Genomic DNA, 144,179 nt, shown 5'->3' on the forward strand with positions numbered 1-144,179 from the left:
AATGAAAATGGAACAGAAACAAAGATTTACCAAATCTTATATTATCTTGCCATATAGAATGAAATGTGTGCGTTTGTGTGTGGTGTGTGTGTGGGTGTGTGTGCATACGCACATGCATGTGTGCATGCAACCCAGTGTGTTGTAATGGTGAGATGAGGATATCTGCATAACCAAAATAAGGCACATTTATTTCAGCTCATTTCAGCGTGCGTGTGTGCATGCGTGTATGTGCGTGTGTGTCTATGCGTGACTGTATGACTACAGGTATGTCTTGTAATAGCAAAATGATGATACTGTACCTGCCATGACCTATATGCTTATTTCAGCTGAAGATAAACGATGGAACTTAATGCATTGACACGCACGCACGCACACACACACGTACACATACACAGTGCAATGTCTTTACCGCCCCTAACCTTTAGTCACATGAGAATCACAACACATCCAGTAACGGCTGAGTGAGTTCGTGCCAGACAAGGAGATTTATCCTCTATTTATGACAACACATTACTCAACATGAAGAGCACAGCCCACAGCATTGCTACGTGTATATATAAAAACAAGAAGTCATCCCTCGTTTTACAACTATATATAGATAGACGCTCACATAAACCCATAAATCTAACAGCAAAAGAAAAGTGTTTCATATTTTATTACAGGCTTCAGAGATTGATCTAACATTAAAGCTACCCTCTGTAACTCTTCAGTTTTATCCCGAATTCAAACCCGGGACTTGTGCGCTGTGCTGAAATTTTAACCACTGAGCTAATATAGCCTGCCTGCTTGCTCTAGGAGGAGAAATAGAATTTTGATCTGGGTCTGGGTTAAAATCTAACACTTTCGGCGCATTATTGAGATTATGAATCGAAACTTTAAATTATCTTTAGTTTCATGGCTTAATTTAACCATTTGTTACTCCAAAAGTGTAACAAAGGTAACCAAGTGGACCCTTTCGGGTCCATTTGGTTACATTTGTTACACTCTCAGAGTGAAATTAACACCTCGACTTATCTAGACGAAAGTGGATGGCGAACAGACGGACAGACTTCCGTTCCGTCCTCCTGATAAAGGCAGGAGCTTATAATATCCGTACGTTATTGCATAGCCTATAGGGAAGCGTATTGACTCACAGTGTCCACCAGGTATGTATGCTTAGAGCCTGCGGCCTATCTCGGTACCAGGCACTGGCTGGTGTTTGCGTGTGGTCGGTAAACACAAGTCTCCAGCAGCGTGGGTAAATAACATACACACACACACACACACACACACGCACGCACACACCCCAACGCACTCACACACACAGAGACACACGGATTCATTTATTTTGATCTTGCCTAAATTCTTGATCTTTCACAACACGGGGGAAATGAAAAAGTGATCTGGGATCAGTTATTGGGGCCTCGCACCCCTCTCTCCCACCCTGTGAGTTCTGGTAAAAACCCCTCTGGCTATATGCCTGTCAGTAAAGTATGTCTCTCTCTGTGTGTCTGTCTGTCTGTCTGTCTGTCTGTCTGTCTGTCTCTCACACACACTGCAAATGGCCTAGGGATGCTGCATGGCTCTAAGACCTGTGTAGTTGGGTTGATGTTTTGTTGGTGCTGTGTTGGTATTGTGTAGTTGTCTTGATGTTGTGTGGTTGTATTAATGTTGTGTGGTTGTGCTTGTGCAGTTGTGTGATAATAACAATACCATCCCTCTAGGACTGTTAGTCAAGGCTGTCCCTCTCTTTCTCCATCTAACGCGCACACATGCATGCACAAGCACACACACACACACACACACACACACACACACACACACACACACACACCCACCCATCACCACCACCGTAACCTTGCACAACAGTTGATTTGTTGACCGTTGCTAATGACTTTTGTGCTGACAGACTTGGGTCTATACCTTGATACTGTGGACATGTGTTTCTTTCACCACCGCGCACGCTAGCCTCCATACGCTGTTTGCTTTCCAAAGCAGGTGTTCCCATTTCCTGTGAAGTGCATTTGAGTCAGTGTTTACCACCAGCTTCAACCAAATCCATTTCGGAGCCACTCGGTCCCACGCAGGTTTATTACAAAGCATTGTTGACACTTAGCTTCTCGCTAAGGAGAGACAGCTTTATGAGGGCAGCTGTTTGGTTATTTTTGGGTCAAAAGCAAAATGTGCGCTTGAATGATTATCCACAAGTTTCCCCAAGGAGCTCACAGGGGAAAAGGTGGTGCGTGTCAATTATGGGCATCACTTCCAGTTGTCAGTGATTCCGTTCATTTGAGGGAACAAATCAGTCAACAATAACATGCGAACACAACCTGACGGAAATCAAAAATGGTCATATGAGTCTGCCTCCTTACAGCTGATTCACTGAAGTCACTTAACAAGCATAATTTAATTCCCATGCAGAGATTCAGGTGTCACAGCAGCAGCAACAGCAGCCAGTAAGAATGAAACACAGGACAGGAGTTGGGCTACAGCTAAGAACAAGTGTGAAGAGCCATTGATCATTAGTTTGAATCAGCTGTGTGGCGGGAGATCTCGTAGGGTAAGTAGGCAGACAAATATGACCCTTTCTGATTTCTGTCAGGTTGTGTTCCCACATTATAATTGACTGACAAGGACCACTCAAATGAATTGAATGACGTGATGCCCATAATTCATGCAAGGCCTCATCGATAGACTTTTAGACCCGGGCTACACGTGTATGGATACTTTTCTAAACTGATATTTTTGTCCTCCGTTAAAAAAATAAAAAATCCCTGTCCACGCAACAAAAATATCACTGTCCACACGTAAACACAGAAACGCGTTGAACACGCTCATCTCTTAAATTTGGCACAATGAGCTGTCAGAAAACCTGACTTTACATTTTTTTAAACAACCGATTTAATTTTATCGTGCCATCTTTACTAAAAAACACTTAGAAAACTAGGATTTTTAATACAATGTTCGGAAATGGGTAAAAAGAAAACATGTCTACACAGGTCCACGGAATTGGATATTTTATCCATTGTCAAAAATCAGTTTGAGCAGCTGGAAATGCTGTATCTGAGTCGCTGAGAGGCCCAAAAAAAAATGTGTTTAGAAAAAGATCCATATACGTGTAGCCCGGGGATTAAGCCGACCTAATGTTCATGGGTTACATTTTGTACAGGATCTAAATGTGTCAATGGCTGAGTAGGGAGACCACCGTTATTGAATTAATATACTGTACTCTACCATATAGACTGGTTAAAACACAGTTGTATTCATTCAAATAAATCCTGGATTGCAGCTTTTAATTTAACAGAGCGTACAAATGGACCATAGCTGAATGATTGACCCTTTTTGGGTCTGTAACTCTGAGAGTTAAATAAACGCCCTGGACTTTAGAGTGCTTGTCTTGTGTATAGTTTATATTTGTGTCTGTCAGAGGTATATAAGTAGTGTAATACTTAAGGCTTTCACCTGAGTAACCGCTGGTTCTCAAGAGGTCTATGCTTATACAGGAATGCAATACCAGGCTTTACAGGCCCTTGCAAGTTGAGCCTGCACCCAGAGGTGGAGGAAGTACTCAAATGTTATACTTAAGTAAAAGTATCAACACCACAATGTAGAAATACTCTGTTACAAGCAAAAGTCCTGTATTCAAAATGCACTTGAGTAAAAGTACAAAAGTATTGCCATCAAAATATACCTAAAGTACCAAAAGTAAAAGTTTAAATTTTTTCAAAATCATACAAATCTTTTGAAAATAGCAGATCTACAAGCTCCCAAGTAGTTAATGTACGTTTTGTAATAATAATCTAAATCTGAAAAGTAACTAGTAACAGTTTTCCAAATAATTGTAGTGGAGTAAAAAGTACAATATTTGCCCCTGAGATGTAGTGGAACATAAGTAAAAGTATTGAAAATCGGAAATACTCCAGCAAAGTACAAAATAGCTCAAAAGTGTACTTAAGTACAGTACTTGATTAAATGTACATGGTTATTTTCCACCACCTAAAATCCCTGGTGTCAATTTAACCCGGAGAGAGTAAAAAAATAGGACCCTTACACGGCTTACAGTGTACTAGTCTGCAACATGTGAAGCAAGACTTGAATGCAAACACGGTGACCTTATTTTTCTCTCTTCCTTCTAATAATCCAATAACCGCTGGCAGTTCATCATATCACAGTGGATGGATGATTAAAGGGACTATCATAGAATGGTGTGTGTGGTTTATGATTCATAATATCCAAACCCAGGAGAGTTTTTCAACCGAGGTGTTTTTTCTTCTTGAAAGGAGTGCCACGACTGTTGACCTTTGTCAACGCGTTGCTCAACGGCGAAATGACACAGTAGAAAAATTGTGCAAGGAGATTACGTTAAATACAAATGACATTGATGGGGGGAAAAAAACAACCCAGCGCAATACCCAGAGAGCACCCCCCCACACTTCTCCCCCCTTTCCTCTTTCTTAGAATGTTGCTATTTGCTTTGCAGTTGCACAATTTCTGTTCAACCATTGGCTCTCGAAGGCTCTCTCTCTCTCGTTTGCACACACACACACACACACACATGCACTGCAGTAAACACTGTTTGGGAAAGCCGGGCCGAGCCAATTAGCAGTTCTCCCACCTCGTTTCGCCTCTCATTCCATTTTTTAACAGAGCCTCAAACGAGAAAACACCCTGTTTTACGGCACCAAACCCTCTCAAACACCTTTAGTGTTTCTTTTATTAGTTCTGTAACTCACGCAGACTTTCGCTTTCACAAGACGCCCCTGGTCACTGACCCTGAAAGGGGAAAAAAAGCTTTTGAAATTGTATTATAGCTTAAAAAGAAAAGAAAAAAAAGAATAAAGAAAAGCATGTATCCTAAACTGTGGTTGTGTCTTACATCATGGTAATGTCCTCCATAAGATAAGTTGGTTTATCCTACGATAAGATTGTTATTTGTACTGAAATGTGTAACCGTGGCTATCTGGAGTAGATTAGCGAGATTAAGTTGCTCTCGGTAGGTGGTCCTTGTAACATGCCTTCATTTTTCTGAAGCGTTGGAGACTGTTGCTTCCTGGGTGGAGGAGGGAGGGTGGGTGCGGTCTCCACCTTGGAGCTCTGGTGATGCTTGGTGAGACATGAGAACAGGTGAGGCCTGTTTCATGGAGGACAGTGACGAAAGTTAGAAGCCCAAGTCAGTTTGACCCACAGGAGTGTTTGCCTCTTGGATGTTAGTATAGCTACAGTATGAGAATGTACAATCCCTTGTTGATTTGACACTGGATTTAGAAGCAGGATTATTCGCCTTTTCTTAGGTCTTAGGTCCAAAGCATTAGGCTCCCATTCATTGGGAAAACTCCAGTGGCAGATTCTAAGGCCTTGGCACTTCTGTTGTACTCAAAAAAGAAGGAGCTTCAACTGTCAGAAGAACAAGAAGAATTGAGTGTCCCTCGGCTCAGAGGACTAAAGCAGACACTGACAGCCTTGTCGAGATGAGACCACAGGCAATGTCGCCCTCCTCTTTCTTTCTCCCCACTGTTGCTGTCCCTCAGTTTTTAGACCTTCTCCGATGACAGCCAAATGTCAAGGTGACTGTGAGCTCACAAAAGACGTTGATTCAATTCCTTCAAAGTCTTCATTTACTACAGTATATACTATATGAGCCTGGACAGACATGGATGTAAAAGGCAACTGGTTGGCAGAGGCATACAACCACGATGTGGTATTTGTACTTACACAGTGAAACAGTCTAATCTGTTACCGCCGGAGATGAACTGGCACTTTAATCCTGGCCTTCGGGGGTTCAGTAGGATTGAGATCACGTGACCCCAGTCTACACTGTAAAATCCTCATTGTTAATCAACTATTTGCAAATAGCCAAACCATTGTCAATAAATCTTCAACAAAATGTGAACAGTTTTGATTTTCTTTTTAACACAAATCTTGTATGGGGGTCCCTGGCACAAAATAGTTTCGGGTGGGGGTCCGCGGCAAAATGCATATTCATTTGGGGGTCCTTGACATGAAAAAGTTGGAGAACCAAGTGTCGCAGAGCATTTCATGTTAGGTTGGAAGTCAGACGTGACCAATGTTATCATTCACCTGCTTTACGTTTTTAAACCTCTTACCACTAAAAGCCCTTGTATACCAACCGTATACTAACCCAGCCTTGTGGGTAAGCCTTCAAATGACCCTTGCATACCACATACCGCCTGCTTGGATTCCGGTCAGGGCCGTCTGAGGACACAAAGCAATGTGTGGGGAAGCGTCAGCATAAATAAACAGGGGTTAATGTGCAGTTTGATGAGGCGAGGAGCCGCTCGCCTGCCCGCTGACAGGAGAAAAGCTCTGTGTGTGTGTCTGTGTGTCTGTCTGTGTGTGTGTGTGTGTGTGTGTGTGTGTGTGTGTGTGTGTGTGTGTGTGTGTGTGTACTTGTATTACTATACTTGTGTGGGCCAAATGTCCCCATGCACAAGTAGGCCTACAGTGTATACTAGTAGAATTTGAGAAATAGACATTGTGAGGACAACTTTCCTGGTCCTCACAAGAGAAATGGTCGTTTCATGAGTTAGATTCAGGCTTGGAAGGTTAGGATCTAGGACATCTAGAGGTTAGGCTTAGGAGTTACGGTTAGCGTTTCACCCAATTTATACTTAGCTGCAAACCAGAAATAGCTATAAGTGCACCGCAAATAGTTACAAGTTCAGCTTGTAGATCGGCTGTAAAATCATAAAATCATGCTGTAAAATGTTGATGTCTAAGTATAATAATATAAAAATGTGCGCACGTGTGTGCGTGTGTGCGTGCGTGCGTGCATGCGTGCGTGCGTGCGTGCGTGCGTGCGTGCGTGCGTTCAATCAATGGACTCGGTTAATTACAATGGCTCACACATAACGCTCCATGGCAACTGCTCTCACGTTTTCCAAAACAAAGGCCCCCGAGAGGCGTTTGGAGTATGCACGGCAGCTCGGTGACATGGGGTAGCACACGGCTTGACGCGCTAGGGGCAATTAGTGCATGTTTATATTCCTGTGGACAGACAGGCAGGGTCACTCGTTGTCATTTTTCTTTCAGGGTAGCAGCAGTCGCTGCCAGGAACGAGTGCCATGCTTTTTAAAGAGGTTTGTCGTGACCGAGGGTAGTCTGTCCATCCTCCCCTCTCGAATAGAGGACGAAGAGGACGGCTTATCACAGGGGTTCCCAAGCAATGGGTCAGGGGCACATTTTTGGGTCACGCAACCATTTATATGGGTTGTGAGTAATATCTCCTTTTTTATATATTTGTTGAAGTTTTTTTTTTCTTCATAATTTTCAAAACATTTCAAAAGTTATGAAAATTGTAGATCTTCAAGCTCACAACGGGCAACATAGCCACACGCTGTGAACTTGTAGATCGGCTATTTTCAGTATTTCTGAAATAGGACTTAAAGAGATTACAATGTATTTGTGTAAGTTTGGGTCCTGGGGAGAAATTTCTCTTTTGGGTCTCGAGCTAAAACGTTTGGGAATCGCTGGCTTATCAGCTCTCCTGTCGGGCCAGAGTAAAAGACGACCTCGTATAAGTCTTTCGTCTGAGCCGCGCTCTGCGAGCAGCATAAACAATCTGGAGTGAAAACCTTGAGGAATCTCACCCATCAAACCCTAGCCTTGATACCATATAAGTCCATTTTCAGTTTTTCAGATGAGGGATGCCTCTTTTGTCTAAACACAGAATTTGAAGGCAGCGCGTACTGTGCGTCCGTGGCTCTTGACAGCGGAGGTTGTGTACTTTCTGCGTGATGTATCACGTTAAAAATCGACTCCAAACAATAAGGAGCGAGCTACGCGGCTGAAGGTTCACCAGCTGTTAAAAAAAAAGAAAAATACAAAGAAAGAAAATGTTCATAACTGATAGTGGATGGTTATACAGTACAGTCTCCATCCTTCAACACACATTCTGCAGATAGATACTGTAGATGTTCTATTAGTCTGTAATGGATAGTGCCCTGTTCTTTGCAATTGCCTGTTGGTGGGTCACATTAATTCCAGGAAAGCTCCCTCGTTGGGGCTATCTATCCTGGACTGGGTGCAGGTGCATATAGCGAGGAAGCTGGGCGTTATGATAAATACAAGCACACCCTCTCCACATGGAGATTATGGGGAGTTTTAGTGGGAGTGGAAATTACAGATTCATTCACACAGTATGTCTTTTGTGCCGTTAGCTATGAAGATGTATAATGACACACACAATGGTTTCTCTGCTCGTTCAATAGACTAATTAGCTTGGAAGTAACAACCGTTGATAACAGTAAGGACATGCAGGGGTGCACTGGTCGCTTTACGCAACACCACTGCCACACCAGTTTCTTTTGGCAGGATCAGGCGCATGCACATGCACGGATGTGCACACGCGAGCAACACAGCATTTTGGCTACACTGCTGCCAGTATCCTATAGAGCGTCGCAGTTCCCGCCCACTTCCTGGTGCAGGAAGTAAATACTCAATGCATTTTTCCCATTGACTTTTACAAAGATATTTATATAAATCAATTTAAGCCTAGAATCAAGCTATCCAGGATCCTGGTGAATCATGACCATAAAACGTTTGATTCTGTGAAAAAACTTTTTTGAAAACGGCAAAACAAAGGGTATTTATTAAATACTAGAGTTTCGGGGGGCTACGGCCCCCTCAACCCCAGCCGCGCACGGGGCCCAGCGTGGGCGTGTGTATATTGGGGTACCCAAATCGCCGCAGTAAAATTGTGGAAAAGTGAAAAAAAAAAAAAAAAAAATTAGAAGATATTATATTTGTTATGTTGCAGGGGGTCCGCAGGGGGTCCGCGGATCCTGTGGAGTGTTGGGACGCGCGGGGACCCCCCTGGAACATGGCGGACCCCTTCGGTGTTTTTTTTTTTTTTCATGAAGGTGGTTGCTTGTTTCTGCCGCTTGTTTTGAGAGAACCTGGCATGCCAACCTGAACCTGGCAACCCTGATGTTTACCCTTAGCAGATGGCGTAACGGTGCGCGCTGTAGTTGTTTTCCACGCTCGCGCAAATTAAACACTAAACGGAGAAGCTTATGATTGTGAGGTTGAGCGTGAATGTATTAGCATTGTAGTCACCTGAATTGAGCGTGTAAGCAGAAGACACGGTGAAGGGGAGGTGAAGGAGGCGCTGCTGTTGTTTTATTCTGGCAAAGGAGAGAGCTGCGGAGTTTCAATGGCGGCCGTTCGTGTTGTTCGTGTTGCCGTTCGGTGTCGGTGGTGCGCACGCTAAACGGTAAGAAAGTGATTCACCTTCCGTTTTGTCCGAAATGTGGTGAGTGTAATAAATTATGTGGCGACGTGGAAACTGTGGAGTGAGCAATGATAGGTGCCCTACGCCACCCGTAAATTGTGAAAGTCGGCCGTGGCTACTGTTTTCGCGACATGTCCTGTGTCGGCGTTGTGTTTACTCGATTACAGAGCTGTGGCTATAGCGTCAGCGGCGCGCGGAAGTAACTTGTCGTTTATATAATTAGATAGTATATCATATCATTAAATATAAAATAAAATAAAATCACAGAAAAAAAGGTTTTATGGTAATGATTCACCAGGATCCTGGATGGCTTGATTCTAGGCTTAAATTGATTGATATAAATATTTTTGGAAAAGTCAATGGGAAAAATGCACTGAGTATTTACTTCCGGCACCAGGAAGTGGCGGAACTGCGACGCTCTATATGCACGCAACAAGAATGCCTCAGCCACTGTCGAAGAAGAGAAAGATACTTTGTTCAAAAGCAAACTTTTTAGTTTCAGCTCCTAGAATTCAAGGTAAAAGCCTGTAAAAGAAAATCCCCATTACACCCCTGCTGACATGGTTACTGTGTGTATTCTTTTGTCCTTCTTTTTGTCCTGCATTATGCATGCACTGATGTATAGTGTTGTATATTCTATTCATTATTGACAGTGTTTCCTTTCTGTGTGATGTCTATCTACTGTACTTTTCATTTCAAAGAAAAATAAAGGATGCCTAGAAAAAGACAAAATCTCACTGTGTATATGTACAATTTTTGTATATTATATTAACCACTTGAACCCCAGCATCCATGTTCTGGGGGGAACATTAGCCAAAAATAGCAGAAGTTGCAACCCGTTTGGCGACGCGTTTTGGCAAAGAGATTTGGTGTACACAGAAAAAAGTGGTCCAAGTACAGGGACAACTTTGGTCCAAGTCTAGAGGGTTTAAGTGGTTAACAACCTGTATTATAGTAGCCTATATGAGCTGTTTGAACAATGTGTGTCATCGATCGATTCCCCAAAAATGAGGAAGTCCCTTATCGGTTCAATAAGGGACAGAGCTTTTTAGTCTCCAAATGGGGACGGTTCCTTGTTTCAAGGGACGGTTGCCAACCCTACTTGTAACAGCCTTACACTTGTCACAGTGAAGGGGACCCATGCTGTCCGTCTGTCAGCTATATAGCAGCAGGCCTGACCAACAGTCCTCTGATGACAGGGTCTGTCTGATCCAACACCACCAGATCTGTGTCTTACATAACTCTGTCTGCTTAACATGCAGACCTCCCGGGGATAATGAGCAGGGGTGGAAAGTGAGCAGGGGTGGAAAGTAACTACATTTACTCAAGTACTCTAACATTTTGAGGTACTTGTACTTTAACTTTTTCCCCCTAATACTACAGTACATACTGTACCAAAGGGGGCAATGAGAAAAGATCAAATCAGACAAGAGAAGATGAAAAGATGAGGTAAGATATGTCGTTGCTGTCAGGTGGAAACCATGTCCAAAACCGTTCCATTATTATTATTATTTTAGAAACATTTTGTGAAAATAGCCTATCTACAAGCTCACTGAACTTGTGGATCCGCTATTTTCACTACTTTTGTGAGACACTCTTGTATGATGAAGTAGGGCATTAACTTACAAAAAAACATAAAACTTTGAAATAAGGAGATATGAGGTTTCTACGATATATGATGATTATAATAAGATGAGAATCTGGACTTCCTATATTGGGCATGCCATAATAACATTTTCCACACATTCTCCAAAAATGTCAAGATCCTATATTAAAATTGGCTTAAGGGAGGGCCGACGGGCGGACCTCTGACTTGCTCATACAGTATATGCCCATATATGGGCATATACTGATGACATCAGGGATCTCCATATATGGGCTTATTAGCATGTCCACTATAGCCTATGGGCATATACTGATGACATAAGGGATCTCCATATATGGGCATAAAGGGACAAGGACTGACGTATACAGGGAACTCCATATATGGGCATAAAAGGGACAAGGACTGACAGATGCAGAGATCTCCATATATGGGCCCATCATTCGGATCGGCAGTGCAACGTAGGTGTGAGAGCCGCCTAGGGGACAGAACCTCTTAGTTTAAAAAAATAGCGGTAATACCACATCTAAAAATGTCATGCGTTGTGAGCTTGTAGATTTGCTATTTTCACTATTTGTCGTAGGAGGAAGTGATACGAGTCTAAAGTGGTTTTGTCATCCCAAAGAGGAAACTGGCTAATATAGTAATCAAACATTTTAGAGTGCAAATTGCTAAATAAAACATACAATGCCCTCAATTTGTTCCCTGTATATATATATATATATACATATATATATATATCTTCAATTCAATTCAAAGAGGCTTTACTGGCATGAGAAAACATACGTTTACATTGCCAAAGCAAAGAGGGAACAAACAATGTATGTACAATTAAAAGGGAATTAAGAAATGTAAACAGAGCTGTGTTACATTGCAACTTAGAGAAAACTATCTTACAAACAGCATTTGCTGTCAGAAATAGTTATACATACAGTACACGTACAGGGAGGAAAGCTTAGCTTTGGATAAACTTCTGAAACAAATTGCAGCAGTATTTCAATGTTTTAATTTCTCTCTCTCTCTCTCTCTGAATCTACTGTCCGTTTATTTCTCTCCCTCGTTTTCATTTCCCCACCCTTTCCTTCCCCTCTCTCTCCCTGCCTCCCACTGCTCCTGCGGCAAATTAGCGTCACATTCTCCCCGGCTCCTCGTTAGCTTTGCTTCTAATAACGGCCGTCTGCCAAATTACGAGAGGTCCTATTCCTGGTCGCATTCTGTCCGTCCTCATTCATGTGTACAGCGAGTAACGTGGCCCTGGTCTGTGCGTGCGTGCGTGCGTGCGTGCGTGCGTGCGTAGGTCAGTCATGAGAGCGGAGAGCCGCATTCCACGGTGCTGTACTAAATCCCCATGGGATAGCCCTCATTAGTGGGACTAGCTGTTCCCAGGCTGTCTTGCAGCCCCTGCTGCCTGTGTTATGTGCAAGCCTGTGTCTGATGAGATGGGATGGTACAGTGTGCGCGCGCGTGTGTGTGTGTGTGTGTGTGTGTGTGTGTGTGTGTGTGTGTGTGTGTGTGTGTGTGTGTGTACACATCCATTCAGGTAGCTTTCTCCTTTTTGAATCTGCCTCTGCCTGTGTGTCTGTGGGATTGTCTGTTTTGTGTCTTCTCCAGTGTGTGCTTTGCGCGCTTGTGCGCCGTTAGCATTGCATGTGTGTCCATACTGTATGTACAGTACGCTCCTATGTTTTCAATCCGTGTGCGTCTGTTCGTTTGAAGGACAACTGGGACTGCTTGCGGCTGCCGGCCAAAAGGTGGCCGACTCTTTCAGAATCAAATTGCAAAAAGACACTTTCCCCCCAAAGTTTACATATGTCTTACAGTATTTTAAAGTCTGTGTTAAAAACAACGCATTCTCACGCCCAAGTCATAATTCAGTGACGAGAATCAGAAAGACTTTGTCACGGCTTAAAAATACTTCACAGTAAAAGAAGGGTGAAATTCATTTGCCAAGTGTCAGACGTTTGACGTGTTGCATGTTGATGAGGACAACATGATCTACAATTCCAAACGGTATGCAACTCAAATGGCGCTGAGTCGACAGAAGAAGAGATCACACCGATTAGCACAAATACTGTTCACTCGGCTACCTCCTCACTCGGGCGCCTTGTTTTAAATGTTTTTACTGGTGCGTAACCCTATTACGAGTTTGGATTTTGAACGCATGTCCGCATTACAAGTCACGGTGATGCAGTACTACCGGGTAGATTGAAAAGCGACGCTACAGAGGTCAAACGGGGTGACGCATGATCAGAATGTGCCCCAACTCGTAACTATAGCACGGCCTGCGAGCGAGAATGTGAAAGGTAAAAAGCGCAAAAACCTTACCTAAACATGACGGCTTGGGACTTGAGAGTTGCCCCTTATGACAGGACTGACCGTGCTTTTTAACAGCGGGCAACTCTGGGCGATGCCGGGCGATATCGCCCAAAAAGATAAAGAAAATCCATCTTTCATCGCCCCCCCGCCCACTTCGCCCGATCGCCGGCTCTCATAGACTTTCATTATATTTTGGGCGATATCGCCCGGCATCGCCCAGAGTTGCCCGCTGTTAAAACGCACCGTTACTTGAACCTCAAACATTGAAGCCTGATTCATACTTTGTTATGCGCTCTACAAGCCGACCTACAAGCTTGTAGATATGCTATTTTCTGAAGTATGAATCAAGCCTAAGCCTTAGGACTTTATTACGACTTGCGCAAGAGTGACTCGGTCACAACTCCTCCGTATTTGTGGCGCAGTGCTGCTGTGATACTCCGTGACGGGGGCACGCAGAGGACAGCTTTGTAAAGTGTTACCATATACAGGATTGGGGGGGACGAGTGGCACCCCAGGGATTGCCTGAAGGACCCTTGCCCCGGGTGGAATTACAAACACACATGATTTGCGCACCCGCATGCCCACAACAAACACAAAACACATGCACACGCACACACCCACGTCTGGCCTTCGATCCCCCGCCATGCTGTCATGTATCAGTGTGTCCCTGAGAAACACTTATCACTTAACTGGCTGATTCTCCAGTTCCATTTGGTATGGGACGTGACCGTGACCCGCCCCCAACCCCCCTGACAGTGTCTGTCTTTGGTTTCAGCTTTATTTTGTGGGCGACTGAGGAGGTGGAATGAGGCGGGCAGGAAAGTTCAGGGGAAACTCTGTCCTCTGATTTCAATGTGGAAGGATCAGAGGACACTCGCTTTTGAGTGCATGAGGGCTGAAAAATAACCTCCATTTAGTTGTCCATGTTTGTTGCTGACATGTATACCTGTGACTCGAATTGAACACATTCAACCTATTCTGGGAATGCTGTTACAGGCAAAACATATTACCATTATATTAGAATTCTCACAGATTTTCCTACATTTTCAAAAGATCTCAGAAACTGCAAAGAATAGCCAATCTATAATCTCATCACACATCACATTATGACGTATAAAAAGGGCTAAGTGGTAAAGGAAAAGGGTAGACTCATGTAAAAGAAAAGGGTAGACTCAGAGTGTCAGGATAATGTAACATCTAAAACGCTCTCCCTTCCTGTTTGTTTCACCCTTTGGGTACCTGACTGGAATGTTATCACACCATTATGGTTGTCATCTACCCCAGGTTACTTACTAAATATCAGTTTCATTCTTTTGTATTATTAGTTTTTTAGCTAAGGTTAGTCATTGTCAGTATGGTTACATTTAGGCATGGTTTTGGGGTGGTTAAAGCTGCACTACGGTATGTAACTTTCCTCTTCTACCCCGGATTTGAACCCGGTTTCCTGCTTTTTTTGTTTTTACCATTGAGCTAAATAGAACCCGCCTTCTTGCTCAGGGGATCATGTCAGATCCTGTGTCTACGTGAGACATGACCTTTGACACGATCTACATGTCTCAATAGAGGCGCTCGGGGGGCTCAGTGGTAAAGTCCCTGCCCACCACCGCAGAGGTTGTGGGTTCAAATCCACCGTGGTGTATCCGGCATTGACGGGCGTCTGTGCGAACACAATTGGCCCGTGTTCGGGGGAGGGATTGTCCCAATTCGACCATGTTTATAAATGGTCTATATTCTACGTTACCTCATGTGAAGAGGAGGGAACCTAGTGGGTCCACAAACTCCATTCTGAAAACCTCTATTCTAGCATATCATGCCTGTTTTCAGTGGCACTGAACTGAAACCACTGTCGTCATGTTATTTCATGACTTAACAACATTACTTCCGTTACTTTAGCATTTTCACACGAAGAAAAGACAGTGGGCGAGTGTCATATTTACTTTCCCTTACAATGATTTCCCCCTTTTGACGCACAACAATGCTGCTAAGAGGAAAGCCACATGACCTAAAGGGAGTTTCACTTCGTTGTTCATTCTAACTGTGTGGTTTGTTTGTGGGACAGCAAGAGCGAAAGTGTAAATGATAGATCGTTTAAACCAGTGGTTCTCAAAGAGGGGTCCGGGGACCCCAAGGGGTACTTGAGGGGGGTTACAGGGGGTCCCCAGCTAAATTATTTATAGTTATGATGAACCAAAGGGACCTTTACAGATCTGTAACTGAGAGTGTACAAATGGAACCACATTGGTTCCATTTGTACACTCTTGGAGTTATGAGGGTTATGGGGGTCCCTCGACTAATGCATAACAAACAGGGGGTAAAAGGTTTGAGAGCCATTTATTTAAAGGCATAGTACCGTATGTCCTGTGTTTACATAACAAAACAATAAATATATATTTTTTTAAATCAATCATTTCCCTCTATACCAGCAGTCATCAGCCACTGGAGTAGTGTGGTGGTGTTTAACTGCAGAAACAAACTGCCCTGTATGGAAGCATAGCAGAGCGACAACGTACTTCAAATGAGCCCAGAGATAGGATAATGTTTCACCTGTATACTGCAGTCCTCGGAGGATAACTAGAGAGTCTATGAAGTTATTTTTGAGTCCATGAAATGATGTTGTAATGATCTATCTAGGCCAGAGGCCAGGCTAATGGTCGAAGGGTGACCGCCGCTGATATGAGCACACAGACGCCAAGTGGTTTGCCAACTGTAAATACACACACTGCTTACCTAGCGGCATGGTTGCTTCACACACACACACACACACACACACACACACACACACACACACACACACACACACACACACACACACACACACACACACACACACACACACACACACACACACACACACACACCTGTAATGAACCCACTATCACCACACTGTGTGACACACACACAGGCATGTATTACTATACATGTGAGGACATCATCATTTTAGGATACCGATTTAACTCCCACTGACTCTCCATCTTCAAATGAATCAAGTGACTCTGATTAGCCCTGGGCTGCCGCTGAACATGTATCAACCTTTCACTCAGGAGTTCATTCAAATATTGGTAATTTGTAAATACAAATACATTATTTAATGAAATTAAATTTTCCACAGATTTTTTAAAAATCATTGTTTTATTTGATGGCTTTCCTGCCGTGGCATTTGGCCTTTGTGCCCTCAAATAAATTAGAACAAAGAAAGGCCAAGTGGCCTTGCCCCTAAAAAGACGAAATTGCCTATTTTGGTGTGCTTAGCACACAACTAAGTATAAATCAAGCATAGTTCCAGCCATAACCCCTAAACCTAACCTAATCATAACCCCATTTTACTTTTTCTTGTGCCATGTGGATTTTTGTACCTGTGAAGTTTTTGCTCTATGTGGACTAGTACCATTCTACGTTTGTGTGTACCTGCCAATGTGTTTACCACTTTTTGCACCATATGTGTGTGTATATATATAAGTTTGATGTTGTTCTTTTTGACACGTTTATTTACCATTTTATTTTGTCCTTGCTCTCCCCTCTCTCTGCCCCCCACCCCCCTTTCCTTTCTGAAAACTACGAAATGTAGCTTTTTAACCATAAAACCATTTCTCTTGTGAGGACCAGGAAAATTGTCCTCTCAATGTGTATTTCTCAAATTCTACTATATTTGTGGGGACATTTGGCCCTCATAAGTATAATAATAAAAGTATGCGCAAGCACACACACACACACACACACACACACACACACACACACACACACACACACACACACACACACACACACACACACACACACACACACACACACACACACACACACACACACACACACACACACACACACACACACGTGTGTTTTACTGTAAAGGCTGTGGTGAGCTCCTGTGCAGAAATGAGCCCAAGGTCTGCCTCTCTGATCATAACACACAACACACCGATAAGAGCCGCATTGTGCAATACTCTCTCTCTCTGTCTGTATCTCTCTCTGTCTGTCTGTCTCTCTCTCTCTCTCACTCACTTTCCAGCAGATGATTTCGAAATCATTAACAACAACCACGGGGCAAAATAGATTGGCAGCCAGACTATGAGGCCAAACCTGGATAGCAGGTCCAACGCGCGCGCACGCGCACACACACACACACACACACACACACACACACACACACACACACACACACACACACACCCCCCCCCCCCCCCCCCCCCCTTGGATACATGACAGGATATCAGATCAACTCAGTCAGCCTTTTGTTACACCTTGTTAAATACGTGCCTAAACATAAATTAACATAGACATAAACGTACATAAACAGACTTAAACATAAACCAGAACTTAAAACACGCCTAATCTCAACCTTCCCCTCAACTTTGTCACCATAGGTCTGAAATTCTCCTGATAATAACCCTTATCCTTAATGCTGCATTTTGTGTCAACTTTTACACATTAAGACAGATGGGGACATTTTGGACTGTCCCCTTACACAGTGGCCCTCTATGCAATGTTCTAGTGCATTGGTTCTCAAAGCGGAGTTCGGGGACCCCCAGGGGTCCTTGGCGTGGTTCTAGGGGATCCCTAGACAATGAAGTTAACATAGCATCACAATCATTTTAACCACTTTATCCATTGGCTATTTTTCGAAATTTTATGAAACATATTGAAATTGTTTGGAGAATTGTGAATAATTTAGATTTCCTTTTTTTTTTTTTTTTTTTTACATAAATCTTCTTTTCTGGGGGTTCCTGGCACAAAACATTTTCAGATGGGGGTCCGCGGTCAAATACATGTTAAATTTGGGGGTCCTTGACATGAAAAAAGAGAACCACTGTTCTAGTGATGACATGTTTGTGTTGGCTAATCCGTAAATTACCTAATATGCATTGAGCTTTGGATTAATTACAAAATAAGCTCTGTGGTAAACAAAGGATTGTGATATTCACACGCTTGGTTCAGCGAGATAATCTCCACAAATCAACACACCTGATGTACAAGTATGGGGCGGCAGTGGCTCAGGAGGCCGCTTGGGAATCAGAAGGTTCCCAGTTCGCTCCCGGGCTCCCCCCTGTGTTACTGTCGAAGTGTCCTTGAGCAAGACACTGAACCCCTGACTGCCCCCGATGAGCAGGTTGGTGCCTTGCATCCTCCACCATGTGTGTGTGTGAAAATGGGTGAATGTAATGCACATAGTAAAGCACTTTAGATAAAGGTGCTATATAAATGCACCATTTACCGTTTAACCCATTCAATCCGGGAACGCATCTGTATCTTTGCGCTATAACCATTATTTTAAACTCTGGCTATTCAAAAATAGCAGATCTACAAGCTCATAGCGCTATAGCTTGTAGAACTGCTATCTTTGAATACATATATATTTTTTGAAACAACATTTTTAACTAAAATCTTTGCTTCTGGAGGTCCCTGGAACAAAAAAAAGATGTATTCTCAAAAAAAATGTATATTCAAAGATTTGCACATATTTTCACGATTTTTCAAAAATAGCAGATCTACAAGCTCATAGTGTGGCACTCGGTGCCACGATATGAGCTTGTATATCTGCTATTTTTGAATAGCCAAAGACATCTAAAATGTACACGCTCTGGACATGATGCCAACATGTCACAGGTGACCCTTGATTCTGAAGCAGGGAGGCATTTTATAGTCTTTAGTATGACCCGGCCGGGGGATTGAACCCCAATCTCTACAGTCTCAGGGCAGACACTCTAACCACAAGGCCTCTGAAACTCTATAGTCCTGAACTCCAAAGAGTTTACTTGGATCTTTTCAACTCTTTGGGGTTTAATTAACTGAGGATTTCACTATGCAGGCCATATGCTAAACACATACCTTGTTTTCTGAATAAATTGAAAACCCTATGGGAAAAACGGCAATGGAAATGTGCTGAGGGAACTCGTTGAGAACTCACTTCACGGTTTTAGGACTAAGTGTAACACTACAGGAGTTAAAAGTGAGAACTTGAACTTTTAATTCTCTTTAACAAAATAGCTGTTGGGTGTCTAGTGTGAAGTGGTATCACAGGGGCTGAGTGACTCACACACGCGCACGCACAAACACATACACACGCACACAGCTCTCACTTCCTTCTTAGAACCCATAAACTGTGATTTATGCTGAGGTGAGTTACCCACGCTGGTATCAGGCATTGCAAGGGAAATTATAATTTACTTTCTGCACCGTCCGATGTGGCAATCACCACACGCACACGTGCACAAACAAGCGTGCACAAACACACACAAACACACACACACACACACACGTTACTTTTCCTCTCAGACAATCTGACCTCCCCCATATTTTCTCTGTTTATCTCTCTCTCACACACACACACACACACACACACACACATTCGCTCGGTTCCCCTCTCTGTCCACACACACACACACACACACACACACACACACACACACACACACAGACACACACACACACACACACACAGACGTATGCTGCATGCTTGTTAAAATTGTGCAGAGATCTCTTGATTTACGGCGGTACCCATGCTGTTGGAATGCGGTAAAGCGCTACTGTATGCTAACTGTTTTGACTTGGCGCCCTTGACAACAGATACACGGGCGTGTGTGCCAGTTGGCACGTAAATCAGACAAACAGGAAGATGAGGGGTTACTGTGTGCACGCTGGCAAAGCATTCTGGGTCGGGTCAAGGTCCCAGGCAGCTCCTGGTTTACGGCGCGCTCTCAAGTAGAGGGACGCATGATTTATACTTAATTGTGCACCCTCGTCTTGCACCAAAAATAGCTGATGTACAATTCAGGCGCCAGGGACAGCACAGCAGTAAAGGTTACAGATACTGGGCATAGCAGTACAGTAGGTACAGAAGAGCAACATCACAATAAATAAATAGATACAAGTAATAATACAGGTATATAGAATAATACGGAATAATACAAATATACGGATTCGGGGCGGCAGTGGCTCAGGGGTAGAGTGGCCGGATGGAAGCCGCAAGGTTTCCAGTTAGATCCCGGGCTCCCCCAGTCGTAACTACTCCCGATGAGCAGGTTGGTGCCTTGCATGGTTTCCTCCGGCATCGGAATGTGTGTGTGAATGGGTGAATGTAATGCACAATCTATGTAAAGCGCTTTGGATAAAAGCGCTATATAAATGCACCATTTACCATTTTACCATTTACGGATGTGTACACCCTACAGCAGTGGTTCTCAAACTTTTTCATGTCAAGGACCCCCAAATTTACACTTATTAGCCCGCGGACCCCCATTTCAAAAGATATGCCAGGAACCCCCATAAGGGAAGATTTGTTACGGCTCTAGCAGTGATTCTCAATCATTGTAATTTAAGGACCCCCCAGTTTGACATGCCTTAGGGCTACGGACCCCCATTTAATGGCATTTCTATCTCTGGGACCCCAATTTATATTGTAAAATCAATGTTAATTTAACTCAGAGAGTGTACAAATGGAACCAAATGGACCCATTAGGGTCCATTTGGTTCCATTTGTACACTCTCAGAGTTACAGACCCATGAGGGTCCATTTGGTTCCTATAAATCAGTTAGCTGGGGACCCCCTGGTATCCCCTCAAGTACCCCTGGGGGTCCCCGGACCCCACTTGGAGAACCAATGCCCTACAGTATACAATCATCCTGCCTGGTGTAGAACAAGAACACACCGTCAATACATAATAAAGTAAACAGATGTATACACCCTACAATCAAAAACAAAGGGGTTCGACCGCGCCTCAAGCCAAATTCAGGCTGGTCCGGTATATCTCAGGAGCGGGACTGGTATGTGTAGAAGGAGGAAGTCACTGGAGCAAACTCAGACAATTAAAGGCTTTAATTGTCCGAGTTTGCTCCAGTGCCTTCCTTCCTCTAAACACCTTACAATGATTCTGCTTGATGCAGAACAACAGAGAGAGAGAGTAGCAAGGTAAGCCTATAGTTGTGACATAAGCGCAAACCACAGTGAACTTTACAGATGACAACACAGAGTGGATGTTACAATAGCCGCACGTGACACCGCAAAAAGTTGAGGAATAGTTATGACATCAGGGCAATCCACAGGTAACGTAACGGGTGACAACAGAGTGAATGTTACAATAGTCACACAGCAGCATAATGCTACTACTAGTCACATTACCAACGCCGTTGCTCCATGATGCGTGCATCGCTGTACATTCTTGTAGATCGTCAATTTTCTGGGCTAGATGCGATGCGCAACCAAGTAGAAATCAGGCCGGAGGCAAGTACATGCACTCGTATGCTCATATACACGCACGCACGCACGCACGTGTGAGAACATCTTATTGATTACATTCATGCCCTAACCCCTGTCCTTAACCTTTGACTTCTACATGTCTTACTTGATTCCAACACTAAACCTAAGGCCTACCCTTAACCCTGACCCAAAATCTAAACCCGAACCCAGGGGGGCAACAGTATAATGTCCCCTCTTTGCACGATTTTAACATTCTTTCTTCAGTCGTGCGGACATTTGGTCTTCTTAAAGGGAAAATGGGTACACATGTCATGTACACAGACACACATGAAGCACACGCGCATGCAAACACACATTCAATCAAATCCTTAGTGTTAATTTAACTCTCAGAGTGTCTTATGCAAATAGCCTCAACTGGACTGTTATGGTTCCATTTTCACCCTCTCAGAGTAAAATGAACACACGCACACACACACACACACACACACACACACACACACAGTGGCAGGGCTGTTAATGAGTCATTGTGTGACTCACACTCCTGCTATGTTGCCTGTCGGTTTTATAACAGCCGCCAGCACAGCGCTGTCTTTAATATTCCAAACAGCTCTCTACTGTATGCTGCTGCTGCACACGCACGCACACACACACACAGCTCTCTTTCACACCTGAAAACATGTTCTCTTCATGCCTCCTGTGCACATGCACGCATGCACAGGCAGGCACGCACTCTGCATGCATTTCATATTCAGAGAAACACACACACACACACACACACACACACACACACACACACACACACACACACACACACACACACACACACACACACACACACACACGAAAGCCATTTTAAAAAAAGCTCTACAAGCTCACAACGTGTCGCAGATCTTGTAGATCAGCTACTTTCAGTGTGCATTTCTCTTGTGGGAACCTCATAATGTCTATTCCTCAAATTCTACTATACTTTAGGGCATTGGTTCTCAAAGTGGGGTCCGGGGACCCCCAGGGGTCCTTGGAGGGCTACCAGGGGGTCCCCAGCAAAATGTGTTAATATAGCGTCACAATCATTTTAACCACTTTAACCATTATTTTATACTTTGGCCATTCAAAAATAGCAGATCTACAAGCTCATAGCGCGGCACCGAGTGCCTCTCTATGAGCTTGTAGATCTGCTATTTTTGAAAAATCCCTGGCACAAAGTATTTTTGAGATGGGGGGTCCGCAGCCAAATACATATTGACATGAAAAGGTTTGAGAACCACTGCTTTAGGGGACTTTTGGCCCTCACAAGTATAGTAATACAAGTACACACACACACACACACACACACACACACACACACACACACACACACACACACACACACACACACACACACACACACACACACACACACACACACACACACACACACACACACACACACACACACACACACACACACACACACACACACACACACGTTTACGTCAGTGTGTCAGACAGTGGATGAGTCACAAGAGTATAGTGTGAGGAGGGAATCCTTGCAGTTCTTTTTGTGTGACAGCTCAATGGGTGGGGGCAATCAAAGCCCCGCTGTGCTGCAGACATTACTCACATCCCCCATACATACTATACAGTATAGCCTACATTCCTACACCAGAATGTATGCATAATACGCTCTAATGAACAGAGAAACACACACACACCACGATGGCTCAGCAGGCCAAAGTGCATTTTCAGCTCGGTGTTAAAGCAGCCATTCTCAACCTTTTTCATTTCAAGGACTGCAGGTCCAAGCTTGATATGCATTAGACTAGTGGTTCTCAACCTTTTCTGGATCAGCACCCACTTGAAAAAATCCCAAGTGTTCGCGGCAGCCGAAAGTAGTAGGATTGGGTGAGCCGCATACATTTTCAAAGCATGTTTATTTTAACGATAAATCAATCGATCGTGTTCCTATTTATGGGTATAACAATGAGAACACATTTTTCATGGTTTTAAATAAAAAATCAATACCATGACCTTCTTACATAAAAAATATTATATCAGAAAATATAAATGTTATATTATAATTCAAATCTTTATTATTTGGGGGCCCACTTGCAGTATCCTCACGGCCCACCAGTGGCCCCCGGCCCACAGGCTCACTACATTAGACCACAGATGCCCGTGTTCGAGGAATTCTCAACTTTTATCCTGAGTGAATCAGATTTGGATTCGTGGTAGATCAAAAGGAAAAAAACTGCATTGGGATCACTTTGATATCCGATCTGTGATCATAGAATTGTCTCAGCAAACAATAAGAAATAATAAGTTTGATTCATCAAATAATATCTTTAACACCCAAAATCTGATCGACTTGGATAGGGATTACAAGTTGTGAACCCTTGGACCATACAATTTCTTCTTTTTTTTAAAGTATTTTTTGGGGCTGGCTCTGCCTAGTCTATAGTGGAGATAGACAGGAAACAGGGAGAGAGATGTGGAGAGACATGCAGTAAAGATCGTCAGGAACGTGACTCGAACCCGCGATGCACTGTCAGGCTACATTAGAGCCTGGATACAATTTTAATCTCTGGGACAATCTAAACTGTAAAATCCTGATTGTTAATTTAAATAGCAAGACCACTTTAGTAGAGGTTTAGGTTTAGGTTGTGTAGTTACCTTGCCATGGTGTAACTCCAAAGAAGGACAAGAAATCAAAAATAATTGCTCCATTGATTAGACATTGATAATTCAAAATATGCTCCTCATTGACTTACATTGTACGGTAAAACAGCTCTCAAAGGCACTCTTTTATTAGCAGATAAACGAACGCAAACAAAGCTGATTCAGACAATATAGAACATCACCAAACCCAGCAGCGTTTTTCTTTTATTTATAGGCCTAAAACTTCCTGCTGATTTTACTGTTTGAAGATCCGGATCCACGGATCCAGTCCAGGTTTTCTTCTTAATAAAAATAGCAAAATCAACAGGAAGTTTTTTTTATAAAAACAAATGTGATGTTCTATATTGTCTGAATCATCTTTGTTTGCGTTCGTCTATGTGCTAAAAGAGTGACTTTGAGAGCTGTTTTACCACAATGAAAGTCAATTAATAATGGATCAATTATTTTTTTATTTCTTGTCCACCTTTGGAGTTACATCATGGTAAGGTAACTACACAACCCAAACCTCTGCCCTTTAACAATGGCCTGGGGAGATATTGGCGTTATTGCGCCTATATGAGCTTCAGGTAGTTTTTTATTTATTTAACGTTTATTATACCAGTAAAAAAAAGTAACACATTGATACAAAGTCTCTTTTTCAAGTTTGAACTGGCCAAAAGGCAGAATAAAATGACAAGTCTTTGCCAAGCATACACTACAAAACAAACAACAATCCATGACACAACAGTAGCCTACTACATTCTACGGGCATTTGTAAACCACGTGTTCAGAGTCAGACCCTGACATCAGGGTCTATATTTCTCGATGGAAGAGTAGGGAGACCACCTCAAACTGCTGCATATGTAGTAGTTATTAACGTACTCTACCGTACAGATTGGTTAAAATGACTTCATTCATTAAAATCAGGTGTTGAGAGGCTGAGGGCCCATCTCTCCATATAAAGGCATGCAGGGTGGCCACAGGTCAGGATGACTTCATTCAATAACCTTCACCCAGCTGCTTCTTTGCTGCCGCATTCCAGCAGCCTGGCCCCGGCAAAACATTATGTTGCCATCGGTGAGAAATAAGCAACCAGTTCTATGAAAACAAGCCCAAAAGAAGCGACAATAGGCCACGTGAGAACTTTAAACCTATATGCATCGGCAATTTGCAAATAGCCGATCTATACAAGCTTACAACAAATCTGGTATGGGGTCCCTGGCACAAAATATTTTAGATGGGGGCGGGGGTCTGTGGACATGTACATATTCATTTGGGGGCCCTTGACATGAAAATGTTTGAGAACCACTGGCTTAAACAACATTTAGGAAACAAGCCCAAATAAGCAACTACACTTTAGAAACAAGCCCCCCCCCCCCCAAAAGAAAAACACAACCCGCAAATACCAATATTTACAAGCGACTTAACAGAAAAAGAAGCCCAAAGTTGCTTATAATAAGCGGACATGGCAACACTGGTTGCTCTCTGCTATAAGGCTGACACAGCCGGTGCAGGTGATTTAATCAAAGTTGCATTTCAAATACGTCAGCGCAGTCTTTGTGGACTTCGCAGTGGCCAGGTGCTGAAGTGTTGTTGATACATTCATAGAACTCTATAACACACTTTTTTTTTTCTCTCTCTCTCTGTGTATTTCATCACTCAAGCTCTGTCTGTCTCTGTCTCTCTCTCTCTCTCCAGGGAGGTAATTCACACCAGATGAGGCAGAGCGTGAGAAGAAGGGCCATGTCTCCTCCAACTTAAAACTGTTTTCCCATCCACACGTGGAGGTAAACATTCTTTGAAACACCACCCTCTTGTGGCCGCTCTGTGGAAGTTTAGAACCTGGATACTGGCAGCTAGTAGTAGTAGTAGTAGTAGGTCCATTTGCAGGGAACCTAACTGCCTGTAACCTCAAACATCAATTAAAGCTGCAATCCAGAACTTATTTTAGAGGATAATACATTATTTTAACCAATCTGTATGGTATGTTAATACCATTATGTATTAACATACCATACAACTAGTACATCTGCAGTGGTTGGAGACATGTAGAGACATTTAGACCCTTGGTGTCAGGCAGTAGTACTGCCTGCATCATGCATGAAGCTCAAAAGCGCAATGCCTCCCCTGGACAAGCAGTGATTCCAGTTTGTCAGAGCGGTTGAATTTTTAGAAGAATCCTGAGTAGGGCATGAAACGTTTAAAACCTGTTGTAATCCTGTCAAGACGGTCAGGCGGACGTCCAAATCAGAGGGCAGGGAAAGAAAGGAGGATGCTACCTTCCGTTACCGTTTGAATTTATTACATCTTATTACACAGCTTGGTTGAATGCTCGATTCTGTTTCTGATTGGTCACAGAATTCAGCGGTCTGTTATTTTTGAATAATGACCGTTTAACTCAATAACAGACCACTGTCTAATCAAAGACTCAGAGCACCTGGCTGATATCAATATGCGTTGCTTGATTTTGTGCCGTGTCCAACATGGTATCATAGCTAAAAATTACTCTCAAGAATGTTTTTGAAAACATTTGAAGCGAGAAATAGACAATGCAGTAACCGAAAATGTATTCAAATGTATCAACACTTCCTGTTGTTTTCCGAGGCGACCGCGTTACACTTGTAGCCGTGTAATAACTGGGATAATCAATGGGGACCGGGTCATTATTGAGAAATAAACGCCTTCAGGGTGATTAGACCCCACCCTGTCTGGGTTTATTTCTCAATAATGACCCGCTCCCCATTGATTATCCCTTGCTTCTAACATTTTAGATGATGTGATCAAGGCAACACAGACAAAAAACTAAAACAATTAAACAAGAAAGTAAAAGCTGACATTAGAAGGCTTAATTGAGCTCAGAATCTAGGTCATCATTAGCCAAGAACTAGGCTACAACTAGGCTACTGAACAGTAAAGGTTGCTTAGACTGATGCTAGGTTATTGGCTTACCTGTGATCCTAGTTTACTGAGGCACTACACTGTCTATCTGTACAGTATGTGATTACCTTGCTTATTGTAAGTCACTCTGGATAAGCGTGTCTGATAAATGCCTAAATTGTTAAGTTAATTTACGCACGCCACATGTCAAAAGTATAGTTTTAAAGCCACAATAGAATGAAAGATGTGTGTGTGTGTTGTGGGTGTCTTATTAAGCCTAAAAAAACAACTTGACTTGAAAAGAAACTCCAGATAGTGTTTCTAGGTTTTTGTTGGCAGCTGCTCAAATAGTTCAGTTCAATAGTAATCATTCCTGGGGGTGTTTAAGTGACTTAACCATTTAGCCAAAGACCTATAGGGACTACATAGTGGATTACGGGATCTACAGTAAAATCTTGTGTTCATTTATTCATCTGTAACTCTGAAACGGGTCCATTTGTACAGTGTCAGAGTTAAAGGGTCAGGGTAAGCGATTAAAGATTTGGTTAAAGCAAAAAGCATTTTTGAGAAAAGGTTAAAGCTCTATATTCAGATAATAATCAGTAATCGTTGCTATAGAGTGTTTGTTCATTAAAAAGGGGTCTCCCCGTCTCTCCAACTCTTTAATAAATAGAAAATATATTTTCAGGTGGGTTGCCAATTTAATCCAATCATGAAAGAGTACACATCTGCTTCAATTTGATAGTGTTCCAGTTTCAATTTTGTCTGCTCATTTCTTTGCATCATCACTTCACATTCAATTTGTTTATGCTCTTCATATTGGATAAAATTGCTATTCCGACCTCAGTGTTAATGCATTTTATGTTTACTAAACAGCTGGAGAGACAGGGGGACTACCGTTACTGAACAAACACTATACTCAATGATTACTGTCAGAATATATAGCTATTTAACACTTATTCTAACCCACCAAAAAATATCCCTTACTGCACCTTTTAAATAAACCCTGTGGATTTGTGCAGATCTGTCGTGGTGACTTTCCCAGCTCTTTGCTGGGAGAGAAACTCGTAAACCACAGACCACAGCGGCATGTTGTGATTCATAGTACATAGGTGTGTGTGATAGTGACAGAACAAGGTCAGTGGCATATGGCTTAAGGGCTGCTTAAGGTATGTGCATGGAACGATACGGCGCAGTGCCACGGATGACATGCTGTTAGATCCTGATCTGATAGGAGTGACACACGGGAATGGAGCAAGAGAGTCACACTCGGTGACTCACAGGCACAGATAAGGCCTGTCTGATTTATTTTTTACTGAACCACTTGAACCCCAGCATGCCTATTCTGGGGGGAACATTCGGCAAAAATAGCAGGTTTACAAGCTCAAAAGCTGAGCTTGTAGAAGAGAGTTGGTGTAGACGGAAACAAGCGGTCCAAGTTCAGTTGCAATTCAGGTCCGTTTGTCTAGGACTAGAGGGTTTAAGTGGTTGACCACTTAAGCTCTATATAAAGTGCAGTAACTAAATGTTTTGACACATTGACTTATTTGTCTCAAAAGTCAACTCAGCCTTCATGATTTTGGGGGATAAACAAGCACAGATGAACAGAATTATATTATTTGGATCTGAAATGATTTCCCTATAATTGCAAGCCCAAAATAGGTACACCAGCTTGATCAGCTTGATCATGTTAAAGCACAAAACCAAAACTAAATTTAATGAATACATTACCCCCCCCCAATCTGAATGGTAGAGTATGCCAATATAAGTAGTGCATCTGCAGTGGTTGGAGGTGGTCTACCCTACTCTTCCACTGAGGCATCTATAGACCCTGGTGTCAGGTCAGGACTCTTACTGGTTGACAAGTAGAACGACCTGAAGAAAGGAGTCACGCTCATCTGTCCTGTCCCCCATGTGTCTACTTTGGGCTCGTCGTGACCATAGGTCGTGACTCACATGTGTATTACATTCTTCCTTGTGCACGTAAGCCCACCTCTCCTAACAAAGCAGCCACCCTGCACTTCCTCTGCTCTGCATCTATACCTCCAATCTGCAATGTGAACTCCTGTGAGCTTATTCATTTGTGCAATCTCCGAGTTAGAGATGGATAAATTAGCACATTTTACTACAGTGTGTTTATAAGCAGAGAGAGAGGAGCCTTTGGGTGTCTCTACTGTATGATAGGCAATGCACTGTGACTCACACACACACACTTTAATAAGCGATGACTCATTCCCCAGCACAGGCCATTCGGGTTCACAGAAAGCAAAACAAAAGGCCAGAGGCTGGAAAGTCGGCGTGTGTGACTGTGTGTGTGTTTGCATACACATTAACCTTTATGTGTATTAAGGCGCTGCTGTTGCGCAGTAAGCCGATAACAAACCACCTACACACCTGTTAATCTCCTCATGCCAAGGAAGAGGGGGGGGGGGGGAGGGGTTGTACTTAATGTCGTGGGCGAGGGGTTTGGACTCGCGGGGGCACAGTCACGGCGTGAGCGCATCGAGAGACGTGGAAAAGAAGCACTTCGAGCGTGAGTTGGAAATCATTCCCATTGAGGAGCTTTAGTGAAAGATAAGCAGGAAGTGGGGTAAAGACAGATGGACGGACGGACAGGTCGTGACAGATGGCATCGTGAGGCACGGGCAGCACCTTTGCACACCAATCAGATGTGTGCTCTCAGGCTGCACACTGAATGTCTCGTTAAAGTAGTATGCAGCGCTCTAAAAGCCAATGAAAGGAAAAAAAACGTGTAGGAAGGTGCTCTTCGGTAAAAAAAATAAAAAGGGACACACACACATACACACTTCAGAGTCAAATAAGATGAAAAGCCAAGGCAAAAACTTAAAAAGCTGAACAGGTTAGAATCAAGCCAACATGTTTGGACCACAAGGCCTTCTTCGGGGCATGCAGAGGCTTTCCTCTCTGCAGGAGGCCTATGTGAGGCCAAAACATCTCGATTTAAACCTGTTCAGTGATGAACTAGCCTTACAGTATAACGTTTTAACTTTTTGGGAGAGTGCCTTGGTTTTTCATCTTGTTAACTTAACTCTGTAACAAAATTGATCTGGGACGGGAAATAACTTTTCTGCATTCGCCCAGTCAGATGTCTGCTCAAATGGTCATAAGTGCTGTGAGGGGCTGTTAAGGCTTAATCACTTGAACCCTAGTTACTTTATTGACCGGAGTCCCCAATGGGGCTATACTAGGGCCCCAATGGGGCTATACTAGGAAATGGGTAAATGCACACTGAGGGTTTTACTGTGTGGCGGTGTTGTTGTGTGTGCATTGATTGATGGCAGGACAGATTGTGATAACACATGGGCACGTACAGCGAGAGTGCGCCAGCCATCCTGACACAGGCAGCCGTGGAATGGTAAACGTCCTGCGTGACTCATGCAAAGACAAGACACGGGTGCCCCGCTATCAGCCAACATGGTGCCACTGGGACAGCAGAGACAGAACACACAGACACACGCACGCAAGAACACATCATTGGGTGTGGTCAGTGGTGGACAAAGTACTCAACCCCAGTCCTTCAGTCAAAGTCAAAAATACAATGTTTATCTTTCATATGTACTGGAGTGAAAGTCATAAGTATCCAAATATTAAAGTAAAGATACTACTGTACTTTAGTACCGTACTCAAGTATATGTACTTCTGTTTCTGTCTACCACCAGGTGTGGTGGGTGAATGCACATGTACAAGCAGGTCTATAGGCACACACACATTTATACATGCCACATACTGTACATGTCCGTACATGTACACAAACACATTAGCAAGCACATAAACATACATGCATACAGATAAGTCCACGGCAGGTGTGCATATCCCCCGGTCTCATTGAAACGCTGTTCTACGACCGAGGAAAAGATGAGTCACTTTCAACTGTCATCGTCACATAACTGCTGTCTCTCCGGTCCTTTCACACAGGGTACACTCTATATAATAGCTGCGATACGTCTTCTGGTTGACATTTTTATGAAATGGGACGACGGGTACAGTCTGTGCTTATTATGAAAGAATGACATGTATTTGCAAAACATGCAAAGGATACTGTGTGTTTGTCATCTGTTAAACAAAATGGAATGTCTTTATTCTATAAATACCAGCTCACATAGTGCAACCCGGTACATTCCACTGGCATTGTGGCATATACAAACATCCCCCAAAATAGTACACTTTTGGCACGGAATATACAAAATTACATGGCTAATGCAATACGTTTAGAGGACAGTAAGACTAATACTATATCGCTCATAAAGAATTAAATGTCCCTTGTGGTGAATTACAGAATCAATAAAGATACAGCACCCACCACTGATGCAAGGTTACATGCAGCATTTCACTTCTTGAACTTGAAAGAATGAGTGAAACAGTTACCCCATTGAATCAAACTCGGATTGTACAAATGAAACCAAATGGACCCTTAACACTGAGGATTTTACAGTGCACTACATGACACTGCGACTGAAAAATATGACACACTTTTACATTCTCAAATGTTATTTTCATGTCCTTTTCTCTCTTTGTTTACCACTCGAGTAAAAAATCAAAATAAAAAAAGGGGGCACTCGGGTGGCATAGGGGTAAGGTTCCTGTACACAACCGTGAAGACCAAGGGCTCTGCTGTGTATCCGGCTTGGCCGGGTGCTCCATCAAACACAATTGGCCGCGTTTGCGGGAGGGAAGACAGGCAGGGAGGACAATCTCTGTCGCTAGCCTCGTTCCCAGCCTTGGTAACCATCTATTGCAGATAATGTCTATAAGGCGATATTTCCATGGATGCACTTCCCCTGGAAACTGTCTTTTTCGACCAATCACAACACAGGTTTCATGCACTGGGAATGTAAACAGCTCTGTAAAGCCGAACGTCCTTGGGCGGTACTTTCGTTAAGACACTCTAGGTCTTGCCCAGCGTGTCAGGTTGGTCCCTGTTTAACAGGGTGCGGAACTGGGAGCGTGTTGCACCGGTCACATGTATCGGAGGAGACACGTGGCTGTCTGTGGTCTACAAAGGGACTAGAATACATAGGGAATAACGACTAAGTTTGTGATATATGTTTGTAATATACTCTTTGAGAGCGCTGGAGCGTGGCCAGGTCGTTCGGAAATTCAGAGCAGTATTCTCTGGGAGCATTCAAAGCACACACTGACCGGTCCAAGTGAAAAGCCGGGATGTCCATAGCATCATTTGAGTTAAATTTAAAAGATGACAACAGAAATGCTAGTTAATGAGTATCTATTCTGACTGTTCATAAATTAACTGATATCAGAGCACTCTGTTGTCAAACCCAGAGTTCTACGAAATCGGAGCAGATTCTCTGAGTATTTACGAACGAACCCTAAATTGGGAGGGGAAAGACAAAAAGAAAGGAAAAAAGAAAAAGGGTCTATTTGTCATTGTCTGTGACCTCATCTTCATCATCGTCTTCCTCGTCTTCAGAGTCGTCCTCGTCATCCTCCTCCTCTTCTTCCTCCTCTTCCTCTCTTCGTCTCTGGTGCCTGGGTGTCCTCTGATGCTGGGGTGACAAATACAATGTTTTTGCATTGGATGTTTGCCTCCTTGGGAACCCTTGGACTCTCCACTTATTTGTGATAATCGACTCAAATACAGCATCACTTTCTGAATGGAATGCATCTACAACACTTATGTGTTCCTACAGCAGGCACACATGCGCAACATACGGCCAGAGGGCTGGAACCGGCCTGTACACAATCTGACCTGAGGCTGTGACATCCTATTATAATTCTAGTAAGCTCACGGTGGTTGGTGGTAGGGTGGACTCTTGATCAAACTGCGCATGCGTCGTTGTGTGCCAGGTTTCGCGAGAGAAACAAGCAGCGAGGTCTATGAAAACGAGGCCAAACCAAACGAACCCTATAACACCAACATTGGCCCTAAAGCGCTTACAATCGGCGGACATGGCAACACCGACTCTACACCATAGACCCCGCCCACTCTCTGCTGTGGAAAGTAAACACTCCAGATTTGTTTCCCCACACACGATGCACGTGTGTGGGGAACGTCCGCCAAGGCTCCACTGTTTACCCTTTTGTATACATCGTATCCCAAAACTAATGGTAGATTCTAAACCGCACGGATGTTTAAGGTTTGGTCGGCTGCATAATATTTTAGGTCGCCAGCGAAACTACCCGTTTAAATCGCTTATTTAGTCAGCCTGTGGCCATGTTTCCCATTGTAGCCAAACCGGGAGCAGTAGTGGCAGCGGACGTAGGGTTTTTTTCCGGGTTCAATGGGAAACATGGCCACAGGTTTCGCGAGAGAAACAAGCAACGAGGTCTATGAAAACGAGGCCAAACCAAACGAACCCCATACCACCAACATGCAACCTGATAATAATGTCCAAAGCATGTCTGTGTATGTTTACATCCATTACTGTGTTGGCGTTAGTTGGGATTAATGTTTATTAGCCAAACCAAGTTACTATGAGCCGTTAGCGTGATGCTAAGCTAACGGACGTTTGGCGCTAGCATGCGGCTAACGCTAATGCTAACGTCGTCATCGTGACTTAATCAACAATGTAAACGTTTCATCAACACACTTTATGAACCTTACTGTGGTTAATATTATCAGTGCTACCCAAGTAGTCCATTGAAAAGTATTATTTTGGTGTATTTTGTGTATTGTAACTTGGACACTGTAACTTAATGGTAGCTGGGGCGACGCGTTGTTGGCTCATGGTTCAGAATGCCTCATGGGTATTGTAGTCATTTTCTGCTATTTCGGTTCTACTGTGATAGACTGTGCTACATTACCTGCTGTTTAATTGTGAATCATATGAATATATGGTAATACAATGTTTATTTTCCTGTATTTCCAGGTTTATGACCTGAGTCATCTATGACCTGTGTGTCATCTGTGTGTCCAGTACTTTGTACTGTGTTGGTTAAAAAAGACAAAACACGAGTTGTGACAAAGACGTGTGATTCTCTGATTAATGTTGTTAGTGGTGTAAAATGCCATCAAAAATATACTCAAGCCTGCTGCAGGGCAACAGAAAATAGCAAGCCTATTTTGCTCTTTTATATAGCAAATTTTTATATATATACGAGGGGACGCGCGCCCTTCACCGGGTATGGTGAAGGGCGCCCTTCACCGGGTATGGTCTAGTCAAAGAAAAACTAAACAAACCACACCAAAAAAATCTGAATTGTAAAAGGCAGCATTATGTTGATGGCATTCGAGGCAAAATTAATTTAACTAGATTCCAATTTTAATTAATTGTAAGTGATATTTACCCATGGAGTACATACATGCATTCCATTGATGCAGGTATGGACTCAAATTGTCATATTAAATGCATAATTGTGAAACATTCTTCCTTGAGTGCATATTTATAACATATTGCGATGTGTTTCATCAGTGACCCATTAAGCTGTGAATTATCAGATATAAATGAGTAATTAGTCATTCGTAATTTAAAAGTTCACACTGCATGTAAGTAATATATTCCATGTAGTTAACCTCAGAGTACACCAGAGTAAAACATAAAAGTCAACATTTCAGACGAGGGCATTATACTAGAAATAATATCAAAGTGTGCCCGGTAACTCAGCATTGTTCCTTACGAGTCACAAGGACACAAGTTTGATTCCAACTCCTGTCATGTCTCGCATGTCTCCCCCAACTCTGCCCTATAGGTTCCCTGTCTGTCTACTCTCCTAATCTAAATATAGAGTGTGAAAAATGCCCACCAAAAATGGCAATGAAATAAATGAATGGACAAGGAAATGCAAGACATTCCTGGGATGCAATGATAAATGTGTCACACCTGCATCGGTATGACGACAACCAGTGGTGGACAGTAACAGTACATTTAAAAAAAATTGTATTTTTGTTTTTGCAAGCTCATGACTTTCACCCCACAACAGAAATACAGTACTTTTGACTGTACTATATTTCTAGGAAGAGGACCAGCATGCTGCTATAAGCAACACTCATAAGAGGAAGATTCCTGGGGTCTAAAGACGTTAGAACATTTTTACTTTATCAGTGGAACCGAACAGAATTTTTGATTGTGTTGCTGTCAAATATGACAATCCACAGGCAAACCACAGCAGAAAGACAGCCCCCCCCCAAAAAAACTGTGGGAAATTCTACGGCTTTTATTGTGCCGTGGTTTTGTAGCATTTGTATTTGTCAGGTATCCCCCCAAAATGAAAAACAATATGAAACTTTAAGTCTGTGGAGATTATCTTGCAAACCTCTGGACCGATAAGTGCCAAATATTTTGTGCACATTGCCAGCAGCCAGGCCAACTTTGTACATCCACACATTCTTTCCCCATGTTTTATATTTTTTGATATTCATAATAAAGTCAATGGGGCTCGGATTGGGCCAAACCTTGCCCAAGTTTGAAGTAATAATGTCATAGATATGTCATAGACCACTGACGTTCGAGATGATCAACGCTTGGAATAAAGCAAAATAAAATGTCACGACTGTAGCATTTTGTCAGGCCATTAAATCCTAATCTGTGATTTGTGAAACAGCATCAAAGGAGCCCCCCCATGTAGAACACCGTTCTACATACTGTACAGCCAACCAAGAAATTGCAGATTGGGGCTTTAACCTTTGCTTTTATCAAATATCTGAGACCATTAGGGCATCTGGCAGAGTCAGGTTAGTATTCTATTGCTAGTCTGACAAATTCAAACACTCTTTATTCTACTGCTAGTTTAACCACTTCAAATACTCTTTTAATGTTTTGCAGATAGTCAATTTACAGTGACATGCTTGGCTTCTATGGAATCCAAATGACTGAAACCCAAACCGTCGTGCCGACTAGGAACTTTAATGAATGCGTCACATTGAAGCCATGATGTCATTAGATCCCTTTTCGTTCTTTTTTAAATAAAAAAATGTCCTCTTGAAAGCACAGTGTTAAAGGTGTCTATATATGCTGCATCTTACCTGTAATGGTCCCGTCTTGCTCAGGGAGGAGCCAGTCCGATCCAGGGCGGTTTGGGAATTGGCTCGCACTATTTCTAAACGGCTCTGGTGGTCCGGGGGGTGCAGCAGGCTCCTGAACACCTGCCAAAACACAGTGGGATGTGTTCAGTGGTGGGAAGTAATGTAACTAAGTACATTTACTCAAGTACAGTACTTTACATTACATTTATGAGATATCGTTTCATTTTATTTGAGTATTTCTATTTTTGGATAAATGGGAAATGGGCCATTCTGCATAATGAGGACTTTAACGTTTGGTACTGGGGGTATATTTTAAGGCCAATACTTTGCATTATGAAAACAGGATCTTTATATGTAACAGAATAGTTCTACATTAGTAAGAAGTAAGAAATAGTAGACTATTTCTTCCACAGAAACAGGCCTACAATAGGCAATACTATATATATGATACTCACAAAAATCCTGATCATGTGCAAATTGAATACAATGCAAGATGTTGCAAAAACATTCTCAATGCATAAAAAAGACATTCGACAGGGACAGATATAGTGTAGTCGTTTTACACGTCACATATTCCATGGATGAGTGAAACCACAAGAAAGGGGAAATGATATACGAGCAGAATTTCCCATCCGTCCCGAAAGTGATCATACAGGAACTGCATTGTCACACACACACACACACACACACACACACACACACACACACACACACACACACACACACACACACACACACACACACACACACACACACACACACACACACACACATGAATGAATACAACTTTATTTTAACCAAACTGCATGGAAGAGTATGTTAATACAAAATAACTAATAAATGTGCAGTGGTTGGAGGTGGTCTCCCTACTATTCCATTGAAACATTCAGACCCTAATGTCGGGTAGGACACCTACTGGCTGGGGTTAGGGTTATGAGCAAAGCTCATAAGCAAACTATGTCCCCTGACCAGGTATGGTCAATCACGTGGGGGAGAACAGTGTTCAAATCTGGCGTAGGATAAAAATTTGTAAAAGTAAGTGCAACTTTAAGATGCATCTCGGGGTGTTTTATATACTTTTTTTTCTGGAGAATTGAAATGCATTCCACAGATATTCTCAGTCAGGTTTATCTGCATGCCCGGCGTTGGTGTGTGTCGTTCGGATGATTCAATCTCCCGTGCTTTGTGATTATGAGTAACTGGGAAACTAGTCTCATCCGGGTGAATAACTTCTCTTTGATATGAATGGGAGGAGAGATGATTCAGTGCAAAAAAAGAAACAAAACAAAGAGTGGCGAGAGAAAGGGGAGGGAGGGAAATGGCATCAGGCCAACTCTGGGAGGAGACTTGTTCTCTTGATTAAAAAGGCACATGAAACCCTAGGCTGATTTTGAAGTTTGTTTTCTGGTTCAGGTTAAAAACTACAGAATAGTAAAAACATACCGGCTAGTAAGCAATGCAGCTGCAGACAAATTAATAATGGGTGAGTTAGATTAAGGCGCCATGGGTGTGCCAATGTGCAAGCATATACAGCGGCCAACCTAAATCTAACACCACCACTATTAATTTGATTATCTCCGCTGTGCCTGCCCTGTTTTTCCCCTGCTGTAGTTTTGAACCGGAAAACAAACTACAAAATCTTTTTTTGCTGTCCATCTGCTAATCAACTGTATGTCCCTCTAGTTTAGCAGTCAAATCCCATCAAACAATCATAACCACCTCAAAGACAACACTGGTGAAAGGGCGTCGGTGGTACCATCCCGTATGAACAAGCAATGACTCAGTGAGAGTAATGAGGGCATGTGTGACCATGATGCCTTGGGCTGGGTTTATAAACACCCATAAACACTATAAATTAGTTGACTGAAGTTCACCAAGGCTCTATAATAGGCCCCCTCCTGTTTTCACTCTACACTAAATATCTGTTTCAATAATAGCCAATCTACAAGCTCACAATGCGTCACAACGCAACGTGTTGTGAGCTCGGCTATTTTCACCGAATGTTCGCCCCCAGAATAGGAATGCTAAGATTTCAAATGGTTAAGCTAGCAAACGTCTAGTCAAGGCTTGATGGACATTCAAAAACTGTGATCAGATTCCAGCCCCAGAGGAATTCATTCTTTAGGGTAGCAGAAATAGATAAAGCCAATGAACGGTGACTGTCGGTAAATGTTTGGAACAGCTAGGTACAAAAACACAGATAATACATTGTTGCCATAGCATAGCTGGTAGTCTCTCAAGCCAGACCATCTCTTCCACAATCTTTGAATGCTTTGAATGACGATACGATGTTCATGAAAATGTATTTTAAAATATTTTAAATCTTTTAAAATATATTTTTGAATTTCCGTTTCTGCTAAGCAACTAGAGAGGCTTCGAATAATTTGGTTTCCAACTTTCCAGTAGGAGTTATTTACGGGACGGCACAGGAGAAATGGAGGTGGGACATCCACTTTCTTTTCGACTCTTTTTCAGAGCTTTTCTATTATAAGTACAGACACATTTGAAAATTGTGGGAGTCAACGTGTTTGTCTTGAGACTCCATAACTGGCCAAGCTACAAGGAACATTTATTACTTCCATTAATTGACCGTGTCGGACGACAAGAATGGCTTATTTTAGACAGAAAACATCAGTTGAAAATATGCCGTCCATGTCAGCTGATACGGCCTGAAGTAAGCAGCCTCTTACCTCCAGGTCTTCCTCCTCGTCCACGCTCTGGATGTTCTGATAGGCGGCTGTGTACAGCTCCAAGGCCTTGGCATGGAATGACATCTCCACCGTCACAAAGTCCCCAAAGATCTTCTGCAGGAGAGGGATGACATTTCAGTTCTCAATCTAATTGTCTCGATTTCGTAGCCTCACAGAACAGTGCCCTTTTGAGTCTTTTAGAGCAGTGGTTCTCAAACTATTATCATGTGAAGGACCCCCAAGTATTTGTGTATTTGTCCACGGACCCCCATCTGAAAACATTGTGTGCAGGGATTTAGTTATTTGTGAAATCTATTAAGTTTGGGTTTCAGTTGGTGCATTTAAAGTGGCACTCTTCAGAATACATCTACATCAGAATAAAACTACAATAAGCACAATCCCATGCAGGTGGACTCAAGAATCTGGGGTTAAATACAAAGCAGTACACAATAGAAAGAGGCATCTCTGATTAAGTGATGATAAGAACTGGCCTGCTATAATCTTTGAAGTTAAACTGAAGACTTTTTAGCTTGCCGCTTCCTTTTACCAAGGTTTTTGATTCATTTCTTGTGCTACACTATAACTTTATTCTCATAATTGTATCGGTTTGGTTTTAGCTCATTCTTATTTTCTACATCTCTTAATTCCTTAATAGCTTTTTAATTGCATTCAAATGCCTTTATAATGTGTTTCTTTTGCACTTTGTCTTAATGCTCGTAATGTTGTGTAAAGCACTTTAAATTGCCTTGTTGAAATGTGCTGTACAAATAAACTTGCCTTGCCTAATGATAAGTAAAATAATCAAAACAGAAAGTGATCATTTTGACTCATTCAAACCGAACCAAACCCGAAAATCACTCATCGCTCGGCTCTAAGATTAGCCCGCAAATATCTACCATGGTTGGGGAGTTGGAAACGGGTGGGTTACACAAGCATACAGTGCTGAGCTTTCCTTTTCCATTCCATTCAACACATGAAAAGGTTAAGGTGCGTTGTACTTGACAGCACAGGAACAGATTCAGATGGTTGAAAGTAAAAGAGGTTAAAGGCAGGAAGGATCACAAAGCCATAAAGCCTTCACTGTCTGGTTGAACTTCACCGTCACAACAAAGAACGGACTGGAGCCATTATCTCTGCCCTGAAAGAACCTCTTCCTGGCTCTTCTTCATTAGCGGCTGACTCATATGAACAAAAGAAGAGCAGAGGGACGGAAGGTGCAAAGAAGAAAAGGAGAGGATGGGAACTCAGTGAAAGAGGAGACGTGGAAGCCGGCGACTTGGGAGAGAGAGTGACCTTTATGTCTCGGATCTTCTGTGTCTCAAATTCGTCGATGGTCTCCTCCAGACGTCTGGTGGTGCGTGTGGCGTCCATGGTGGCTCTCTGGAGCTCCGTTTCAGCCTGCCGGGAGAAAGGAACGTAATGCACGCCACAAAGACAAGGGCAACCTACTGTAGAGGAGGGCCTAGTTGAGTTGAGAAATGCCAAACTTTGACGTCCATTTACATCATTATAGGAGGCATCTAACAAACATAACGCAGGGAGGTGAGATGCCTGAGACAAGCTTTCACAATGCAATCAGTCTCATTACTCTATGATGAATAGTTCAGAAGTTATGTGTGACCACCAAATTGAACCATATAGTGTCAGAGATCTAATATAAATGATTATGTTGTGTAGTGATTTAATGATGCAGTGTACCGAGTCATTGCAGACAGTGATGTACATACATTACATACATATGGCCTCATTATACCAATAACTAATGAAATATGCTGTAAATGATTACAAAAAATGAATGCAGAAGACTGAATTGATGTACTGGTTTTCTATTGCATTCTGAAAATGTATTTCTCTATGTATGTAAAGACGACCTCTCACAAATCTTATTCCCTCAAGTTCGACACAAACTATGCAAACAAAAAGTGCTGGATTTGGGATACAATGAGATATACTATGTTGGAGCAATGATATTAGTGTTTTACAGTCATATACATCACCAGTACAGAAGATCTGAAGATACCAACCTGGGACTGAAGGCTTTGTTAAGGAACTCATCATCAAATAATAATAACAATCCACTTTCATGCATAGACTAACTTCACAGTATTGATAATATAAACAACATTGACAAATTGACAAAGAAATAGGCATAAGTGGCCAATGTACAGCAGCTTAGTGTACATGCTCAACACAATTAAGACCTTCAGGTGGGGGTGGACTTGGGTTAAACGCTAGTAGGACAAAGACTCTTACCGGACTTGTTTTGTAAAGAAAAGCCATAGCCTACTACTTTTCTTTACAGATCCCATAATCTTTTTTCAGTTTAATTTCATCCAACATGATGATTTATTTGCGGAACTTCGTCACTTGCTTTGGAGTTTTGGTAACATTTGAGAAAACACAGGGTAAACAGAGTTAGTTTATCCATTGTATCCATCTGAGAATGAATGGACCCTGGCAATCACACTGGCTAGAGACGTGTGGCTAGAGACGTGTCTCCAGCAAAACCATTGTTTTCCTACGGCCGGGCACACGCTCTCTTACGCTGAAAATCACTTTTTACCAGGTGCTCGAAGAGCGCCTGAGTCTAAGAATCGTCAGAGCAGAGGTCGACATATTACAGATTTGCATTAGACATATTTTCGACACATTTGCGTCATTGGCTGTCCTGGCTGTCCTTCACTCCTTGAAGCCAATGGCCACACGAATGGGGAGACGGCCCGCCCCCCACAGTAACAGCCCTCCGCTCTCCGCTCCCCTCATTCACACTGCAACAGTTGCAGAGCAGACAGTGCAAGTTGTACTGCAGCCTCAGGCTAACACAGTTAGCCTAAATGCCATTAGACCTAGTTTGGCTATTAAGTTATTATTATTTGGCCATGTTCACACTGACTTCAATCTTCGCTATTGTTGAGAAGACCTGTGTGGTGTCTAAAAATGTTGCCACCACTTATATAAAAAACATTATTAGCGTTTCGCGTCGCAAATTATGTTGCCAGGTTTGGCGAGAGAAATAAGCATTCCGAAAAACAAGTAATCAGGTCTATGAAAACAAACACACACACACACACACACACACACACACACACACAGCACCTGGTAGAATATGACTTCAAGTCATTTTCTTTCTTGTTTCTAGTGTTTTTTTAGACACATACAAATATTCACAACAGCGCAAGGCACGGAGTTGCACCATGCCGTTTTGACCGATGCACTGCGTTGTAAAAAGCGTTTTGAAGCGTCTGTGCCTGTAGTGGCACAACTCAGCGAGGCTCTCTCTCCACTATACCTACCAACGATTAAAGCTGCAATCCGTAAGATTCTTGTCTTACCTGGGATCGCTCGAGCAACCAAAATTCCTACCGCTGATCTAAGACGGAAAGCTCATATGGGCAAGGGATATATTATACTTTGAGCTTCATGCAATACCTTATACAGATTTCTTTTTTTAAAGGGGGTCCGTGACCTAATGCATATCAAACTTGAGAGTCCTAGAAACTCAAAAGTTGAGAATCACTGAGGTAAAGGATACAATGATCTGCCTGTCGGAGGGGTTCCTCTGTCGGGTGCGTTCCAGCTGAGCCATCTGCTTGGCCTCTCTCTCTCTGGCACTCTGGGTGGTCTTCAGATCAGCCTGTGAGGGTGACAACAGAGTACCATGTATAACCAGGCCCTGCAGGACTCCTCCTAATCAATAGATCATCATGGAAACCTATGCCCACCTCAAAAGAGCTCGTTGATTCTAAAACTAAAATGAGAACAAAAACATAATACAATAAAAAAAATCATTAAAACAATATAAGCTAAACAACTAGATTTTCAGGCTGGTGTGCGGCCTTCAAATCTAGTCCCATATTGTGCTGATCAGAGCAAGGGTGAATTCATGGAAAGGCCCTTTGACAAACACTAGCAATAACAAGTGATTAACAAAGTAAACCGAACGACACCCCCTGTCCTTAAAACCCTCAAATCGGGCAAGAAATAACTCCCAAGGAAAAACCCTTGATGGGGAAAACACAACAAGAGAAGAGGAAGGCTTGGGAAGGCTCACGAATGAGGGGACCCCCAGGTGTGCTGACTGAGTGGGCAATATTGAAATGCCCCAAAACAAAAACAAAATATTACTACATGAACCCTAACATCCTGATTCTGGGCCAAACATCCGGTGAAAATTGCCTATCGACAAGACAACACAAAGCTGGTAACACAAAGCGTTGTGAGCTGGTAGATCGAATATATTTAGTGCAGAGAGAAAACAGGAGGGGCCTTGTATAGTCAAGTCAAACAAGCATATATAGGGTTTAAGTGGTTGTTAAATGACTATCATTATCAGGCATAATGAGGATATTAACACTTAACCCGCCAGAATTATTTCAGATTGTTTGCAGTTTTCTGCCAGAGATTTTTCATTGAAATTAAAAAAGTACTCAGGAGCCCAGATACAGGATGTTTAAGTTTTAAGTTAACATAGAAGTGGATAGGAGTCTAGATCTTCGAAAAATCATATCTCCTTGGTCTTTGGGTCAAATTAAAAAAAAAACGTATGCGTAATTGGCAGGCAAGTGATGGATTAAAAAAAAACGCATATATGCGTTATTGGCAGAAAATGAGTTAGAGGCATTTAAAATAAAAGCTTAGTAAGAAATGTAAGCATTCATGTAGTATCAAACACTGGAATTACAACACATTTCAAATCAATGGAAAAGCCTTTTGATGAAAGTACGTTTTTAAGAAGTTATTTAACCTGAAGCCGATTCTACAAATGTCTTCTAAATCCCAACAGTATTCTGAAAAAACGTATGTTTCTATATCAGTGGTTCTCAAACTTTTTCATGTCAAGGACCCCCAAAACTATATGTATTTGGCTGCCGACCCCCATCTCAAAATATTTTGTTCCAGGGACCCCCAGAAGCAAAGATTCAAGTTAAAAATGTTCGCTTTAAAACAATATACATTCAAAGATTTGCACACATTTTCACGATTTTTCAAAAATAGCAGATCTACATGCTCATAGTGCGGCTCATCGGTGCCGCACTATAAGCTTGTAGATCTGCTATTTTTTAATAGCCAAAGTGTAAAATAATGCCTTTTAGCTCAAATCAAAAAGTGACACATATGCGTTCCAGGTCTTAATGGGTTAAAAGAAGGCAGCAGGTCATTCAGTCCAGGAGCCCTGACAGCAAAGACACGCTCACGCTCCTGCCTAATTTTTGTGAGCTTGCAGGTCGGCTATTTTCGCCGCCCGACAGGATAAAGTATGAATCTTTAGTCTTCAGCCTCGACTCAGAAACAACCAGCAGGTTCCTGTATGACAACCTCAGGCTGCACACAGGCTCATAAAGGGTTAATAATTCTAAAATGAAGTAATTGGTCGAATTAATGCTAAAATAGACAAGCAACCAGTGAAGTGAACTTAAAATAGGAGTAATTTGTTCTGTTAACCTGGTTTTAGGTCAAGTCTATCAGTACACTTTGGAGCCTATTGCCTGTTATTTTTCTTAAGGCATGTTAAAACATCTTGCTGTTAGTCCATTTAAGATGTTTGAAATATTTATTTTGACAATATGACAAGAGAACCACACAGCAAACCCTGAAGCTTTGGGATTGACAAGCCAATGCTGTCAATGCCCTCTAGTGGACAGCACTGTGAGGTCTATTAATTTGGCAACCAACACAATGCTAATATTTTTTTATTGGCTCCCTGAAGAAGTAAATATTGAAATATAATCTCAAATGGAAATATAAAGTCTGTTCTTTTGAGTTTATGTGTTGTAGTACTACTTACCCTTTTGCTTTTCACAACGGCCCCGTAGCTTTTTAATGGCTCTACCACTTTGGCTTCAAGTCTCTCCACCTGGAAAATGGATTCAATTTAGGTTGATTTTTTCACTTATAAATCACCATCCATTATTGGTGGACTATTATCACTGGAATTGTGTGTGTGATAATAGACCTTTGTCATGGCAGCCATACGTACATTAACTAGTACAGTAAACACAGGTGTTACCAATGATACTAATTAAGGTTTTGTTCAATTCAGTGTAGCAGAGTCTTTCCAGTGAGACAACATGCACAACAGCAGCAACCTGACTGTTTGACAACCTTAATTAGTAGTATCATTAGTAACACCTGTGTTTACACTACTTTTTGATGCCAAATGACTGCCACAAAAAAGGTCTATGGTGCATGGATGTCTTTTGCAAGACAATTTTTCATTACTTGACAAAACAAATAAGTATGTGGTATCTAAATGATAGTGACTAATCAAAATGTTATAGGTTACACAACAACATATATTTTGCAAACGGTATCAAAAAATGATATTTATTTCCATGGACATTTTTAAAAATATAAATAAAAGTGTCAGAACATTAGCTATGTCTAGTTTGTCAACCTGTGGATATTTACAACAAAATATTTCTGATAGTCAATATCAGAAGTGTCCTGTTGTTCCAGGAATAAGGTTCATGAATAATACTGCTCCAATGGCACGCTGCCGGCATTATCTACCCGGTAATACATTTGTGGTTGTGGTGACGTCATGATGATTTGGTCTATTCTGCCTCTGTTTACAAAGCTAAGAAAGCGGAAGCTTGCAAGCCAATGAATGCACTTATTTTTAACTCAATATTTCTTATCAAATCATTGTAGCTGTGTAATATGTGGCATAATGTACAGTGAAGCAGTCATTATTGGAAAATAAAGCCCTTACGGTACAGCAACAATGACCTCTGTGTACATTATCCCTAAGCATTTATTTAGAAAGTAATCATAAAGAAATCAAATGCAACCAGCTTACATTGCTTTGATCAAGTAATCACTGACAATGACCAAAGTAATCCTATCTCAGTGGTTCTCAAAGTGGAGTCTGGGGACCCTCAGGGTTCATTGAGAGGGTTCCAAATGGACCCTTACAGGTCTGTGACTCTGAGAGTGTACAAATGGAACCAAACGGACCCTTACGGATCCGTTTGGTTCCATTTGTACACTCTCAGAGTTATGGGGGTCTTTGAAATTAAATATGTTTGAAAAACACTATTTTAAAACACGGGTTTCAAGGACAGTTTGACTCTCACTGACACCAATATATTAAAGTTGAGTTAGTCCAACCTCAGCTTGACGGTAGTCTTGAACCTTGGCCAGCTGTTCAGCAAACTGTTTCATGCCTCTCTTGAGGTTGGGCGTCTCTGTGTCCGCGTACAGGTTGATCTCGCTGACCAGCAGGTCGGCCTTGTCCCGCAGCCGGGCGGTCTTGCGGACGTAGGCGGCGAACAGTTGGCACATGTCGCCAAAGTGCTTCTCCACGTTGGTGACGTTCTGCTGGATCTGTCTGGTCTGACTGTCCCTGGCGTCGGTGGAGAAAGATAAACTTTAGGATGGCTCAGTGCGGAGAACAAATTCTAGAGCTCGGCCGATGTATCGGTCTGGTCGATATATCGGCCATTATTTCATTTTTGTTTATGACACCGGTATCGGCAGTTATGCAGCAGATTTGTCACAATTTTGGACTAATTGTTACTAACTAACTGTTTTGCACAGTTATGAAGCGGGAAGATGTTTGTGTTGACTTCACTTTTTGATCATTAACCAATGCCATCTGAAAAGAAAATACTGGGCCTATAAAAAGATAAATCATGGTAGTGTGAGGACATTGAGGAACCAGGATACACTGCTGCTGTATGCAGATGTGCAGAGGATGTTAAGGAGTAGGGCTGGGCAATTTACCAAAAATATATCGAAACCAACATTTAGAACAAGTAACCAACTTAATCTCACTCATGTTAGTCGAAAAATCTTCTCAACGAAACGACAAGAAATAATTCTAAATAGATCTTATCTTATTGTGATCGACTAAATCAATTTAGTCTGATTAACATTACATTACATTACATTACAGTTATTTAGCAGACGCTTTTATCCAAAGCGACTTACAATAAGTGTATTCAACATAGGTAGGGAACGAAAACTACTAATCACCAGAAGTCTTAAGTGCATTTCCTGCAAAAACAAGCAACCAAGAGTATACCTAGCGCTAAGGTAAAAGTGCAATATATCAGCTACCTACTTTCTTAAACAGATGAGACAAAATAGCAAAATCAAATGAGCACGAGCTCAGACAAATAAGTGTATCGACTAAACAAGATCCAATAAAACAATACAAAACTAAAACAAGAGTTCGTACAACTAGTTAACAACAAGTAGGCCAGGCAAAGAGGAAGGGTAGTGTTTCCTGAACAGGTGGGTTTTCAGCCTGCGGCGAAAGATGGGCAGTGACTCTGCTGTCCTGACTTCAGTGGGAAGTTCATTCCACCATTCCTTAACACTGTTTAAAACAAAATATCTAGTCCATCTGATTGGTAAGAGGCCCAGTAAATGTAATCATAATCATCCTACTATAATTCTAGTAACCTCTGTCTGTAGTGGTGCGCTGTCTGTAGTGGTGAAGCTACCCGGTTCTCCTCAGTGGCTGGAGCAAGAAATTGCTCTGATTTTGCACACAGCCATTGACCATTACCATCTGAACTTAACTGTGAAGCCCGTTTTTCAATTTCATCAAATCTCAGCTTCTTATTAGCGTTTATGTGTGAAAGAATGTCGCCTCCCGGGTTGCCAGATCATGTGCGCATATCCCCCCACGGATGCGTCGACCGGGTATGGTCTAGTAATAATAACAATAATAATACATTTAATCTATAACGCACTTTACATGCTTGCAAATCTAAGTGGGGTCCGGCCGAGGACCCCCAGGGCTCCTTATTGGACCTTGAGGGGCTTCCAGTGAAGTCCCCAGCAAAATGAGGAATGAATTTAAGGCCATTTTATTTTTATTTCTAGAACTACTGATGTATATGATCACTACAGTATGCAATCTATGTAATCACTATATGTAGATAGGTTAGATTGTGATTACATTGATATATTGCATGGGATACAGGTAGCTGTAGTTTACAACCCTCGTAGACGTATTTACGATTCTGACGTCTTCAATCTACGAGAGTTGTAGGGTGCACCCCCCCATGGATTCGAGCACTTTCGGCACTTTACCCCGCTACACTCCAAACATGTACAAATTGAAAATAAAAGGTGCTTACCGCAAAGCCCCAAATGTTAACGACCTCGGCGGGGTAGTAGTGATCCCCGTCGAGGTATATCTTTCAATAAAGAAGTCTTTTAATCCAGCTTGTGTCGGAATCTTCACTGTTCTTCTTTTGTTTTAAATGAGTTTGAACTGCGCATTAGCGATTTGGCGGTCGGGAGGTGTATTGCGCACTGCTTCTTCTTTTGTTTTAAATGAGTTTGAACTGTGCAACAGCGATTTGGCGGTCGGGAGGTGTATTGATACATTGTAAGTTCAATGCGCAATACACCTCCCGACCGCCAAATCGCTAATGCGCAGTTCAAACTCATTTAAAACAAAAGAAGAACAGTGAAGATTCCGACACAAGCTGGATTAAAAGACTTCTTTATTGAAAGATATACCTCGACGGGGATCACTACTACCCCGCCGAGGTCGTTAACATTTGGGGCTTTGCGGTAAGCACCTTTTATTTTCAATTTGTACATGTTTGGAGTGTAGCGGGGTAAAGTGCCGAAAGTGCTCGAATCCATGGGGGGGTGCACCCTACAACTCTCGTAGATTGAAGACGTCAGAATCGTAAATACGTCTACGAGGGTTGTAAACTACAGCTAGGATACAGGGAAAATCGTCCTCCCTGAAAGATTTGCCAGGAGCCACCACTTTTCACTCCCCCTCCCCCCCGGCCAAGCTAACATTGGTCAAGCCTCACGTGACACGTGACAATACGTTTTAAGAGTGTGCTCCGATTGGCTAGTGAGACGCATGACGTATAGCGGCCTAAAAATAGATGTGTCACTTCGGAGCGCTGCGGTGCACGTTCCGAAGTGACATCAGTGCCATCAGCCAAGCTAACATTTAGTGGTTACATGTCGCCTTTCCGACAGACGTATAGGACACTTAGACAGGCAGGACGGATAGGACACTTACACAGACAGGACGGATAGGACACTTATACAGACAGGACGGATAGGACACTTATACAGACAGTGTAACATGACACAGTAACATGTTCTATTTTTTGTAAGAATTAGAACATAAGAATTAGAACATTCCCAACATTCCCAACACAAGTCTGCTGGCGGAGACTTGTGCTCCGAGGAGCACATTTTCTAGTTTAACATTGAAGTGCCCACTCCTCCGGGTTACCATGCAGATCACAATGTAATAATCACTATCTATGACATCTCTGTCTTATCTACCTATCGATGGGAGTTATAAGAAGCATAACTTCCTTATGTAAAGCGACTTTGGGTACTTAGAAAAGCGCTATATAAATCTGTGGCGATTATTATTATTATTATTATTTATTATTATTATTAACTCAAAGCAAACCATTTATCTCGGCATTGAGCCCAGTTGGAAATCTCTATTACATCCATTCTTACTTCTATAGTCTGACTCATGTGTGGGGATAAACAGAGGTAGTTTGATGTGCTCTCAGGAATAGCGTTTCAAGAAAAAAGCCCTAAAAATAAATCCTTTAAATGTAACGTTACTTCGTTAGCTCGTTAGCTAAGGACAAGTTTAGTTGTGCAGCATGGAGTATTTCTTACCTGGCTCTTGCGTCGGGGGTGCGAAACATCGCGACAGTGACAGATTGTCTGGTAACACGTTGCAAACCGAATAGATTTACTAGCTAATGTTCTGACACCAAATAGATCTACAGAAAATCAACAGATGTAGTTTGTATGGATGTAGTTTAATCTCTAACGTTTCAAGACCAAACGCTATGTTCCAGACTCTGCAAGGCTAGCACGCCAATCCACCGTTTCCATGGAGCTTCAGAGGATATCCGCTGACGCGGGGCATGCTGGGAAATTGAGTTTTATTGGCTCATATTACCAATGGTTCTCAACCTTTTCAGGCAGTGATCCCCAAAAGAATCATATTTGAACTGCATGGCTTATGCAAAGGCTAAAATGTCATTTAGACAGCATGTTATGTAGACTAGCCAGGTTCATTTGTAGACCTGGCATCCTATAGTGTGTATAGTTTCAATGTACAGATTCTTTATTTATTTATATTATACTGTTTAGACTGATGATAGGTTCTTGGTTTACCTATGATCCTAGATTACTATTTCTTTGCACTTGATGCATTACCTCGGATGTACCTGCTTACAGTAAATTGCTCTGGATTAAGGGCATCTGCTAAATGCCTAAATTGTAAATTGTAAATTTAAAACATGTTTAGATCCCATAGCCTGAGAGGACGTTCGGGTGAACGTGTTGCGCTCAGAGACGACCGTAGAGTTAAAAATAAGGAGACGACGCATCAAAGTTCAGAGTATGGGAACTTAAGGTATTGCGAACTCCCCATGGCTTAAAGGACAGCCAATGAGGAGAAAGTCATGAAAAAGTCACTACTAACGCAATGACTGAATATAGACCAGCATGCTCCACAAGCTGGTAAAAACATGTGGAAAAGGGTTAGAATGTTACTTCCTAGGCCTACTGGCAATATGCACAAGACGTTGTGTTGATTGATCCAGAGATTAGCCCGACACAAAAAAATCATTCTGCCTCCAACTAATCTTCCCATACAGTTCCATACAGACTATGTCTCTTAAAGGCATTGTAGGGAGTTCAGACATAATCAAAGAAAAAAACTGTTGTCAAACACCGCCCCTCCAGCAGTTCTTTTCCCCGACCACCAGGGGGTGACGCAGGGGGGACTTTTTAAATGAGTCATGCCCAAAATAGGTTGCCTTATGCGGATACAATTCGCGGAAATGCCCGACCCTACGGTTCTCTGAATTTATATTTTTAAATAGGCTCTTTCATGATAAATTGACCACATATATGAAGCTAAACAACTAAATTCTATCCAAACGATTTTTTAAAAGTAAATTATGTGCCCCAAAAAAGAAGTTTGAGAGCGTTTTAAAACCGAAAGTAAAAAGTTGATACGGGCACGGACGCGCACGGACACGCACATGCGTGCGTTAATTTACGACCCGGACATAAACAACATGAACATAAACAGAAGGGAAAATACGGATTTCAGACAGAGGACTGTGTTTCAATGAAGGAAAACACCCCAGCATCATTATATAGTGGCTGATAGAGGGGAGAAAATGCAAAAAATATATATATACATATTTTTTAAATTTAGGCTTAATGTTCCCTACAATGCCTTTAAGGTGTCATTTGATTAGTCTCTTCTGGTGTGACGTCATGGGAAGTCAGTTCAGAGAAGAGAGCAGGCAGCCAGTACTGTGGTTCTCCGGCAGCTTGAGAGTCCAGCCAAGCCAACCCCTCTTTCAGCAGGTGTCCCAGGACATGGGAAGCCCGTTCTCTCTCCCATTTTAGATTGTATGTGATCTCACTCACTGTAACGTACCCCTTCTTCTCAGCCAGCTGTAGAGCTACAGTGTGATCCATATTGAGCTCGGCTGGGACAGACTGCACCAGATATGAGCCTCCGACAGGGATTATCTCAAAGCTGTTGCCCAAGACTTTCAGCTTCTTTATGGCTCTCACCAAGTCGTCTTGGCTGACGTCCTGAACATATTTCCCCCTGCCCTTCAGAACTCTGTGATGGAGTTCATTCAGTGTAATGAGGCCTCCAGTTCTGTGTTTCAGGGCGAGGCACACTTCAATGATCTGCACACCCAGCTCATAGTAGAAGTCTCCAACACCAAGCATTTCTGACCAAAAGCCTTTGCCGGAGGCAAGTGGATCGACCCCAATGGTGGCACACATTTCCTGAAATTGGACCCGAAACTGTGAGCTCTTGCGGATCTCTTGTTTATGCTTGCTGGCAAATTCCTCCAGGTGAGACTTGAAGGTTTCCAGCTGTTTCGACATCTGAACAATTTGATCCTCAGCAAGAACAGTTCCTCTTTCCTTATACTTGGCCTCTGCTAGTTGCTTTTTGGCAATAGCCCCTGCACCAACACCTCTCCGATGCATCTGTTACTGTTGTCTGGTTACACACAATAATAGACAGGGGCGTTCAGTGGAGGGCAAATCTCAGCTAAGAGGCACACCCCAAATAATACTTGCACTGTGGTGCGTATGTGAAAGTCATCCTACACTGTAGGTGTAAAATGAGTCATCCTACACTGTAGGTGTAAAATGAACAAACCAAGCAATTGAAAACAAACAGCTCAATGAGGACAATCATTTTGGAAAGGAAGTCCTTCGTGAGCCCTTAAAAAGATTGTTTGTGATGTAGTGTGATGTCACTAGCCATGCCCATATGTGTCAACTCTTTTAACATGCCCGTTGCCATGACGATTAATTGTTGATTTGCTTGCCAGGAAGTGTCCGTCCCCCTTTTCTCAGATCAGGTGAGTGCGGTAAATTAATGAAAATGGCTATACCAACTCCAAACAGCCCCAAAGACACAATGCCAGCATATTTGACCCCACTGATTCCAAAAACAAATATTAAAGGAGGTGGACTGTTTTTCGGCAATACAGATTTGCTTGCCAGGAAGTGTCCGCCCCCCTTTTCTCAGACCAGGTGAGTGCGGTAAATTAATGAAAATGTCTATGCCAACTCCAAACAGCCCCAAAGACCCGATGCCAGCACTATATGACCCCACTGATTCCGAAAACAGAATGCAGAGTCGATGCTTCATATCCATATGAGTAAAATCGCCAGGGTGGTGTGTTTTTTTTTGGAACACAGTTCTTATATGAAGCGATCTAAGATTCCCCAATGAGGATATCAACACAAAAAGTAAAGCCACGAACCTGCGAAAAAGCGCCCTCTACTGGCAGTGACGTCAGGACTTCGGTGCTATATAGTGCTTTAATCTTTTAATAAAAAACGTTTTGTTTTAACCCAAAAAATATCTCTTACCGTACCTTTAACACGGGGTCATGAAATTAAATATGTAACTAAAAGCTATATGTGACTGACAATACAAACACACTCTAATAATAGTTTACTGTGTGATGTGAACTAAATTGTGCCATGTCTACGTTTCCCCAGGAGGGGGTGTACTGCCACTATGAGAGTATTTTGTTCACACTGAGAATTCACCCAAAGAATTCAGAAATGATGTTGGCCAATATATTTATATACAGCAGCTCTGTGAAAAAAAATGTTTTGTCTCCGCCAGGCCGTAGGCATACATGGGGACACGTTTTTCACCCTGTCCTGTTTTGCATATATGTTTTGCACCCTGTCCGTCCGTCCGTCCGTCCGTCCGTCCGTCCGTGTGTGTGTGTGTGTGTGTGTGTGTGCGTCTGTAACAGCTAATCTCCAGCACCGGTGGCTTGATCGCAGCAAAACTGTGCACACACACTCCCTGGATGCCAGAGCAGAACCTCTGCTCCAAATTTCTCACATGGGCATGGCATAGCGCCATCAGGAGGCCGATTTAAAAAAAAAAAAATGACAGTACTCCTAGTCTCCTACACACACATATGCACAGACAGGCCTTCTGATCTTGTACAGTGCAAAAAGGACAGGGGGTCTTCAACAACCATGCATATAATGTCATGGGTTAGGGTTTAAAGCCTGACACATACTGTACATCAGGACATGTTGTAGTGGCCTGCCATGTGCCCATCAACAACCAGTCGATCTACAGAGCAGGGCAACAGATCGACTTATATATCCCGAGGGGCTTTTTGGTTGATCGTGGGAGCAATTTGAAAACCCAGACAAAAACATCCATTCATATCATCAGCCCACGTTGTCCAGGTCAGATTTGCTGGGCTGAATATGAACAACAACAAATCATATAGCAGCATGAACTGACAAAGGAATGACCCTGGCAGCATCTCAATGGTCCAGGTGTGTTACCTGTTTATTACTAGGCTACTACTACTATTTTTCAATCACAACTAATGAGATGAGACAGCAATGGGTTTTGGAACAGACGCAATGAGACAAAAGATTGTTACTGTTGAGTGGAAACCTTGTACAGTATGTCCAATGTTTATCATTTAAAAAACGTGAGAATAGCCGATCAACAAGCTCACAATGCCTCGCGACGCGAGATGTTGTGAGCTTGTAGATCTGCTATTTTCACCTTGTGTGACGAAGTAGGGCATATTCATTTACAGAAAGAAAGAAAAAGTTGAAATAGTGACGATATAAGTTATTATTTTTTACATCATGTCGAATATGAAATGTACTGTATTTGTCTCAAAAACAATGTATGGTGAAAAAAGGGAACTTGCAAAGACACTTCAGGACAAAATAAATTACAAATTATTTGACAAGACTTCTCCAGATGAGAAAAAGGAAGAAGAAACTGGATCAAGTGCTGTCATCAGTTTTTTTGAGTCTCATAAGCAACAACTGAGCAGCAATGGCAAAGAAAGGGAACTTGGATAGACACTTTCGGACAAACCACAGATGATTGTGGTTAGTCTTGTCTAGACTTTTCCAGCCGACAGTGAACTGAGAAAACAATAAGGAACTGAAATCTCAGCCATACTGTACACTGCCAGACCAGAATTAGGTACCACCTAAAGTGGCAACATTTCTTTGGCACCGGTTTGTTTGTATTGCATGACACAACTAGAACAGTGCGTGAGGTTTGGACAACATTTGTAGGATCAGTAGCAAAAGAATAGTTTTGAAGACAATGCAAAATGGTGGAAAATCCTGACAGGCAGAATGGGGAGTTGCGTCATGATCCAAGGAATCCAGGAAAAATCTAGAAAAGTGTGAAGCGAAATTTGGAAGGCAGTCACCACAGAGATAATATGTATACATTTGCGTGAGTAATCGACAGCATCTGTAGGAGTAGTGACAAAAAGTGTGTTTAGAAGAAAACGCAAAATGTCCGAAAGGTTCGTCAGGCAGAAATGGCAGTGGAGTTGTATCATGATCCAAGGAATCCAGGGGAAAAAAGTTTGTCTGTACGATCTACAGTTCATAGGCCAAAATGTGAAGCGCCCTGTTATAGTGCCACAATGAGGCTGATTTGAAAACGTTGGGGCAGAGGTTCTTCTTTGGCCTACTGGGACTGTGTGTGCAAAGTTTCATGGCCATACAGTAGGTATTTGGTGCCAGAGATTAGCTGTTCACAGACGGATATACAGATGGACGTACGGATGGGGCGAAAACATAGTCTCCGGCCATCGGCCATCTGGCTGTCCGGCCTGGAGGAGACAATGAAGCAATTCACATCCAATCATGCTCTGTGGCATGTATACAAATGCTAAGCAGACCCTTGATTTTGGATCAAGAGGGCAAGAAAAAAACATCTTACTATGACAAATTGTCCGTTAATGGAGCACAAATGACAGGGGCTTCAATCACAAAGACTGATCAACTGGCTAGTGTTTCAATAGGTGATTAATAGTGATCAACACTTATTAAAGTGACATCTGCATTTCCAGGTGTAGAAAAGACACTAGAAGTAGGAAATTATGGTCAAAAGTGCACATTCGATATACGGAAAAACAGAAGTACTACTTCCTCAGGTGTCTGAAAATGTCAATGCAGGAAGTGCTCAGACCGTGTCATCCATAAAAGTCCATTGACAACTACATGAAGAAGGATGTTAGGGTTGCAGTGTATAAACCCCTCATTACAAAGACAAGTGCAGATTTGAGAGTTCAGCGGGGTACTGTTCTACACAGACATTGAAAAATGTGATATGAGACATCCTTCACCATATTCTCCACAAGAGAACGGTACATGCCTGAATTAATTGACTACAACAGTGAGAGTGTTCAGCGGCCCTATTATGCTGTCACTGCAAATGAATACAAAGTTATTATGAGCAAAGTTATTATATATATCCTGTTGAGAGTAGTACAGTATCTTCCAGCATGACAATGCACAGGGCACAACGGTTCACTGAATGGTTTGAAAAAATATACTGAATGCTATGACCCTCACCATATTTAAAACCAATTGAACATCTATATGGGAGATATGGGACTAACAACATGTTACACAGTGCTCTCCATCACTATCAGCTAGACACCAAATGAGGGACTATGTTTTGTTAGAATGGTGTTCCATTCCCAGAGACTTGTGCAATCATTGCAAAGGTGCACTGATGCTGTTCTTTTCTTGTGGCTCGTGAGGTCCCTGCATCTTACAAAGATCATGTATGCTGTTTTTTTCCTTTACATTATGATCCATCCATCCCTCTGTTAATACTGATGAATGGTAAAGAAATGGTAAATGGTGCATTTATATAGCGCTTTTATCCAAAGCGCTTTACATAGATTGTGCATTACATTCACCCATTCACACACACATTCATACACCAATGGCGGCGGAAACCATAAGGCACCAACCTGCTCATCGGGAGCAATTAGGGGTTCAGCGTCTTGCTCAAGGACACTTTGACACTAACTCTGGGGGAGCCCGCGATCGAACTGGAAACCTCGCGGCTTCCATCCGGTGATCCGGCCACTCTACCGGCCACTCTACCCCTGAGCCACTGCCGCCCAGTGACCTTCTTTATAAAGACTGCTTGCAAATGACACACTGCTTATGTGTCTCATTTCCTGAAAATGAAAACAAAAAAAAACAAACGCTTACAAAATAAACTGACCAATGAATTCACAGAGCTCCAGAGAAATGCAAAGAAAGCATTTTGTAGCCTATCAGTAATCATTACTTCCCATTCCAAGTGTGAACATTTCCATAACATAGTAAAATTTGGAGTGTTCATTTAACTATGAAATTGTACGAATGGGTACATTTTCACACTCTAGGAGTTAAATTAACACTCTGGGTTTTCCAGTGTAGCATGATAAAAGTGAACCTGAAACTCCCTTTCAAGGACAAGGGACCACAATCCACTTGATTACAGCAAGGTATGTTTAGACTCATTTTTCTTATTTGCAGCAATATATTTAACAAAGAGGCATCAATAATACTGTTGTACTCTGGGAAGGAGATTCCAGTACAAGACAAAGTTTAGATGTACAGAGATGAGAGTAAGAATATAGAAACGATTTACTAAGTTAGACAGAAAAACAAGATGGTGAACTTCATCTTTTTAATGAGGGAGCAGAGTTACCTTAATTGAAAAAGTGTAAATTAGATTATTGTGCGAAACCAAATTTTCCAACAGCTGTTAACTAGTATAATAATGTATACAAACTCATCTATCAAAATATGTGTTATAGGCCCAGAACAGAAGCTAGAACCTGTCCAGGTTAAATATGATTCCTTGCTTTACAGAATAGCAAATTACATTGGTTATTGCTTTGTTTGTCCTATAATTAGGATAAATAATCCCTGAAATGTCTAATCTTTAACCTAAATGTAGAGGGTAGAAGGAGAGATTTAAGGGGTAATTTAATTACCAAATAAATTTGCTTTTAATACAGACACTGGTGCTAGAAAAACTGGGTGTTTAATGTGTGTGTGTCGGGTCAAATCAAAAACTTTTCAAACAACACTCAGATCATATTAGTGTGTCAGTGTGACATCATCATGGATGACAGCAAATAATAATGTTAGGACAAAAGAACACAATAATTTGAACAGCTACAGTGTATTATTGGGAGTTGCTGTCATCCATGATATAAGATCCTTAACTTTCTTTAGACGTGTGATTCACGATGCATTGACAATGTTATGTTCTCAGATTGGTATCACTGATGAATTGCGAAGACATTTCTATAATCTTTGTCAAAATCGCCAGAGCAAAATCAAAATCATATTCAATAATTATTGTGACCGCCAGAGTCATTTTTATTGTTTCAGCATGCACATCTTGGTTGCTGTTCTGCTTTTGACCGTTCCTGTTCTCGGTCAGATGTTCTCTGACTTAAATGAACAATGGGAAGATTGGAAATCCAAGTATCAGAAGAATTACCAGGATCAGGTAAGATATTAAGTACTTTCCATTTGTTCATTTTGTCTCTCACATGCACACTCTTACACAGGTGAAATTTGGGCTCCATGAATTAAAACAAATCAAACCTATATAAAATAATATATATATATACCATGTCATCTTTGAAGGACCCAATCATACTCGAAACATTTCACCTCCATTTCACATCCACCCGAGTGTGAGGTGACGGTGAGAGCAAAATAGCCACTGTATAAACATGTTCACTTCCAGTGCCATGTAGAGAGCAACACACACATGCATGCATGCACTCAGGCACGCACACACGCATGCACACTAATCAGTCGGTGGGCTTGTTTCAGGATGAGATGGTCTACAGGAGAATGGTTTGGGAGAAGAACTTAAAGCTGATACTGAAACACAACCAGGAGGCCTCCGCAGGGCTGCACACCTTCACCATGGGACTCAACCACTTGGCTGACATGGTATGTCTGTCCTCACGCACAACAGCAAGGATGCATTCATACTCTCATACCTAGGTTTCATCAATATTTTCAGCTACAGACCGGCCCTAAACAGAGTGTTTCTTAAAATTGCTATGATTACATTCGTCACCGCACTGTGGTTGTATTTCGTATGACACACTTATTCATTCATCTGACAATGTATACAGTAGAATGCTATGTTCTGCTATCATATAGATAGTAAAGCACAAAACATACTTTTAACTCAGATATAACACATACAACATATATTTGTGGAACCCTTTTTTTATCTATCAAGACAACTGAGGAGTTCAACACAAAGATGTATGGTTTCATGCCGGAGGACGATATTGATTCAAAAAATGTGACCTTCAAGCAAGCCAGTGGCTTGCACTTGCCTCGTAGAATGGACTGGAGGGAGAGAGGCAGGGTCAGCCGTGTCCGAAAACAGGTACACCGCAGTGTGAGATAAGGGGATAAACTATTGAGCTACACTGTAAAATTCATTTGACTCATTGAGTCAAATGAGTGTAAACAATGTGTATATGTTGCAGTGTATTAGTGACTACTCTCTGAGACAGTGATTCTCAACTGTTTTTCACCAGGACTGAAATGCTACATTTCACATGAAGTCAGAAGCAAAGATATTTAATAACACAACATAACTCATTTTGTCTACGACCTTGCCAATATATACTGCAATCCACTTTTTTTGTCCCAGGATACTGGTAGAGAAACACTGCTCTAAAAGGTAGTGTAATTTGACGTGATGGTTCAGAAATGTCTCTCTTTCTCTTCCTCTTTTGTGTAAACAAACACATGAAATCTAAAGGGAGAATGTGGGTCATGTTGGGCATTCGCCGCTGTGGGGGCCCTTGAGGGCCAAATGAAGAGAAAAACGGGTAGACTCATCCCCCTAAGTCCCCAAAACCTGATTGACTGCAGCACCAAGGATGGAAATCTCGGTTGTCAAGGTGGATGGGTATACAAAGCCTTCCACTACATCAGCCGCAATGAAGGCATTGACTCTGAGTGCTCCTACCCCTATGAACACAAGGTTATTTTTTTATTTATTTTTATTGTTAACAAACAATTGTGTTGAGCTTAAAGGACCACTTCACTCTTTTTCAACCTATCTTCATGTAATTGGTCTTCATTAAATGCTCATTATAAGATGGCACTATTTCTGTCTAGAGGAGGACTGTTGCCAGTTCAGAAGCCTGCCTACCAGTGACATCATTAGGTTTGGTGATTTCAAAGTCATAAAATGTTTTTGGGGGAAATCCCATCGATGATGTCATTTGTAGGCAGGTTTCTGAACTGTCCATAGCCCACCAATTCTTCATAGAAGAAACAACACTACAATACTGGGAATGTCTTACAATTGTATTCCTTTGGATGTAAAATTACAAAATGAAAAAGAAGTTTAAGATAGGCTAATGCTGCCAAACTTGAGGGTATTATATGGCACTCATAGGAAAGTTGTACAAAACTTTCAATCTGAAAAACCTAAATACTTAACTATATAAGATAAATAAGCCTAAAAAAATATATACAGTATGATATGTCACTTTTGATAGCGATAAAGTAATTTTTATGTAATTCTGAGTAAAGTGTGTGTGTGATTAATCTAATTTGTCACTGCTATGTCACTTAAGCTTAAGAAAGGGGAATGTCGCTATAACAAGAAGGGAAATGCTGGACACTGCTTTGGACACCAATTCCTTCCCCGCGGCGAAGAGATTTCTTTGAAGTATGCTGTTGCAAGATTGGGGCCAGTAGCTGTGAGCATTTATGGCAATCTGACAAGTTTTAAGCATTATCAAGGAGGTAAGTTCGAGACACATGCAACACAACAACAATAATAATAATAACTAGAAAAAGTGCTCGTCGGAGCACAGATCTCCGCCAGGTCAGGTACGTTATTGTGGCCTCCTGGTGGCGCTATAATAGGCCAATGTGAAAAGGGTGCCATTTATTCTTAGGCCTTCCACGGCATTCGGACACTGCATTCATGATTTGAGTCATTTTGTTTCAAAAATGTGTTTCGCTAAATTAGACCTGCTGGTGACGCTATAACAGGCCAATGTGAAAAGGGTGGCATTTCTTCTTCGGCCTAGTGGGAATGTGCGTTTAAATTTTCATGGAAATCGCACGCTGCGTTCATGATTTGAGACATTCTGTTCAAAACGGACCGGACTTTGGAAGCCAACCTTAGCCAATGAGGATGGAATATGGAAAATCGGACAGATCCGTGTTGATCACATGACTATAGAGATACTGTGTACCTGCATGACGTTTGGATAAAATCTGTAGGAGTAATGTAAAAAAAAATGGGTTTTGCACAAATCGGCCTCCTGGTGGCGCTATAACAGGCCCGTGTGAAGAATTTGGGACAGAGGTTCTGAATTGGCATCCAGGGAGTGTGTGTCCACAGTTGGCTGTTCACAGACGGACGGACGGACAGACACACACGGACGGACACACGGACACACGGACGGACGGACGGACAGGGGGTAAAACATCTCGCCATGCCTTTCGGCCTGGCGGAGACAATAATTAATAAAGCTGAAGGAATATTTACTAAAAAATAAAAGGAAAAAAAGAAGAAATGAAAAGAAATCATGTGTCATGGTCCCTGCCAGTGTCCTGTGTGTGTCTATGTATTTGTCTGTCTGTCTGTGTTTGGGCATGTGTGGGCGTAGGCTTCCTGGCTTCCCAGATTGACGCACCTGGCTCTGGTCATCTCATCTCACTCACCTGCCTGCCATCTGCTCATCAACCTCCACTCTATAAAAGCCCTGGTCTTCTGCTGACGCGCTGCCAGATCGTTTTCACAGTCTCCGTGCGGTAACGCTTCTAGCCTGTTACTCCTAGTATTCAGAGTGCATTCTAGCTTATTTGAGTTAGTGTTTTTGCTCCCTGTGTTTTTGGTTTTTGACTCACGCCTGTTTTCCTCTTCTTCAGTTGCCTGCCTGCTTGCCTGCCTACCTGCCCTCCTGTTTGCCTTCAGCTCAGCCTGCCTACAACCTTCACTCCAGAGGACTACACCTACCCCCCCCCGTTCCTCTTTGTTGAATAAAAACCCTTGGACTATCTTTAAGTGTCGTGTCTGCATTTGGGTCTGCCAGTTTTGCAAATCGTGACAGAACGATCTGGCCAGAATGGACCCAGCAGACTTCGACAAGATTAAGGAAGCTGTAGGCATCCAGGGACAGCGTCTGGGAAAACACCAACAACATCTTCAGACTCTGCATGACGAGGTGACTAGGATTTCCACTCAACTGGCTGCCATCAGCGCTGCACCTCCGCAGCCTCCACAACCAGAGCCACCTCAACCACTTGGATTTGCCCCTCCCGCAGCACCGGTTGTCCGAGCAGCCGAGCCTCGTATTCCCCCTCCTGCAAAGTATTCTGGCAACGCGAACACCTGCCGTGAGTTCCTAACCCAAGTTCAGCTCACTTTTAATGCTCAGCCATTCCGGTTTGCCGAAGAGGCGGCCAAAATAGCCTTTATTGCCAATCTTCTGGAGGTCCCCCCCTCAGTTACTTCAACGCCCTGCATGAGCAGGGTTCCCCCACAGTTCAGTCTTTCGCCCTTTTTGCCGGCGAGCTCAAGCGGATCTATGACCATCCCATTCGTGGACCACAGGCCGGTCAGCAGCTTTTGAGACTCCGGCAAGGCAGACGTTCTGTGAGAGAGTTCGCCAGCGAGTTCCGTTCCCTCGCCGTCGAGTCTGGTTGGAATGACCAGGCGCTGCTCGCCGCTTTCCAGAGTGGGCTCAACCGAGTCATTGGCAGAGAGATCGCCCTGAGGGAGGTGCAGCTTTCCTTAGACGAGGCCATTATCACCGCCATCAAGATCTCTGACCAGATGGCCCAGTGGCAAGTGGAACCCCTTCCCCCAAGGTCCACAGCGTCCTCTGTGGGGGGAAACAGTGGATTTCTGCCGGAGGAACCCAGACGGCCCGTACTTCAAGCCTTGTCCCCCGGTCCCCCAGGTGAAGAGCCCATGCAACTAGGTCGCCTCTCTTCTGACGAGCGCCTTCGGCGGATTCAATCGAGGTTGTGCATCTACTGTGGGCAACAGGGCCATTTCCGTGCCTCCTGCCCCTTGCGACCAAAAGAGGAGGCTCACCAGTAGCAGTGGGGATTCTGGTGAGCCCAGCAGTCTCTTCCCCTGATTCCCGGTGTCGTATGCAGTTTTCTGCCACTCTTCGGTGGCACTCTCAGTCCTTGTCGTTGCTTGCCCTGGTTGATTCGGGGGCAGATGAAAACTTTATTGACTCAACTGTTGCCTCCCAGGCAGGCATATCCCTCGAGCCTCTTCCCTCGCCCCTGCGAGCCAATGCCCTCACTGGTCGCCTTCTTGCTCAAGTATCCCATCGCACCGTGCTTGTTCATCTCATTGTTTCTGGTAACCACCATGAACACATCCAGTTCCATGTCATATCCTCACCTCTTGCGCCCATTGTCCTTGGCCAACCCTGGTTAAGGCTCCACAACCCCCATATTGACTGGGCGGCAGGCAAGGTAGTGGGCTGGAGCTCCTACTGCCTCTCTACCTGTCTGCGCTCTGCCCGCTCTCCGTCTGAGAGCACCTGCTCCCCAGCCATCTATGAGCCTCCTGATCTGTCTAGAATTCCTACTGTTTACCATGACCTCGGTGAGGTATTCAGCAAACAGCGTGCTCTGTCACTCCCACCTCACCGGCCCTATGACTGTGCCATCCACCTGATGTCTGGAGCCCCACTCCCTTCTAGTCGACTGTACAATGTGTCCCGTCCTGAGAGAGAGAGCATGGAGAGGTACATTCATGAATCCCTGGCAGCGGGCCTCATCCGCCCTTCATCCTCCCCGGTGGGGGCCGGCTTCTTCTTTGTGGGTAAGAAGGATGGATCTCTCCGTCCCTGCATTGATTATCGTGGATTAAATGATGTCACTATTCACAACAAGTATCCATTACCGCTAATTGCCTCTGCTTTTGAGCCCCTTCAGGGAGCTACTATTTTCTCCAAGCTAGATTTACGTAATGCTTATCATTTAATTCGCATCAAGGCAGGAGATGAATGGAAAACTGCTTTCAAGACCCCCCTTGGTCATTTTGAATATCTTGTCATGCCCTTTGGGTTAACTAATGCACCAGCCGTTTTCCAAGCCCTTGTAAATGATGTCCTCCGTGATCTGCTAAATCGCTGTGTGTTTGTTTACCTAGATGACATCCTGATCTTTTCCCGCAACAAAGAGGAGCACGTTGAGCACGTCAGGCAGGTGCTTCAGCGTCTCCTGGAGAACAGACTCTACTGCAAGGCTGAGAAGTGTGAGTTCCATGTCACCTCAACTACATTCCTTGGGTTTATCATCGAGAGTGGCCGGATGAAAGCAGACCCTGCGAAGGTGCAAGCAGTGGAGGAATGGCCTCAACCCACTACATTGAAGGATCTTCAGCGTTTTTTGGGTTTTGCCAACTTCTACCGCCGTTTTATCAGAAACTACAGCCGTGTAGCTGCACCCCTTACCAAGCTGACATCTACGTCCATTCGCTTTGCTTGGACTGCAGAGGCGGAGGCTGCCTTCAAGGAGCTGAAGAGGCGTTTCACCACGGCCCCTGTCCTCATTCACCCCGATCCTTCGCGTCAGTTCACTGTGGAGGTGGACGCCTCAGACTCCGGGGTGGGGGCCGTCCTGTCCCAGCGTTCAGCCGATGACCAGAAACTCCATCCCTGTGCATTCTTCTCCTATCGCCTGGACCCTGCTGAGCGCAACTACGACGTGGGGAACCGGGAACTGCTTGCAGTCAAGATGGCTTTGGAGGAGTGGAGACATTGGCTAGAGGGGGCAGAACACCCATTTGTTGTATGGACAGATCACAAGAACCTCGCCTACATTCAATCTGCCAAGAGACTCAACTCCCGCCAAGCCCGGTGGGCGCTGTTCTTTGGCCGGTTCCGGTTCACCTTAACCTACCGTCCAGGCTCCCGCAATGTCAAACCTGATGCCCTGTCACGGCAATACTCCCCTGAGGGTTCCTCCAGTCCCGAGCCCATCCTTCCCTCGTCCTGTGTGGTGGCAGCAGTGACGTGGGAGATCGAGTCGCTGGTTCGTAGGGCTCAGCAGGATCAACCAGATCCAGGTATTGGCCCTGCTAACCGACTTTTTGTGCCTGAATCTGTCCGCTCTGAGGTTCTCCTCTGGGCTCACACGTCTCGCTTTGCATGCCACCCAGGAATCAGCCGCACCCTGTCCCTCCTCAAGCGGCACTTCTGGTGGCCTACCATGACCGCCGATACACGGGCCTTTGTTTCCGCCTGCTCTGCATGTGCTCGAGGAAAGTCATCGAACCAGCCGCCTGCTGGTCTGCTCCGTCCCTTGCCAGTTCCTAGTCGCCCCTGGTCCCACTTGGCCCTAGACTTTGTTACTGGGCTCCCTCTGTCCCAAGGTAATACAGTTATACTCACCATTGTGGACAGATTTTCAAAAGCAGTTCATTTCGTGGCTCTCCCCAAGCTACCCTCAGCCCTTGAGACAGCTGACCTAATGGTGCACCATGTGTTCCGGCTCCATGGGATACCTGTGGACATCGTCTCTGACAGAGGACCCCAGTTCATCTCCCAGGTGTGGAAGGCCTTCTGTCGTGCCCTTGGGGCCTCTGTAAGCTTGTCATCTGGTTACCATCCTCAGACTAACGGGCAAACAGAACGGGCCAACCAGGATCTGGAAGTGGCCCTCCGGTGTGTCGCTGCCAAGAATCCCTCTGCCTGGAGCACCCACCTGGTGTGGATTGAATATGCCCACAATTCCCTGCCTTGCACTGCCACAGGTCTGTCACCGTTTGAGGGTTCCCTGGGTTACCAACCGCCACTGTTTCCAGCTGAAGAGGCCGACATTGCTGTTCCTTCAGTCCAGAAGCACCTGCGGCGTTGTCGAAAGGTGTGGAAGGATATGCGGGCCGCCCTGCTTGGCTCAGTGGACCGTAATCGGCGCTTTGCTGACCGCCATCGAACTCCAGCACCACTGTACCAGCCAGGCCAACGTGTGTGGCTGTCTTCCAAGGACCTCCCCCTGAAGACTGACTCCAGGAAGCTCTCGCCCCGTTTTGTTGGTCCTTATGAGATCCTCTCCATCGTCAACCCTACTGCGGTCAAGCTCAAGTTACCCCCTCACATGAAGATCCATCCCACCTTCCACGTCTCCCGGCTGAAACCAGTTGTGACCAGCCCACTTTCTCCTCCAGATGTGGCCCCCCCGCCCCCCCGTGTCATTGATGACCACCCAGCCTACACCGTCCGGCGGCTGCTGGACGTACGTCGCCGGGGTAGGGGGTTCCAGTATCTTGTGGATTGGGCAGGTTACGGGCCTGAGGAGCGATGCTGGGTGCCGCGTCGCTTCATACTGGATCCGTCCCTCATCTCAGATTTCCGCCGTGGGCACCCTGACAAGCCTGGTGGATCGCCTGGGGGCGTTCCTTAAGGGGGGGGCACTGTCATGGTCCCTGCCAGTGTCCTGTGTGTGTCTATGTATTTGTCTGTCTGTCTGTGTTTGGGCATGTGTGGGCGTAGGCTTCCTGGCTTCCCAGATTGACGCACCTGGCTCTGGTCATCTCATCTCACTCACCTGCCTGCCATCTGCTCATCAACCTCCACTCTATAAAAGCCCTGGTCTTCTGCTGACGCGCTGCCAGATCGTTTTCACAGTCTCCGTGCGGTAACGCTTCTAGCCTGTTACTCCTAGTATTCAGAGTGCATTCTAGCTTATTTGAGTTAGTGTTTTTGCTCCCTGTGTTTTTGGTTTTTGACTCACGCCTGTTTTCCTCTTCTTCAGTTGCCTGCCTGCTTGCCTGCCTACCTGCCCTCCTGTTTGCCTTCAGCTCAGCCTGCCTACAACCTTCACTCCAGAGGACTACACCTACCCCCCCCCCGTTCCTCTTTGTTGAATAAAAACCCTTGGACTATCTTTAAGTGTCGTGTCTGCATTTGGGTCTGCCAGTTTTGCAAATCGTGACATCATGCCTGCATTTCATGCTGCATTTGCAGTATCACGCAGTATGCAGTATCTCGTCTTTGTTTTAATTGAATAGAATAGATTGAATTGATTTTTGTATTGTTATAGAACAACTATGTTTTAGACAACTACTATAAACATATTGTTTATTTCCCATCATTCGATTAGCCACATTAAATCGTCATGGTTACTAAAGAGGTGAGCGACCTATCGGGCTAAGTATTTGGGCATAAAGATAAACCTGGGATTACATATTTAGCTCATTGTGACCTCATCACGATTATTTGACTTGATTTGATTTATTTAGTACAAATTGGAAAAACAATACAAAAAACAGTACACAACATATAGATAGGAAAAGTGCCAGGAGTAAACAAGAAGCCTAAAGGGCTTATATGAGGCCTCTATAACACAATAAAAAACATTAGTAGAACATGATTTGCAAACAAGAATTAGCCAACAAAGTTGGCACGCATATACATGTTAAGCAAAATACATGTTACTTACACACATGTATTTTGAACAGACCAGGACTTCATTTTCATTTTCAACATTTTAAGATGCTACCACAGCATTCTGCAACAATTGATTTCAATCAATCAATCAATCAATCAATCAATCAATCAAAAACCTGCCAAACTGGAGTGAATTGGAGTTGATTGGTTAAAAATTCTGAAAATCATAATTTCCATCTGAAACTCTTCAAAAGCAAACTTTAACCGCTACAGTACAATTTCCCAGACAAATTAAGGTACAGTGTGACACCATCATAAAGTTACTCACTTACTGTAAAGTACAACCCCAGAACAGAATGGGCACATGAGCTATAATAGTAGCTGTAGCGAACATTCAGGGCATACTTGCCAGCATTAGCCATAAATGGATTAGCCATAAATTACCCATAAATTGTTTAAACTGTGAGGTTTAACAACAACCAGCCGATTATCTGTCTTTAATAGTAGCATTGCCATCAATGGTTAATGCTACTGCCCGAATTTAAATAAGAAGCAACAGTGGTAGTTCATTTTCAGTGTCCAATTATGGATACAAGATTTTAGTGGCATTGTGTTTTCACCTCTTTGTTTATACACCACCTTTGTTAACATCAGTTGCATTTCAAACCATTTTAGGTGTATATGATGTAAAAGACTGCCTCTCCAACCAAACAAATCATGCTGTACTAGTGGTGGGCTATGGTACAGCCAGAGATAAAGAGTACTGGCTCGTGAAAAACAGGTAAATAATTTATCTTAAAGGGGTATTTCACTTTAAAACACTTGGGGCCATTTTAACATCTACTATGCCTTTTGTGTGCACCACAAACATTTTTTAAGTTACTTGATTCAATATTTAGATATTTGCTATTCGATCAGACATGTCCCCTCCTATATAAGCTCATTCAAATTCAAACTCCATCTTGGCCACATTAGACTCATTGAAACATTCCAAAGGCTGCACAGATAAAGCCTATAGGGTTTAAATATGGTTTTAATAGGGTCCTGCTCAGGTCCTTGGCTGTGCTCTGGATCAAAAGAGATTAAAATAATATACTGTCACATAGAGGCCAGAGCCTTAAAAGAACCAGTGGAATTTTAATATCAGTTCTGTACTAGTTCACTGACAAATGGCTAACCATTATTGAAAAGAAAATGTGAATGCAGTATGTTTTCCATGTCAATCTGATAAGGTATTTATAATAAACATTCAAACTGAGTGTTCTGTTTCCAGCTGGGGGACTGCATGGGGTGAAGAAGGATACATTCGAATGGCCATGAACAAGAATCTGTGTGGCATTGCCAACCGCGCAGTCTACCCTATAGTGTGAAGTTGGATGACTGTCAACCCTGATTGTACGTACAGTATGGATACGTACAGAGATTCCCTGCAAGACAAATATGCAACCAATGCAATTTTTCTTATGATTAGGACAATGTATTATCTTTCATATATTAATGTGCTACATTAAACACCTTAATCATAGAATTGTGACTACATGCCAGTAAGGTCAACACGTTGGAAAGTTTTCTATCTTCTCTAAACATGCTGACATGATGTGTGAAAGGCGTGTGCTTTACTTGAGCACTGTGGTTTTAACACCTTTGTATAATTAGAAGAGACTAAGCGATGGGACCAAAGTTACCCTATGTGCCCTGGCATTGTGGTCAGCTTAGTTTGCAGAAGCTGCTCGCATTACTTAGAAAAGCCGAGAAAAGCCTCCCTTGATTCATGTGAACTTAAATATGTAAAATAAAGGACAGTTGTGTTTTGATAGTGTGTAAGATTTAAGCTAAATTCCTAATGAACAGCACAGTGGCCTTGCGGTTAGAGTGTCCACCCTGAGATTGGGAGGCCAGGGTTTGATCCGCGGCCACGTCACATCAACGACTCTAAAAATGGGACCCAAAGTATAGCACCTTTATTGAAAGGATAACCCCTTGATACCTCCCTGCTTGGCACTCAGCATCAAGGGTTGGATTGGGGGTAAGTTCCTGCGACATACTAGTGTCATGTCCAGGGGTTGTACTTGTACATCAAGCTGCCTATCTGCCTCATGGCTTGGCAAGGCTTACTTTACTTAGAACGACGTGGCTCCCATGTGGATTTCATTTTGGACTTCATGTGGCCAGTCTATGATGTCAGGTATCTATGACGTATGATTCCATATTGGATGAGGTTCACGGAAATCACACGCTGTGTTCATGATTTGGGGCAATACAAAACAATCCTGCAAACTTTTGGAAGGAAAGTTTAAAGGTGAGCTATCATTGATTCATAGCATCATATGCTTTGGATCAGAACATGGGCAAGACAGAACTTGGGGATGAACTTGTAGACCTGCTATTTTTGGCACGTGACACCATCATACAACAAAGTAAATCAAGCCGTCGGTGTCCGCGACCTGGTTGGACGGGCCCATTAAGTTATGCACTTATTTCTAAGGACTTCTTCTAAAAAAATGTAAAAGCATTGTTGCACACTGGTGTAAGCGCTTTTTGGTGCACGGCTGCAAGCGCTTTTTGGATTGATATTATGTCTGAAATAACTTTAATAGAATCACAAATTTCTTTATGCTGCAGAATGTTCATTCAAATGTTCATTCATAATGCATAGGATAAAACCACGGTAGTAACTCTGGGAAGAGATACCATTAATCGTTAATCTTATAACTAAAGTACCAGGTGGACATAATGGAGGAAGGTGCCTCAGGCCTCCATCTACTCTGTTGGCAGACTTGCCACTATTCCATCATAGACACAATTGCCCTGAAGGAAGTCTCCAAAGAAAAACAGGTGCTGCACCTGTGCTCTTTTAATGCACGGACTCCTCCAGGATCAATAAAGGTTTATCTTATCTAATGGTGAAGTGGTGGTATATGAAGGTAAATGGCAAATGGCAGCACAGGCAGCTGTCAATCAGTGACTGTCAACAGTCTGGCTGCCGAGTGAGAATCTTCCTCTCTCTGCTCTTTGGATACCTAAATAAAATTATGTAGAGTGTACATGGAAAAACAAGACAGCAGAAAAAAATGTGTGATATGTTTTCTTTTCTTTTCCAGAAGCGATTATTTTACAATGGTCTCAATAATTCAGAAATAATGTTTGTTCATGAGCTGCTACAGCCGGCTCCATCCACTGCAATGTATTTCACTAAACTTCCGGTGCAAGTTTTCCCACCCTGGGGATATCTAGACTAGAGAACGGACGGAATGTATGTCCTTTCCTTTCAAAAGCTTCCTTGGTTTCCATGGAGCTTCAGAGAATATCTGCTGACGTGGCGTATGCTGGGAAATTGAGTTTTATTGGCTCATGTTCACTAACCCAGTGGTTCTCAGCCTTTTCAGGCCGTGACCCCCCAAAATAATCATATTTGAACTGGGGACCCCTCCAAAATAATCATATTTGAACTGGGGACCCCTCTTTGAACTGGGGACCCCCCACACTGATCCACACTTGGAATGCAGAGTTGAGAGTTGAGTCAATTTAGTTTGACTCGGTTCCACAGATAGATATTGTGAAAATAGCAGATCTACAAGCTCACAACGCCTCGCAATGTGAGGCGTTGTGCCGATTACAAACACAATAACAGCCACTTCATGCAGAGGCTCTGGCTTAGAGGCCCCCTGAGCTCTTGGGCCCCTGGGCCTGGTAGAGCTGTCCAATAATTCAGTGACTTTAATAATTGACAACTCCAAAGGCCAAGTGACCTTGCACCTAAAATGATGAAATTACAGGCCTGCTCCGCAACATAGCCTATCTATCAGTTGCTTGTGTTCAAGTGGATCACAGCAGTCTGGGTACAATAATCTAAAGAAAATGTTCAGAAAACTTTGCATTCTTTGAATTACAAGGGAAGTCTGGACAGACCAGAGTATAACGACATTTGGTTACTGTGCACAGTATGTTTGAAATTAGATTCACACAAAAAGAAAACCACAACGAAAAAGGGTGTTATCAGGAAACAATACTTCCCCTAGCTTGGGTGAACATTTTCTACATACGGTAGTAAAATTCTGAGAGTTCAATTTTGCACACTACAGAGTGACCAGAACTAACGGACATCACAGTCATGGTGTGATGATGACCATCCATGGGCAGAGAAATGCAAAGAAAGCAGTTAAACATTACTTCCCCTTGTGAGTGTGAAAAAAGTTCAACAATTTTTTTGCGGTGTAGCATGATAAAAGTGAGCTTTGAGCTCCCTTTCCAGGACAAGGGACCACAACCAATTTGACGACCACAACCAATTTGATTACAGCCAGGTATGTTCTTTTCTCCACCTATTATCAAATTACTAGAATGTATTACAACAGAATTATAATAAACTATGATCCATGCAACAATGTCTGTGTCCAGCAATTATTAAGCATTATGATACTTGACATTATGAATATTTAGCGAGTACTTAATTATACAGTTTTATAAGCAGATTATAATATTAAGTATTAAATAGAATTTCGATTTATTTAACATATCATTAAACTAAATGCTGAAATAAGGGGTAGATGGTGAGTTAGAAGGGATTATTCTGCTGCTGGTCTTCAAAATTGTCAAAGCATAATTATTTAATCATTATTGTGACCACCAGTGTCATTTGCATTGTTTCAGCATGCACATCTTGGTTGCTGTCCTGCTTTTGACAGTTCCCGTTCTCGGTCAGTTGTTCTCTGACTTAAATGAACAATGGGAAGATTGGAAAACGGAGCATCAGAAGATTTACCAGGATCAGGTAAAATATTGAATACTTTACTCATTTTTCTCCCCCCCGTCACATGCACACTCACACACAGGTGAAACCTGGGAAGTGTGAATTAAAACAAAGCATGCTATGGTATATAAAATCAAATAAAATATATGTACCATGCCATCATTGAGGGCCAATTATACAAAAGTTTAATTTAGTTGAAGTTTCTTAGTGTTTTGAAATAAACCTGGGAAGTTAGGCTATTTCTCAGTAGAATTTGCACATGCCACACACACACACACACACACACACACACACACACACACACACACACACACACACACACACACACACACACACACACACACACACACACACACACACACACACACACACACACACACACACACACACACACACACACTAATAAGTCAGTGTGCTTGTTTCAGGATGAGATGGTCTACAGGAGAATGGTTTGGGAGAAGAACTTGAAGCTGATACTGAAACACAACCAGGAGGCCTCAGCAGGACTGCACACCTTCACCATGGGACTCAACCAGCTGGCTGACATGGTATGTCTGTCCCCACTCTACCCCACCCCGGGTGTTTTTGCAATTTCATCAAATTGCAATGATGAAATTTGTCACCACATTTGGTGATATTTAAGATGGCACATTCCATTCATTTGATAATTACAATTATAATTATTTTCTGCTACATTACACACTTGATTCATCCAGATTAGTTTAGTATGGACATTGTTTTAATCGCTATCATATAGCTTACACTTAAACCCAAAATATACTTTAAATGTGAAAGTGTCAGAGTGCACAGAAAAAGAGTAAATAACTCATAATTGGGTCAGTAAAAAAAGATCAGGTCTAAAACTAAGCTTTCTTACACACTGCATATATTTATATACATTTTGTCTATCAAGACAACCGAGGAGATCAACACACAACTGAATGGTGTGAAGATGGACAACGACATTCCTTTTGACGTGACTTTGAACGTGACCTTTAAGCAAACAGGGCCAACACCTCAGGCTGTGAATTGGACGGAGAGAGGCAGGGTCAGCCCAGTCCGAAACCAGGTACACCACAGTGTGAGATAAGGGGATAAGCATTGAGCAACACTGTAAACTCCTCCAAGTTCTTTTTTGACTTGAGTGTAAACAATGTGTATATTTTGCACTGTATTATTAGTGACTCTCTCAGGCAGCGATTCTCAATCTCAACTGGTTTTGCACCAGGACCCAAATGCTGCATTTCACTTGAAGTCAGGATCAAACATATTTAATAAGACAACATAACTCATTTTGTCAATGACCAGGCCAAGATCCACTGCGATCCAATTTTTAGCATGATGGTTCTAAAATGTCTCTCTTTCTCTGTTTTTAGAACACAAACACAATTCCAAATGGAGTGTGTGGGTCATGTTGGGCATTCGCCGCTCTAGGGGCCCTTGAGGGCCAAATGAAGAGACACACAGGTATCCTCATCCCCCTAAGTCCCCAAAACCTGATTGACTGCAGCTTCAAAGATGGAAACAATGGCTGCAAGGGTGGAAATATCTGCAAAGCCTTCAACTACATCAAACGCAACAAAGGCATTGACTCAGAAATATTTTACCCCTATGAATACAAGGTTATCTTCTTTCTTTTTTATTATTAGAAATAATTTTGTTGAGCTTAACATAAGCAAAGTGTAGCCATGTTACAAAAAACAGAAAAAGAAAAATGGAGACATCTGCACTCTTAAATTAACTCAAGATATTATGGTATCCTAGGACGAGTGGTAATCATAATTCCATCCCGAGTCGACCGCAGCTAAAAACCAGAGTCTATGGAACTTGCTCTAGATTGCGTATGTTTTTAGTTTTTTGGGTGAGATCTAACGCTCTTATGGACAGAAAACACTTCGCAGTGTTTATGTTGGATGCGCCTCTCCGGAAGTCTCGCAAGACAAGATTTCACCCGCGATGTCATCCACGTCACTTTTTCAACACTACGGTGGCCCATTTGGGCCATAATCTTTTAAAATAGACCAGTCCCATAGGCTCAGGTTTTTAGCTGTGGTCGACTCGGGATGGAGTTATGATTTTTTTCTACTGTACTACTCGTCCTAGGATATCATATCTTATAAAAGGTAAGAAAAATGTTGGGCGGAATTCTCCTTTAACTGTGGCTTCAAGATAAATTAAAAAATACATATTTGCTTCTTTACTTTAAAGAATATGTACAGTATGATATGCCACTTCCGATGCCAATGAAGTAATTACAATGTGATCTGAGGAGAATGTGAGTGTTAATCTCTTTTTGATCACTTGCCTAAGGATGGGGAATGCCGCTATTCCAAGTATGCAAGGGCTGCATACTGCTATGGATACCAGTTCCTTCCACGTGGCATTGAGAACACTTTGATGCATAGTGTTGCAGCAGTGGGGCCAGTAGCTGTAAGCATTGATGCCAACCTGACATCTTTTCACCACTACAAAGGAGGTAAGTTTGAGACATACTGCATCTAACATGACTGTACACAAGTACTGTGTGTGCACTCAGTAAATAGAATCAGAATCACATTTTATTGTTGTGAGAATATGATACTGTCAGGGACAAAGCGTGATATGTGATGTTTAGAAGATTATAGTTGCACTGTGTTTACACCTCATTCTTCCTAATACACCACCTTTGCTAACCATCAGGTGCATATTGAACCATATTGATCTTTCAGGTGTATATTATGATGTAAAATGCAACTCTGAGGAAACAAGTCATGCTGTACTAGTGGTGGGCTATGGTGCAGCCAACGGACAAGACTACTGGCTCGTGAAAAACAGGTGAATAAGTCATCTTAATGCTAAAACATTTAGAGTTAGATTCCAGCATTCCAAATCCTGTACAGAAAAAGCCAGGTCACCTTTTGTCAATAGTCTCTCTAGACTTTAGAATAAACAATGGAGCCCTTCTCAGATCCTTGGCTATGTTATTCATGGATCATTAGAGATTAAAATATCTAAGTTAGAAGCCTCAGAGCCTTAAAAGAACCAGTGTAATTTTAGTATCAGTTCTGAAACTAGTCCTAACCATTAGTCAGTGGAGAGAAACCGAACATGAATGTAGCATGTTTTCAATGCCAAGTCTAGTCAGGTATTTATAAACATTTAAACTGAGTGTTATGCTTCCAGCTGGGGGACTGGATGGGGTGAAGAAGGGTACGCTCGAATGGCCAGGAACAAGAACAATCTCTGTGGAATTGCAAACTTTGCTATCTACCCCAAGGTTCCTCAAATGGGGGTACGCGGAGGTACAACAGGGGGAACACGAGAGAAAGTGGAAAATTGAAGAATTTATTTTACTGTTTTGGCTAATGATAAAACATTGAAAAACTGTGTGTGAACCTGCTCATATGTAAAATGTTACACCAAATTAAATAAAAACATGACTAGTAAACTGTTATTGAAAAGAAAGCCAGACTTATTTGTACATTATTCGAGTATATTTACATAAAAACTGACTTACTGGAATGTTATGGTCACCGTTTAAAATAGATGTGCTCAGGCGGCACTATGTGCTCCTCTGTGACTCCATTTGTTATTTGTAATGTTATATGTTTAAATGTTTAAAGCTGAGCTATCATTGATTCATAGCACCATATGCTTTGTATCAGAACTTGGGCAAGACAGAACTTGGGGATGAACTTGTAGACCTGCTATTTTTGGTACGTGACACCATCATACAACAAAGTATAAATCAAGCCGTCGGTGTCCGCGACCTGGTTGGACGGGCCCATTAAGTTATGCACTTATTACAAATTCTAAGGACTTCTACTAAAATCTTTAAAAGCATTGTTGCACACTGGTGTAAGCGATTTTTGGTGCACGGCTGCAAGCGCTTTTTGGATTGATATTGTGTCTGAAATAACTTTAATAGAATCACAATTTTCTTCATGCTGCAGAAATTAAACGTTCATTCATTGTCATTATCAGTTCATTCAAACCAAGGTAGTAACTCTGGATAGGGATGCCATTCTAGAATGTATGTTAATCTTATGACTAAACTATCAGGTGGACATATGGAGGAAGGTGCCTCAGGCCTCCGCCAGTTGTCCCATCTGCTCTGTTGCCACTATTCCATCATAGACACAATTGCCCTGAAGGAAGTCTCCAGAGAAGAGCAGGTGCTGAACCTGTGCTCTTTTAAAACAGGGACTGATTGGATCTCTGAATTTCCCTTGAGGATCAATAAAGGTTTATCTTATCCAATGGTGAAGTGGTGGTATATGAAGGTATAAGCTGTATACCCACTTCTTTTTCAGTGGGTACTGTGTATATGCTCACTTCTAGTGTGTGCAACATTCAGTTCACAAATATAAATTGTTCAATATACTAGATTCAGAATATTTTAAACTGTCTCACCACTCCACTGCTTCATTATCAATACCAGCTGCACATCCTTCTATGACTCTTCATCATCTGTTACCGTAAGAGTGGGCAGGGAGGAACAGTGGGCACCTTGACGTTAAATTGGCAATTTTGATAGAACATGCTTGAACATTCAACAATTAAGGCCTAATATTTCTGCTACAAAAAACTTGTACAGCCAGTGGCATAAACAAGTTGAAAGGTAAATTTAAGTCTGATAATAATGTACTGTACGTTCAAATTATGTACTTAACATTACTTAAGACGATTTTCCAAAGTATTATTATTTATTTTTTTACATTTTGGAACAATAGCCAATTTAACAAAGAGGTGCCCACTTTTCCTAGGTGCCCACTCTTCCTGTATCCTTCTCATCTGTGCCTAGTGGTAAATTCAAGAAAACAACATGCATCTATATCGTCCACAGCGACACAAAGGCACAGTGAACACACACACACACACACACACACACACACACACACACACACACACACACACACACACACACACACACACACACACACACACACACACACACACACACACACACACACACACACACACACCATTTCCCACACGTGGCAACCCCTTCTCTCACTCACAGTGCAGCACTCAGCTCTTTCTCACTCAACTTGTCTAGTTTGCTCCACTTGAAATAGCTGTCACAGTGTTATCGTTGTATCGGGTGTTAACTTGCTTGACAAAAGTAGAATGATTGCTCTTCCTCTTTCCATGTCTCAATAACGCATCACATTTGAGGCTATAACACCAAGCCCTACAGAACAGTTAAGACCAAGGGCGTTAACATTCACGATAATGATGATGATATACTTTTTAAACCTCAACTTATTTGGTTTTTGAATACATACAGCAGAGCACACGGGATGTGTGGCTAAACAATCACATGTGAATGAAGGCAAATGTTCCATTTAACATTCCCTCTGCTTGGTTGGTCATTCTGAATGAAACTGTACATTCCTTCAGTAAAAATAAATCCCACTGTAACTTCAGTGTGGGACCATTATTATATATTCTATGTCTATTATATATAAGCAAACATTAGTTGCAACAGAAGTTAAGTGCTTTGAAAAAACTACTGGCCCATACAATACTTAGGCCCACAGTATATTAAACTAGTTGATAATGTGCCTTTTTAAATCAACTATCACTTTAAGTTGGCCTGCCAATATGAACATTTTTGACACATCACTGTTTCTGAGAATATAAGGCATTGTTCTGTTTTACAACATGGGCCACCTTGGAATTGGTTTGTAAACCTACTTCTCCAGACACTACACCACTGAGTAAAGGCACTTACGAAGAAGTTATATGGCTGCTTATATCTAACCTTTATATTTGACCATCACTTATAATACTTCTACAATACATTATGATATTTGCTGGCTTGTAAGTGCCTAAATGTCTCCAATAGGCCTAGTAGCTATTGTTTTGGTACAACCTATCTTGTTATGGTTCAGTTTGTCCTTCAGGCAGCTACAGTATAACTATGATCTCTGCCCTCTGCCCGAGGCAGAACTACCACTGACATGAGTGTTAATGTCCTTCTGACCATGATATCATGTACATAAAGCATAATCACCACCACCTAGAATATTAACTCGACTCCTATGTGCCTCATCGATTGCTAATTGATCCAGAATTCCACGACAGCACTCTCAATTCTCTCAATTCATGAGAGATTTCTGAGAGAAATGACCATCAAATTCATATTCAATAGAATTCTGGAATGCCACTGATCCAATCCAGTCATTATTGAATGGACATTTGATTATGCTATACAACAAATAAACTATAATATGATATTTAGATATTCATTACTCTGTATATATTTTTAAGAAAGAGTACAATATACTGTTGACAGATATTGTCTCCAAGTTTTTCTCATTCCACTTATACCTTTTGCAAACCCTTTTTACTCATATTTGTACTTGGAATAACCTTTTAATTGGTGAATACGAATATAAGGTATTTTTCAATTTGGGCTCTAAAATTGGGACATCTTAGAGCTAAATTCTTATATTTATTGGCATGACAGGCAAACCTACATAGAACATGTTTTCTTAAGCAAAAGGTATCAGTGAAGAGCTGATGCCTCAGAATAAAACAATAAAAAATCTAGTGACTATTAAATATAAAATACTGAGGGGAAAGTCAAACTAGACAGATGTGTGCTCCTCAGACACAAGGACGCTGCAGGGGGAAATAATACGACAGAGTCAGACGGTGCAACTGTTCACAGTTGTGGTGAAAGTCGTTTTAGGTGTGCGCTGTATGGAGGCCCCTCAACCTGCGATTACAATTTGCTGACGATTGTTGGATGTTGCTTTCATAATATACAATATTCATTTATTAACTCTCTCAGTGGCAATGAAATAAAAAAATATGTTCTCTAAACTACCAGCAATTTTTTTATTTTTCAAAGTAAAAAGAAAGTGCTTAGGAAGCGAGATACAGCCTTTTTCAGTTATAAGTTAAACAAAGAGTGGATGGAGCTGCAAATCTTCAGATAATGATATCTTTTGTAAGAATGGGTGAATGTAATGCACATGTAAAACGTAAAACACTGTTTGGCCCCCAGGTGTTGCTCCAATCTGCACCAAACCTGACAGGCTGACACAAACACTGTTCATGGGTCTGCCATGCACACCATTGCTCCGATCCTCACCATCCTCACCTACTGTAGGCACAAATGCTGTTCAGGGGTCTGCCATGACAATTGTCACACCAAAAAACCTAAATTGCACACATATAGGGCACTACATCAGCGTTACAGCATTGTCTAACATTTCAAATAGCCAAAACTGGGTGACCATTGCTCTGATTAGTGCAATATAGGACTGTATTTGAAGGCCGTCCTGAAAATCTAGTACCATAAATGCACCATTTACTATTTTACTACAGCATTGCACTGCAATTTTCTTTTGGCATAAGGCATCAGTCTTTATTGTGGCCACTTCACACTACAGAGTGACCAGAACTAACAGACATCACAGTCATGGTGTGATGACCATCCATGGGCAGAGAAATGCAAAGAAAGCAGTTAAACATTACTTCCCCTTATTAAGTGTGAAAAGGTTCAACAATTTTTTTGCGGTGTAGCATGATATAAGTGAGCTTTGAGCTCTCTTTCCAGGACAAGGGACCACAACTCACTTGATTACGGCAAGGTATGTTTAGACTAATTTCTCTTATTTACAGCAATATTTAACAGGGAGGCATGAATAATGCTGTTGTACTCTGGGACAACAGAGTTCAAGTTTCCGGTACAAGTCAAAGTTTACATACAGTACATACAGTACACATACATGTACAGTGTAGATGATTATAAGAACAGAAACGACTTAAAGAGACTTTTTTAAGGAGGGAGCACAACATATGTGACGGTTTTTGACGGGCGGACAGTCTTCTCGGGCGGGCTCATTGTCCAGCAGAGCTGAAATGAGCAAATGAAAAAAAAATCGTCTAAAATATTCTAAACCCACTATAACAATCTGGTAATATCAGGCTACATATCACTTAAATGTCCGAGCTTAACTCGGCATGTAAATATGATATACAGGAACATAATAAACAGGAACATAATGGTACGTATGACAAGTTACCTACATTTAAATGGTATCCATTCAATGCAGTTGTAGTGTATTGTTGGGAGTTGCTTCCCAACAATACTCATCCATGCGGCTCCACATTTATTCAGACTTTGGATTCACGAGTCATTGACAGTGTTACATTTTCTGATTGGTATCAGTTGCAAGGAAATTTGGATGGTCTATAGAGCTTTGTAGTTCATCGGTATCTTTCAGTTTATGATAGATATCTAAAAATTGCCTGAGCAAAATCATTATTGTGCCCACCAGTGACATTTTTTTGTTTCAGCATGCACACCTTGGTTGCTGTGCTGCTTTTGACCGTTCCTGTTCTTGGTCAGATCTCTGACTTAAATGAACAATGGGACGATTGGAAAACGGAGCATCAGAAGATTTACCAGGGTCAGGTAAGATACTAAGAATACTATTCACTCATTTGGTTTCTTTCACACAGGTGAAACCTGGGCACCATGAATGAAAACAAATCATGCTGTGTAGGCTAACTGTTTTAGAAACAATCAAATATATATCATGTCATCTTTGAGGTCCTGAGTCATATTTATAACTTTTCACTTCACCTCCACCCAGACATATAAGAGCAAAATGGCAAGCTGTGTGAATATAAACACTTCAGTGCTAGTGAGAGCTCAGCACACACACACACACACACACACACAATTCACACACCAAGGTCAAGGTTATTATAGTTAACTAATACTAACAAAATAACGAAAACCACAATTGAAAAAAAAATGTAGTTAACTGGAATAAAAACAAAAACGAGGCTTTACAAAAAAAAGATAAATAGCTGAAATTGTATTGTGAGTTTATAAAACTAAACTAACTAAAATCATAGAGACAATGTCCTTAGTTTTAGTCTTTGTCAACTCAATACCCAATATTTGTCTTTAAAAAATGCAAAAATAGCCAATCAACAAGCTCACAACACATCGCCATGTGAGCTTGTAGATCTGCTATTTTTGCATTTTTTTTAGCTTGTTGAATCTCACCCTGGCCCTGACTACCCCATTTTACAATGAAAAACTAATAAAATGAATAAAAACTAAACTAAAACTAAGCCTTTTTTACAAAATTAAAACTAAACTCAACTAGCAAATCATTCACTGGAAGATGCATTGCCACAAAGTCACTAAAGAGAGAGACAGGATGTTTTTCCCCTCAGGCTAACGGAGCCTTGAACAATGACTAAACCTGCCGGGTCATGAGCATTTTTTCAAATATTTTCAGATTTCAATGTAAGATTTAATTTGAAAGTTTACATTCTGTACTTTCCATAATCTACAAAAATGACCAAGGTCTACATGTGGCACAAAGTGTTGGCTCTGTCTTCAAGTTCAACCTGTAAATAACTATTTGGCTCACAACAAAGTTTCTATTCTCATTTATTCTCTTTTTTGGGGTCAAATCTCTTGCATTCTGTATATTGTACTTTGCACATGCTTTTACTGCTCCATGTATGCATATTCTGTATATCCCAGTTACATTATTATTCCATTTTTGTGTATATTCTTCTATTGCTGCTGAAGTACTTGTTTACTTATATCTGTTAATGTCCATTATATATATTTTTTGTTTTAACACGTCACACCAACATTTCACTGCACATACCTGTATGAGTGATACACTAAACCTCTTGAATCAGTCAGTGTGCTTCTTGTTTCAGGATGAGATGGTCTACAGGAGAATGGTTTGGGAGAAGAACCTGAAGCTGATACTGAAACACAACCAGGAGGCCTCAGCAGGACTGCACACCTTCACCATGGGACTCAACCACCTGGCTGACATGGTACGTCCCCCCCCCCCACACACACACACACACACACACACACACACACACACACACACACACACGCACACACACACACACAATTTTATTCTACATACACTCATGCTTTAACCATTTCCGTTCATAGTATGGACGTTGTCTTAATGCCATCATGTGGATTAGTTACAAAATATACTTTTAACTATGGAAGTTAAGTGCACAGAAAGAAGAGCAAATAACTCATTAATGGGTCATTGAAAAATGTCTAAAACAGAAATGTCACACATATTGCATATATTTATGGACCCATTTTGTTTTACCTATGAAGACAACGGAGGAGATCAACGCACAGCTGAATGGTTTGATGATGGAGGACGACGAGGACGACCAGCAAATTCATTTTGACAACGTGACCTTCAAGCAAGCAGGGAGACTGCCTAAGAAAGTGGACTGGAGAAAGAAAGGGAGAGTCAGCCGAGTCAAAAACCAGGTACACCACTTTGTGAGATACTGTATAAGGGGATAAGCCACTTAGCGTCACTGCAAAATCCTTAGAGTGGGCATGTGTATATTTTACAAATAAAATACATTGTATAACACAACTCATTTTGTCTATGACCCTGTCAAGATCCAGTGTGATCCAATTTGGTTCTGAAAGGTCTCTATTTCTCTCTTCCTCTTTTGTATACACAAACACAAAGGGAAAGTGTGGGTGTTGTTGGGCATTCGCCGCTGTGGGGGCCCTGGAGGGCCAAATGAAGAAGAAAACGGGGAAACTCATCTCCCTAAGTGCCCAAAACCTGATTGACTGCAGCAAGCAGAACCTCGGCTGCAGAGGTGGATGGCCGTACAAAGCCTTCAACTACATTAAACGCAATAGAGGCATCAACTCGGAGAGGTCTTACTCCTATAAAAAGAAGGTTATCTTACTTTTTATTGTAAACAAACCCTTTTGTTGAGCTTAAGCATAAGCAATGCATAACCATGCTGCCAAAAATATACTAATTGAAGACATCTTAATCTCAAATTAATTGAATTAGAATTCTTCATATACGTATGTACACTACAGTATACAGTGAATGTCTTATTTTTTAGCAGTAATTCATTGGTTAATAAATTGGTTGTTCCTTGGGATGTAAATTGACAATAAAAAATAAGTTAAATTAACCAAATGTGAGGGTATTACTTACAGTACATTTGTATGGTGGTCATTGGACATGAGAGTAAAAGTTGAATTATATTATAGTATGTGAAAATGTGATAACACAATAAACACAATAAAACACATCTGCATTTGAGGGCAGATGTTATAGAGTCAAAGCAAGGGATATGGCATGATTCTAATTAGTCTTGTTTGGATATGTCACTTGCTTAAGGAAGGGAAATGTCGCTATTCCAAGAAGGGGAAGGCTGCATCCTGCAAAGGATACCGGTCCCTTACCCGTGGCAGTGAACGTGCTCTGAAGAACACTGTTGCAAAGGTGGGGCCAGTGGTTGTGAGCATCAACGCCCATCTGAAGTCTTTTCAGCTCTACAAAAGAGGTATGTTTGAGACAATACACATATAACATGACTGTACTCAAGTTAGGGCCAACCAGTAAGCACTCAATAGTAATGTAGCTCTGTGCTCAGATGTTTGGCACAAAAATAATTGCCTGTCCCTTTCTTTTTTTGTAATGTTATACCACTGGAGCTTCTGAAGGAAAAATGACTAAATAAAATGAAATAAAAAACACCTGCCCGTTAATTACATATGCGCTAGTCTGGCTATGCTGGATTTGCAGTCTGGTGCCCCCTTTTTGTCTCTCATGTTTTGGACAATGTTTAGGACAACTAGACATGCATTTTGAGCAGACCAGGGCTTGATTTTAATTTGTAGTGTTTTGAGACAATACACTATAGTGAAAAAGACCAGTGTTATGAGTTATCATTGGTTAAGACATTTCTGAAAAGCTTAATTTTAAAACTCTTCAAAGTTTTAAAACAGTACAAAGACCCAGACTAATGTACGTATAGGTAATTGATGGAGCCCCCATTGTGATGTGACAGCACCATATGAAATGTCCACACAATTACAAGTTCAGAGCAGAATGGGCACTTGATCTCTAGTATTGACATCAAGGTTTACTACAGCTACAGTCGCTGCAGATTTAACAGAACAAATGCATGTTGTAGTGCAAGGGTTCCCAAACATTTCAGGCCGCAACCCCCAAAATAATCATATTTGAACCCGCACCCTGACAAGCACTTGGAATTGTAGGCATACATTTAGTTTGACTCGGTTCCACAGATAAATATTGTGAAAATAGCCGAACTACAAGCTTGTAGATCGGCTATTTTCACAATGTTTGCCTCTAAAAGTAATATTTTACAATTTGGGTGTTAAAAGTCATGAGTGAGGGAAAAAAGTTGCACATTAAGCTAATCATCTGGGGACCCCCCAAAATCATTTGGGGGGTCCCCTGGGGGTCCCAGCCCCCAGTTTGGGAACCACTGTATCGTTACAGTGCGTTTTCATCTCCTAATGTATGACATTGTTAACCAATAGGAGCATTTTGAACCATATTGATCTTTAAAAGATCCTGCCGCTCCAACAACAGAAATCATGCTGTACTAGTGGTGGGCTACGGTACATACAAGGGACAAGACTACTGGCTCGTGAAAAACAGGTGAATAAGTCATCTTAATGCTAACAAGTTCTAAGGTCCTATATAGATTTTCTTTTCTTCATTCTGATAGGGGGTTATAGATTCCCCCCATTCTGATTCCAGCATTCCAAAGCCTGAACAGAAAAATAGGATTCCTACCTGGGGGGTCCTCAGAGTTACTACTACACCAAATCTTTGAGTTATAAGCTTTGTCTTGAGCTACTTTTGGGACGTAGCATGTTTTCAATGTCAATCTAATCATGTATTTATAATCAAACATTCACACTGAGTGTTGGGGAAATGGGGAGCCAAAGGCTACATCCGAATGGCCAGGAACAAGAAGAACCAATGCGGCATTGCAAGCCGCGCCGTCTACCCCTTAGTGTAATGTTGGGAGTCTGTCACCCAGCAATTATCAGGGGACTGCTAGCAAGTATAAAATATTTTCAATAGTGACTTTTGTGCTGGAAGGTTGCAGTTTGTCATTTTGTTTGAGCTCATAGTGTGTTCACAATGTACTGTGTTCATTTGCTTTCTTCTTTTTGTAAATCGTATACATGCAGTGTTAACGGTACGGTGTGTGCATATTAGTTTAATGATAACCCTAAATGGTCAGCATTTATAGGCAAGTTTATCAAACTGAACTTGGCAGTGGAACACCCACCAGTTCAGTTCTCATAAGTTTAAAATACCTTATTAAATTAATAAATCAGTATGTTTAGGGTACAGTCACAGGTTAACAAATGTGAATTTTACAAAAAAAAAAACTGTGGCTATTCATAATAAAGACATTTATTTTATGAACATTCATTCGTTCGTATTCATTTCTTGAAATATAGCACAAACGGATTGATTCTGAATATTTGCCGCAATATCAATTCCACGTTCTATGACCCTTTTTATCCGACTACTGGAAAATTCAAGAAAATAACCTGCATCTTTCTCGCTCCACAGCAACACAACAGGCTGTTACACACACACACACCATTGCCCACATGTAGCACCCCGCCTCTCACTCAGCTCTTCTCACTCAACTTGTCTTGTTTGCTCCACATGAAAATAGCTGGCACAGTTATAGTTTGCGGCTGTTAACTTGCTCGACAAATGTCAAAGGCCTGTGTGCTTCCTCTTTTCCATACAGAAGAGGAAAGACCAATATTAACTGAATTTAGCACATTTGTTGCTAGGAGGATGATGATAAGACTATCAGAAATACATAGATTATGTTTATCTTTTTTGAAAATAAGGTATATACCCTCAACCCCTCATGGTGTCGATTTAAAAAAAAATATGTTTACTTCATGCTTCAAAGAGTTTTTTTTAATTAAAAAAAAAAAAGTACACGGCCTGTGTGGCCAATACAATCGCATGGGAATAAAAGCAAATGCTCCATTAAAAACAGCAAGTGATGTTTATGGGAGCAGTGGCTGAACTGTGTGCTTCGTCATTCAGAATACTGTACATTCAGTACAAAAGAAAAATAGAGCCCACAGTCCCTTCAGTGTGGGACCATTGAGGTAAACATTAGCTGAGGCAGAAATGTTTTAGGTCAGAAAAGTTACTGTACCAAATGATGAAAACGGGATCAAACTACACAAGCTTGCATTTCTATATTTAGTGTAGTGGCCAAAGACAAGATGTCAAACTATACATTTAATTGGTGGATTGAGTAAAGGTAATTTTCAGAGCCTCAGACTGAGAACTCCAAATTCAGATTTATTTTCATGACAGGCAAAACGTTTTTGTAAAAAGATAAGAGCTGATGCTTCAGAATAAACCAATATTAGGACTACTAGTATTGCCAGTGATGTAGAATTCTCAGCAGCTGCAACCCAGGTAGTCATGCTCTTAGGAGTTCTGCTCTTAGCATTCCTAAGCCAAGAATTTGATGACCGGCCGATCAAATTATTGGTTTAGGAATGTGACAAACAAAACTCCATGTCAGAATTCCATGCCAACCATCTGGCTCCTTTGATCAGTTCTGTCCAAGAGAACAATTATGCCCGTCAAAAAACCTGCAGCCAGTGGCCTTGAAGCCCTGCCCACTAATTTGTTTTCTCTCATGACATTCATAGTCAGCGCCTTTGGCTGTTTGGTCAAAACCAATATGAAACAAATATATGCTCTGCCTAATGGGGCAACAGGGTCACAGTTTAGGAGGGCTTTGAGGTTGCACTCAGCCATGTTAGACAGTCCAACAATCTGCTCAAAGAGCCAATTTCACAATTTACCTGGCCCCGTTACATAACAGGTTGCCTAAAGATGTTGCCATTAAACACTTGAACCTTACAGATGGTCATTTGTAGATGAGAAATGAAACCTTAAAGCATGAGATTCTTTCCCCAATCACTGGGATAAATACATTTATTTGAATTTATACAAACCCCCCCCCCCCCCTCCTTCAATCAAGCACATCCAGAAACCAGGCTGCCCCATTTGATCACATAATAGGGTAACAAGGGTAGAGGGCGATGCCACACTGGTTCCCAGCATTCCTTGCCATTTTGATGTAGCCTCTGTCTCCATAGAATGTGCCCCAACTACAGAAAAAGAAAGTAAAAGCACATTTTAAAACAAAGTCTAATGAAGCAGTCAGATTATTCAGCCTTAGGTCATGTTGGAAATGGGAACGTTAAGTAAAGAATTCCCATTAACATTTTGGTTAAGCATTGGGGTGTCCAGGGACATGGTCACACTAAAGTGAAACACAACCAAAACTGACCTGTTCTTGATGAGCCAGTAGTCCTGTCCACCTTCAGTGCCATACCCCACTGCTAGCACTCCATGATTAATTTTATGGGTACATGTGTGATCTTTATACACACCTGTTGAACGCAAGTCATTAGTTAATTAAGTTAAGTCCTGCATTAACAGAAAACAGTTTCCTGAGCACACACGTGTACTATAAAGTAATCAAGATATTATACCATCTATAAATCAAATATTGTTATACTGACAATTCTAGTGGTGAAAATTATGTTCAAGTCTTTCTTATAGCCTTGCACTCTGGCAGGACTCCATTTGATATATTTGACATATTAAAATTGATGTAAGCTCACCATGGCGGTAGAAGACAAATTTAGGCCGGGAAGCGTCGATTGCAACCGAGATGGGCCCAATGGCTGCCAGGCCCGCTTTCAGTACAAGTTCATCACCCTCAGGTAAAAAGGCATATCCGGAGCAGTTAGCAGCTCGATAATTAGGTCTATACTTGCAGCGACCGGTCTATCAAGAGATGGAATTGTACCAAAATTTTATGAGGTATCTTACACCCATAGTTCATGTTTATACATGGCCAAATGAAATGCTTACAATCTCATTTTCTGCAGGTCAGCCAGTCAGTGACCTGCTACTGGCTTCAATTGCTTCCATGCTCAACCTCAAACTCACCTGGCCCGTGTATGGATAGGCTGCATCAGATGCAATGCCGTCATTTTTCAAGACGTACTCAAAGGCGTTGGTCATAAAGCCACCGTGGCACCCATGGTTGCCGAATTTTGCAGAGCAGTCTACCAAGTTCTGAGGGCTGAGTGACATCAGGGTGCCAGTGGTTTTCCTCAGTTGACCTTCCAGGGCCCCAACTGCACTGAAGGCCCAACAAGAGCCACAAGATCCCTGCAACATTCAAGTTTACAAATAACTGCGAGTCCAAATATTGCATCTAAAAAATATTTTGTAACTACACTGCCGACACGTGAGCGTTATTTTAACTACAACATTCCAGGCTTTACAGTTTCAAATATTACTAATCAGGAGAAGACATAAAAATGTATGAATTGAAAAGATGTAGCTTTAAATTGACACTCAGGATTTTACAAAACAAACTTTACGGGATATTCTGTGCTGCGATGTGAAAAGTACACCCAGGTCTCCTACCTGCATTTTGACCTCTGTGACAAAACCTTCCTCTCTCCAGTCAAACACGGGGGGAACAGAGCTATTGACCTTGACAGGAGACGGCCATCTCTCCAAGTCAGCTGGCACATGGGTTCCAGTAAGCATATTGAGCTCGTCTGAGGTCTGCCAGTAAAAAGAAACCATGTGCAACATTGATCATGTCCTGTGCCATTTGCCTACCATTAGTGTAACCCCTCTAACCCGATTTCACTACCTAAACGTGTAGCCATTTAGACCACATTTCATTTCAAAGATGCCACTGTTTAAATAGTTTAATATGCTAAGCAATACTCACCAAGTCTCCAAGGTGGTTCATTCCCAACTCAAAAGTGTGTATGCCCAAGGAGGCTTCTAGGTTGTGGACGTCTATCATTTCCAAATTATCCTCCCAGATATGTCTGCGACCAAGCTCCTCAAGCTGGAAGGAGTGCATATTGATTAATCAAAAGACAAATATAAACTTGGCATCACCCTCTGTTCCCACTGTGCATCTTCGAAACATTAATACCATATTGCCACTAATAATGCAACAGTAGACATCCATTGCAGATGTAGAATTGTCTAGGACAGTGGTTCTCAATATTCAAAAATAGCAGATATACAAGCTTGTACATCTGCCATTTTTGAAAATATGAATATATAAAATGATAATTATTTTTTACATAAATCTTCTCCTGGGGGTCCTTGGCACAAAACCTTTTCAAATGAGGGCCCATGGGCAAGTGTGTCAATTTGGGGTCCTTGACATTAAGAACCACTGGTCTAGGAATAACCTACCTGATAAGAATACACTTTATTGTGAGTCTTCTTCCAAAGTTCCCAGTGTTGATCAAGTCCTTTGTAGTCCAAGGCCACTGCAAATCCACACATGAGGGCGAGAAGCAGGCTCCCAACCATGTTTGACTCTGAAAATTCAAGTTTTGGGTTTGAACCAAGTAGCTCAAAAACATTGGCCAACATGGCTTTAGTACACCTATACCCCAAGCTAGTGGTAGGCTACAGACAGCTAGAACCAGGTGATATGATCAAGACACTTGATTTCAGTGCTGGGTTTAGACCCAGATAGGCCTGTCACAATTATTACAGAATTGTCTGATCGCAATAGTCGCAATTAATTTTGCATAATTATATATAATCGTTTCCATGTACATTTCTTTTCCCCACACATTTTCAAATATATATATATATATATTTTAAAGCACAAGCTTACAACGCATCACTTCATAATGCATTGTAAGCTTGTAGATCAGCCATTTCTACACGTATAAAATTAATGTCAATTTCTTTGTATCTGTTGTTTCTTTGTCATGTCTGCTCTGTGCAATATTTGATCATGAAGCCTAAAAAGGCAGACAGAAATAAATGTATTCATGTTCCAATGTTCAATACCAAACACAGAATTAAATTAATCGCAATTATTTGAGTGACAATTCATCTTCAACTTAAATTTGTAATCGTGACAGCCCTAGCCCCAGACATGCAATAGGCCTAAATGCTCTTGCAAGGTTACTAGTCTAAGGAAAACGTATCAAAGTCAAAGCACTAAATCATCATTTGCTGTCGAGATAACAGACCATAAACATGTTCAGCAGACAAACCAACAAAATTAACAAAACACTAGCTATCATGTTTGTATTACCTTGTTCGGGGCTCGCACTGCTGTTTTCTTAAAACAAGCTGACAGACAGTTGCACAACTATTTGATGAACAAACAATGGAGATCCTTTTAATAAAGGTGGACTGGCTGCGCACCTGTATGTGATCTGGCCTAATCAGGCCTAAACCCTATAGTTAGTAGTAGTAAAGTAACCAAGTATATTTACTCAAGTACAGTACTGAAGTACAATTTTGAGGTATGTTTTACCTTACTGGTGATAGATCTAGAAATATGTATTCAAATCATATATCTGATAAAAAATATTTCATTTATGGGTGCGTTCGGAAATTACGCACCGGAGCACACTCGCCTATTAGTTTGTACTGGCCAGTGCGCTCAGTGCTGTGTTTTCGAACGCACCCTAAATGTGCTTGTTCGTATTTGTTAGCCAGCCTGCCTCATATGTGACAGTTTGGTTGAACTTCCAAGGTCCCTCAGGCAGTGCCTGCAACTTTGTTTTTGTTTGATGGCTCCTACTATAATCAACAACATTAAGATAGGAGGTTAACCTTGTTGCCTCACGGATTTGTTGTTTTAAACATTGTGCATAAATGTCACCACAACCCTGGTTGTAGCCGATCTACAAGCTCACATCAACTGTTGCCCCAAAAGAGCATGTTTCTGTTTATCTTGTTAACATAGATAGTAGACTCTAGCAATTGGAATTCATGTAACTCTTTTGGGCTTTACAGTCCACCAGTCCATCAGGTTTCAGGTTCCTTAACAGACATTTCATAAACTATGTAACTATAATCAAACATCTTATTATAGCACCAATAGATACCTACAGTAGCCTACACATACACATCTACAGGATTTCAGGAGGTCAACTTATTTTCTGCTCGATTCATGTGAAAAGTGCTGTTATTCACTCTATCAAAAGGTTAAATTAATAACCACTTTTTCATGCCACACATTTATCAATATTTAGACTTTATTAGTCCAAGTAGGCCTACGTTGATCTACATTCATTATGTCACAACAACACAGAGGCATCATTTCATAAAAACTAGAGGGTGGCAACTGGCTGAACAAAATTGCCAATCTACAAGCTCACAACGCATTGCTATTTTTCTCCCATCTGTAATGACATGCCCAAAATAAGGTTTCCAGTTTTAAAGAGATTAATGAATATGGTTGCAGAAATAAAACAAGTGTCTGTAAGTGTCTGATTATCTGCAAAAAGAAAAACATTCAGAGGTGCTTGGAGGAAATAACGATAAAAGTCAAGATCTGCATTTTTTGGTCAAATGTTATAGCTAGGGGCTGGCAAATGCCATCCCCTGGAACCCACTGGAACCCCAAATGTACACAAATCACATGACACCAGCTCTCTTTCTTCAGGGTTTTATTTCCGTAACATTTTCTTCATATAACTGGATAGAGATAAAGGGCACACAGGTGCAAAACCCAGCATATTCAACAACTCTCACATAAAATAAATACAGCACCTTGTCAGCATCACTAAAATATTCGGAATATCCAGAAGTAATAATAAACAAATTACCCAACATTTTTTTGTTCATTTACAAAACACAAAGACAACATACAATAGTTTTGTGTCATATTGATTTTTCTTTTTTTTACTTGTTTTCCTTGATGTCTTTGTTCCACAAATCTGATACATCCACATACAAACATCTACAGCTTCTACACACACACAGTACATTGATTTCAAATTGAAAGTCACATTTAGAGTAGAGTTTCTCATTTAATATACAGGATAGAGTCAAAGTAAAAGTAACACCAACATAAAGTGCTAAGGTCCAGTTGAGAGAGAGAGAGAGAGAGAGAGAGAGAGAGAGAGAGAGAGAGAGATTTTCTTGCTTGGATTGATCCAACCATCTCTGACAGGGCCAGGAATGCAAGGTTCCTTTTTACACTCTCAGCGATAAATTAACAGTCAAGATTTTGTTGTGTAATAACTATCGAGATAAAAAAGAAAAAAGCTGACAAATCATCACATCATGATGCATTTTGTTCTTCATAAGAGCAGCATCTTACAGAATGACAACGCCCCTATTAACAAGGCACAAGTGGTCACCCAGGGGAGAGGACGACAATATTGTTGTTGCTATATGGGCCTAACACTACTTCGCTGTCGGGTGGAAACCTTGTATGTCCAAGACTGTTACTTTTCAGGAATTGAATTGTTAATAATACTTTCATTGGTTCAATATTTATAAAACCCACAGACACACTTAACCCCTTTCAGTTTCACATACAATTCTTTTTCAAAAAATATAAAAATCTACAAGCTTGCATCGCAACATGTTGTGAGCTTGTAGATAATTTTGCTACTTTTGTGTGACACTGTAGTATGTAGTAAGTAGGGCATTAATTTACAAAAAAAACTAAGAAAATTTAAATATGGAGATACAAGATCTTTGCCCGACAGCAAACAAGGATCCCATTGGAGCGGTTTAAGAATCTAAGCTTGTTTTCTGTTGCTTCTTATCAAGGTGGCAGTCGTACATGACTGCTCAGATGCAGCTCGTGTGTAGAAACTCCTGCCCTGTGCATAGTAAAATCCTGACTGTTCATTTAACTCTCAGAGAACTAACAATCAGGACTTTGCTGTGTAAGATTTTGATTGGACCAAAACTGTGCCAGAAAATCTGTGAAATCAGTAGTTTCATAATTCAAGATATACAGTAGTATTTGAATAACAAACCATATATATATATATAAATATATATATATATATATATATATATATATATATATATATATATATATATATATATATATATATATATATATATATATAAAATAAAAATCCTGCACATAGCAACATTAAAATATAAAAGTGGAGTTTCAATTGACAGAGGGTGCTATTTTGGTTGCTTGATATGCCGTGGTTGTTTTCCTTTTATAATTTTTAGAGTCAAAATGATTTGACTCAGAACTGCTTGAGAGCCATAGATGGGCAAGGGTTCACTTTATTGCTGACATTGACCCCGTCCCCTGTTAAACGGATTCATATGGACAAACAGATTCATTTCAAAATCTGTAAATGCATGTTTACCCTCCCCTCAGTGGAATGGCTTTCTCTGGCTTTGCCTTGTCCTGTCGTCGTGAGATCTACTGTACACTTTTACAGGCAATCTCCCTCAGAAAATCAGGCATTATATAAAAAAAAGTTTTAAAAAAAGTACACAGTAAAATCTTCATTGTCAATTCATCCATTTGTAACTCCACTACAAATGGAACCAAATGGACCCTTTCAAGTCCATTTAGTTCCATACAGAGGATTTCACTGTGTACCTGATCCAATGTACACAAGGAGAACAGTCACCACTTTAAAAAGTTGCACCAGAGTTACCCACTTTGATCAAGTACAACCACTGCAAGCAACATATCTACGCGTCATCATACTACAACAATTAGATAGACTAGTAGTTCTTGCTGCAGACAGAAAACACACCTGGCACACAGGACACCCAAACTGATCAGACAATACAAGACAAACATGCTTAACGACTGGTTGCATACAAGGGAATTACGGGTGTGAGTTGCCACTCTAGGATAAAGAATGTCCATGTTACCGAGCAGTGGAACAGGGTGCATGTCAACGCAGTACTGCATTAACAATCACAAGGACCGATTAGCAGCTGCAGAAGGCCTGATAGTTGTTGTTTTTGCCTCTACAGAATGAATACACAGTAAAATCCTTAATTTAACTCTGAGTGTACAAATGGACCCATATGGACTCAAATGGACCCGCAAGGGTCCATTATAAGCACTCGCAACTATAACTATAATTATATTGTTCACCACTGTCGTCATTATAGTTGTGGTGTGGACTCCAAGTGCGCCATTCACTTGTGTTAAAATTATTTTTAAAACAATATCTTAGATAGCCTATAGTTAGGACTGCCCATTTCACCGGAGACTTTACAGTATGGTAAAAGGAAAGGAGCACCTAAGTCTGTTATTAGAGGGAATTGACGTCAACACTGAATATTGCAATTTTTTTGTTTTTGTTTCATGTCATAAATATGTCCTGTGGTCACCAAAATGAGCTGCATTCATTACAAACACCACGACGGAAAAAGTAGAAAAATATGTGACACGCACTTTTGGTACAACATCGCGATGTTAGTAGGCTACAACATCGGCCTTTACAGCACACAGCCACACATGAACACAATGTTCAAACAATCCCTCAAACATTAATTCATTTAGACCTATAATGTGAAAAAAAACACACACAAACAAGACATTCCTATAGAAACAACAATATAGAGAGCTTAGATCTAAACAATGCGTCCCAGAAATGTCTCGTTCTCTCACACCTAACCACCACGCACGCATACTGTACGCCCGCACGCATGCACACGATTACACCTACAGTAGACGTACACATGTAAGAGGTCAGAAAAGATAAGTCCTCTGGTTACAGTATGCATGCTTCTGAATTAGCCCAAATCAACAGTATGGTTGTGTGTCATGCCAGCAAGCACAAGGCTTGTAGGAACAAAATGGGAGAAAATTCAACCCAAAATGCAGTTGTAGCCCTTGCTAGCATGAATAACCTAGACCTAAATGAATGGCAGACATATAACTTCTTCGACACACATGCATGCACCACACGCACGCACGCACGCACGCACGCACGCACGCACGCACGCACGCACGCACGCACGCACACACACACACACACACACACACACACACACACACACACACACACACACACACACACACACACACACACACACACACACAGATATAACATTTAAACGACCATCCATTTACTCATTAACTGATTGTCACTTCACATCTGTGACATCCACACAGTAAAGTCCTCAGTGATAATTTAACTGCGAGTGTGAAAATGAACCCAAATGGACATGGGACCATCTGGGTCCATTTTTACCTCCTCAAATTAAAATTAACACTGAGGATTTTACTGTGCACCCTTGGAGAAATTATATTGATGTAGTGATATGTATAAAGTATAGTTAATACACCAACTCTGGTTTTCGTTTGTGTGCCGACCTTCAAATTTGTTTTCGTATTTTACCTGTCTGTCCAACAGATATTCATGTCATCTAATCATTTCTAATAATACCATTTAACATGTGCTATTTCCTAGATTTTTTTAATGGTATTACACGTTTTATAAGCTCAATTGTCTCTGTTTGTGCCCTGTCATTGTGCTGCAATATATCTATTGCACCTAAAGCTTAATTTATATTTAGTTGCATGCCGGTATCGTGTGCCAAAAATAGCCGATCTACAAGCTCACAACACGTCATGATGTGATGTGTTATGAGCTTGTAGATCCGCTTTTTTATCTTAAGGCGTAAGCTTTGGTGTGCTGTGGCGGTGGTGTGTCTTAATTGCCTTAAGGGCAAATGCTAGTTTCAATCTTTTTTTATTTGTGCTTAATCTGAGGAGTTACCATTATGTAATGGCTTAATATAATCTGTTATAGCATATAGATAGAATACTGCATATGTCAGTCTTAACAGTCTTCAAAAGAAGACTAAGGGTTTTTCGTATGTGAATTCTTTTGACTTGAACGTGCATGCAAAGCCACAAAAGTGGACTGGGATTTCACACTACAGTGCCAGCATAGAGATTGATCCTGAACATAAGATGGCACTGCGGTACAGCTTTGTAATACCAACTGTAATGTAATACAACCGTATAAAGATTTCAGTCCACCAGTGCCAATGTGGAATCTTTTCTGTTATAATTTAGACATTAAATATAGCCAAATACTTTAAATTGGAGGTTTAGAAAAAATATTGTCCACTGTCTGTTCAATGGTTGACCTCCACCAATAAATGCCCCTCCCCCAACTCCCATAAAGTGAAAGGGATAAACAAAAACTCAATTAACTTTTATGAAAAGATGAGCTAAAAGAATCAACTGCCAGCCACATTCTCTTGCCTCATCTAATACACGTACAAGTGCACACCCACATACACTTACATTACCATAATGCAAGCAAACATCATGTTATAATATATGGCGGTGTCACATTCATCACTTGTCCAAAAATCCCATTCTGCAGAAATGCCAGTGTTACCCACTGTTAACAATGGCATAAACCTTGTTGGACCACTGTAGCTTTCAATGCTTTAGTGGTTTAACATCAGGAGGGGATAAAAAAGGACATTATATTTAGGCTACATTTAGAACACTGAACACTCTAAAACCTGCATCAAAATATACCCATTTACAACAAGGAATCCCCTGAAATGCATATACGCGTTCTATCCATGTGTTGAGGCTGGATGCATGCAGGACAAGAAAATCCAAATCTTAAAAATTCAATTTTCTCTTTCTGAACGTATCCAGTCTTAGGCTGAGGTGAGTGTGCTGGAATGTCTTATGGTAATTGTATTGTGTAAACAGTAGTTGCTTTAGGTATTTCTACGGTAGGCCTGGCTCCAGTAGACAGTTTTGTTATTATTTTGGTATTTTTTTCATCTTGGAGAGAGAGAAAGATAGATCAAAAACCAGGTGCAGGTAATCTGCTTTCTATCTAGGCAATCTGCAGGTAATCTGCTTTCTATCTAAATTGTACAATTGCTAATTCATGGTAATTTGAAATTTGATCTTTTGTAAGCCGGGCCAATGGCAATTCAAAAGTGTTACCTTACATTATATATTCTTTTTACCTAATATTTTAATTGTATTTATGTAAATCATATGAGCCAATGTACAGATGACCAAAAAATAAATAAAACACTGTATTTCACACCATTATTTCCAACAATGCCAGAAATTAACATTCTGTCTTAACCGCAAACCACAGTAGTACAATTTGCCATCACAGTTTTTCTTGGGGCCAGGATATGTACACTTTTGTGAGACATCAAACGTTATGAGTGCCAACATTCTGGATACCACAAAGTTGCACTAGAACGGTCAAATCTGTTGTTGTCATAATGTGAATACTTATTTCTATCTCTGTATGTTCTCCAATTAAACACCATGAGTGGTATCAGTATAAGAATGACACAATCCATTTCATAGGATTCTGGGCTTACAATGGAGGAGGCTGCCTGTTCTTTTGGAGTTTACCGGGCAGTGCTGGAACTTGGGGATGTTCTCTCTAGTGACATGCTGTGTCCAGCGGTAGGTACAACACTGCCCTCTGGAGGTTATTCACTTTTACTGCAACACTTGACCTTGTGTTTCAGGCAACTTCGTTGCAAGGAAACTACCTGCAGCAAGGGCACCGGCAGCAAACAAGATGGGCACAGCCTTGGTGATGCCAACAAAGGACTGGAAAATACTTATGCCCAGGACAGCAGCCAGCTTGCACAGAGCATTAAGGAAGCCAAATGCTGTGCACCTGGATGAAAAGACAATAGGGGAAATATAGTACATCAAGAGGAATTCCCATATACTAAGTTCTTCTTCAGAGGAGCATTGAGTTATCTAGTACACTAGGTCATGACATCATGAAGCGGATACAATTATGGTCCCATGCAAAGAATTACAAAAGTATTAATTATTAAGTAATGAATTAATCATAGCATGTTTTCATTGCAAAGCTATCACATTGAAAACACCATATCTCAGTCATTTTTGGACTTTCTAGAATCAGAATCAGTTCTATTTGTCACATCACAGTATTACAGCTGTGGGTGCAATTATTTTTGTTTGTGCACTCTCCATCATTTTGTAGTATTCTGTGAGAAGAGAGAGTCTATTTTAAATATATTTTCGCCATATATTTTTACAGAATGATTCAGAATCCCTTAGGATGTTGTGCCCTCTGTAGTTTTTGGCAACCTTGGTGAATTCAATTCAATTCAATCTTTATTTCAGACCCAAGGGCGATCCATATCACAAATAAAAAACACCATACAAGATGAGTGAAGATGAGTACTATATAAATATTGAGTTATATTTAAATAGAGAAATGTGAGACTATCTGATTCATTATTTTAAATGCAAGTGTTTAAATTTTAGTTGTAATCATTTCTATGTTTTGTGGGAATCACTACTAATAACTAATATGCAGTGTCTCCCATGATTTACAGTACAATCTATAGGTTGTCTTATGACCAAAAGGTTTTTCCTGCTATCACTCATGCAGTTTGAGCACTTAGCAAATGGTTGAGCATGTAAAAAATAAAGAGGAAGGTTTATTTTCTAGTCTCTGTCTAAGGAGTTTTATGGTGTGCGAGTCTTTCACCACTTTAGTTCCTCTTAGTTTTTGAGACCACCGCACCTGCTTTAATGTGACTTTAATGTGTCTCTGCCACATTAGGTTGTGCAGTAGAAACAGATAGGAAATCGTGAAGTGATTGACCTGCCTTCTAATTCATTTCAATGAGAGGCGAGCAGGCAGGTACAGTATGGTGTATGGTGGCGTGGACAATCTGACAGGCAGAGCGACAAGCAGGAAACAAGCAGTGAAACTGTTGCGTTCGTGCTTGTCTAACACATACGCCCGCCCGCGATAAAACTAAAACATTGTTGAGCTTTTTCCTACGTGACGCATTAAAATGCGCCTATTGACGCAAGGACCGCAGTCCGACCACCATGGAGCCGAAACGTGTCTGTGTCATATTGTCGTACTAAATTTAAATAAAATAAGTACCTATTGAAGGACACATAACATCCTCATCAATCTCCTTTTTATGACTTAGTAGGGTACTCAAGTGTTATAGTGCACACAAAAACACATTCATCTTTGTTACCTTTTATCTGAGGGGTAGAGCTCCACGGTGAGCACGTCTAGGGCATTCCATGAGGCAATGCTGATACCACCAAACAGACACAAGAGAGCGATCATTCCTGACTCATTACTGCCAAACATCAGGAAGAAGCAGCTGACGCAAGATATGACACTGGAGCCCGCTGTTAAGTGGTAGGAGGACAAGGGAAAAAAAACTGAGCTATAATTCAAGACATAATGCATCCCAGCGGCTGTCCTACAGCACTTGCTTGAATTTAATAGAGTTTCAAATCTGCGACATACCCAACATCCGCAAACGGCCAATTTTATCCATCAGCAGAGCCGACACAATGTTGCCTGGCAACACAGCCAACGTGCCGAGGAAGCTGACAAAGTATATCATGTAGGCATTGTTGTCATCGCTGAAGTCCAGCATGCAGCCCTCTTTGTTGTGGAGGAAGGTGCTGTTCACCAGCTTACAGTCGACAAACCTGTATTTGAACAAATCTAAGCAGAGGAGGGCAAGAGAGAGATGGGGGATATGTGTAAATGTTTCTGCTGCACTGAATCCTCAGCAGAAGGAAATTAGGAAATGTAATTGAGATTAATAAAATAAAAGAAACAATTAATAAATATGCCACACGTTTAATGTGTGCCTTTGAGTAAAATGTTGAGCTTAAATTATGAAATGGCCTGTTTGTGCTATCAAACAGTACTTAATTTGGATCAGCTGGCTTTAATTAAAATTCTTTTATAGACACAAAACATGATAAATGAATCACATTTGCTCATGAAGCTTATTTGCTGTTACCACAAACTGCTCAATTACCACCACTGTATTTGCTCAAACAAACCCGGAAAAAAAGAAAATGTTCGCACATACAGTCATACCGTGTTTCCCACATACACTCATGCAGAGAGACAAACCCTTAAGTGTACGATCTAAAATCAGATTACAATTTTGAGAACTGATCATTCGGATGATGATGTGATGTCATAATGAATCCAAAACACTTACATGCAAGAGAGTAACAGATGTGCTTATGGATAGAAGCATTAAAAACAACTAATGCACTAAAGTTTTTTCTTTGTTTAATATCCCACCGATTCATACTATGAGGGCACAGCCCTACTGTAAATTGTCATGTCAAGTTTATAATACAGCCAAAATGCAAATAAACTTGACTCTGATTCTCATTCTGATTAAATAGAGTGTTGTAAACCTTTGTTTACCTGTGTTGTAAAACAGACTTGCAATAAATGTGCAGTTTCTGAAGAAGGTGTTGGTAGAGGTGATGTCCTCGAAGTAGCACTCCTCAAAAATTGAGTCCTCAAACACCATGGATTTCATCTTGAGATTGAGGAACCTTATGGACAAAGTAAATGTACACAACTGTAAATAATCTATCTCTACTATATTAGTTTAAGTCTATGTATTTACATATCCTGTGCCCCCATGTAAGCCAGTAGTTCTAAGCCAGTAGTTGTAAATGATGGGCCCAAGGACACCACAGAGTCCTTGAGGGAGTTCTAGGGGGTCCCGAGTAAAACAAAGAACAGATTAATTTAAGGAAATGGTTAAAGACCCCTTTTGACAAATAGTTTTGAAATATATCGTTTGATTTTGAGGCTATCATGGCATGAATCTACTGTATATTAAGGTTGACTTGGTAAAAAGCCTGGATCTGAACGTGAATTTAATTCTGACCTCAACATCTCTGGAACAAAGTACAAACTTACTTATCATTGAAGTAGTGTCCTTCACGATGCACTTGGTTTTCTAAGGTGAAGTTAAAAGTGATATGCTCCACTCGTTCTTTGGAGAAGACCTTTGTGCGCGATGCATATTCCTGCTTCTGAATGTACTTGATCATATCCGGGAACCACACCGTCAGACCATAATAGCTGCAATTATGGTGAAGTTAATTGTAAAATCACAACAATCACAATAAGCAATACTAGCATTTAGCAAAACATTATCATCCTCATCATCATCATCATCAACCTTCATGTCACCTCAAGAAACCATTGAGGAATGTAATTTTTAAGGGCATCAAATGATAAATGTTTAAGAACATGGTTTAGCTTACCTGAAAGACATGGTAAACCAGACAGCCATCAGCATGAAAGTCGTTCTCTTATATTCTGGATTAAAGCATGCAAGGAAGTTGCTCCGCACCTATAACATGTCAACAAACAGTAAGAATGCTTTTGTGAAAGCTGATGTTGATGCGTTTTGTGCGAATCTGGTCGCCAGAGAAAATGTTGACACTGTATATTTCAGCAAAAAGAAATGTGACAGTGGAAGTATTTTAGTCCAAAAACTAGATGCGGTCCATGATCAATCCTAGATTTTTTAAATTCAAAGTACATTAAACTGAGAACATACCATTCACTACTCTGTCCCTGTCGGTATGCAAATCAAACGGCACAGAGTCGGAAGCAGCAGGCTTGGCAGCGTTCGGTGGCGCCACTCGCTCGGCCTGGCATGGGGGCACCTCACGGGGCTCAAGCCTGCTGCTGACGACACACCTGCCTTGCAACACTGACACAACATATCAGTGGTTTGCAGAAATGTACGGAAAGTAACGTTTTAGCACAAGACAAAAAAAAAACTAAGCTCACAGAGCAATTGGTGTTCTCATTGTTAACTCACTTAACTGATAATATCTGACTAAGATCTAGCTGATGGTGAAACACTTGTTTTCCTCTCACCTGTTTGGTGAGGCTCATAATCTTCAACTTGTAGCGCTGCCAGACCGGCGTGTCTGTGCCAGTGTCCACCAACTCATCCATCTGTTTCACTGTCTTGATCGTAGTGACCTTTAATGGACCAGACATTCCTTTTAGCCTAGGGCAAGTATGATTTTTCACATCTCTTAATCAAATGAATTTTAACAATTAAGTATTTAAGATATTTTGACTCATGTACTGCAGCCGATTAAATTACAATTTAATATTTGTAATTTAATAAATTACAACAAAAAAAAAGTAATATTTCTTAAGGTTAATATGAGCATCAAAACAATATTTTAAATATATTCTATTTGCACATTCCATACATAGGGCTGGACCACAGATGGACAAATGACATCATCAACTTGCGACAGGCGTTATTCCCCTTGAGTAAAAGATGAACTATTTCTAAAATAAATAAAATATCTAAGGTGCTTTACATTTTTTATTTTAGTTATAGTGGGCAATTATAATGTATTAAGGCATATTAGGATCCTTTTTAAGAGGTTGTTTGGGTGCTTTGCGATTGTGACATGCATAATCATGTCAAGACCAAGAGGCCATCACCTCTACCCACCTGACCGCAAAAATGCATGATGTTAAAATAGGAAGGATAAAAAATGACAACATTAACCAGCAGAGTAGTGAGCACAGATAAACTTGTAAAACTAACACTGATGTTACTTACAGTAAACACACTCTCTGAGTGTCCCTTTGCTCTCATGTTGGTATCGTGAACTTGCTTTAGAATCATCCAGCCTTCATCATGTTTACCATTCTGTTGGGAAATGACAGCATTCGATCATGCATTATCTTAAGTAGCGCACATAACTTCTAAACACTTCAATGTGTTACTTTTTGCTGATTTGAGCGAATAAACAACACTTCAAAAGAACCAAACCGTACAAAGATGTTTCATATTATGTCATGGGTATTATAATTTGTTTAATGCTGCAATCCGGAACTTATTTGAATGAATAAAACGTTATTTTAACCAATCTTTATCATAGAGTATGCTAATACAATGTAACTAGTACATCTGCAGTGGTTGTAGGTGTCCCTTCTCTTCCATTGAGACATTTTGACCCTGGCGTTGGTTCAAGTACAATATCTTCACTTTTTTCCATTTCCTGAAAAGTTTTAGGCATACAAGGTTTCCACCCGACAGCAACGACTGCAATCTGTAACTTACAGATTGCAGCTTTAAAACCCCACATGGGATGTCATCAATGCCTACATGATATGCAAAGAAAATTGAATCACGCACCACATGGAAGACCACAGTGTCTCTCTGCAATTGATGTATGTGATTACCTTGCCGTCGCTCTGCATAAGAGAGTTTGCTAAATGCCTAAATTGAAATAAAAAAAATGTAATATGTCATATTAACCTCCAGATAGAAGCGTGGGCTTTCTGGCATTGCCGTGAGAGCAGCGATGGCAGCAACCGAGGGGAACGCGGCCACTAGCACAAACACACGCCAGCTGTGGAACTGGTAGGCAGATCCCATCTGGAAACTCCATCCTGTGAGGAGGGAGGGAGGGAGGGAGGGAGGGATGAGCTCATGCCTCACTCTTTTCTATGACCGTCTCATTTCATCTCAGCTTAAACAATGAATAAACTAATTTCCTGTGTAAATACCACTCAGACTCAAGCTGGAACATGAACTAGGCCGTGGTCAGGGGTGTAGTTGACACGCAAGTTAGATGTCACCCGACGGATTGGTAGGCAACATTAGACTAGTGATGTTGGGGAAGTTACTTGCAAAATGCATTGCATGTTGCTTATTACTTTCAATTAAAGTTAATAAGTTATGTTACAATATGTGCCAAAAGAAATGCGTTACATAACTTTTTATTTAAAAAAAATATATTACTTCCCCAAATAACCTCAAATGAAAGACAAAGTGTCTACCTAGGTATAATATTAAATAAAAAGGGTAGGCTAACATTTAGCCTATCCTTTTTCATTTACTATTATGATTTAGCCACTAAAAGGACATATACAGTATAAGAATGCCACAATATTGTATTAAAATGCTATTTTAGCAGAGTACATTTCAATGTCATGAGGAAATACAAACAACACCCTCCGTCAGATTTGAATATGTATTTTGAAAGATCAAATCAAGTCTAAATGGTAGACACACTGCATTGTCATTTGTGTGCATGAATTCTTTAGAAGCTTAAATATAAGTAACAGTTTCTTTGACATAGTCATTTGTAAAAGTAATATTATATTACGTTATATCACTTTGTTACTTAGTTAATGCTTAATGCATTACGTAATGCCCTAACAATGGTGGTCTGTTTAACTTTAGTAGTTATTTGATGATTCATGTAATAGCCTGAATAATAGGCCTATTTGTCATTTCACAGAGGTAGCCATGAACTTTTTAAACAATTGCATTGTAGAACAATGTTTCTTTATCTGTTTCATCTACCCTACAATAAAGTAGATCCCCTGCCAGTAGAAATGGCAACCCCTGTACAGGTACTTTAGGTATTATGTTGTTTTATTTACCATAGTGAGGGATAATAGCCCAGGCCATCGCAGACGCGTATATGCCGCCAATCATCCAGAACATACACAGCCAGCTGAGGTGCTCTCCACGCTTCTCTTGGGAAAGAAATTCAGAATAGTAGGAAAACACGATGGGAATGGAGCCACCAATCCTGCAAAGATGAGAAACTAAATGAGCACTAGACATACTGAACAACAGATCCTGCACTTTATCAACAGGAAAGGTATGCACAACAGCTTGTGCAGACCTTTCTGTGCAACATACAAACACAACGTTCCAACCACAAGTTTGGTCTTCGTCAGGTTAATGAATTAACTTGACCTTTATCTAACACAAGCCGAATTACCCAGCGTTGCCGGCGTTATTGCGCTGTCAACGCGTCATTTTGTAATGTCAATCATTTCATTGTGTTCAGGTTTCGGTACACAGCATTGGCCAGGTTATTGTGTGGGTGAAATAGACTTGTTCTCTCCCTCCCTCCCCCCTCTCTCCCCTCCGTGGCCTGAGATTTCTAGTTGCACAAAAGTACAAAGGTTTACGAGAGAGGAAGTACCAAAAAACATACAAAAACATACAAATAAGGGGGTCTAATAATGGCATGGCTTATACTGTATGTGGACATCTGACCAGTCTATGATGTCAGTCATCTATGACATATCTCTGATGACTGGTACATGGATGTACAGTATGGAGGTACTTCCTTGGCCTACTGGCAGCTTGCAACAAGACATTCGGCACTGATCGGTCCAGAGGTTTACGAGATTAGCCCTCGTAAACCCCAGACCCCCCCCCAACACACACACACACACACACACACACACACACACACGCCCCTAGCCTGGAATCCAGACTGATTGCTACGTTCGTAGCGAAGTGAGAGAAAATAAACCGGCGAATGTCGCGAATCAGTCTGGATTCTAGGCTAGCTCGCCCCCTACGGAGTCATGTCGTAAAAATCACAATATCAAAAGACAGGAGACATTACCATCATTCAGGTGTGTCATAAGTGTCATATATTGATATTGAAATTTAAATAGGCAACACTGGGTACTATAGACAATAAATCCATCAAATTTGCCAACTTACAGAGTATCAGTGAATTGCAATGACAAATCACAGGAAAACATCATAGGGTAAAAAGCCGACATATATCAATTAGATCAAACAAATGCATCAAAGCCTAGTCCTGCACTTTAGACATAATCTAATTATCACCTACAACTTCATATGCATTAAAACTACATTTTGTACATGTTGTACATTAGTGATTTTGGTGGTTGCTGGCAAGATGTAATGGATAATTCTTCAGTATTATCCATGGTATCACAATATCCTGTATATGGATATAATAGATACATGATAATAATAGTCACACCATCTCAGAGCATGTGCTCAAATGCTTCAAGACCTTGGCTCTGTTAAAAACTCGAGTGAGAATACAAATCACTTTTTCCTTCATGACTGAATAACAGAAATGTTCTGCTTGGCATGGTGACTAGCATTAACCACAGCTTGTGGCAGCTAGCCTAAGCTGGCTTGGCTAAAGTACAGAATCCCTAACCTTTAATTTACTACACTTGTTGATTCATTGGCTGGGCCAGATATTTGGTCTTTGTCACGAGAGCATTAACACTATTCTCTTTTTCTGTATACTCTGGTTACTGTGTAATCATGGCTAGCAATGAACATGAGGATAGAATCTCTGTGGGAATGTGGCTGATATAACCACAAAGCCACATGACTTCAGGCCCCAAGTATGCCAGTTGGGATCCAGAGCAGAAGGCAAAACAGTACTACATAATCTACTGTATAGATTATATAGTACTGTTTTTCCTTCTGCAAAACAGTAGAAATCGTCATTCATTACAAATGGGAACAGTATGACATTTACCATTAGCTGTGTAATTGTTCTTCCTTATACAATAACTCAGGATGAGCACTTATTAGCTTTTTCTTGGCAGTTAGGAGAATTGATTGTAATATTATGGGCAATGGCCCATTCACTGGATCTCTATCAATGAAAGTTATTAGGCTTTTGTGGGCACAGAAAAAAAGCACTGCTTTATGAAAGTTTGATTAATTCATTTCCATGAACTCACCCGACACCAGAGAGGAGACGACAGAAGAGAAAAGTGCTATAGCCCTGAACAAAAGACGAGAAGAAGGAGAAGACACTGTTGATGGAGAGAGAGATGAGAAGAGACTGGCGACGACCTATCCGGTCTGCCAGGGCCCCCCACAGGAATGCCCCGACCATCATCCCAAAATATACAATCAGGCCTGCAAGGACAACAACAAAAAGGTTAGTGAAATGTTCAATACTGTGCTGCCGCACCACACACACACACACACACACACACACACACACACACACACACACACACACACACACACACACACACACACACACACACACACACACACACACACACACACACACACACACAGAGAGAGAGACACACAGACACACACACACACACTCTCTCTCCCCTGCCATACTTTAACCACTTAAACCCTATATAGTTTGTTGACTAGCACCCCGCAGGGCTCTATACTTGGTCCGCTACTTCTTACCCCTCTACACCAAATCTCTTCACTAAAAATAGCAGCTCTACAAGCTCAAAACATGTTGCGTTGCGACCCATTGTGACATTGTAGATCTGCTATTTTTGCCAAATGTTTGCAGCAGAATATGGATGTTAGGGTTTAATCTGGTTTAACGCTATACAAACAAACAATGCTTTCATTGGTTTAATTAGTAGTAACTGTCTTTCTTAGCAAAAATAAATAAAGGAAACAAAATAAGAAACAATGATAACAATAAGCTTCATGGAGTTTCCCTTACCCAGCATGCTCTTGTTTGGTTCAGAGAGACACATGTCCCTCTCGGCACTGGGCAGGACAAAACCAACCACAAAGATCTCCACACCATCCGCCATGAGAGCCAGCCCCAACACAAAGTACAGGGTCCACTGGAACTTGCCGTGACCGCATTCTTGCAGAATGGTCTCATACTGTTGAGCCAACTCCTCCTGGTCCTTCCTCCTCTCAGCCTCCGAGACCCCCATGTCCCTGAACTGCTCCCCTCCGTCCCTCACTGAGCCGGGGCCTCCACCCAGACCGTCCTTGTCTGACTCTGCCCTGGGGATGCCCTGGTACTCTCCCTCGTATATCTCGTCGTCCTCGTCGTGGCCCTCTGTGGAATCACTGTGGCCGCCCTCGTCATCATTGGCCGCCTGGCTGTCACCACGGTAGTAGTCTCCTCCCTCCTGGTTGCCTTGCGCAGGGAAGTCATCATCGTCTTCCTCAAAGCGGCTGTAGGAGCGCTTGCTATACTCGTCAGACACTTTGTCGACACTGCGGCCGACCTTCTTGGAGGCTTGCCGCTTGACTTCTTTGGCAATGTCTTTGGCACCTTTTATGAAAGCAGTCCGGTTTTGGTAGCCGTCCTCCATTTTGAAGAGGTGCAGCAGATTTGTCCAAGAGGCCACCTGAATCTAACACTTTTTGCTGTTCAGAATATCCCCCAGAATTAGCCACAGAACCACTAAAGTTGTCTTCTTGGCTGAAAGAAAAACACACAACTGTAAATAGCTGTTATTTCACAGAATTAAATCAGGGATGGTCATGGGTGAACTCAATTTAACTCCATTTCACAGCTGTGGACATTTTTCACAGTTTCTCCTGCATTATTTTGCCTGTTTTTGAAAAGGACTTTTAAAAAAGTCTCCCATTTAGCATTACATCAGATTCCTCAAAAGGATTTTGATTAAATAAAAATGATGCTGAAGATAAAGAAAACAGTTAAACAAAAATGCCATGCTGTGAGAAGGTTCAAGGGGTAATGAAAATTAGTTGAGTAAGTGGGATGTAAAATCCCACTTCAATCCCATTTCATTAATCCCTGTTACAACATAAGATGATATAGTGCCAACTGCATATATCACCCAGACAAAGCAAGAATATTTTCACGGATGGTCGACCAAGGGCCAACAGAGGCAGTGAAACCCCTGCCAAATGCCAAATGCCCTCTCCAGTTTCAAAACAATTAGGTTTATTCTGGGTCATACACATATATTAGGCCTATGTGTAGATTATGCAACAGGTTGCCTATGCCAGTGGTTCTCAACCTTTTCAGGCCCCCAAAATAATCATATTTGAACTGGGGACCGCCCACCCTACATTCCAAGCACTTGGAATGTAGGAGTTGATTCATTACATTTTGTTTGACTCGGTTCCACAGATAAATATTGTGAAAATAGCAAATCTACAAGCTCACAAAGCGAGGCGTTGTGCCAAACAAGCCAACCTTGTAGATCGGCTATTTTCAGTTTTTGCCTCTTATATTATTTGACATCAATGTCAATGTTTGACCAGTTTTTACTATTCTCTTTCCACAAAAACCTTTCCCCAGCAGAAATGGAAGCGACAAGCAAAAGAGAGCTGATTAAAACAAGAGCTACAGGTTTTTCATATGACTGTCTCCGCCAGGCCGAAAGGCATGGCCGAGTGTGTGTGTCCGTCATTCTGTCTGTGTACAGCTAATCTCTGGCCCTGTTGGCTTGATGCCAGCGAAACTGTGCACAAACACTCCCTGGGTGCCAGAGCAGAACCTCTGCCCCGAATTCTTCACATGGGCCTGTTATAGCGCCACCAGGAGGCCGATTTTTGCAAAACACATTTCTTGACAGTACTCCTACAGATTTTGTCCAAACATCCCGCAAATATGTACACAATATCTCAATATCTTATTAAACAAAATTGGACTTTCAGATTGCTAAGATTGGCTTCCAAAGTTTGCAGAAATGAACACAACATGCGATTTCCGAAAATCCGAAATTTTGCATGCACATGCCCACTAGGCCGAGGCCGAAATGCCACTTGAACATTTTCAAATCAGCCTCCTGGTGGCGCTATAACAGGCCGATTCGTGTTTTTACCTATAACTGCACTGATATGTATAAAACTTTTTCACATCTGCCTTTTATAGCGCCACCAGGAGGCTGACTTATGTAAAACCGTTTTTTTTATATTACTCCTTCAGATTTTATCCAAATTTCACTCAAACGGTACACACGATCTCTATAGCCATGTGATCAAGAGGGATCTGTTTGATTTTTCATATTCCATCCTGATTGGCTAAGATTGCAGGAGTTGCCCGTTTTTTTTGCATGTGGAAAAATGTACGCACAGTCGCACTACTTGAGGAACACATTTTTACATTGCCCTATTATAGCACCACCAGGAGAGCGATTTTTGAAAAACATTTTTTTTTATATTACTCCCACAAATCTTGTCCAAACATTATCACTAGTCAAGTGATCAAGGCGGATCCGTCCGATTTTTCATATTCCATCCTGATTGGCCACTTCCGACTATTGCTGGCCCACAATAACCTACCTGAACTAGCAGAGACCTGTGCTCCGAGGAGCACTTTTTCTAGTTTGACATCGTTCACGGTGATATAGCCTCCTCCTCCTTCTCACCCATAGAGGTATAAAAATATAACGTTCTCACCACAGGCTGTGGCCAACCAATGCAGCGCTATGGCACGTGCCTTCTTTCAGAGTGAGGGAAAAAAATGATGGATGGGGGGGAAGACTGACTGGGAGGGAGGATCTCTCCTCTCGTTTTGACAATGGTTTTCTTTTCGTCGCTATTTTCTTTTCAGATGACACACGCACCATCACTGCGAGTTTCCTCTTGCAAGGTCAAGCAGGCAGATGGCCATCATCATCGTAACTTGCAGAGAGACAGCCATATTAACGCAGTCGGTGGCATTTGATTGCCATCGGCGGAGAGTGTCGTGATGAATGTGCCAATCTGGACACCTGAAGATAATATCGACCAACGCTGTAGCCCCACACGCAGTCTGCTGAGGAGCGGACAGTAGAATGTGTGGTTACTATCTCTCCTCGCAAGGGGTAATGAATAGGCCACATGCTGAGCACTTTAAACCCATATGCATCTACAAGCTCACAGCAACTGTTGTGAGCTTGTAGATCTGCTATTTTCAAAAACTCTCGCAATAAAATGTGGATTTTTTTTTAACACAAATGTTCCTCTGTGGGATATTTTCATGAAAATATTTGAGAATCACTGGTTTAAATAATGATTAAAACCAATTGGAAGCAAGCCAAGCAAGTACACTTTAGAAACAAGCCCAAATAAGAACACATAAATCGTTGCTTGCTACATCCCACTGAAATGTCTCATACGCTGACCATGCCCTGGTCGAATAAATTAACAGTATTTTGAAGAAGCTCTAGGCCTAGTCATTTCTAAAATTCTACAAGCTATGTGTTCAATCAATGATGATGCTGATGTGATGATTATGATGATTATGATGTATGATGATGATGGTGGTGGTGGTGGTGATGATGATGATGAAATGGGCCGTTATACCAGTAGCCAATCTTAAATCTTTAAATGTAAAAAAATAAAAAAATAACTATATAATGTCAAGCCTGACACCTGTACTGATCCCAATAACACACTGCGAGGATCCCGTCACGACCTGGATGGATTCATTCGATTATCGGCCCACTTTAGGCTACAAATCAACCAGATATCTTCTTAATTGCCATTTATGAATCCAGTTGTTGGAGAACACGCCCATCGGCTATGATTAGCCCACATAGATTACATTACATTGAGGAAAAACCTTAACGGCCACTCGTGGATTAATTTCAGTCGTGGGAAATATTAGGGTCTCACCTTGATCGTGCAAAGGTTAAATGATCCCTCTTTAGGTTTGTAAAGCGAGGTGTGGTGGATGGTGTGATGATGATGATGTGCTGCTGCAGAGCTGTTGCTGCTGCTGTGGAGCGACTGATGCTGTTCACTCTCCAGTTTGTGTGGATGCTGGAGTCAGCGTTGCCATGTCCGCTTATTATAAGTGACTTTGGGCTTATTTTTCTGTGAAGTTGCTTGTAAATATTGGTGGTTGCGGTTTTTCGGACTTGTTTCTAAAGCGTAGTTGCTTATTTTGCCTTGTTTCACAATTTGTTTTATGACGTGGCTCTCAAATATTTTCATGTCATGATGGACCCCCAAATTAATATGTATTTCAAATACATATTAATACAGTATTTGTCCCCCCCGACCCCCTAGCTGGTCCATAGTTAACGGCTCTGGACCATGCAGGGCTACCGAACCCCTAACCCCCATCTGGAAATGTTTAGTGCCAGGGAGTCCCGTACCAGATTCGTGTTGTTCGAATATTTCACTTTTTTAAAACAAATATTCACATTCTATTTCAACGTTTTGCGATGCGACGCGTTGTGAGCTTGTTGATCTGCTATTTTCAATGTGGCCTATTAAAGTGCCCTATATAGTTGCTTCTTTTGGGCTTGTTTTCCTAGACCTGGTTGCTTATATCGCTCACTAAATCTGGCAACGCTGACTGGAGTCCACCACGCCAGCCGAGCCGATTGGAGCCCGGTTCTTACTTCGGTTGCGTGACGGTGTCGCGCGCCGAAGAAGAGCCGATCTACAAGCTCACGGTGGGTGGCGGACGCCACGCGTCTTGGGCTTGGAGGTCTGCTATTCTCGACCGTTCCTCGGCGCGCGACACCATCGTGCGACGGAGCATAGATTTAGGCTGCTTCACTTGCGATGATGCGAGCATCAGAGGAGAGGAGAAGCCCCCTCCCCCCCTATATGCAACCCTCACAGAGACACATTAACGCAGTGCTTTTCAACCCTTTTCATGTCAAGGTCCATTATTTATTCGGCATTTGAGGCACGGACCACCGCTTGACGAGATTTAGCCTCCCAGACCCAAGACTTATACATTTTGTTATCGTTGGACTTGGATACGATTTTGATCCACAATTCCATGCTGTATTGATTGGAGAGATGACAGGCAAACGTTGATCAACATAACAATTCTTTCATTATTAGTATTAATGCAGATGTTTAACAATAATTTAACTCGTTAGAGCCTAAAATGAAACCAAATGGACCCGTAAGCGTATGGGTCATTTTACACTCTCAAGAGTTAAAAGATCTAATGAGGGTCCAGATGGTTTCATTTTACATTCTCAAGAGTTAAAGATCTATATAAGGGTTGGTTACCAACTATCCATCATTTAGCTGGGGACCACTACCTGGAACCCCCTCAAGGACCACTGGTGGTCCCCGGACCACTGGTTGAGAACCACTGCATTAACGCATTTCTATGGGGGGGATTGGCGCATCATATCCTATCTTCGTGCCGTTGTGTCAAAGTTTATCCTTGTGTATTAGCTTTATTAAACCCAGATTGTAGCCTATATGCCTGCTATGTGCCTCTAAACTATTTAGCCTATAATAGACACGGCTTCTTTGGATTATGTTCTTGCTCTCCGATTGCCTGTAATCATATTATTGGCGTTCAATCATATTTTCTTTTTATAGCAAAAAAAAAAAAAAGAAGGTATAGCATATTTGCTATAAAATGTTCAACCGTGTATGGTCATATTCTTGTGTAGGAGCAAAACATAAAGCCCATAGTTTGCCGAGAAATAAATATCAGATTGTTGTATCAATCGCATGGCGAGGAAACACGCATGTCTCTTGTTGCTATGCCAACCACTTGCCTGTCAATGATTCCATAGCCTATTCTGCATTCAGACCTGCTAAAGAAACGTGACTTAAAAAAAGAACACAACCAGAGCAGAGCTTCATTGAGGTTGACGGGTAATGTTGGTCCATATACAAGCAACAAAACCTGTAGAAATGATAGGATTATTATCCATAAATAATTAACCACTTAAATCCCAGCATCCTTATTCTGGGGAAGGCTTTTACAGAAAATAACAGATTGACAAGCTCATTGGAACGAGGCATCGCTTGTCGATCGGCTATTTTCAGCAACAGCTTTCCCCACAACAGATAACAGAACATACACTAGTATAGAGCCTCGAGGGACTCCGGTCACCCATATGGTGTTTAAGTGGTTAATTTCAAGATTATATTGTTTTTAAGTGGTCGGAGGCTATATTATTTAATTAGGCTATGCATTTAAGGGACCACCCTATAGTAGGATTGTGTATACATTAATGCTGTACATCATCAAGAAAATAAACTCAATTGTGTATTCAATGAGTTCTCCAACAATTCATTCATAATTTTAAACACAAGCAGTTGTGGAACACTGTTAAGCAGTATGGTTATTGGTGATTGATGAGTTTTTAATGATCTATCTAGCAAACAAATGTCCAGATGGAGCCAGTCCCATGTGCCCAGACAGTACATGCTAAATGTTTACCTTTAGGCTTGCTTGCTCTCCTCATTTACTCATGGATTCACACTGTTTACTTGTGTGTTCATGCTAACTCACGCCTGACTGCAACTGTGAAGAGATTTCTGTATTTTAATTGCAGGTTTAGAACATGTGGTAGTAGTTTAGAATTCACAATCATAGTTGAAAATACACTGGTTTAAAGACTACTACTCAACTACTCAATCACTGAAATTATGACTATAGCGTAGTCACAGATGTTATTGATAGAAGATACAATAGACCCTTTTCATATAGTAGAGTAGGAAAATTGAGCTTTTGTGTTCGATAATACAAACATTTGTTTGTTTGCGTGGACCACCATAGATCAATGACCAAAACTCGTTTCACATTTTGCTGTTGCATGTTTCTCACCAGTTTGGCACCACGCCAGGACACGCATCAGCTATGAGACATTACTCCCTTGGTGAGCATTTACTGCCAGCAGTCTCACTATAGCAACCATAAACTAGAGAGGTGGATGCAGAAAGATTCAAAAGTTATTACTGAGGGGAAAATAAAGGAGAACACTGATGCATGTAAAAGGGCTAGTACTTTTTCCTCTTTTTATTAAGGTATGGACCTGCTGAATATTAGACCCTCATCACAGATTTGACTAGATTATTGCTGCCAAAGAACTCCTGCCTGTTTAACACAGTGTAATTTAAACCGTGTCAGTTGCATACCACCCATGACCACAATTTGCATTTTAAAACAAAATGGCAGACGCCAGGAAGTGGATACAGAATAACTCCAAAACTTGTATTAAAACCTTTATTCCTCAAAAGGGCCAGCATCTGTACATTGGCAACAGAAGACAGAACGTGGTGGTTAAATTACTTTCACAATTATAGTCTAGAGTAGATCTGGAAACATTAAAAAAAAAAGAATGAGAAAGAATGAGAGCCCCTCTCAGCAGTCCTCAATCTATGGTGGCATTGGTCCTCTCATAGGAACACGAGGTGGAGCTCCAGGGGGTCTCGGTGGCATGGGGGGCCCTCTCTGGAAGCCAAACGGAGGGGGACGAGGAGGGCCGCTAGCCCAGGTGGAGCCAGGTGGAGGCATGGGCGGAGGCGGGCCTCTCATACCCGGATGCATGGGATGACCTAGTGAATGCAAGTATAGGAGGAGGAAAAATATTTTATGTATCTACTGCAACTACCAAATCCAGCATTTGTATAGATAAGATTATCCTTGAAAAAAAAAGAATGTCATCTGTAATCATCAATCTGTTATTGCATCAATGTTGCTGTAAACCAGGGGTAGGCAACATTTTTGGGCACATATAGATCACTTAACAGTTTTCCAAGGCTGGGGTGATCACCCAGTGGCAGAGAGTGAATACAGCCATTGCTTTTATGTCTTATAGGTTACTCATTTAATAAGAACTGCAGACACTTTTACGACTTTTCAGGAATTACTTTTGAATCTTTGTTGTTCAGGTATGTTTTACCAACATTTTAGCACAGCTCATTCCGATTCTAGACTGCAATAACCATTTCATTTTGGCTTAATAATAAATGACTTCAGGAAAGAAAAAGTGTCAGTGTGTCATATATACAGCTGACATACATCCAGTCCAACATTCATCAAGTCCAAGTCCAATCACTGAGCACCTTTTTTTTATATTTAAACTATCTGGAGGGAATGATACAATGGCAATTATTGTGTGATAGTGATTGCTTTCCTAACAGCCTCAGGTGAAATGATGCCATCCAGAGAGAGCTGTGCAGTATTTGTTTTCGTTATTATACTGGATGAAATACCCAAAGAAGCCTCAGAAGAAGCATGCAAACAGAAGCATGCAAAAATAAACAAGCCATTATGGTTTCATAATAGAAGAGTGGCATTTCTCCAGTATATGCTACACATGACACAAGCACAGCTTTGAGATAATAGTGATGACAATTTTCTAATTATAAAAAGGAACAATATATCGTTGGAAAGCAAATATAATCGTCTGCTACGCGGCCCTCACACCTATGTCCCACCGCCCAATATGTCATTGTCTGAGTCATAGTGTTGGGGGCTTTGTCAGAGTACCCGTTGTACCTGTCTGTGTCCCTTTTATGCCCATTTATGGAGATCTCTGATGTCATCGGTATATGCCCATATATTGGAATGCCCATATATGGACATATTGGTTGGATCGGTGGTTCTGGACAACTGGATATCCGAACTACTCGACGGCTAGCAACCCTTGAGTTTGAAGTCGGTCGGTCCCATATAGAGTACCGAAGTCCTGAAGTCACTCCCACTATCCCTGGGTCACAGAAGTATTTTTGCTATTAAAATTCCCAGGGAAATCTTAGATAGCATCACATAAGAACTGCGTTCCAAAAATAAACGAATCAGCCCGACTCTGTCTATGATATTGAGTTACATTTGATAACGTCTGTGTTTGGAGATTTTTTTTTTCATGTTCTTACTCTTTGGATAAATCTGTACTTTTTCACCGCCAGTTGATGCTTCATATCAATATGAGTAAAATCGCCCAGCTGATTTGTTTGTTTATTTTTGGAACACAGTTCTTATATGACACGATCTAAGATTCCCCTATGGGATTTCCAATGTAATAACTCTGTTACCCAGGGGGATATCGACCTTTAGTGATGTCAGACTTCAGTGCTCTACTCCTTATATGGTTATGGCTGAGTCATAGTGACATGAGCGTGACGACGTGTCTGCCCGCTGGCCGGTCCTCCCTTAAGCCAATTTCAATATAAGATGATAACCAAAGTTGACACATATATTCTGTCCAGAATAAATAAGCTTATTGAGAGAAAATATGAAGAAAATTTGGGAACCGCGAACCGTCTAACCGCAAACAGGGGTCACATTAGCCTTGACTAGAAACCCTATATTATACCTCTACTTAATGTTATTATAACCCAATACAATGTTTTCTGAATTTACCCTGACAAACAAAAACAACAAAAAAGATTTGAGATTAGTACTTACCCATCGGGGGTCCATGGCCATATGGTCCTCTGGGTGGCATGCCCATCTGTGGGTGACCGTGTGGGGGCATGCCAGGCGGTGGTGGTGCCCGGTGCTGGTTAGAACCTGGTGGAGCAGGGGGGGGTGGTACCATTCCAGGAGGTCCATGTCCATGTCCATGAGGTGGCATGCCCATCGGAGGCATTCCTGTGGGATACAAACAATGACAGACTCCAGAGCTTGCTTTGTGTGACAGGCACAGACAGTTATCATTTCACAATGGCTGTTCAATCCAATCCTGTGTGGTTGCGTAGCCTAAAGTGGCACTTCTTAGACCTGAGGCCGATTCTAAAAACGCCTTCTAAATCCTGACCTAAGTTCTGAAAAACTACAAAAAGGGTTTCCCGGATTGAAAGGTATAACAAATTGGTGTTCAAGGTCTAAATGGGTTAAGCAAAAATGGCAGATAAATGTGTAGAAAATAGTTAATACTGGCAGTTTACAACAAGTCCAAGAACAATAAAGATAAAAGTACACATTCCCACCACATGCAGCATTGTGAAAAAAATTCCTTGTGTGTTCGAAGGGGTTAAACTTAAACCACTTAGTGGCATAATATTTTCTGATTTTATACCAAAACCAATGTGTCAAGTTGAAGTGTCTTTGTGCTAGCCTGGTTCCAGACGATATTCTGCTGGCCATGCCAGGCTATCTTTGTGCAGGAGTCGGGACACTAATCTGTGCTGGAGAAGAACATCAGGTAAAGGCTGAAATTGGAAGTGTTCTTACCTGGGTGCATTCCGCCCGGTGGGAAGGGAGGAGGTCCAGGTGGAGGCCCCGAACCAGCAGCGTTTGGTGCCTGTCCCCCTTGGTTTGGGGGCATGGACATCCCTGGTGGCATCCCTGGGGGCATCGATCCTGGGGGAGGTACAGGAGGAAAGGCTCCGGGTGGTGGCATGCCTGTGGGGGAGGGTAACCGCAATACTCAATTTGGGCTGTTTATTAGAGCAGTGGTTCTCAAACTCTTTCATGTCAAGGACCCCCAAATTGACACTTATTAGCCCACGGACCCCCATTTGAAAATATATGCCAGGGACCCCCACAAGAGAAGATTTGTACGGCTCTAGCAGTGATTCTCAACCATTTTAATTTCAAGGACGCCCAGTTTGACATGCATTAGGCTGCGGACCCCCATTTAATGGCATTTCTATCTCTGGAACCCCATTTTTGTTTGTAAAATCAATGTTAATTTAACTCAGAGAGTGTACAAATGGAACTAAATGGACCCCTGGGGGTCCCCGGACCCCACTTTGAGAACCAATGTATTAGAGCACACTGTAAGCCAATATGATGCACATGCATTTATGAAGGAACATTACATTTAATGCTCTGCTGGTTAGTAACTAACTAGTCCATACCCGGCCGATGTGCGAAGCCAAACTATATGCAGACTTTTGGGTTCGTTTTGGACAGTGATTTAATCCTATTGGCATGTGGTGTGTGACTGATAACCTGGTTATAATATTTACCACCCGACGTGGAATCGTTGCCACCCACAACCATGATGAGAAGTTGATGTTTAGGCTGTTTCAGCTAAGCTATGGATTCAAACAGTGCACGTGTCAATGTGCGTGCTAGTGCTATGGAGATAATATCCAAAGCGCCCTCCCGCTCATAAAACACAGTGTGTGGACACGGGCACTTAATGAAAGTCCTTTATAAGTTTGCAGCATCTGTATGTTCTGCCGTTGTTTCTGTGTGTGTGTAAGCCAAGTAAAGTGTAGCCAGACTACAGATCCCATAGCGTGGACTATAAATGTCCGGCGTTTACACAAAACGCTAATAAACAGCTTTTATTTTGGGAAAGTGAAAAACGGGCTTCCACACTGTCTGCATAAGCTAATGGTCAATGCCGGTGTGCAAGTTCAGATCAATTGCTCAACCCACTGAGGAGAACCATGCGGAACACAGAGACAGACTGATGGACAGAGTTTTCTTAAGTATATAATACTAGGATAAACAAGTTGTATTTCTCAGTTCCCAAATTATGTAGGACATCCATCTAGGATACCATAACTGAAGCATCACATTAGTTAACTTCAGGCAGATGCAGAAGTCAAGCACCCATCAGCATTTCATTCACAGTTCACACTGCTACAGCTGATAAGGATGAGCAACTCCTCATCCAATCATAAACTGACAGCTCACACTCCTCTGCTGATATTTCATGCGATTTGTGCTGCCATCGTCTCAGAAACTCTCTCCACCACCCCAACCATCTCCTGCTATTGCAGCATCTCAGAATTGTGTGGTTCATGCTATCATTTCATATATTGTATGTTTATCATGTGGGATAGTAGTGTCCCCAGCTCCCTTATATATATACACCCGCTCAGATTCATTGGGGAGCATCACTAAGTCCAGAGCCTTTTTGACGTTGCAATAAATGGTTTTAAATTACTGTTAATGATAAACAACTTAAAGTTACAAAACAAAAACTACACAATGTTTGAAGTAGAAATGATAAAGAACGTAAAATACAAAATCGTAAGGAAATGTACAAACAGAGACATTGCAAACATAAACTCCATAACCAGCTTAAGCACAGTGGTTTGGCCCTACCTGGCATGGGCATCCCTGATCCCAGTGTGGTAAGAACGGGTGTTGGTGCACTGGGTGGTGGTGGTGCATCTGCAAACAACTGGTGGGGTCTGTCGGCCTGGGAGAGGGGGTTCTGGGCTGCCAGGAGGCGCTCAGCCGCTGAGCCATGCCTTTCACCTTTGGAATCTTTCTTGAAAGCGTAAGACACCGTGATGGGCCTGTTGCAGAGGTACTGGCCATTCATAGCCTCAATGGCCGCATCCGATGCATCAAAACTGGCAAAATTGATGAAGGCATACCCCTTGGAGTTACCAGTGTCTGGGTCACGCATGATTTTGGGTGTCTGAAGGATTACGCCGAAGGCACTGAATGTATCGTAGAGCAGCTTCTCGTCAATCTCTGGATCCAGATTACCGATGAAGATGTTAGCTCCCACATCCAGGTTTTTGTTGTGTGCAGAAGCCTTATTGACTCGAATGGGCTTGCCATACAGTTTGATCATGTTCATAATTTTTATGGCATAGTCAGCATCCTCTTCACTGAGGAACTCCACAAATCCATAGCCTGGGAGAGAAAAAGGGTTAGTTGGCAAACTTTGGCCAGTAGAATTCAATAGCCTATTTTACCATAAGAGATTACAGGATTTCTTAGAAAGTTAAATATCACAGTAAAACTGCAGCAGGAGTCACCTTGATAAGGCATACAATATATTACAGGCTAGTACAGTGCCAGTGTAATGTTAGTTGCAGTTTCCTTCCATAGCCGGTGTTTCTGTCAGCTATATGTTAACACTCGCAAGATTTGATTTGATCCAAAGCGATCTATATCAGTGGTTCCCAGCCTCTCTTCCTTGGAGCCCCCCCTTCTTACATCTGAAAAGCTGAAACCCCCACACGTGCAAACTTTAGATTTTTTCAGAAAGGTTCTCGTACGATGAATAGTGAAAATATCTGGCCTACAAGCTCACAACATGTCACAACGTGTTGTGAGCTTGTAGATCTGCTATTTTTCTGTATGACAAGTTGGACTGATAACAAAGTGAGAACATACAGGCAGAGACAAACAACCCCCCAAAAGGGGGGTTGGAACCACTGATTTCGATGAGTCCACCTGAAACCCATAAAATCTTTTGTAGCAATGGTAACCTTAAGCCCAATCACGAGATACAAGAACAATAACACTCACCCTGATGTTGACCAGTAACTCTGTCTTTGGGCATGTGTGTGTTGACCACAGGGCCAGCTTGCAGGAAAAGTTCCCATAGTAGTGGCTCTGACACTTTCTCATCTAAGCCACCCACGTACACTGTGGCGTCTGTTGTGGAGCACAAACAAACAATACATTTACAATGACTGCCATGGTTGATGGGAGAATATAACATAGCAAGTTTGATTGATTGATTGAATACTTTATTAGAGAGAAATGCAAACAACACGAGTACAGCCATACACTTGGTCTAAAAGGATAACCCCAAAAATCCTGGGGACCTGCTTCCATTGAGGTCCCGTGTATTCGATTCATAGTAACGAAAGCAACAAAATGACTTAAGAAGTAGCCTTGGATCAAGACTATCATAGATGTATTTGATCGATTTTGACAAGTGCATATCTAGATACGAAAGTAAAAGTCAGACTCGATCAAACACATCTATGATAGTCTTGATCCAAGGCAACAGAGGAAGGGTGTTCAACTAGCCGGCAGTTTCACGCTGTTTTCAAAGCTGATGTTAGCTTAGCAATAGCATGCTGTTTAACTGAGTTCATTCATAAGGAGTCAGCCAATAGTACGACTCTAATTTTATGGAAACAACTCAATAAGTCGCATTTTACATCAATATTAACGACACCGACAATAAATAGAAATGTATTTATGATAAATCACTATTTAAATACAAAGTAGTAAACTAGCTAAATAAGCAGGAACAGCCGACCTCCATGTGAAACGTTACTCCATGGCTTATCACACAGCTATTATCAAGGCTCTCGGGGTAAAACTAGGTACATTATCTGTAAAGTTGGTCAAAGGACTGTACGAGCGTGTGTTAGGCAAATAAAACAATGTGAGGCAAAAGAATAAATTCCACTCAGACAGATATAGTTATTTGTTTTGTTACCTTGATTTCGCTCAGAAATTGGTCCCGCCGCCATGTTGAATGTACGCAGAGCGAGCGTCCGTCCACAACGAGTTTATGCCCCGCCTCTTCCGCTGTTGGGGGCGGATATTCCATGAGCTTTTTTTCTTAGAATGATATTCAAATAAATGTAAATATATAATATGCTCTATTATTTCCTGTGTTAACCACTTAAACCCGATATATTATAACTCTATGCTTAAATATCACTTTCAATTCATATCACTATGAATTGAGTACAAAAGGACCCCAATTCAAACAAGCCAATGATTTACTTGGGCTTTTTAATCCTATTTAGTTGACCTTGTATTTAAACTGTACTTTCATGTGCTTTTTTTCTGTAAACTTCTACATAAAGTATTCAATCAATCAAAACATATGGGTAACAGGACAGGAGTCCCTCAGGGCTGAATACTAGTGTATTTTCTGTTTGCTGGGGTTCAAGTGGTTAACTGTGTCCTTCATTTGTTGATTCTCAACCACCTAAACAAGTAGTAATGGACTTATGCTGAATGTCTTGGATAGTAATGACTTTGGCTGGTTAAGACACACATGCAGATTTCTGTGTCCTATTGTAATTTGGCTTACAAAATCATACACTCATATTCAAATATCCTCAAGTATTGTCAACGAACAGTATGTAAGAGGCTATATTGTGCCTAGGCCCAGGGGTCCCAAAAGTTAGGCCTAAGTGGGACCCCAAACATCATTCAATGAGAGCTTAATTATTTTTGAGATTTCAGACTAAAGTGCTGGCTACAAAGACCCTGAGGAAATATTGAATATTAAAATAATTTACATGACAAACACTTCTATTGTCTGCTTTATTACATTTAATAAATCTGCTGACGGTCACGGTATAAATGTGGAAATGGAAAAGAACACCTCAAATTGGTCATAGAAAATACATAGGGGTTGTATCACACAAAATGTTTTTTCAACTTGTTTTTTATTATAAAACACTGTATAAAACTCATATAAACCAAAATATTGGTGAATAAATCATGCGTCATTGAAAGCCAAAGATTTGTATAAAATGGACAGTAACAAGAAAAAAATATATAAGCTTACAAATGCTTATGTTTGTTTAACATTGTATAAAAAGCAAAGATGTAACAGAGAATGGTCATAAAGGGATAACATGTAAGATGTTTATAATAACAGGGAGTTAATGGCTTAAAAAGTTGTATTACAATCGTACAAAAAAAATGTGCAGACAAAAGAAAATCTCTTACTTCTTGGCAAGACACAGCCCACTGTTTAGCTTCTTAATCACATATTTCTGTTTAAATTTCACATATTAGTCTGGATCAGGGTTTCTTTGAAGAGGCAGCATGGGTGTGCAGATTCACAGCACTGTGACTGGGCCAATAATCTGAATAGGGCGCCATTTGTCTATGCTTATCACTATTAAAAGCTGAGGAAATATCATTGGTCCAAAAACAAACAAACAACATAATTCAATTCAGGTAGTGAACTGCCAGCTACTTCAGACCCATTAACTACTAAATTCAAAATAGTTAGCAAGTCAATTAAAGAGAAATTGTGTAATTTCAGTGGCTTTAGCATGAAATATCAGGCTGAAATTAGCTTTGCTTAAGGTTCAATTCTCAACATATTTTGGCAGGCTTTTAACCTCTTTTAGCACTACTCTATGGCAATCTGTGAGGTGTGTAACTATAAGTTACAATAAAAGTATTACTTTAATTGGTGGCAACATGTCCATTAAACTGGGTAGCATTACACTTAGCCATATTTCTATTGGTATAAAACATTTTATAAGCTGAGAAGTAAACTGTTTTTGTGAAATGATAAAAGCAATTAAAAGTCTAATGCAATTTTCTAACTTTTGAAGCCAGTATAGACTACAATATAGCTACATTTTCAATGTACATTTCCAATGATTATGACAAAATAAATGCAGAGTAAAGTTGTCATATACTGTATATATAGACTTTTGAGTTGTTCAATAATATACATAACCATAAGGTAGTCAAATGCAGCCCAAAAGAATGAACAAAAATAAGCCTGCGAAACTCAAAAACAGCCCCAAATCTTTTTTGTTGACTCTAAACAACTGACTCTGTGTAAAGGGTAGCTAACTCAGGCAGCACTTGAGGGTGTAACCCCTTGAATGACATATCTTACTGAGCTTGAGCCAGTGTATACTGAGAGCTCATTTCCAAGGTAGTTTGTATAAAACATTGAGTCCATCTTTCGCATACTAGCAATTATTTAAAAAAGGCACATCACCCAAGGAAAGAACAGCAATGTGGTGATAAAATCTGACTACAATCATAATTGTTAACTGCTTACAGTCACCTCCTCAATGTGCAATGAGCTGCTACCACACAGCATTTCACAAGCACTTAGCTATCATTCATCAATATGATATTCGCCCTCAACTCATAAAACTCTTGCCCAGATTTCCTTTTTAGCAGAACCACATCATGAACTTCAATTACAAAACACAACCACTACTAGAAAATACCTTCATGAGTGCAATACTGCAAGAAATACAATAAACAATGAAATGCTAGGATATCAGATTTAAATGAACAAAAATGGTATTATGGTCCTTAGACTTACTAACGTATTGTGTATGTTCAGAAAGTTTTGTCCCATTGACTTGCTCCAGCACTGCTAACAAATCCTTCAAATATGTCAATACCCAAACTGTAAATGCAAGTGCTGTGTGGGTGGACAGTTGACAGCTACAGATAAACTTGCACCAGCAATGCTAACAAATCCTTCATGAAACTCAATAACCAAACTGTAAATGCAAGTGCTGCTTGGGCGTACTCTTGACAACTACAGATCATCATTCATGTTAAAAGCGCTTTGCAAGTAGATGTTTCTGTTCAAATCCCTGCCTACATTTAAGTTGACAACATAAACCTGTTCAAATTACACAAAGAAACACACTCCTCCTCTTTTATATTTGACCCCAGGACACTAACAGTGTCAGAATTATAACACAAATTCTTGCCAATTCTTACATTTATAACACTTAAAGGCCCTTAGTTGGAATAATTGATAGTGTGTACATTAGGCCCCTCTCATGTTGACCTAACATACATATAACACTTGAAAAAATATCCGTATGTCTTCATACACACATAAAATATAAAAGAAAACATCTGAATGGTTCACTGCTTGACTTCTCGGATAACTGACTGTTTGCCGAAGTACAATCAGTTATTACTTTTGCCTCAAGTCCCAAAAGCTACATTACAAGAGCCAATGATTGTGTTTACATACACTTATCTTATTCATGACACCATAGTATTCCACTCAATACATTTCAAGCTAACATTTAAAATGATTTAGAATAGCAGTGATGAGCTCATGTGGCAATTATGAAACTCAAATATTATAAGCGTATTATGATTAGCCAGGAAACTGGTACGTTAACATTTTCTACCCCTTACTATTGGTTACTGAAGTCAGGTAGATATTCTGCTCATTCAAAGATGCATGGGAAATTAAGTACATTTTGTATGTAAACACTCTCATATATTAATATGATTTCAGAGTGATTGGATCAAAACATACCCTTTTGTTTTCTAGTAGGGATCATTCTAATCGGCTGGATTTGGCTTGATGTTTATACTGCCACATGCCCCGTACATTCACTGATGAAAGGCAGGCGTTGTCTCTCTAGCTCGGCAATATAAAACATACTTTGATTCAGTTCATCTTTAAAATAATGACACTGGATGAAACGTGTGAACATCCACCTGTTGTTATGCCAAGCATACTTACAGGTAACTAAAACCGAGCACTATTGTCCTGTGATCACTAGGCACAAAGAGGTAAAACGGCTATATCAGTAAGCTGAGGACTGATGTGAACAAAATAAGGCTTGAATATCTGATCCTCCTAACATGATGTAAGATATGAAACCCTAAAAACTCAAAGCTTTTAAGATACAAAACCTAAAATATCCCAAAGCTTTTAAGATTCAAAACCTAAAAGCTGGGTCAGATCCCACCACCATCATCATCATCAATACTGGTGCCAGCAATCCTATAAAGCGTGAAGGTGTTTTTCCACAAAGAACACTTGACCTAGTGCGAGGGGAGCGTTGCGCTGTTGGCTACATTGAGTTGGCCCACAGCTAACATCAGGATGTCTTTCTTCTCCTTGTGAAATCGCAGTTCTCTGCCGGCAAGCCTGGAGTCTTCTAGTTCTCGCTCTGTTGAGGCCAGCTCCTGGCCAATAGTACCTGCAACTCCTTGTTCTCGGTTTACCCAATCAGCGGCCATTTGGGTCCGCATGTCATCATCTAGAGCCCGATGGGAGTAATGAGCCAGCACCTCCTGAAGGGGAAATAAGTTAAATGAGAAACAGTTATATAATATGTTATAAAATATTAAATGTTACTATTCACTCATCTATCAACACCTGCATTCATTAACAAACAAATACACACACACACACACACACACACACACACACACACACACACACACACGCCTACCTGTCGGGAACATTGCCTTTCTCTCATGGCCTTGAGACTACCATTCCAATGCAGCAGCTGAAATACTGTCATCAATTCCTGAAACAGAAACACAGTTAAATAGACGAGACCATGGATGCATGTATACAGTGTCGTAGCTCTGATTATCTTTCATTTCCTTTCTAGTCTTCTTAAAAAAGTACCAGTAATAACGTCTTACATCTGGATATACAAAGAACTAATCATATGGAAATTTCTTAAGATGAAAAGTTGGTACTATAAATGGTGAGCCATTGATATTGGATTAACTGGTAAACTACAGTAAAGCAACACAAAAAAAAAAAAAAAAAGCTGCTGTCTCTAAACATGTTACAACCATGGAGTAAATATAAATAATGAGCATTCTAATGCATATATTTTACAGTGTATCTCATAACTTTCAACATAACGGTGATTTATACTTTGTTGCATGACGGTGTTGTGCACAAAGAATAGCTGATCTTACAATGTCTCACAGCGTGAAGCATTGTGAGGTTGTAGATATTTGCAGTGTGTTACATCACACGCAACAAAGTATATTAAGCCCTTCACTTGCGAAGACCGACTATCCAGCATGGTGAATGAAGACTGCTCTTCACTCACACATGCATGAGTAAGACAGTTCTGCACTCAATGTTGTTGAGGCCAACTACGCCTGAAGTAACTGTATGACCACAGAGGGTCTGGACTCAAACCCTGTCTAATAGAATGAAATGCTAGTCATCATATGACCACTATGCACACTCACTCACACACATTCCAGATTTACATATATAATATGCACCTGAAACTCCAGCATTGATTTTCCTTTGTTGGACTCAAGCATGAAGCGAAATGCCCCAATTCCCGTGCTGGGGTTGTCTGCCTCTTCTCTGTTACCCTGTGTATAAAGCAAGATGATTAATATGTGTGTGTGTGTGTGTGTGTGTGTGTGTGTGTGTGTGTGTGTGTGTGTGTGTGTGTGTGTGTGTGTGTGTGTGTGTGTGTGTGTGTGTGTGTGTGTGTGTGTGTGTGTGTGTGTGTGTGTGTGTGCATAGACACAGATATTCTTTGGAGCATGTGTTTAGATGATTACATTACATTACATTACAGTCATTTAGCAGACGCTTTTATCCAAAGCGACTTACAATAAGTGTATTCAACATAGGTAGGGAACGAAAACTACTAATCACCAGAAGTTTTAAGTACATTTCCTGCAAAAACAAGCAACCAAGAGTATACCTAGCGCTAAGGTAAAAGTGCAATATATCAGCTACCTACTTTCTTAAACAGATGAGACAAAAATGGCAAAATCAAATGAGCACGAGCTAAAACAAATAAGTGTATCGACTAAACAAGATCCAATAAAACAATACAAAAATAAAACAAGAGTTCGTACAACTAGTTAACAACAAGTAGGCCAGGCAAAGAGGAAGGATAGTGTTTCCTGAAGAGGTGGGTTTTCAGCCTGCGGCGAAAGATGGGCAGTGACTCTGCTGTCCTGACATCAGTGGGAAGTTCATTCCACCACTGTGGGGCCAGAACAGAAAAAAGTCGTGACCGTGTCGATCGACCAGAAGGACCGTTGAGTGGCGAGGGAGTCAGTCGCCCCGAGGTGGCAGACCGGAGTGGTCGGGCAGGGGTGTGGGCATTGACCAAAACCCGGAGGTAAGAAGGAGCTGTTCCTTTCACTGCTCTATAGGCTAGCACCAGGGTTTTAAACTGAATGCGAGCTGCTACGGGGAGCCAGTGCAGAGAACGGAGAAGGATAGTTGTGTGGGAGAACTTGGGGCGGTTGAACACCAGACGAGCCGCAGCTTTCTGAACAAGCTCCAGAGGTCTGATGGCTGATGCCGGAGCACCAGCAAGGAGGGAGTTGCAGTAGTCCAGGCGGGAGATGACAAGAGCCTGGATGAGCACCTGGGCTGTTTTCTCCGTGAGGAAGGGGCGAATCCTCCTGATGTTGTAGAGGAGGAATCTGCAGGACCGTGTCACTGATGCGATGTTAGCCGAGAACGACAGTTGATCGTCCAGGGTCACACCCAGATTCTTCGCAGTCCGAGTTGACGTCACTACAGCATTCTCAATGGTGATGGCCATGTCTCGGTGAGGACAGCCCTTCCCCGGGATGAACATCAGCTCGGTCTTGTCCAAGTTGAGCTTCAGGTGGTTTGTCGACATCCACTCCGAGATGTCAGCCAGACAAGCAGCAATGCGTGCCTCCACTTGTGTGTCAGAGGGGGGGAATGAGAGGATCAGCTGGGTGTCATCGGCATAGCAGTGGTAGGAAAAGCCATGGGAGTGGATGACAGCACCAAGAGATGTAGTGTAGAGAGAGAAAAGAAGAGGACCCAGAACCGAGCCTTGGGGAACCCCAGTAGTGAGCCTGTGTGGTTCTGACACAGACCCTCTCAGCATCACCTGGTAGGAGCGACCCGTCAGGTAGGATGCAAACAGGGAGAGTGCAGAGCCTGAGACACCCATCCCCTCGAGGGTGGAGAGGAGGATCTGGTGGTTCACTGTGTCGAACGCTTAGACAGGTCCAGGAGTATCAGGACGGAGGAGAGAGAGTTTTAGCGGCATGGAGCGACTCCGTCACTGCCAGGAGGGCAGTCTCTGTCGAGTGACCCACTTTGAACCCCGACTGGTTGGAGTCCAGGAGGTTGTTCTGGTGGAGGTAGGAAGACAGTTGTTTAAAGACAGCACGTTCGAGAGATTTAGATAGGAAGGATAGAAGGGAAACCGGTCTGTAGTTCTTGATCTCAGAGGGGTCAAGTGTCGGTTTCTTCAGGAGGGGGGTGACTCTGGCAGTCTTGAAAACAGAGGGAAAGTAGCCAGACGTCAGAGAGGTGTTAATAAGGTGGGTTAAGAAGGGAAGGAGTTCAGGTGCAGAGGACTGCAGCAGAGGGGATGGGACCGGGTCCAGGGAGCATGAGGTGGGGCGACTAGAGGTAACAAGGAGAAGGACCTCTTTAGAGGAGAGGGGAGAGAAGTGGGATAGAGAGGGTGGGGGAGAGGGAGGAGGAGTAGATGAAGATAGGGAGGGAGGGGTGGAAGGCAGACAGGTGTGGGTAGTGCGCAGGGCATCAGCCGGGGGAGGAGTGAAGGAGGATCGGATATCGTTCACCTTCTTGTCAAAGAAGTTGGCGAAGTCGTCAGGGAGGAGGGAGGAGGAGGGAGGAGGGGGAGGTGGTTGCAGGAGAGAGGAGAACGTTTCAAATAGTTTTTTAGGGTTGGAAGCAGAAGCCTGAATTTTAGTGCAGAAGAAAGCAGCTTTAGCAGCTGATAGAGAGGAGGAAAAGGTAGAAAGGAGAGTTTGGAAGGTAAGAAGGTCCTCCGGGAGGTTGCCATTACTCCATTTGCGCTCAGCCGCTCTCAGGCTCCGTCTCTCAGTACGCACTGAGTCCGACAACCAGGGGGCAGGTGGAGTTTGGCGTGCAGGCCTGGTGGTGAGGGGACAGAGATGGTCTAGAGAAGAGGATAGGGTAGAGAAAAGAAGATCAGTGGCGGTGTCAGGGGATAGAAGAGCAAAGGATTCAGGGGCAGGGAGAGCAGAGAGAACAGAGGAGGAGAGATCAGTGGAGGATAGTGTGCGAAGGTTGCGACGTGAGGAAATCATGTGGGTAGGGAGGGGCTGTGAGGGGGGAGAGGAGAGAGAGAGAGAGTAGGACATGAAGTAGTGATCAGATAATTTCTTACCTTTTCTAACCTTTTCACTGGAAAGAGGAGTGACGGACAGGTTAGCTGTTTAGTTGGTTTAGCTTTAAAATAGTTAGTAATTTCAGAGCCTATTGTTAAGTCTCAGCTGACAGCCCATTAAAGGCAGTTTCACCTGAAGCAATTGACTTCGAGAATTAGGGGAGTGGCATACACTCCTGGCAGGCGATTAGCAATCAGTTGAAGTGGCCTTAAACACTTGCTCTGAAAGCGGCAGCTTTCAAGCGGCCAGTCGAACAAAGGCAGCAGACGAACAAAGTCAGCAGCAGGCGACTTTGTCAAAACGCGACTTAGTCAAAGAACGATAGGCAGTATCATTGACTAGTGACATAGATAGTAGTGTGATAGATATAGCAGTGTATAGTGTGTATAGGTTTAGTGGTCTACAATGTGTTTTCTTCCTATTCCTGTCCTCTCCTCTTCCTGGTGGTCGCACAAACACTGGGTTACACCCAGATGTCGCGATACCACTAATCTAATATATCCTACTCTGTCAACTCACGTCGAGCAAGTGGTAACGGGAGGGCTTTGGAATTGCCACTCGGCTGTGGTGGAAGGCAAAGCTGCTTTCATCTCAGCCTACGCATCCTTGCTCTCCCTCAACTTCCTTGCTCTGACTGAGACCTGGATCCCACCAGAAAACACTGCTACGCCCGCGGCTCTGTCAGATGTGTACTCTTTCTCTCACACTCCCAGAGCCGTGCGGATAGGTGGTGGTGCTGGTCTACTAATTTCCAGAAAATGGAAATACTCTCCTGTCTCACTGTCACAATTCTCTCCTACCTCCTTCGAATTTCATGAGGTCACTGTCTCTCATCCAGTCAAGCTCACCATTGCAGTTGTTTATCGCCCACCGGGCCCTGCTGGTGGCTTCCTGGAAGAGCTGGACACGCTAGTCTCTCACTTCCCTGTCGATGGCTCTGGATTCATCCTTCTGGGTGACTTCAACCTCCCGACTGAGAAGCAGCGAGACCCACTCCTTTCGTTTGTCGCCGCCTTCGACCTAGTTCTCTCCCCATCTCCCCCTACCCACGAGGCTGGCAACCAACTGGACCTGATCTTCATCCCATCACCGATGATGGGATGAAAACATACATTCTTGTATAAAAACAACTTTCCTTAATAGCCTAGGGATCATTCTAATTGGCTGGGACGGCTTGGAGTTGACATTTGCTTCATTCTTTTTTAACACCAAAACCTATGAGTAGAACTTACTTTGAAGCAGGCTAGAGCCTCACACACGCTCTTCTCAATGAAGTCATCTGTGATCCGGCGGGAGGGATGTTCATTGAAAACAGAGTTCATCAGAGCGATCTTGGCAGCACTACGTCTTGCCTCTGCCTTGGTTGGACAGAACTATAAACAGTGAACAATTTATGTATTAGCTTTCCAAATTCCCACAAAGCTTACAGTATATGCAGCCAAATGCTTAAGTGATAGCAGTTGTTTACTTTATTCATCTACTTTAGCCTTTTTGTAACCCCAATATAATCACAACGCCGTTGCATCATATAAGCTTTAACCACCCTTCATGGATCAGTTGTTGAAAGTATTAAGCTGTGCAGCACAGTAAAATCCAGTGTTCATTCTACTCCAAAAGGGTATACATGGACCTGTAATTGTATGATTGTTATGACACAAAATATTCAGTTATCATAAAGACATACCTAAACTCTCTCAGACTTTTTAAACAGTCAATAAGTAAATAAACTACTTAATAAGTACCTGGAAACTCCCAAAACAGCTGCCTCCTGGAAGGCTAACATAGCAAACGTATGGTGGGTTGTTGGATGGAACCATTTCATAAACAACAAGAGCCCCATTCCGGAGATCAGCCCCTCTGGTCAGCTTCATCTGCCAAAACTCCTGTAAAGCCTCCACCACGTTAACTGTAAAACACAGCGAACACACAGTAAGCTGGTCATATTATATCCATCTTGCCTTTCAAAGTGCTGCCCTATTGGTTAAATGAACACTTCCTTAAGTTGTGTATTTAGACAGACACAGATTATCCGACATGTTTCCGCTCAAACTACAAAACTGGAAATACAAGACAAGAGGAGGGGGGGGGGGGTCATCACAGAAAACACTGTCAAATATGGATGTCTGGGTTTTTCCTGCTTGGAAAGTATTTAGGTGACTGCCTAGCAAAAAATCCCCTATCTGCTAAGCCAAAAGGGGGGGGAGGAAAAGAAAAAAGAAAAGGCCACTGAAGCCTATATTTTATGTGTTTATTCTGTGGATATATGACCCCGTCTTCTGTGCATAAAGAAATAACAAAGGACAAAAGAAATTATAACAAACATCTCTGTCATAAACTATTATTTGTGGTGTGCATTGGCCTGCGGAGAGACAAGAGTACTGTTGACGTTCTCCAACTCTGTCTGGCTCTCTTTGCCTCTAAGCTCTTCCTTGCTCAGCTCTTACTGTTTGATGCAAACACAGACAGCCTACTCTTTGCTCACAGTCACACAGGTTCTGAAGACTGATTGGTATTGATAAGCCTTAGCATTACAGGCCTGAAGTCATCACTCACATGTTCCATCCTGTTCCTGGTTAAATTGCACTACATCACATACAGTACGTATGCGTAGATCCCAAAGTATAACTCATATTTGTACTGTGTCTTTTCGGCCTTTCTTGTTATATTGGTTGTAAACCGAATCACGTAAATCAAAACATGTGACTTGGCTCCAACTTGAGACTTGACATAAACATGCACCAAAAGACCCTAAAACAGCTCTGATTATAAGCAAATAATGTGCATTTATTTAGTTATTGTGATAAAGGTTCGGATTGTCAAATAATATCTGATAGCCACACCTTTCACTTTGCTATAGGCTACTTCAAAACGCTGGGTACATGGTGGTATCCAAATGTTTTTTTATTTTATTTATTCTAACCAATCATCTCTGTTACCCTTCACTAGTCGAAGGTTTAGATATGGGATTAGTATCTGATTTACAAATGCAAAATAATGAACTCCTGCTATTTATTTTTGTAGCACAAATGTGTAGTGGTGTAAAACACTAGTTGAGCGTTTTACCTGTAGAGGTAAAACACTCATCCACCCAGGTTAAATTTCCGACACCGGCGCCTTTGGCTTGGCCGGGCACTCCAATGAACACAATTGGCAGTGTTGGCGGGTGGGGAAGCTGAACATGTCCTTCTCACTGCACTAGCAACTTGTTGGCTGAGGCACCTGTTCAATGGGGAGGGGGACCTGAGGGAGATAGTGAACCCATGTGCACGTCACGCTCTCCTGGTAAAAGTCTTTGCTGCCAGGTGAAAAAAGTGTCTGGTAACTCCATGTCTATGGGAGGAGACACATGATAATTTACACCCTCCCCAGGCCAACAGTGGGTGGATTGGCAGCAACAGGGACCGCAGTACACATAGGGAATTGGTAATGACAAAATTGGGGAGATGGGGGAATAAAAGGACAATTGTAGCACAGCTATGGAAGAAATACAAATGTTCAATTCCACAATAACTAGTGCTATGTCATTAGCCATGGTCAGCATTCAGAGTCCCAAAGTCTTCCGTCATAACTTTAGACTTAAAACTTGGATTGCAACATGCCCTGAAAGACCTGTGATTTGACTTGAGACTTGGTGTGACACAACTGAACTGAGACTTGGACTTGCACCAAAAGACATGAAAACAGCTCTGGTTGTACTGCAACCTAATTTTCTCAGCAATTATTAAGCAATTTCCAGATAAGATACTTATTTTTGTATAGGTAAACAGTACTTAGAATTGTATAGCATTTGTTATAAAAATGTAATAACTAAAACATATTAAATAATATCATCATGTGGAAAATAACATCACTGGTTAGGGGCTGACTTTCCCTGTATGATGAAACAGTCGCCCTCCCATAGAAATCTAACTTAATTCACCCTCATTTCTCCCTGTCGCCAAGGGGGCGGGGGACATAACATATAGGAACAATGATTAAAGCCATGAAATAAGCATAGAGGGACAAGAGGGTGTAACAAATTCTTGACCGACATGTATGGCATTGCTAAATTCCAAATTCCATCGCCTGTGTTTGGATATCGACCGCACTAGTATTAAATCTGTGGTGATGACATCATTGTTTTTTTTCTTTTCAGGCAATATGCATGCTTTCAACTAATATAATATCTACCACTTATTATTATTATTATTATTATTATTATCATTATTATCATTATCCAGTGTGACCCCTATTCACCACAAAGACCATGTACAATAAGAATAGTCAATCATAACTGTCCATCCTTACATAAATATACAGTATAGGTTAAGTATTGATCTGAATCTGAACACCCCTGACAGTCATTGTTGTGATTTTTTTAGGTCACACAGCAGTGCATTCCTAAAACATTCTTTCTTAAACCGCACTGGACAAAAATGATCAGACCACGAACTAGGCAGCTTATCACATTGACACGAAAAAGGGAGGGGGGGCGTTCATAGCTATAACAGTAACAAGTACTTTTGACCACCACTGTCCTAAATGATGCATACTGTATGAAATAATCAGTCATACCAAAAACGAAATTCCCACTTGTGAATAGACTGTAGACTCTACAGTAGAGTAGAGTGTGTAGACTGTATACAGCGGACACTAGTCCCCTAGACCAATGGTTCTCAACTTGTGGGCTGGGACCCCCACATGATTTTTTTAGGGGGGGCGAGAGGGGGTCCCCAGATGACAGTGAAGTGACAATTTAAGGAATTTTAAGATATTTTAAATACTAATAATTATAACTAATAATAAAAAAAGAAAGAAAAGAAAGAAAGAAGACCATTACTGCATCAAAGGTAATCAACAAACTATACTATTAAAACTGGTCAAACATTGGCCAAATTGTCAAAAATAATAACACATGAAAGAGGCTAAATCTGTGAGCTTCTAGATCTGCTGTTTTCACAATATTTATCTGTGGAACCAAGTCAAACAAAATTGAATGCCTCAACTCCTACAAGTGCTTGTCTCAGGGTGGGGGTCCCCAGTTCAAATATGATTATTTTGGGGGGTCCCCGGTTCTAATATGATTATCTTGGGAGGTCCCCAGTTTAAATATGATTATTTGGGGGGGTCACAGCCTGAAAAGGTTGAGAACCACTGCCCTAGACTTCCAAATGGCGTACACAACAAGCTGAAAACTGGCCTTGTGGTCCAAAAAATTCCTGAACAGGCATTCCTGCAAGAGAAGAACTTGATACAGGTCAGCACATCTCCACATGAAAAGAAAGACATTAGCCACCCTGTGACTGGACTCTCTACCTCTGCCATAGCCCTGTGTGTGTTTGGCGAAGCTCCGAACTACAGCCTCCACGGCTTCCTTCAGAACCGCCGGGTTCCCCGGGTTGTTCCCCGCACCACCGAGCCCCATGGAGCCGCCCATGGAGCCGTACAGGCTGTGGAACTGTAAGGGAGGCGGCGGAGGAGGGGGTCCGGAGGACGCGCTGCACAGAGAGGCCGGGGGAGGAGGCAGCAGCAGCGGGGCTATGGGGACCGTCACCCCGGGCCGAAGAGAGGAGGAGCGCAGGGTCCCAGTCGATCCGATCATACCGAACCCATGGATCCCCGGCTGGAGTCTCTGGGAGCGGATATTATCAGGGATAGATTCCATTGTCCCACCACGTAAATGTCTTCAAGAAGAACCCACCGGGATCTAGGTGGAAAAAATGCGTTGTGCGATTGAAAAGTAGGCTCTCACTGCGTTTGAAAGCAACTAACGGATCGTAGGCTTTCGACAAAGAGAGATGTCGACGAAACAAGCACTTATCCGATGTCTCTTCATAAACAGACCTCTGCTGCTGTGCTCTCTTCTTCTCCCTTCTGGATTAGGCTGTTGGATTGTCAATCATGAAAAGGCGGAGAAGAAACCCGAGCCAGCGCCTCTGGTCCAGCACACGTAGGTAGATGGCGCTGTTGCGGTATCTACCGTACAGTAGGCCCGCGTGTACTGTTACTGTATATTATGTGTGAAGGTCGGATCAGTACAGCTCATGCTGAAGATAACGTCTGACTTCACCCCACTTCACCCAGGCACAACCCACCCAGTGTTCTAAAGCTGTGGTTCCCAAAGATGTGGGTTGGGGCCCATTTGTGTGGGTCGTGGACACGAGTAAATATCCTATTTCTAAATTATTATTATTATTTCAAAAGATGGGTCTGGTATCTAAAATGTCCAAAAAAGCTATCACACTTCTTCATAGATAATAAACATTCTAACATTTTTCAAAATTATTTCATAAATTGAAAAAGTAAGAAATTCCACAAAAGTACAAAATAAGTAAACGTTTAAGATATAGTGAAAATAGCAGATCTACAAGCTCACAATTTGAATTTGTAGGCCTACTTCCATGTACTGTTGTTCTCATGTCTTACTAAATAAAGTACATCAATCAATCAAACAATGTGTCTCATTGCAAAGCTTACTTTAACAACTCAAATCTTGTATGGGGTCCCTGGTTATACCAGTTAATGTAATCGTCAATAATCAGAGTATAGCTTATCCTGACTACAAGATAATTTCTGACTTCACCCCACTTAACCCAGGGCGCAGCCTAGTTCTAAACTAGGTTGTGCCAGGGGGAAGTGGGGTGAAGTAACTGGGTCTAAAGTCAAACTAACTACATTCTGAAGAGGCGAGGATGTGAGGTAATGCAGTCCTTATAAATGTTACAAGTCAGATCACAGGATTGTAGGTTCATTTAACTATATCTGCAGGGGGGTACGTATTCTTGATTTTTTTGTACGTTTTAGAGAGAAAATAAAGATAAAAGAATAAAAGTGAAGTGGTGCGATCAGTAGGCTACCACCTCATCAAAATGCATTCTACTATGCTGCCACCAAAATGTTTAATGACCTACCAAAAGACACAAAGGTTCCCAACTCCCTAGCCAAACTCAAAACTAACCTAAAAGAATTCCTGTCCTCAAAATACAAGTGAACATAATTTAACTCCTTGAACCTGATAGTAGAATCCTCTGACTCCACCCCCACCCCTCCCTTCTCTGTAAATATACCTTATGATTATACTGAGCTTTATTCCAATATGTTTTGTATTGTATTGCATTGCATTGCATTGCATTGCATTGCATTGCATTGCATTGCATTGCATGAATTACTGATGAATTGAGTACAATGGGCCACAATTGTGTTATCCTTTTAGCATAACCTAAAAGACCTCTACTGTACTGTTAATAATCATGTTAATGCAATATTGAATCAATCATTTTAGCAGCACTGATATCACTGCATTTATGTTGCTATTCTTAAACTGAGATTAGTGATCTCATATCAGTTAATCTGATATCCGTTTAGCTGATTAGTTTACGTTAACCTTACCTCGGCATTTGTGCAGTGTTTTTTTAGTTGAGTCTTCCACGAGAAAATAATGACCTCATCTCTACTGCCATCAGGTTGTAGCTTACGGCTGGGGATTTTACTCACCGGCAACTGACAACTGTTGATTAAACAATATGTTTACTAGATAACATTAAGCTAGCATTAAGCACTAAACATTAATTGCAATAGAAAATGCAAACGATTTTAACAAGCCAAATCATATTTCACTGTTACCTGCCCATATTAGATTTACCTTTTTGTAGAGATATTGTCAAAGCTGTACTGTTATTGTTGTCTTAAACTAAATAAAAACAACTTGTTTAAAGCTTATTCTTTTTTATGACATTGTTATACACTAAGCAACTAAGCAGTTCCACAGCATCAATATCTTGTCTGATCAATGTTAAACATTGCAAAAGTAGTATTCCAGATTACACATTGATTGCAGAGGAAGAATGTTTTGTAATTGATCCATATCTAATCTAGGCGGGGAGGTGATTGACCATCACTCACCCCTCCCTCAACACCCACTGTTTGAAGTACCCTTGAGCAAGGAAATAAACCTCCAACTGCTGAAATGGAGCTTCTCATATAGGCCAACAGTATATAACTGTGGTTGTACTGGGCAGCTCCCAAGTGAATGTGAGTGTGAAGCAGAGCCTTCTTGAAAAAAGAGATGGAAACCTCAGTGTGATTTACCCTGGTTAAATAAAGGATTACAAAAGTATGACATTTGTCCACACTAAATGTAGAAAAAAGGAAAGGAAACCTGTGAAGGGAGGACTCTAATTTCTTCCTTGTGGCTCTAACTTTCTTTTTCTTTAAAGCTCAGTTTAAAATAAGAAATGGACATGTACACAATCAATTACGACACTTCTTTATTTTAAAATAAATGAAGTTTGTAATTCAAGTCTAAATTTTAAAACAACCATAATTGCTGTTGGTCTATGCATGGTTAGGCTGCATAATAAACCAAAGTAAAACATAGAAAGGCGATCAGAGCAATTGTAGTAAAGTGAGTCATAGTGCAACTGGCCTCATGATGAATCACAACCAGTGAAAACAACTCCTCAGCCCATCTGATACGGCTGCTCAACTGTTTATTCTAACTAGGCATTTAAAGGAACGGTCGAAAATCCAAATTCCATTAAAAAAGAAAGAAAAAAAAGAAAACTCCACAACTAGATAAACCTAGATAACAGGCTACAGCTTGTTGTATTAAAACGTATGGAAATGGTTCAATAGTTTGGATTGCTAGTTGGGTTCATCCCTGGCTCTGGATGATTTCTGTCCTGAGGGACAGAAATCTCAGAATCCCACTGAGCATGTGAACCTTTTTTAGTCCTTTTCTGGGGGGTGCTGGGTTTTAGTCATGGCTGCCAGTTCCCACCTGATGTCATGTGGGAGTTCTGACTGCTTCACACTGTACTGAATAACTATTAGTTTGCATTGTGTCTTCAGTGTTGGACATAGATCTAAGATGTACAGATCATCATTGAGTGTGCCCGTAGCTTTGTATCCTCCAAAGAGGATGATACGATCTCCAACCATGCAACAGCACATCCTAAACCCCTGCGGAAGGCCGTTTCCCTTGAGTTCAACCTTCTTCCAGGTGAAGGTCACTGGGTTGAATTTCCACACATCATTTAAGGATGTGTGGATGTAGTCAATGCCACCATAGATGTACATCTCTCCATTGTAGACAAAGGCTGAGTGAGCACGGCGTTCTCCTGTAAGAAGCGGTGCAGAAGGTGTGTTCAGCCAGCTGTTGGTCTCGGTGTCAAACACTGTGACCTTGTTGTAGACGTTCCCCATGCCCCCCATGCCCCCATATACAAACATCTTTGTCCCGATGACGGTGGCAGAGTGCAATTTGTTATCAACATGCGGTGGAGTGCCTCTGGTGTTAATCAAAGACCAGACCATTGTGGTGGTGTCCAACTTGTACATGCCAGTGAATCCAGGCAGCTGGGTGAATCCTCCATAGATATACATGACCTTCTCCAAGACAAAGGCTGTGTGAAAGAACCTCGGCTCTGGAACAGTTCCAGAAACCTCGGGCTTGAACCATCTGTGGGTGTCGACATCAAATGCATAAAGCACGTTGCAGAATGGGTATGTATTGCCCCCCCAGATGTAAATAATATCTTCTACCAGTACAGCTGTGTGTCCGCTGCGCACGGAGGGAACCTCAAGGGGACGTTCTCCTCTTCCAGTCGTCACTAGAGGCAACTTCCTCCAGCGTAGGGACACTGTATTGAAGATATGGACCGCAATCTGATCACTGTTCGGATTCACGTTCGGATTCACGTCACTGTACCTTCCAAATAAGTAAACCTTGAGTTTCACAGGAACAGCAGCATTAAAACAATCCGTTACAGGTCCTTCTTTCAGACATACGGTGCACCTCAACATTTCACAAACAGACGATGGGGAATAAAAGCAGCCTCTTCAAGTGTTGTTGAATACAGTTATATTGTGTGTTCTGCCACTTATATTGGTCCAATTACTGATGTCATGTTGATGTTGATCAGTCTTGTCCAATTATGGAGTTCCACCTGGCCTGGCGGAGACTGAGCACACATTTCTATTTCCTTTTAGCATTTACACTCCAGTGGTATATCCTTTTGTATTGGATTTGTGTACTGTCACCGGACGTTCCATCCACTCCCATGATATGGGGAAAAAACGGAAAGACCGTCCCGATGCGACAAGTTGACGCGCTGATGCGCATATCCGGGTTCCGCTATGGTAAAACTATCACCCTGATATTTGTGATAATTCAGACTGTGTGCTGATCTTTGTCACTGCATGTACTGTCTTAGCCTGGGACCAGACGAATCTGCGATTTGGGTCTGGCACCGGGTCTGGCACCGCTCCATAGAGAATCCCTTTCCTGCTCCAGAAGACGGGGGTAACCAATCAGGGCCCAGGATTCAATTATGGGAGACTGTAATTGGTAGTTGGTTGTAGGTCTAACAATTGCGTCGAGGGCCATTGTTTTGATCCCGCCCCTTGGGGAAAAAAACTTCCTCATGGAGGCACCAGACTCATATCCACGCAGTGATATAGTCTGGCTACGCGAGTACTCCTACAGGCTGGGCTGGAGCCTGTCAGTGGGTATGTTGAACGTGAGGAGTAGGACGAAGACTCTTTGTCCTCCTGGTGGGGGCTCCTCACTGGCAGTTGAGCCAGTATACAACAGCAGTGGCAAGCAGTGGGAGAAATCAATTGATATAACGACTAAATTAGGTCATATTGTCAACTCTAAATTATTAGGAAGAAAAGGATATAACACTGATGATTTGACTGTGTACTATAATATACAATAATAAACTGACTTAACAACTTTTCCTTACAAAATAAATGATTTTGGAGATAATCATTGGTTCTTATGTAAACCATTAGAGTCTACCATACCAGCCCTGACAAAAAAAAGGATTGTCATTTTGTATTTTAAAACAAAATGTGGACACCAGAGAGTTAAATGCTTCGAAGATTTCAAAAATCGATTACTAGTTTTTAAATCTAAGCATTATGTGCTTGTAGGTAATGGTACAGTATAGTATACACACATGGGGGAAAGATGGAGGCGCTGTAATATATCATAATGCATGTATCATCATTATTATTGTGATTTATCATTGTGATTTATCATTCAACTTTGTGTATAACTGTATTAAATAGTGGAAGCTTGGGCCTGATATAAACGTATCCAAGCTGAAAGCATGGTGATGTTTACCTAGATAATCTTGATTTCATGTTTGATGAATGCACAGGCCTGGAGATGTGTGCTCGACTGAGCACACATTTATAGTTCCTTTTAGCATTTACACTCCAGTGGTATATCCTTTTGTATTGGATTTGTGTACTGCGCTTCATTTCCTCTGCCTAATGAGGTATTGTTTGGCTATTATGCAATGAAAATGTAGTTTCATTAGGGTATGATTGTTGCATAACAATTAGCTGCATACAAAGGCACTGTGGGTAAAACTGTATTTGTAGTCCTGCCTGTTTCAGTTTTCTTCAAGTTCACTTGCATTTCGCTCCTTGTATGAGTAGTGACAAATAAACCTTCTTCTTGATTCTTCACCAAAAATGTCACCCATCATGTCACAAATCATTGCTTGTGCGACATGTATACTGTATGTACAGTATGCAACATACTACTGTGCGTGCGTGCGTGCGTGCGTGCATGTTTGTAGGCCTATATGTATGTATGGCAGTATGTATGTATGTACTGTATGTATGTACATGTACAGTATGTACTTACGTATGTGTCTATACAGTATATATATATATATATATGTATCCTGAGAGGTACTGTGTGAGAGAGAGAGAGAGAGAGAGAGAGAGAGAGAGAGAGAGAGAGAGAGAGAGAGAGAGAGAGAGAGAGAGAGAGAGAGAGATCTCTCGCTCTCCCTCTCTCTGCACCTCTCAGGCCTCCTCCATAAACATACTCTGTCACGGAACCTGCGGTCCAGTATTGGACCTCCTCTCTATTACCCAAACAAGCAAGCAAACCTTTGCTGACAGAGCCTTCAGTGTGGCAGCCCCCACCCTGTGGAACTCTTTCCCAATGGGGATTTGTCATGCTCCACACTGGACTCTTTTAGGCTGCCTTGAAAAGAAACATATTCTTTCAGGCTTATGGCAAATAGTTGTTTGTTGTTTTGTTTGTTGTTCATTGTTTTGATGTAAAGCGTCCTCGGGTTCATTAAAGGCGCTATATAAATTCAAGCTATATATATATATATATAGAGAGAGAGAGAGAGAGAGAGAGAGAGAGAGAGAGAGAGAGAGAGAGAGAGAGAGAGAGAGAGAGAGAGAGAGAGAGAGAGAGAGAGAGAGAGAGAGAGAGAGAGAGAGAGAGAGAGTATATACATCTGACATTAATCCTTCTTGCATGACGTGGAAAGCTACCATTAGTTATCATCTTTCAATGATTCTTTATTTCATGGAAGAACACTGTGACTAAAAGCCGGGGACTTATTTACTAATAGATTTTGAAGCAAAACAGGAAAACAATGTAAACATGACCTAAGATGATTCATTCGACGTCATCACATTGAGTATGCTTTGAGATGGCAGTGTAAAAAGTTAATCTTTCTTAATCTCATTAGCTCAGCACGACATTCATTAACGTCATATCGATGTTGTTGCTGAGGATTAAATCCTTTTTTTAATCAATACCATGATAAGACGCCCACTTCATTTGAGTTGTCAGCACTCCTTCAACACAGATGGACTCTTGGACTTTGGTAAACGTTGCCCAGGTGGCAGGCTGAGCTGGAAGGGTCAAACTGCTGTATAACATTTGCCAACATAAACAACCAATTAGTTGTTGCAGTTCAGTCATCTTGTCCAATCAGATTCACAGAGTGACAGGCCATAACTCTTCTGCTGGGCTATAAGAAGCTCCGTAATCTAGAAGTTAGGCACCATCAGGTCCAAGTTTTGCAGAACAGGTGAGTCTTTCTCCACTGGTCTCTTTTTTAAAACGTTAAATGTTTTTTATTACATCACACTCGGATGATAGTATGGTAATGTTGAATTGTATCTACATCTATTGTATCTATAATATAATTGCAATTAAATGTCTAACTTACAGTATCAATGGATAATGATTTACATAAAAATGTGATTTGTTTGTAAGAAGGCTGAGTGCTTAATGCTTACTTATTTTTGAAATTTTAAAATTATTATTATTAAAAGATAACACATTATTTTATGGCATAAACATATACAGCATATTTACTTAAGAGTTCCTATCCATGTTTTTAATTAGTAAAGAAAAGATTTGAAGGCTGTAAACTTTTAGAAGGGGCTTAGATTGAGACGTGATATTTTCAGACATGATATTTTGAGTATACATCTTTAATGGGAAAATGGAAATAGGATTGATAGGAAGGTGAACCAGTAGGCACGTGGCAGGTGGCAGGTGACGTGAATCTTTCTAGCGTACAGAAAAAAAACGAATGTCAAAAAATGGAATCATATACTAAATATCAAATCACATAGCATTCTAGTGTAATTTGTTCATGAAAAGTTCAGCTTCCTTTCTTGCTTAGTCATAAGTCATCTGTTTGAGACCTTGCTCTCAGGTTAGAGATAAAACAAAATCATGGATTATCACCTTCTTCTGATAAGCGAGTAGCCTGACGGTCATTAGGGCAAATTTCTATGGCACAGTATAATCTATAAGAAAAAAAGCTAAATGTTTTAGGCTTGAAAACATTTATTTTATTGAAATTGAATACAATACTTTAATACTGAAACCAAATATTAAGTGAATGTGCTGTGCAGCATTTAGAGGCTCTTCACTCTCATGAATAACAAACAGACTGGTGTCTTATGCAGGTTGGATACATTTTAAATGATCCATAGGCAGCAGACAAAACAGTATACTATATAGATATGTGTTGTGTGTACCTGTAATAAATTGGATATTTGTTTAAAAACATGACAAATGTATTAATATGAACTTTTTCCACAGCACAATAAGGAAGAATATATCAACATCAAGACAATGTTATAAATAAATGTTATTCTCTCCTTAGTTGTGCCCACCCGTCAACAGCCATGAAGTTCTCCATTGTTGCAGCTCTCATTGTTGTGCTCGCTCTGGCACAGGGTATGATCAGATTACGATTACTAAGACCTTAAGCTGTGGTTAACTTGTTTGCCTGCCTATATGCAAAGTGTGAAATTGTGCACTATGTGTGTTAAAATATGTTTGCAATAGTTGTATTATTTTTTACTTGTTTTGAGTGTTCACTTTTGTCAACCCACAGGAAGCAGAGCAGCAGAGGCCCCTGAGGTTGAGAAGATGAGGGAGTTCATTGAGGACATGAAGAACCAAGTGCTCACCAGAACTCAGTGAGTTAGACAGTAGACACTGCATCCCCATTTGTTCGTTTCCATGTTAATTTTGGGGTCCTCATGAAGATCAGAATTTATCGAGTTGATGATGCAATACAATACAGCAGAGCTTTTTCAGCATCACCAGTGTGTAGACTATTCTCTTTCATGATAATTTTGGGGTCCTTGACATGAAAAGGTTTGAGAACAAGTGCTGTAGGGGAAATACATAAATACATCTTACATTAGCAGATCCTTCTCATCTGGGTTGTTAAGCTTGGTATGAAGACGTTACCGGACTAATTTCCAGGTGCCAATCAGCTGTAATTTATAAGCAACATGCTTATACGATACAACTGATTGGCACCTGCACACAATTTACTGGAATATCCAAAAGTCTAATCCCTACAATATTAAAAGTCAGTACATTATAGATTTACAGGTTCACAATGTTTATTCTTGATAATTAGGCCTACAGTATGGGGTTGAGTTCATACTTCAATTTGTGTGTGCGTTTTCTCCTCGTCTACTCCCAGGACCCTCATGGCGGAAGGCCAGACCCAGCTGCAGCCCCTGGCTGCCCAGCTCCAGGAGCAGCTCAAGCCTCTCGCTAGCAGCATTGAAGAACAGCTCAAACCCTTGGCTGAAAACATGCAGGCTCAGATCCAGCCACTGATCAAAGACTTCCAGGCTCAGATGGAGGAGCTGCTCCGTAAGGTGACAGAGCAGGCCAAGAGCATCGGCGCCTAAACCAAGCCGTTCTCCAAGTGTGACACTCAAAATCCCATCCATCTTGGACTGCGTGGCTTTAGAGGGCCTATATAAAAGCTACTCCACAATGTGAGAGTTGAACTAGCAGTGGTCTGTGTTCCAAAGCTTGTTAACATTGATACGCAAAGATTACCTTTGTTTCAAAGAACAAATAAAATCTGGAACTGGGTCTCTTTTGTGTCAGTCTCTTCTCTTCCGTCTTTCAAAAAAGAATAATTTATAAATATTTTTAGTTATTTTCAGCTTGCTTTAGGCTGGCCAACACCTTTGACTTATTTCTTCCACAAATGATTGGAAGAAAGTGGTCACATTGTCACCTAAATAAGCCAGTGTGCTTTTATGGGCGATTCAGTTTAGTGGACCTTGTATTGTGAACTGTACTTCCATGTACTTTTTCCATGTCTTTCTAAATAAAGTATTTCAATCAATCAATCAATCAATTAATCAATCAAACCTGGTGTATGAATATGTGATAGGCTCCTGACACTGTGTAGTTAAAGCTTGTGTTAGGGGTGATTAGACGCAACAAGGAATGTCAGACTAGATTCCAAGAGGGTAATTCAAGAATCTTCAATCATTTCATTTTACTTGCAGATGGCTCGGTTAATATGTTACAATCGGTCCCATTTATCAGACTACCGGGCTGTACAATAACATATTCAGTCACAGCACACCATTATTTAACCTGTGAATATCTGTAATTTCGCCTCCACATTAAGGTGTACAGTTATTATACATTTTTAGTCATTACCAAATGGTGATACAACATCCAATTCTACCCATTCCACCGGTCTGAAGAGATTTTGAGCAGTCACTGGGAGGAACCATGGATGTAAGCAATCAATGCCACACAAGTACTGGTGATGAAGTGGTCATTGCTCATTATGTCAGCGAAATTTGACGTGATAGATCAAGACCATGGTCCACGTGCTTAGTCTTTCTATCAATTCACTGCAATCCAAATAGATTGTTCAGAAGATAAATTAAATTATGTGTTAATAGGTATTCATATTATGCCACTGTGCCAATGGCACCAAGACTAACTTTGTCTGTATAAACCAGTGACTCAAGAAAACACAAGAGTACATTTTTCTAAGTTTTATTCAAGCAAGCAAAGATCAAGGGAAATTGCTGGGCTGTCTCTGCACTTCTATCGCAGCTCAAAC

General features: G+C 41.6%; 10 protein-coding genes across 10 annotated transcripts in view; 3 read left to right on the forward strand and 7 right to left on the reverse strand.

The window, feature by feature from the left end:
* Positions 1-30,526: 30,526 nt before the first annotated feature.
* On the reverse strand, positions 30,527-49,299 carry cibar1 (CBY1 interacting BAR domain containing 1). Its single transcript, XM_084081018.1, has 9 exons — positions 49,114-49,299; positions 45,592-45,826; positions 44,267-44,335; positions 42,014-42,115; positions 40,479-40,505; positions 39,775-39,879; positions 38,482-38,595; positions 35,792-35,911; positions 30,527-32,375 (listed from the first exon to the last, which is right to left on the reverse strand). Exons 1-9 carry the CDS (start codon positions 49,140-49,142, stop codon positions 32,247-32,249), a joined length of 930 nt encoding a protein of 309 aa, XP_083937144.1. The 5' UTR covers positions 49,143-49,299; the 3' UTR covers positions 30,527-32,246.
* Positions 49,300-50,697: 1,398 nt separating this feature from the next.
* LOC311062210 (vacuolar-sorting protein SNF8-like) lies at positions 50,698-51,474 on the reverse strand (the record flags this gene model as incomplete). Its single annotated transcript, XM_084081079.1, has 1 exon — positions 50,698-51,474. The coding sequence occupies one exon, from the start codon at positions 51,472-51,474 to the stop codon at positions 50,698-50,700; it is 777 nt and encodes a 258-aa protein (XP_083937205.1).
* A 4,728-nt stretch (positions 51,475-56,202) lies between these two features.
* On the forward strand, positions 56,203-74,543 carry LOC311061743 (uncharacterized protein). The gene is made up of 16 exons (XM_084080435.1): positions 56,203-56,309; positions 57,208-57,328; positions 57,661-57,783; positions 58,082-58,234; positions 58,616-58,840; positions 59,442-59,613; positions 66,915-67,020; positions 67,513-67,574; positions 70,492-70,543; positions 70,890-71,010; positions 71,415-71,537; positions 71,903-72,058; positions 72,366-72,611; positions 73,300-73,465; positions 73,698-73,803; positions 74,152-74,543. Exons 2-16 carry the CDS (start codon positions 57,209-57,211, stop codon positions 74,306-74,308), a joined length of 2,088 nt encoding a protein of 695 aa, XP_083936561.1. The 5' UTR covers positions 56,203-56,309; position 57,208; the 3' UTR covers positions 74,309-74,543.
* Positions 74,544-79,285: 4,742 nt separating this feature from the next.
* On the forward strand, positions 79,286-84,235 carry LOC311061744 (cathepsin K-like; the record flags this gene model as incomplete). Its single annotated transcript, XM_084080436.1, has 6 exons — positions 79,286-79,402; positions 80,680-80,802; positions 81,110-81,271; positions 81,483-81,679; positions 83,382-83,450; positions 83,730-84,235. 6 exons carry the CDS (start codon positions 79,286-79,288, stop codon positions 83,815-83,817), a joined length of 756 nt encoding a protein of 251 aa, XP_083936562.1. The 3' UTR covers positions 83,818-84,235.
* A 1,634-nt stretch (positions 84,236-85,869) lies between these two features.
* Positions 85,870-88,223, reverse strand: LOC311061745 (cathepsin S-like; the record flags this gene model as incomplete). The annotated part of the gene is made up of 7 exons (XM_084080437.1): positions 85,870-85,969; positions 86,152-86,254; positions 86,489-86,654; positions 86,820-87,044; positions 87,306-87,449; positions 87,622-87,744; positions 88,104-88,223. 7 exons carry the CDS (start codon positions 88,221-88,223, stop codon positions 85,870-85,872), a joined length of 981 nt encoding a protein of 326 aa, XP_083936563.1.
* A 7,894-nt stretch (positions 88,224-96,117) lies between these two features.
* On the reverse strand, positions 96,118-106,351 carry LOC311062173 (synaptic vesicle glycoprotein 2A-like; the record flags this gene model as incomplete). The annotated part of the gene is made up of 12 exons (XM_084081017.1): positions 96,118-96,301; positions 97,659-97,818; positions 97,940-98,143; positions 98,870-99,003; positions 99,377-99,541; positions 99,727-99,815; positions 100,352-100,459; positions 101,061-101,150; positions 101,763-101,896; positions 102,896-103,047; positions 104,996-105,176; positions 105,742-106,351. The coding sequence occupies 12 exons, from the start codon at positions 106,349-106,351 to the stop codon at positions 96,118-96,120; spliced, it is 2,211 nt and encodes a 736-aa protein (XP_083937143.1).
* Positions 106,352-112,921: 6,570 nt separating this feature from the next.
* sf3b4 (splicing factor 3b, subunit 4) lies at positions 112,922-119,881 on the reverse strand. Its single transcript, XM_084079954.1, has 6 exons — positions 119,816-119,881; positions 118,888-119,016; positions 117,724-118,266; positions 115,891-116,061; positions 115,123-115,308; positions 112,922-113,267 (listed from the first exon to the last, which is right to left on the reverse strand). The coding sequence occupies exons 1-6, from the start codon at positions 119,847-119,849 to the stop codon at positions 113,089-113,091; spliced, it is 1,242 nt and encodes a 413-aa protein (XP_083936080.1). The 5' UTR covers positions 119,850-119,881; the 3' UTR covers positions 112,922-113,088.
* Positions 119,882-120,763: 882 nt separating this feature from the next.
* lix1l (limb and CNS expressed 1 like) lies at positions 120,764-134,201 on the reverse strand. The gene is made up of 6 exons (XM_084080740.1): positions 133,309-134,201; positions 129,756-129,919; positions 129,246-129,386; positions 125,119-125,214; positions 124,317-124,394; positions 120,764-124,155 (listed from the first exon to the last, which is right to left on the reverse strand). The coding sequence occupies exons 1-6, from the start codon at positions 133,655-133,657 to the stop codon at positions 123,904-123,906; spliced, it is 1,080 nt and encodes a 359-aa protein (XP_083936866.1). The 5' UTR covers positions 133,658-134,201; the 3' UTR covers positions 120,764-123,903.
* A 6,507-nt stretch (positions 134,202-140,708) lies between these two features.
* Positions 140,709-143,251, forward strand: LOC311061918 (uncharacterized protein). The gene is made up of 4 exons (XM_084080623.1): positions 140,709-140,849; positions 141,942-142,015; positions 142,176-142,260; positions 142,779-143,251. Exons 2-4 carry the CDS (start codon positions 141,964-141,966, stop codon positions 142,990-142,992), a joined length of 351 nt encoding a protein of 116 aa, XP_083936749.1. The 5' UTR covers positions 140,709-140,849; positions 141,942-141,963; the 3' UTR covers positions 142,993-143,251.
* An 845-nt stretch (positions 143,252-144,096) lies between these two features.
* LOC311061052 (polyadenylate-binding protein 1) overlaps positions 144,097-144,179 on the reverse strand; it is a 19,072-nt gene continuing 18,989 nt past the window's right edge. The window contains exon 14 of the mRNA XM_084079544.1: positions 144,097-144,179. This exon is cut by the window's right edge and continues 297 nt beyond it. The gene's annotated coding sequence lies outside the window, so the exon portion shown is untranslated.

The sequence above is a fragment of the Gymnoscopelus microlampas genome, assembly GCF_963454915.1.
Source record: "Gymnoscopelus microlampas genome assembly, chromosome: 15".
In the NCBI taxonomy this organism is placed as follows: domain Eukaryota; kingdom Metazoa; phylum Chordata; class Actinopteri; order Myctophiformes; family Myctophidae; genus Gymnoscopelus; species Gymnoscopelus microlampas.

Coding starts and splice junctions, on each gene's coding strand:
- LOC311061743 (XM_084080435.1), top strand. CDS start 57,209: ATGCACATCTTGGTTGCTGTTCTGCTTTTGACCGTTCCTGTTCTCGGT. Junction 58,235..58,615: donor TCAGCCGTGTCCGAAAACAG/GTACACCGCAGT, acceptor TGAAATCTAAAG/GGAGAATGTGGGTCATGTTG. Junction 72,059..72,365: donor TCAGCCCAGTCCGAAACCAG/GTACACCACAGT, acceptor CTCTGTTTTTAG/AACACAAACACAATTCCAAA.
- cibar1 (XM_084081018.1), bottom strand. CDS start 49,142: ATGTTTCGCACCCCCGACGCAAGAGCCAG. Junction 45,827..49,113: donor ACCCCCGACGCAAGAGCCAG/GTAAGAAATACT, acceptor CACCGACGCCAG/GGACAGTCAGACCAGACAGA. Junction 32,376..35,791: donor GCAAGACGGGACCATTACAG/GTAAGATGCAGC, acceptor TTGTCACCCCAG/CATCAGAGGACACCCAGGCA.
- LOC311061918 (XM_084080623.1), top strand. CDS start 141,964: ATGAAGTTCTCCATTGTTGCAGCTCTCATTGTTGTGCTCGCTCTGGCA. Junction 142,016..142,175: donor TGTGCTCGCTCTGGCACAGG/GTATGATCAGAT, acceptor GTCAACCCACAG/GAAGCAGAGCAGCAGAGGCC. Junction 142,261..142,778: donor CAAGTGCTCACCAGAACTCA/GTGAGTTAGACA, acceptor GTCTACTCCCAG/GACCCTCATGGCGGAAGGCC.
- sf3b4 (XM_084079954.1), bottom strand. CDS start 119,849: ATGGCGGCGGGACCAATTTCTGAGCGAAATCAAG. Junction 119,017..119,815: donor AATTTCTGAGCGAAATCAAG/GTAACAAAACAA, acceptor GCTCCACAACAG/ACGCCACAGTGTACGTGGGT. Junction 116,062..117,723: donor ATCAGGGATGCCCATGCCAG/GTAGGGCCAAAC, acceptor CCTCCCCCACAG/GCATGCCACCACCCGGAGCC.
- lix1l (XM_084080740.1), bottom strand. CDS start 133,657: ATGGAATCTATCCCTGATAATATCCGCTCCCAGAGACTCCAGCCGGGG. Junction 125,215..129,245: donor AGGCTCTAGCCTGCTTCAAA/GTAAGTTCTACT, acceptor CTTTATACACAG/GGTAACAGAGAAGAGGCAGA. Junction 124,156..124,316: donor AAAGGCAATGTTCCCGACAG/GTAGGCGTGTGT, acceptor TTTCCCCTTCAG/GAGGTGCTGGCTCATTACTC.